This window comes from Dipodomys merriami, unplaced genomic scaffold (genome assembly GCF_024711535.1).
Source record: "Dipodomys merriami isolate MVZ:Mamm:240054 unplaced genomic scaffold, mDipMer1.0.p SCAF_15, whole genome shotgun sequence".
Taxonomy (NCBI): domain Eukaryota; kingdom Metazoa; phylum Chordata; class Mammalia; order Rodentia; family Heteromyidae; genus Dipodomys; species Dipodomys merriami.
Window position 1 is genome coordinate 15,256,600 of NW_027202826.1, and position 144,179 is coordinate 15,400,778.

At 40.4% G+C, this 144,179-nt stretch overlaps 2 protein-coding genes and 1 long non-coding RNA gene across 3 annotated transcripts; 1 reads left to right on the forward strand and 2 right to left on the reverse strand.

The window, feature by feature from the left end:
• Nucleotides 1-30,368: 30,368 nt before the first annotated feature.
• Nucleotides 30,369-90,136, forward strand: Smarcad1 (SNF2 related chromatin remodeling ATPase with DExD box 1). The gene is made up of 24 exons (XM_070022290.1): nt 30,369-30,471; nt 31,157-31,436; nt 45,509-45,680; nt 51,085-51,241; nt 55,141-55,207; nt 57,759-57,859; nt 62,028-62,129; nt 63,791-63,872; nt 66,626-67,017; nt 72,087-72,286; nt 73,102-73,192; nt 74,632-74,731; nt 76,406-76,465; nt 76,572-76,647; nt 77,741-77,876; nt 78,681-78,818; nt 79,332-79,427; nt 79,517-79,634; nt 80,302-80,423; nt 82,023-82,211; nt 82,893-83,011; nt 84,622-84,804; nt 86,725-86,834; nt 89,894-90,136. The coding sequence occupies exons 2-24, from the start codon at nt 31,238-31,240 to the stop codon at nt 89,953-89,955; spliced, it is 3,072 nt and encodes a 1,023-aa protein (XP_069878391.1). The 5' UTR covers nt 30,369-30,471; nt 31,157-31,237; the 3' UTR covers nt 89,956-90,136.
• A 6,820-nt stretch (nt 90,137-96,956) lies between these two features.
• Nucleotides 96,957-111,324, reverse strand: Hpgds (hematopoietic prostaglandin D synthase). Its single transcript, XM_070022026.1, has 6 exons — nt 111,225-111,324; nt 106,927-107,068; nt 105,472-105,564; nt 104,411-104,520; nt 100,441-100,539; nt 96,957-97,311 (listed from the first exon to the last, which is right to left on the reverse strand). The coding sequence occupies exons 2-6, from the start codon at nt 107,057-107,059 to the stop codon at nt 97,147-97,149; spliced, it is 600 nt and encodes a 199-aa protein (XP_069878127.1). The 5' UTR covers nt 107,060-107,068; nt 111,225-111,324; the 3' UTR covers nt 96,957-97,146.
• A 10,784-nt stretch (nt 111,325-122,108) lies between these two features.
• Nucleotides 122,109-131,143, reverse strand: LOC138826779 (uncharacterized). The gene is made up of 3 exons (XR_011371848.1): nt 131,057-131,143; nt 122,448-122,584; nt 122,109-122,195 (listed from the first exon to the last, which is right to left on the reverse strand). It is a non-coding gene; the product is annotated as an uncharacterized lncRNA (long non-coding RNA).
• Nucleotides 131,144-144,179: the final 13,036 nt, after the last annotated feature.

Sequence of the window (144,179 nt, forward strand, 5' to 3'; positions counted from 1 at the left end):
ATTAACTACGTCCAGTAGAGCTAAATTATCCTGGCCTCAATTTAGGATAAGCTTTACTTTAAAATCACAAGCATTGGGCAGGTGGTGGGGGCAGGGGAGGCTGCTCAGGGTAGAGCACTGGACTGGAGAATGAGAGGCCCATCCCATCACTGTGAAAAACAACAGCAACAACAGACAGCCACTGTTCTCATACAGCGTGTCTGCAAATCTGCATGTATGTGTATAAATTTGTTCTTACATCTAAGTTAACTATTGCTATAGATTTTGCTTCACAAAGAAACATAGGGGGCTGGGAAGGTGGCTCAGTGGTAGAGCGCTTGCCTTGCATGCCTGAGGTCCTGGGTTCGATTCCTCAGCACCACATAAGCAAAAAGAAAAAAGCCGGAAGTGGCACTGTGGCTCAAGTGGTAGAGCGCTAGCCTTTAGCTGAAGAGCTGAGGGACAGCGCCCAGGCCCAGAGTTCAGGACCCAAAAAATAAAAAAAAAATAAAAAAAAAAGAAAGAAACATAGGTCCGGGGCTGGGAAGGTGGCTCAGTGGTAGAGCGCTTGCCTTGCATGCCTGAGGCCCTGGGTTCGATTCCTCAGCACCACATAAGCAGAAAAAAAAAAAAAGCTGGAAGTGGTGTTATGGCTCAAGTAGTAGAGCGCTAGCCTTGAGCTGAAGAGCTGAGGGACAGTGCCCAGGCTCAGAGTTCAGGCCCCATGACTGGACCAAAAAAAAAAAAAGAAAAAGAAACATAAGTCCCATGGTTTCCCTTGTTTGCAATGACTAGTACATGTCTAGGACAAGCAGAGAAGGTCAAAGGCTATGTACATATGACCACATGAGATAATGTTAAGCAAAATGTACCCCAAGATAGGGACACAAGTGGTTTTTTTCTTTCTTGTTAGTGTTTTTAATGTACTTATAATACACTATGTGATTCTTTTGTTTCTATTGTATGTTCTTCTCCCATGGTATAAACCCTGTTTTCACTGGATTTGAAGCTGGTGCTCTGCACCTTGTATATACATTTTTGTAATTTGGGGAAGGGAAGGGATATTGGGGAATGCTTAAATGGGTATGCAGGCTGACCCATTGTGATGACAAGATGTACAGGACACTATGTTGAAAACAAACTTTACAATGTTGGGATGGTGGGGCAGGAGTAGTTGGGGAGGTGGGGAGGGAAGTGATGATGGGGGAAAACAAAGGAGGAGGTAACAATGCTCGCTACAAAATGTACTCATTACTCTACTCCTATAACTGTAACCCCTCTTACAACATTTTTACAATAAATATATATTTTAAAAATGGCAAAGCTCAACACCAACTTGCATCAAGAAAATAACGTATTTATATAAGATCTATATTTTCTTTTCCCTTCAGTAATGAAACCTTTACAAGCTTTTAAAGGCATGAGATTAAAGGGAGATTTACCTTTTTCTTTAAAAAACAGCTTACATATGTAAACTTTTGGAGATAAAAGGTATAGGTTTATAGATACTTACCATTCTCCAGGGATAGCTGAATGTACATTAGCTATCTGACGTTAAATAGTAGTAACATCAAGATATTTAATGAAGCTAAAAAAAAAGAGTCAAATCTCTCCTAATCTCTCATAATAGCACCTTTGACTTATTACCAAACTTTGATTATTTGCCAATATCATTTCCACTTTCATGAAATTAGTGCTTCCCTATTTTAGGATAATGTTCTATCTGCTACAGTGATATTAAATTTGGTGATATTATCTGATATTAAGAATAAATGAGGGGCTGGGAAGGTGGCTCAGTGGTAGAGCGCTTGCCTTGCAAGCCTGAGGCCCTGAGTTTGATTCCTCAGCACCACATAAGCCAAAAAAAAAAAAAAAAAAGAATAAATGAGCCGGAAGCTGGTGGCTCACGCCTGTAATCCTAGCTACTCAGGAGGCTGAGATCTGAGGATCGCGGTTCAAAGCCAGCTGGGGCAGGAGAGACCATGAGACTCCTATCTCCAAGAAACCACCAGAAAACCAGAAGTGGCGTTGTAGCTCAAGTGGTAGAGCGCTCGCCTTGAGCTGAAGAGCTGAGGGACAGCGCCCAGGCCCAGAGTTCAAGCCCCACGGCCGACCAAAAAAAAAAAAGATGAAAGGGCCAGGCACCAGAATAAATGAGCCGGAAGCTGGTGGCTCAGGTCTGTAATCCTAGCTACTCAGGAAACTGAGATCTGAGAATTGCGGTTCAAAGCCAGGCCGAGCAAGAAACTGTGAGAAGTGGTATAGTGGCTCAAGTGATAAGAGTGCTAGCCTTGAGCTTAAGAGCTGAGGGACTGCACCCAGGCCCAGAGTTCAAGCCCCACAACTGACAAATAAATAAATAAATGAAGGGGCTGGGAATGGGGCTTAGTGGTAGAGTGCTTGCCTAACATGCATGAAGCCCTCTGTTCAATTCCTCACTACCACATAAACAGAAAAAGCCAGAAGTAGTACTATGGCCAGGACTAGCACGCACACGCGCACGTGCACACACACACACACACACACACACACACACACACACACACACATACACACACACAGCGAGAAAGAAAAAAAGGAAAAAAGATGTGAAAAAACTATGGAGGAATGACATTGATCAAGATGTATTATACTCATAAGATGGCTTATTGAATTGAAACTCCTTTATACAACTACTTAAAATTTTTTAACAGAATAAATAATAAAGTTGTGTTTAGTCAATGATTATCCCTAATTTGCTAACAACTCTAACAACAAAAAGGTCACAGAAACTTTTAGAAGTCAAAACAATACACTCCAAAGTAATTTGCTTTTCTTTTCAGAACAAAAACAACAGATCCTATCAGCAGCCCACTCATTCCAATTTCTCCTTTCTACATCCCCCATAACTTCTTGGAACCAGCACATTCCTGGGCTGGAGTGAGTCACCTTACCCGACACCTGCATAAAACAGGATCAACCCCCAACACTCACTCCACTAAGATTTTTATCTCGCTTATTTTTCTGCACCTCTAATGATCCTAGCTTAAACACTAAATACATCATAAGAAAAAACACACACACAATTTCCTTACCCCCTAAAAAAAAGGAAATTTCCTATGTTTCACAAATTTCTTTGTTTAATATTATTTTAAGTAGTTGTACAAAGAGGTTTTAATTCAACACATCGGTTAATAAGGACAGTGCATCTTGATCAATGTTACCCTGTCACCCTTCTCTCTCATCATTCCCAACTCTATCCATCCCCTCACAAAGCAAATTATTGAATCCAGTACTGTGATACGCCCTCTTGCTGGCCTTTACCAGTTGAAAGAGTCCCAAAGTTCTTCCCAACGCATCCCTCATTACACAGACTTTACCTGGCTAGCTCATTTTCATCCTTCTCAGTGTAAAAGCTACTTCATTTATTCATTTCTAAATGCCATGCAAATACTGGGAGCAAGACATTGTGCTGTGTTGGATTGGGACAAAGAAATAAGTAAACATAAATTTGCAAAAAAAAGAACTGTGACTAACGTCAGACAAAAGTGGCTCTTGCTTATAATCCTTGCTACTCAAGTAGTTGAAATCTGAGTATCAAGGTTCAAAACCAGACAGGAAAATCTCCTGAGACTCTCATCTCCACTTAGCTAACAATTAGCTCCAATTAGCTAACAATTAGCTCCAATTAGCTAGCTTCCCCTCCCAGAAGTGGAGCTGTGACTCAAGTGGTAGAGCACTAGCCTTAAGCAAAAAGACTTAGGGTAGGTGGCTGGGAAGGTGGCTTAGTAGTAGAGTGCTTGCCTTGCATGCATGAGGCCCTCGGTTCGATTCCTCAGCACTACATAAGCAGAAAAAGCTGGAAGTGGTGGGTTCGATTCCTCAGCACCATATAAGCAGAAAAAGCTGGAAGTGGTGCTTTGGCTCAAGTGGTAGGGCGCTAGCCTTGAGCTGAAGAGCTGAGGGACAGTGTTCAGGCCCCATGACTGACAAAAAAAAGAAAGAAAAGAAAAGACTTAGGGTAGTGTTCAAGCCCCAGGACAAGAACTTTTTTTTTTTTTTTTAAGAAAGAGGGAAACTCAGCGCCTGTAGCTCTTGCCTGTAATCCTAGCTACTCAGGAGGCTGAGATCTGAGAATCACGGTTCAAAGCCAGCCTGGGCAGGAAAGTCCATGAGACTCTTACCTCCAATTAACCACAAGAAAACTGAAAGTGGTGCTGTGACTCAAGTGGTTGAGCATTAGCCTTGAGCTGAAGAACTGAGGGACAGCGCCCAGGCCCAGAGTTCAAGCCCTATGAAGGAAAACAAAGAAAGAAGGAAGGAAGGAAGGAAGGAAGGAAGGAAGGAAGGAAGGAAGGAAGGAAGGAAGGAAGGAAGGAAATGAGGGAGGGAGGAAAGGAGGGAGGGAGAAAGGGAGGGAGGGGAAAGATGGCATCTGATTACACAGTTGACTATACCTGACAAAATGTGAAAGTGAGTGGCCATCTGTTAGAGCCAATAAGAAGGCAATGGGAGGAATTTTGGAGATGAGCTGACAGTGGAGGGACAGGACATGCCAGAGCAAATGCAACAAGAGCGATCTGGCAGGTCATACCCATATTCTTCATTTTTCTGCACTTTAGCTTATGGCACTTTGAAGGTACTGCATTTTTGACAAATTGAAGGTTAGTAGAATTCCTGCATCTAGCAAGGCTAAGGACAGCACCATTTTCTCCAACAGCCTGTGCATATTTCCTTTCTCTGTGGCACATTTTGGTAGATAATGGCAAGTATTACCCTACTAATGGAGCTGGGAAGGTGGCTCAGTGGTAGAGTGCTTACCTTGCATGCATGAGGCCCTGGGTTCGATTCCTCAGTAGCACATAAGCAGAAAAAGCTGGAAGTGGTGCTGTGGCTCAAGTGGTAGAGCACTAGCCTTGAGCTGAAGAGCTGAGGGACAGCGCCCAGGCCGAGTTCAGGTCCCATGACCGGCAAAAAAAAAAAAAAAAAAACCCTACTAACACATACCTTAAATGCAACAAAAAGATTAACTGAGTAAATGTCAAGATCACCACTGTTTACTACTGTATTCAGGAGCCAGGATAGATGAGGAGACAAAGAAATTAACCTTAATACTTAATAAAAAGTGCCAGACAGGGCTGGGAATGTGGCTTAGTGGTAGAGTGCTTGCCTGGCATGCATGCATCCCTGTGTTTGATTCCTTAGTATTACATAAACAGAAAAAAAAAAAAAAAAGCCAGGAAGTGGCACAGTGGCTCAAGTAGTAGAGTGCTAGCCTTGAGCAAATGAAGCTCAGACAGTGCCCAAGCCCTGAGTTCAAACCCCAGGGCTACCAAGTAAATAAATAAATAAATAAATGTGTCAAACTAAAACATTGAAACCAGGAAGTAAAAACAGAAAAACCAAAACTACTAGCTCCCATTGCTGCCACATCTACTTTTTTTTTTTTTTTTTTTTTTGATGGGAGGAAGGTGTCCTGAGGCTTGAACTCAAGACCTGAGCTCTGCCCCTGAGTTTGTTTGCTCAAGGCTAGCACTCTACCACTTGAGCCACTGCTCTACTTCTGGCTATTTAGTGCTTAATTGAAGACAAGAGTCTCATAGACTTTCCTGACTGTTAGGTTTTTGAAAAGAGGTGGCCCAGTAAGAACAGCACCACACACGTGGTAGGTAAGGGGTAGGTTTATTCAGTAGACCTGCTGGGACCAGGCAAGGTTGGCACTCCAACGCTGGCAAAAGAGAGCATCTGGGAAAGGTGGGAGAGCTGGGAAAGAGAGAGCTGGGAAAGAGAAGGGATCTGGGAAAGAGAAGAGAAGGAAAGAGCTGAGAAAGAGCTAGAAAAGCAAAGAGAGAGCTTCTGGGCCTGGGCTAGGCCTTATCTAGGGTATGGGCGGAGAAAGGTGTGGCCACATCAAATTCAGATGTGACCTCTTCCAGGTGTCCCAGTTGCCTAGGTAACGAAGGTACTGGGTGGAGACTTTGCTGCGAGGAGGGTGGAGTCTGCACTGACCTGGATAGCTTCAAATCCTGATCCTCAGGTCTCAGCCTCCTGAATAACTTGTATTACAGGAATGAGTCAATTAGCATGGCTCACTTCTAGTTTTATGGGTTAAACTACCAGGAAATATAAAGGGCCTTCTCCTTTGAGAAGTGTTTAAAAGCTGTATACTCCTTACAATAGGCAAAGAGATAAGGAATTAATAAGAAGGTTTAACAAAGGAAAAATTCTAAAATCATAAATTGTCCCAGTGTTTTGGGTAGGTCTAGATCCTATCTCCTTCTTTCTGACCTACCAAAAAGAACATTATCTAAGTACTGGGATGTTATTCTCCTAGATCAGAAAAGTACAAAAGCTAGAGTTAGAAACTGCCATTTTATAAATTTAAGGCCTGAGGGGAAAGCTGGAAATATTTCTTTTTTGCTTGTCTTTATCTTTTTATAATGAAATAAATCTTTGTTAAACTATGAGATGCTCCTTATTGTGAAACTCCTTGAAATGCTTCTCACAAGTGGATCTCAAAGACCTGTGATTTTTCATGGAAACTAGGAAGCTAAGTGCAAACCTCCTTTTTCATTTAGGTGCACACTTCGCTCTGTTCAGTTCATAAATTATTTTTTCTCTCTCCACTAGTGAATTCATCCTTGATGATTGTCACCACACTATTAAGTGTGCTTCCCACAGCATGACCACAATTAAATTAGCCACTGGTTACACTGCTATGTTTGAAAGCCACAGAAACTTTTTCAGTTTCATTGCTCAGTGGTAGAGAACTTGAGTAGCATGCAATCCCTAGCTCCATAAAATACATCTTTATAATCTTATGGGACCATCATTGTATATATAGGTTTACTTTTGAGCCAAACATTTGGTGAGTGTACTGCATACAGTACATGACTATTTTGGGGGCGGTGGGGGGGAGCAGTCACAGAGCTTGAACTCAGGCTAGTGCTCTACCACTTTGAGTCACCACTTCTGGCATTTTCTGTTCATGGGGTACTGAGGAATCGAACCCAGGGCTTCATGCATGCTAAGTAAGCACTCTCCAACTAAGCCACATACCCAGCCCCTATGACTATATTTCTATTTTCCCATACACTTTAAATAATCACTACATTATTTACAATTAAGAATATAACACAAATACTACCTAACTAGTTGTTCTACCGTATTGCTTACAGCGTAAGTTTCAAGAAATAAGCCAACACTTGTTCAGAACAAACAATATTTTCCATCCACCAGTGGTTGAATCTGCAGATGTGCAAACCAATAGAGGGCTCACTATATGCTCAGCTGCCTTTTTCTGGAGCGGTGTATACAGAAGAAAACTCATGGACCTTATCTTTATTTTGTTTTGAACTATGATACTCAGAGTGACCATGTATTTCTGATTGCAAATATCCCTTACCATTCATTCTAACTACAACAATACTTTCTTTCTTTTCTTTTTTTTTTGTAGTCGGTCGTGGGGCTTGAACTCTGGGCTTGGGTGCTGTCCCTGTACTCCTCAGCTCACAGCCAGCCGTCTACCACTTGAGCCACAGCGCCACTTCCAGTTTTCTAGTGGTTTATTGGAGATAAAAGTCTCACGGACTTGCCTGCGTGAGCTGGCTTTGAACTTCGATCCTCAGATCTCAGCCTCCTGAATAGCTAGGATTACAGGCATGAGCCACCGGCGCCTGACTACAACAACACTTTCTGTCTCATGAAGTTTTGACCCAGGACTTTTCAGGCCTGGTTATGGTCCTACAGAGATCTACTTACAGGAAAGAAATAATAAAGACCCACTTACACAACTTTAAAATAAATCACTTCTAATTGTGGTGCCTTGAAACTAGAACAACTTAGTCTGGGCGTGTCATTAAGCTAATTATCTTGAAAATGCTACCAAAACTTTCAATAAGCTACCACCCGTGAGGTCCCTTTCACTGATGTGTAGGTCATTGTTCGGAGCTTCTGTTTTGAAGTACAATGGTCTCTTTGTGGCAGAGCTATAGGTAAAAGACATTTGTGCTTGAAGGTGACAGGATCAGTTCATCATTAATCCCAGGATGACCCCACCCCACCCTGCAGAAGTTCTTAAAAGTATAAAGGTCTCATGTACATGCCTGTTAGAAGCAAGTCCTTTAAGCCTGGTGCTTGTCTCTTTCCTTCAGGCATTTAAAGAGGAGATACTCAGTTACATAAAGAAGGCAAAGAATATTTTCTGGAGGATTCAGCTAAAGGAAACTTCTTGAAGTGTTAAGATAGGATTAGTAATAAAAGAGAGAGAACCTGCCAAAAAAGAAAAAAAAAATGTCACTACTGCTCAAAATTAATTAGATGGGCAGTTTAGCAGCAACATTGTATTACTAATTTTCCCCTATCATCAGCACCTTTTAGAAGACTGATTTCCCAGGCCAAGATTTATGTAAGCCAAGATTCTTGTGGAAAATTTTGCTTTACCAAGACAAAGCACATAAAAGCAATTTGAAGTACATGTAAAATGAAGGAGATTTTTATATTTATTTTTTACTGTTTGATTACCCTGTACTTTTCCATTCCTTTTTAGTAAGAATAACCTGAATCCGAAATATTTTTTTTGTCTAAACTCCACAAGTTATGAGGCAGGCTAATCTAAATTAAATCTAGCTTTCACTATAGACTAGGCTCTTACACTGGAGGGCCCACCCCCCACAAAGCTAAACATCAAATTGCATTTATCCCAAGTCCCCAAGCTGAAATTAAGCTGCTGTATCCAACCTGCCTAAGAAATTAGAATTAAAGAGGTAACAATTTCCCCAAGGAAGTCTCCTCAGCCTTTCAAGGAGAGCTGGAGGCTCATGCCTGTAATCTGAACTACTCAAGGCTGACATCTGAGGATCACAGTTCAAAGCCAGCATAGGCAGGAAAGTCCAGTTAACTACCAAAAAAAAAAAAAAAGCAGGGGCTGGGAAGGTGACTCAGTGGTAGAGTGCTTGCCTTGCATGCATGAGGCACACATAAGCAGAAAAAGCTGAAAGTGGCGCTGTGGCTCAAGTGGTAGAGCACTAGCCTTGAGCTGAAGAGCTGAGGGACAGCGCCCAGGCCCAGAGTTCAGGCCCCATGACCAGAAAAAAAAAAAGCAGGAAGTAGAGCTGTGGTTCTAGTGTAAGCCAAGGAGCAGTACTCAAGCCCTGAGTTCAGTGGTAGAGCCCTTACATAGCATGCTTGAAACCCTGGGTTTGACTCCTAGTATTTTGACCTTTTGTTCTACTTTCTCCATCTTTTCTCTGGCTTCAAAACCAAAGTCATTCTCTTTAAAACCAATTACAAGGGGCTGGGAAGGTGGCTCATTGGTGGAGTGCTTGCCTTGCATGCCTGAGGCCCTGGGTTCGAATCCTCAGCACCACATAAGCAAAAAGAAAAAAGCCAGAAGTAGTGCTGTGGCTCAAGTGGTAGAGCGCCAGCCTTGAGCTGAAGAGCTGAGGGACAGTGCCCAGGCCCAGAGTTCAGGCCCCATGACTGGACCAAAAAAAAAAAAAAAATTAAAACCAATTACAAGGGCTGGGAATGTAGCTTAATAGTAGAGTGCTTGCCTAGCATGTATGAAGCTCTGGGTTTGATTCCTCAGTACCACATTGTAAGGTCTGCACAGGGACACCTCCCGACCTCTTGGCTAATTTCCACCCAGTATCTGTTACCTAGGTAACTGGCAGACCTGGAAGCAGCTACCTTCCCCTCCTGTATCCAGTGTGGCCACACTTTTCCCCCACCTGGCCACACCTCCTCCTGTCCCTGGCCTAGATAAGTCCTGGCCCAGGGCTGGGTCGCCCCTTCCTTTCAGCCATGCTTCTCCACCATGACCGGTGAAGGCGGAGGCAGAAGTTCAGTAAATAAACTTCTCCTGTGTGAATAGCACGTAGTGTTCTCCTCATCGGCTACTTTATGAAACCTACCTACTTAATATACCTTACACACATTAACAGAAAAAGCCAGAAGTGGCCCTATGGCTCAGGTGGTAGAGTGTGCCAGCCTTGAGCAAAAGAAGCTCAGGGACAGTGCCAAGACCCTGAGTTCGAGCCCCAGGACTGGCCAAAAAAAAAAAAAATACGAACTTTAAACTTAATTATTGTAATTTTCTTTTTGACAGGAGTGAGCAGTTTGAGACTGATGTGTTCTAACTTCTATTTGGAGGATCCAATCTGAAACAGTATATATGTTTCATTCATATCTGTATGCAGGTGAAGTTTATGTCTATCATTAAATGTTTCCTTCCCCAAATGCCTTCAGCACATAATTATGTGTACCACGATGTCCAATAATACCAGTTCTTTTATTTACTGAAGTTGGGGCGGGGGGGAATTGACTGATTGAATGAATGATAAGTTCTTGCTTCTTCAATAGCTCAGAATGGACTATAACTTGCTATGTAGCCTAGTCTGGCCTCACCCAGACTGGCCAATTCCTGGCTGCTGTCTCCCAAATGCTAGGACTAGAGGCATGAGATAACGTCTTACCTTCATATTACATAACTGAGGGGAAAAAAATCTGCCCTGGTGACCAGTCTTGTTATGATGACCTCAACAGAGCACTCTAGTCACAAGAGTTGTTACAGGAAATGATCATTTCCTAAAGCTGGCCCAACTCCAACCCGAATCCTCCACTCCCAGTGTTATACATGAATTGGATCGCCAGATACATTTTGAGAGGCTGAATCAGGAGTCTTTGTTAGGAAGCCGGCAACTGTGAGTGGACACATGTCCCCCAAAACTTTGCAGCCTCAAATGCACTTAATACTGTTAGGAAACTGAGCAACGAGGGTAGTAAAGAAAGAACAGAAAAACAATCTCAACAAAGCAGATCAATTCTAATGAAGGGTCGAGGAGGGAGATCGTGGTGACCAGAGGAGAGTCAGGAGACACAAAGCATGGCACAATGGTGGCAGAGTTTGGGGGGGGGGCTAACTAGTGTCATGGTCAGGAGGAAGGGTCACAAGGAGCTTGAGAGTTCAGAGTCACTGTGAGTTCAGGGTTCAGATCCAGCAGGTCCCAGAACCTACTGTCCAAGTTCCACCTCATCTGCTCCTAGGCATTTAGGCAGGTTTATCACCTGGAGGGAGAGGAAGTGAATTTCACCTCTGAGAGTTTTCCAGAAAGTCCCCATCATCCACCAAGATGTCAAGATGGTGCCCATTAGAACCAGTATCCACACTTCACTTGCATTTAGTGATCCTGCTCTTTTGAAATGTCACCAAACTCCTCATCTTTTTATACCAATCAAAAACTGCCAAATGTACCTGGAAGTCCTTGCAAAGGTCTCCCTTGCTTCCAAAATTCCCACCTTAAAGTGTGAAACACCCACATGGCTAAGCTTTAAGAAGGGCTTGGAAAATGGATTATACAACTTGTGGGTAGGGGTGGTAAGGAAAAACTGGGAGAGAGTGAAGGAAAGAGTGACATTGTCCAAAGAGAAGAGTACCCTTTACCTGATATATGTTATTGTAACCCCTGTGGAATAACTATAAAAATTAAATTTAAAAGAGGACTTGGAGACAAGAAATGCAACAGACACAAAACTTTCATGATGGTCTTGCAAAAACCAGTATCTGATGAGCAGGCAAGCCCCAAAAGAGGTGCAACAAGCAATTTCTAATTGGTAAACTTACCCAGCCCAGTGCTTATTAGTTGAGTACTACGGGTATACAGTTTTCCCAGACATTGCCCAAGTTTCATTATTTGGTTCTGAATAATTTTTTTGTGTGTGCTCATCCTGGGACTTGAACTTAGGACTGTCCCTCTCCTGAGCTTTTTTTGTTCAAGGTTAGCACTTCACCACGTGAGCCACAGCTCTACTTCCAGCTTTTTTTTTTTTTTTTTTTTTTGTACTTAATTGGAGATGAGAGTCTCAAGGACTTTGCTGCCCAGGCTGGCTTTGAACTGTGATCTCTCGATCTCAGTCTCCTGAGTGGCTAGAGTTACAGGTATCAGCCACCTGCACCCAGCTCTACTGGATAATTTTAATATATGTACCTTTGGCATTGGTTGATTAAAAAAGAAGGTTTTCTTCCCCCACCTCCTTTTGTTCTCTTGTTTTCTTGTGACTAGATGGCTTTCCTGTGTGTGCTTTCTGGTGAATATACAGTTTTTAGTTACTTTCTCATTTTATTTTGATCCACCCTTTTCCCTGCTAGTTAGACTCTCTTGAGGTATCTTTTTGGGTTTCTCTATTTTTCTAGGAAACTTCCAAGTCCATAGACTTCATGATTGTCACGTCAATAAGCTCGTAAGCCACTGTGTAAGCAACCTTTTTGTATGTGTGTATATGTTAGTTATGGTGCCTGAACTCTGGGCCTGGATACTGTCCCTCAGCTCTTCAGCTCAAGGCTAGCACTCTACCACTTGAGCCACAGCTCCACTTCCAGGTTTTTCTGCTTATGTGGTGCTGAGGAATCAAACCCAGGGCTTCATGCATGCAAGGCAAGCACTCTACCACTGAGCCACCTTCCCAGCCCTGTGTAAGTAACTTTTCACTCAGGGTCAGGGTCTGGAAAATGGTCCACCACTGACTTTATTTTCCACATTAACAAATGCTTGCAGGTCATAGACTGCATTAGTGTTTTATTTTCACACTGTAAACTCATGCCTACTCAACATCATTGACAATATGCTAAATGTATGACTAAATGACTTTTGTTAATTTTGTCCATGCTTAGATTTGCTTTCCATGTTACAAATTAAATGATCTTAAGTGCTTCTGCATCATCATTTTCTGTTCATCTCAATTGCCATTACTATTATCATGTATAACCTGGAGTAATGTTCTCAAATTCATTCTTCTCCATGACAAAATAGTATGAGTAGAAGACAAACATTCACAATTTTCTCAAATGTGCTGGTACTGGAGCCTCCAGCTCTCAGCTGTATACCCAAGGCTGGTGCTATACCACTTGAGCCACACCTTCACTTCTGTCTTTGTGCTGGTTGATTGGAGATATCAGTCTCTTAGATTTGTCTACCAGGCCTGGTTTTAAACTTCAATCCTCAGATCTCAGCCTCTTGAAAGTAAGATTACAGGTGTGAGTCACCAGCTTACACCCACCAGCTAACTTTCTCCAAATTTAATAAGAGCCAAATGTTTTCCATGACAAAGTCTTGTAGGGCTGGGTATGTAGTTCAACAGTACAGCACTTGTGTGCTATGTACATATGTACAGGCCCTGGGTTCTATCTTCAACACCAGAAAAAGAAAAAGAAAAGACAAGAAGAGAGGAAGGGAGAAAGAGAGGATTTATGGTATTAGTACTGAAATTAGAATCAATTAACATGCTTTTTTTTTTTCCTTTACAAACACTTTTTCTGGGAACAGAATCCAGGGCCTTTCACATGCCAGCCACTCTACCATTGAGTTAAAGTGCCAACTTCAACAAATACTCTGAAAGATGGAGAGGGTTCATTGTCCCAGCTGAGAAATCTGGTATTGAAGAAAGCTAGGTGATTTGCTTAGGGTCACTTCTGGTGAATCCAACATCTTTACCAATGTCTGCCGGATTTCAAAGTCTGTGCCTCTATTACGTGCTCCACCAACAGCCATGTTGAGCAATTGCTGGTGTTCCAATGCAATGGGATGGTTTGTGTGTTCTTGGCCCTGCATGTGCTTGAACTGCTCTCTGCTGTGAAGCTTCCCTAACTTCATTCTCCAGACACAAATGGTTTTTTCCTCTTTCTCCCATTGCTCTCTTGAAACTCACATCTCCCATCGTCCCTACCACATGCACATGCAAGTAACCCTTTTCACTGCTATTTCAGTAGACTCTGGGCTCTTTGAGGACAAAAAGAAATTGTATTTCTAGAAGTTTGTCATTCTACTATACCAAAACCAGAAATTTCTGAGATGAAAACAATGTGTAATGTTTGTAGCCCACTGAAGCTCACTGCAAAGAAAAACATGAAAACCATAATAGGTGGTTCTAAACCTCATTGTATAATGGAATCTCCTTAGGAAAGTAAGATAATGTAAACATGCAGATCTATGTCTGATCTTGTGATCTGTCAATGGGTAAAGGTTAAGGTCATGGTTCTTCATGGATGTGGCTAGCCAGGACATCTACACTGGGCCACTGGATTTGGAACACATGGAATTGAATATTATAATCAGCACAATGTCTATCTATTGGAATGCCAAGGTCGCAGGACCCCCCACAAGAAGACCACCGAGAGTCAGACTCTACAGCTGTTTTATTTAAACGGGCTGCAGCTCGGGCCTCGTCCTACACTCTGACACAACGGAAACCAGAAGGAGATCCCCGAGCTCAGAATTTGTAGGTCTTATATAGGCACACAATCAACCAGGTGTTTTGATTATCGGGGCTCTCCTCCTGGGCTCCGCTGTGTACCGTGGGGAAACATGGGAAATCTCTAAGCATCCTGCCCAACCACTCCGCATACACCTCAAGAAAAGAAAAATGGACTGATTATTATTGGTATACCCGTTCAAGATCAAGAACTGTTGGAGTTTAGTTTGGGGCCAGAGCCACAAGATTATGGCTCAGGACCATAAGTCAAGGGGGGGAAGGAAAGGTTAAAGTTTGAGGCAGTGACCACCACGTGTTGCTTGTTTCTGTCTAGCAAAGCAACACGTGGTGATAATCAAAACACCTGGTTGATTGTGTGCCTATATAATACCTACAAATCCTGAGTGTAGAACGAGGCCCGAGCTGCAGCCCGTTTAAATAAAACAGCTGTAGAGTCTGACTCTCGGTGGTCTTCTTGTGGGGGGTCCTGCGACCTTGGCATTACATCTATGATAAATGCTCAACTGATGTTAGGAAATAGATGTCAACGCTTTATAAATGTGATTCCACTTTATAATTTACCAAGCCCATGGAAATCAAGACTAAAATTATTTTTATTCTAGCAAATGCAAATCTTAAACACCTTTTAAAGGAACTAACACAACTACCAGATAAAAACAAATATAAACAGGAAATCCAATTTAACAAAGAAGACTATAATTCTTTTAAACTTATGTAATATAAAGTTTAAAAGGAAATAATTAAGTACAAGTAACAAAACCACTTCACTATAAATTCTTCTGGCTCTCGAGGACATAATTTAGAAGACGATTGGGGAAACTTGTTCATTCCTAAATGCTGCATCCATTTCTACAAACTGCAGAGTATAATTTAGATATGTTTTCATGCAAGAGTTAGAGGCATTCCTACTTCAGAAAATTCAGAATGAACATGAAACATTAATCCCATCCACTGTCTTTGGTGGAAGGAACAGTTAGTATTAGAGGAAAAAATAAGCTAAAATAGCAATCTGTGAGAGTCTCACAGTCCCCTTTAGATTCTTCCCTCAAGTCAATATTCTTCTACCTCAATCCCATAATACTGCACCTTTGCCTACATTTTTAAGCATCAGCCAACATACAGAAGTTGTACAGAGGCATTTGTATCCTCTACCATTACACAGGAGTGTTCCTTCTGTTAGTTCTACTTTTCCTTGCACTCTATTCAAGAAAAAGAAATGAAAGTTTCCCATAAGCTCTGACCCCATGCCTTATTCAAAAAAGGGCACCTTAAATTTTCTTGCTTACCTTTTTAGATGACTCTCAATTTATCTTACTGTTTCCTTCAAATTCAGAGATCTAGTTTGGTTTCTGTAGAGCTGAAATGCCACCTCCTCCACTGGCTCTAGTCTTCTATACCTCCAGGTTGCCTCCCACGTTTCACATCACCCCTTAATCTTGTTCTAGAAGACAATACAGTAGTGGCTATCAGATGAAAACTGTTGGTGTCTTCCAGATTCCAGAATGTCACATCCCATCTCTTGGGCAAATAAGTGAGCAACAGCCAGCTCCCCCTCTTTCTTGATTTCTTATTGCTTGTAGAGCTAGCATTGCTTGTCAACTTTAATGCTTTAGGCTTGGAGGACATCTCAAAGAGCTTGAATAGAGTTGTCCTGACAGAATCAGGCATTAAGCAGAACCACAGATTCGGTGTCTACACTTGCCTCTCATTCTCAGCTGTTGGCTACTGACGTGTTTAGATTTTCAATTGTTTTTAATGAAGGCCACATGGTCAAAATTTAACATCACAGAAGTGTTCTTATTTACAGCCACGTGATCAGAAATCCACATAGATTCAGGCAGAATGTATTATTGTATTAATCTGTGACAATGATGAGATAAGAAGGTCTTTATGGGGCTGGGAAGGTGGCTCAGTAGTAGAGTGCTTGCCTTGCATGCATGAGGCCCTCGGTTCGATTCCTCAGCACTACATAAGCAGAAAAAGCCAGAAGTGGGGCTGATACTCAAGTGGTAGAGCACTAGTTTACAGCTGAAGAGCTGAAGAGCCCCACAACCGACAAAAAAAAAAAAAGGTCTTTATGATCATTCTCAAAGATGATCAAATACCTGTAGAGATATTTATTTAGCTATATTTGCTTATTATCTGTGGTTTTTCATAATGTTCCACTTCTAAGTGTAATGTGTGTGTGTGTGTGTGTGTGTGTGTGTGTGTGTGTGTGTGTGTGTGTGTGTGTGTATGTTGGTACTGGGGCTTGAACTCAGGACCTCGGCATTGTTCCTTAGTTTTTTTACGGAAGACTAGTGTTCTACCACTTGAGCCACAGTTCCATTTACAGCTTTTGGTGAGTCATTGTAGATAAGAGTCTCATGCATTTTCTTGCCTGGTCTGGCTTCCAACCACAACCCTTTGGTTTCAACCTCCTGAGTAGCTAGGATTATAGACATGAACACCTGGCTCCAAGTGTTATCTTATATAAAGAGATCCATATCTTATATAAAGGGGATCGTTAAAGAAGTTCTTCAATTACCTTGATAAGACTTACAGTCTTATCTAGGAAGATGAGACAGCAGGATGTTTTATTTATTTATTGTAATAATAATTTACCATCTTGGAGCCCAAAAGAGGAAAGGCATATTGACTTAGTTTGTCATTGCAGCCAGCTCATACTGAAAAACCTTCCTAGAAATTTTTGTTGCACTAACCCTTTTGAACCAATGCAGACCAGAGGGTAATTTGGAAATCAATTTATTTCATTGTGATTTTATACTACAGATGGGTTTGCTCTTATCTCAAATTCCTTTATAATTAAGGATTAGAGTCACTTCGTCAAACTTTTAAAAAGCTTTTAAAATCCAACAACTGATGAATAGATTAATAAAATGTTGATAACAAAATAATGAAATATTATTTGGGGACAAAAAAAGTGAACATGTTACAGTGTGGATGGGCTTAAATAACATGCTACATGAAAGATACCAGACCAAAGGAAATACCTTGCATGGTTCCATTTATATAAACGGTCTAAAATGAGTCAATCTTTAGAGACATCTATAGAGTCAGAAAAGAGAATTACTAGAACATGATTTCTTTTAAAATTGAAGAGGCTGCTGGGCGCAGATATCTCAAGCCTGTAATCCTAGCTACTCTGGAGGCTGAGATCTGAGAATCATGGTTCAAAGCCAGCCTGGGCAGGAAATTCCCCCTGAGACTCTTATCTCCAATAAACCACCAGAAAACTGGAAGTGGTGCTGTGTCTTTTTTTTTTTTTTTGTCAGTTGTGGGGCTTGAACTCTGGGCCTGGGTGCTGTACCTCAGCTCTTCAGCTCAAGGCTAGCGTTCTACCACTTGAGCTACAGCGCCACTTCCGGTTTTCTGGTGGTTTATTGGAGATAAGAGTCTCTCGGTCTTTCCTGCCTGGGCTGGCTTTGAACCGGGATCCGCAGATCTCAACCTCCTGAATAGCTAGGATTACAGGTGTGAGCCACTGGAGCTCAGCTGAGAGATTCTTTTTTTTTTTTGGTCCAGTCGTGGGGCCTGAACTCTGAGCCTGGGCACTGTCCCTCAGGTCTTCAGCTCAAGGCTAGCACTCTACTACTTGAGCCACAGTGCCACTTCTGGCTTTTTTTTCTGCTTATGTGGTGCTGAGGAATCGAACCCAGGGCCTCATGTATGCAAGGCAAGTGCTCTACCACTGAGCCACCTTCCCAGCTCAGCTGAGAGATTCTTATCTCCAGTTAGCCACCAGAAAGCCAGAAGTGGAGATGTGGCTCAAGTACTAACCTTGAGCAAAGGATGAAACCCTGAATTCAAGCTCTAGTACCAGCACACATACACATACACATATACATACTCATACAAAAATGAAGAGGCTGAGCATCATTGTTCATGCCTGTAATCTCAATACTCAAGAGGTTGAAGCAGGAGATAACAAAAGGAAATCTAAATCATCTTCAGATATATATACTTACATCTTGTCCTCAAAAGAAAAAAAAAGGGCTGAGAAGGTGGCTCAGTGGTAGAGTGCTTGCCTTGCATGTATGAGGTCCTGGGTTCAATTCCTTAGCACCACATAAGCAGTAAAAGCCAGAAATGATGCTGTGGCTCAAGTGGTAGAGCGCTAGCCTTGAGCTGAAGAGCTGAGGGACAGTGCCCAGGCTCAGACTTCAGGTCCCACGACTGACAGAAAGAAAGAAAGGAAGGAAGAAAGGAAGAAAGAAAGAAGGAAGGAAGGAAGGAAGGAAGGAAAGAGAGAAAGAAAGAAAGAAAGAAAGAAAGAAAGAAAGAAAGAAAGAAAGAAAGAAAGAAAGAAAGAAAGAAAAGAGCAGAAGCTATATCTGGTGGCTCAAGGCTGGCACTCTATCACTTGAGCCACAACACCACATCCAGCTTTTAACTGGTTAGTTGCAGATAAGGGTCTCACAGAGTTTTCTGCCCAGGCTGGCTGTGAACCATTATCCTCAGATCTCAACCCCTTGAGCAGCTGGTATTACAGTTGTGACTCAGCAGTGCCTGGCAGATAAACATCTTATAAATAAATGATTCTAAGCATTTTCTTCTCCCTAGACAGAGGTTACTGAGAATATTAATTGAGCTGAAATAAGGATACAGGATGACCCATTGTTACAATGAGATGTATAGACACTATGTTGAAAATGAACTTTACAACTGGGGGAGGGGGAGGGAGGAGTTGGGGAGGTGGGGAGGAAAGGGATGATAGGGGAAAAACAAAGGAGGGGGCAACAATGCTTGATAGGAAATGGACTCATTACTTTGCTCATGTAACTGTAACCCCTCTGTACAGTATCTTTACAATAAAAATATATATTAAAAAAGAATATTAATTGATATTAATTTGAACTATTGCATTATGAAAATACCTCTTTTACTTTAGGAGTCCATCTGAGATACAGGAAAGAACACAACATAAAATGTCTCTTGTGGAAATCAGTTCTTCTTTTATCTTAAGACGTTGTCTTTGGAGTTGACTATGTGATTAGGGACTGGAATTCAGGCATGGTAAACACCTGTTCAGTTTGTGACTCATGCTATCTAGATTTCGGGTGGCTTGGTGCCTGTGGCAGTTCAGACTTGTAACGGCAAATCATTTCTGGAATAATGATTTTCTCTCTCCTTTTTGAAACTCCCTTCAAACTGATAAGTATAAACTTTAATAGCCTACTTTATGCAGGATCCACATTGCATGAAGGCCAAAGGTACTTCTAATATCTTATGTCCAAGACTAGGATCCAAAATCTTGATCGGATGCTTTCCCTCATTGGCTGATGTTCTACCACCTGAGCCATACCTCCAATCCCCAAGGTTATGCTTATTGCAAATAAAAATGAAATAGAAGCTGGACACTGGTGGCTCATGCCTATAATCCTAGCTACTCAGGAAGCTGAGATCTGAGGATTGCAGTTCAAAGCCAGCCCAGGAAGGAAAGTCTGTGAAGGAAAGTCTCTTATCTCCAACTAACCACCAGAAAACCAGAAGCGGCACTGTGGCTTAAAGTGGTAGAATATTAGCTTTGAGCAAAAAAGAGTTTAGGGATAAGCCTCACAACCAACAACAATAACAAAAAAATGTAATAGAGCCAGGTGCCATGAGTCAGGTTCATGTCCTTGACTTGGACACTTTTGATACGGTAGTTATCATCATTCTGAGATGAGTTTATACTTCTGATACTGCAAAAGTCATTTATAAGTCCCCAAGCTAAGCCAGTGGCTTATGCCTGTAATCCTACCTACTCAGGAGGCTGAAATCTAAGGATCTTGGCTTGAAGCTTGCTGGGTGGAGAAGTCCATGAGACCTTTAGTTGTTGTTACTGTTTTTGTCAGTTGTAGGGTTTGAATCCAGGGTCTGATGCTGTCCCAGAGCTTTCCTGCTCCAGGCTAGTGCTCTACCACTTTGAGCCACAACTCGACTTCTGGGTATCTGGTGATTAATTGGGGATAAGATTCTCACTTGACTTTCCTGACAGGGCAGACTTTGAACTGCAAACCTCAGATCTCAGCCTCCCGAGTAGCTAGGATTACAAGTATGAGCCACTAACACCATTTATAAGATTGTCATCTCCAATTAACCACCAAAACACAGAGAAGTAGAAGTGTAAAGTACTAGCCTATGGCAAAAACAAACAATTAAAGTGACCCTTCCTGGTACACTAACTCAAACGTGCTTTCCATTCTCAGAAGTCTCTTACCTTCCTGTAAGAGAAGAAAGCAAGTGAACTACAGAAATGTCAAATGGCACCAAACTCTGAACATGTAATCTTTAGAAAATATTTTGCCTAACCAACATTTGATTGCCTTAATCTCCAATCTTTTCCACATGTCTTTTAAGTTATCCTTAAATACCTTAAAGACGGAAATAAGGCGACAAAAAATTGAATCAATGTTGAGCTAGACTTGTAATGTGTTACTAAAGTGTATAAAACGATTTAGGTTTAAATTATCTCAGGATATAAATTTCAATATTTATTATGGCTAATTTAATGGCCAGTGAAAGTTGGTATACATCTCTACAGATATGCACACAAGTGCCTACCCTATCCAGGCTCAGAAGTAAGAGCCTTAAACAGGAAGATATGAAACCTGTGTGCAGTGCCAATGAAGTAAGGAGGATGAGCCTAAATTATTTCTTGCAGCCAACCTGGTCCCTCTTCTGTGTGTGTGTGTGTGTGTGTGTGTGTGTGTGTGTGTGTGTGTGTGTGTGTGCGCCCGCGCGTGCGCACCCCCGCCCCCCCCCAGGAATCACAACCCAACTCTGAAAAGCCTGGAGGTAAGAGAGGCCATTCACTTAATGCAGATGCTTAGCTGGAGGTGAGTTAGGAGTTCTCTGCTTCAGAGAAATGCAGATGTCATAGCCTTAGGACAGCTTTGCATATAGAGAATGCTTTGATTCTGCATTGAAGAATTCCCTAAGTGGCTTGAATCACCAGCCTCTGAGTAGCTTCTATGCATAAGCTATATGGAAGGTTAAGACCTATCTTCCCTAGATGGAAAAGTTCTGCTGGTACTTGAGTATGTCCATTTAAGATCGGCCATCTTGTCTTCATGGTGGAGGAGGGTCCCCCCCCCCCCCCCCATACCTAGATCCCTGGAGATAGGGATGGGCACTTGGCTGATAGGTTACTGAACCTGTCCTGTCCAGGGCCTGGGACTGGAAGCGTTCTGTGACCCGACCTTCTGCCTGGACCCTATTTAGGCCCAGAGGAGCCCAGGCGCCTTTACCTGGCTCCTGGCTCCTCTCCGGTCATCATGGCGTCCCAGTTCAGCTCTGAGCTGAACTGGTTTGTTGGTATTGTTTTTGTTCTTTCCTTTCTCCCTGGCCTGTTTCCTAGCTGTGTTAAGTGTATTTGCAGGCTGCAGGCCTTTGTTACAATGGGGCTGCCTGCAGACTACTAACGAAGTAATAAAAACTCCAAGATTCAATCTCCTAAAATGTGGTTTCTCTGATAATTTACTTTACAGCACCCTTACCTGGAGCAAAGCCTGGAATTGCATAACATTTACAGTATTTTTTTTTCTTTTGGCTTAAAGTTTTTTACACTATAAATGAAAGTTTTTAACTCGCAGGCACATTAAGTGCCAATAGGTTAACCCATGTCTGAGCTCTAAAGAAGCTGGCAATGGCTATGAAACAGACTATCAGTTTCCACCTTTTTGCTATAGAAAATGCTGGTTTTAAAAACTGAGGGAGAAATATGGTGATGACTGGGCAGGCCTGTATTCCCAGCACTCAAAAGATGGAGGCAGGTGGACTGGGAGTTTGAAGCTAGCCTAGGTTACATAGTAAGATACTATCTCAACAAAACAAAAAGTATGGGATATAACTCAGTGTTAGACATACACCTGGTTCAGTTGTATTTTAGAAAATAAATTTTATAAATTTTAAGAATTTAGAAGGTTGGGAAGGTGGCTTAGTGGTATAATGCTTGCCTGTATTCATGAGGTCCTGGGTTCGATTCCTCAGACCATATAAGCAGAAAAGGCTGGAAGCGGTGCTGTGGCTCAAGTGGTAGAGCGCTAGTCTTGAGCACCCAGGCCTAGAGTTCAGGCCCCATGACCTACAAAAAAAAAAAAATTAGAAAGCCAGGCGCTGGTGGCTCCCACCTATAATCCTAGCTGGCTACTCAGGAGGCTGAGATCTGAAGATCGCGGAGGATCGCTGCTCAAAGCCAGCCCAGGCAGGAAAGTCCATGAGACTCTTTTTTTTTTTGCTAGTCATGGTACCTGAACTCTGGGCCTGGTCACTGTCCCTCAGCTCTTCAGCTCAAGGCTAGCGCTCTACCACTTGAGCCACAACACCACTTCCAGCTTTTTCTACTTATGTGGTGCTGAGGAATCGAACCCAGGGCCTCATGCATGCAAAGCACTCTACCACTGAGCCACCTTCCCAGCCCTCCATGGGACTCTTACCTCCAATAAACCACCAGAAAGCCGGAAGTGGCGGTGTGGCTCAAATGGTAGAGCGCTAGCCTTGAGCTGAAGAGCTGAGGGAGTTCAAGTCCCATGACCAACAAAAAAAAAAAAAAGAAAAGAATCTAAAAAGAGGTTCATCATGTGGGGATTGAAACATATCCAAGCAGAAATGAAATAAAGATTCTGGGTCTACAGAACTATGTCTTGTTCTCACAGCCACCACGGTGTCTTGCTGAGTAGTTGTGGCTATTCACCCAGCTCTGAAAAGTCTAGAGGTGAAATAGGCCTTTTTTTTTTTTTGTGGTCAGTCAGGGGGCTTGAACTCTGGGCCTAGGCACTATCTCTGAGCTCTTCAGCTCAAAGCTAGTTCTCTATCACTTGAGCCACAGTGCCACTTCCAGTTTTCTGGTGGTTAATTGAAGAGTCTGATGGACTTTCTGCCCAGGCTGGCTTTGAACCACAATCCTCAGATCTCAGCCTCCTGAGTAGCTAGGATTACAGGCGTGAGCCACCAGCACCCAGCAGATAGGCCATTCTTTCACACACAGATGTTATGCTGTTTAAACCCAGGAAAGTTTTGCTACAGAGAATGTTCACCCTTGATTATTTGCCTAGGTGGTTTGATTAGCTCACCCTGGACTGTTCCCCTGTATGGCTTGCTTTCTTGATGCTTTTGTTTAGGTTTGCTTCCCACCCTAAGAATGTGGTTTTTGCCTTTAAAAGCTTTGTGCTAACAGCATTCTGGTCTGCAGGACTTTGAGACAGGAGTCTATCTGCAGTCACCAGCTTTCTAATAAAGGCTAGCAATTTGACCTCTCCAAATGTGGTTTCTCTGTTTCTTACGATTGAATTCCTGTATAACAGAAGTATCTAGCTGGTATATGCCTGCCGTTCAAGAGAACATTCAAGTGAGAGAGAAGCTGGGCCTGGTTGACATTAGGCCCAGAAGCCTGAAAATAAGCCAAGGACCCCCTCCCCTGCAAGGAGCATTTCAGAGAAAAGCAAACCAGCCATTGTTGAAAACAGGCCTTTTGCTTCTGTAACCATACTTGTTTTCTATGCTGTTTCCTACACACCCTAAATTTCTGAGAAACTGTCACACATCTGAGGTTGTCCATTTCCTGCCCCGGCCCCTTGCACGAGAAGTTCCTCCCTGAAACTTGCTCCATTCCTGCATTCTCCTCCTTGCCTAAACTTGCTTACAATACCCTATACAAACCTAGAGTTGGCCTTCAGACTTTGGAGGGGACCCCTCTGGGTCCACTGGCATAGACTAAATCTAAGTTACTCCAACCTCTCCAAGTGTTTTCAATGTTTTACTTGGTCTCTTGATAGTCTATTCATCTTTCCGAGATAGGAGAGAGTAAGAGAGAGAGACAGACAGACAGACAGAGAGAGAGAGAGAGAGAGAGAGAGAGAGAGAGAGAGAGAGAGAGAGAGAGAGAGAGAGAGAGAGAGATGCAGATACAGAGAGAGATATAAATGGGTACTGTAATCAATCTTTTGTTGAATAACAAACTATTGCTGGGTGCTGGGTGCTGGTAGCCCATGCGTTGTGTAGCCCGGGCTACTCAAGAATCAGCTGGGCATCAGTGGCTCATGCCTTGTAATCCTAGCTACTCAGAGGCTGAGATCTGAGGATCACTGTTCAAAGCCAGCCCAGGCATGAAACTCTGTGAGACTGATCTCCAACAAATTACCAAAAACCCTGGAAGTGGAGCTGTGGCTCAAGTGGTAGAGGACTAGCCTTGAGCACAATAGCTCAGGGACAGTGTCCATGCCATGAATTCAAGCCCCTGGATGGGCAATAAATAAACAAATTAATATTTGCTATTAACTATATGACTGGCCATTTCCTAAGGATGAGTTATTTCCAACTTAATCCACACAAATCCTTTGGTGTGGGTGAATAGGTTTCCCTGTGTTATACATGTGGGTGGGACAGGGGCTGAGAGACTAGTATACAGCTAGTCAGCAGAAGAAATGACATTTGAATACAGATGTCTCTTAATTTCAGAACAACTTCATAATCTTGCAACTACTTTTTGAGGGATAGCTCATTTTCCTCAGAAGAACTGACTATAATAAACCCATGACTTTGTCAAAGTAATGGTCCTACTTGCAAGAGACTAGGCTTTCATACTATTTGCCTCTTGCTGGGCCCCACGTACCAAAGCACTGAAGGCTAAGAACCAAACCTTTAACATTCCTGACATTTGGGGGAGTATTGGACAGCCAGACTATAGCCCCAGCTAGCACAGATAGCGTAGTTACGGAATGTGGCTTAGTGGTAAGTGCTTGCCTAGCATGCATGAAGCCCTGGGTTTGATTCCTCAGTACCACATAAACAGAAAAAAACTAGAAGTAGCGCTGTGGTTCAAGTGGTAGTGCTCAACTAGCCTCAGCAAAAGCAGCTCAAGTTCCCAGGACTGACAAAAAGAAATAGAAAAAAGAAAAAAAGAAAATAGTTTTGTTTAGTTTTATTTTTCATAGTCCTCTAAATTGGTAAGAATAGGTGGTACATGCTTAAAATCCCAGCAGGAAGATCAGTGTAAGCACTATGCCCACCTTTGGTCCTCAGCTCCACCCATACAGTTCCTGCCATACAGGTGGCCCCTCCTCTCCACCCAGACCCACCTGAACTTCCTACCCCCAGACCCTGATGCTACCTAGATAGTGGAGGTTGCCATGTGCTCTCTCCAGGAGAAATATGGCTCCTCCAATAAACCTTGCAATAATCTTTCTCCTGTGCCTGCCTGCCTGCCTCTGCGTGGTCCACTGGGATGAATGTGTGGCATCTTTCAATCAGGAGTTTGAGATCAGCCTGGATTACAGGGCAAGGCCATTACAAAACAACAAGAACAAAATCAACAGGCCTATACAAGGTTAGAATTTGTAAGGCAAATTCTACAAAAGTTATCAGGATTAAGAACTTAGAAGGCACAGAATCCAAAAGGTTCCCTAAGCCCCAGAAGCCATGTACATCCTATCATACATGCATGAAGGGAGTTTTTTTTTTATTGAGATAAGGTCTCACTTTGTTGGCCTTGAATTTTTAGTGCTGTATCAGCCTCCCAGGTACTGAGATACCAGTGCCTGGCTGAGAAGCCACATTTTGAAAGGTTGAATTGGGAGTCTTTTTTTTTTTGGTCGGTCGTGGGGCTTGAACTCTGGACCTGGGCACTCTCCCAGTGTTCTTCAGCTCAAGGCGAGAGCTCTACCGCTTGAGCCACAGCACCACTTCCGGTTTTCTAGTGGTTTATTGGAGATAAGAGTCTCACGGACTTTCCTGCCCAGGCTGGCTTTGAACCACGATCCTCAGATCTCAGCCTCCCGAGTTGCTAGGATTACAATAGTGAGCAAACCGGCACCCAGCTTAAATTGGGAATCTTTATTAAAAGGCCAGCCCCTGCAAGTGCATTGGTCACAAAGACCTGTAGCCCATGAATATGAGAAACCTAAAAACAGGGTACTTCAAATACACTTAACATTGTTACAAAACTGAGCCATGAAGCTGGGCACTGGTGGCACACACCTGTAATCCTAGCTACTCAAGAGGCTGAGATCTGAGGATCGTGGTTCGAAGCGAGCCTGGGCAGGAAAGACCATGAAACTCTTATCTCCAATCAACCACCAGAAAACCAGAAGTAGGGGCTATGGCTCAAGTGGTAGAGGGCTTGCTTTGAGCTGAAGAGCTAAGGGACAGCGCCTAGGCCCAGAGTTCAATCCCCATGACCAACGAGAGAAAGAAAGAAAGAAAGGAAGGAAGGAAGGAAGGAAGGAAGGAAGGAAGGAAGGAAGGAAGGAAGGAAGGAAGGAAGGACTGAGCCCTGAGAGCAGGAGAGGAAAGATCAGAAAAACAATAAAAACCCAGATCAACCCCAATAGGAGAGCTGAAGTGGGATGCCATGTTGACCTGAGAAGAGTCAGTCAGACACAGCACACATGGTCTGGTCTAATAGCTTATGAGCTGGTCTGATCTAAAATAGGGTAAGGTCAGGGGGCAGGGTCACAGGAAACTCAAAAGTCTCCCAAGTTGAAGACATAGGACTGACAGGTCCAGTAACCTATCATCGAAGTCCCCACCCCTGCCTAGGAATTCAGGCATGCCCATAACCTTGGAGGTAGGACTTCCCCTTCCTCCACCATGAAGACAAGATGGCACCAGTTAAACCCAATTCCCTATCCACCACATGGCCAAGATGACTCCGGTTAGATCCAGCATCCCCACTTCATAAGTAAAATTTATAAGCACACCCTCCAGCTTCCCAAATTAAGACTTAATAACTCTAGTAAGAGAAGTACCAACTGTCTGGCTTAGTTTGTTACCAAGGAACAAAACATTTAGTTTTATGATTTGTTATCTTATCTTTTCCATTTGTATTTGTGTGTGGGAGGCCAGATTAGCTTACACAAGTTTCCATTACCAAGCAGCTGGGAAGCATTTTGTAAAAAATAGGTTAAGGAGGACTGAGGAGGTGGTTTATTGGTAGAGTGCTTGCCTAGCATGCATGAAGCCCTAGATTTGATTCCTCAGTAATATAAGCAGAAAGAGCCAGAAGTGGTGTTGTGGCTCAAGTGGTAGAGCACTCTTTGAGCCCAGAGAGGCTCAGGGACAATGCCAGGCCTTGAGTTTACACTAGCAAAAATTGGTTAAAGGGGCATTCAGAGTTGTACATCTCATTTTTAATCTCTGTTGCTGTAGTTTTTTAAATTGCTATAGTTTAGTTTCCTAATCAATTCAGTTCAAATTTGAAAGGGATACTCCATTTTCAAATTGTTTCATACCATTATTTTGGTTAAATAGAAAGCAAAATAAAATAAAATCCGAACAAAATTTCCTACTATTTAATGAAGAAAGTTAAGGGTTCTATAAGCATTTCACTGAGCTCATTTCAAAACTAATCATTAGGTAAGTATTTGCCAGGCACAGGAGCTCATGCCTGTAATGTTAGCTATTCAGGTGGTTGAAATTTGAGGGTCAAGGTTCAAAGCCAGTCCAAACAAGAAAGTCCATGAGACTCTTATCTACAATTAACCAGCAGAAAACTGGAGTAGCACTGTGTCTCAAAGTGGTAGAATGCTAGCCTTGAAAAAAAAAAAAGAGTTCAAGGACAAGATCTAGGTTTTGAGTTCAAGTCCCAAGACTGACAAAAAATAATAATTTTTATTTTTGGTGCTGATTCTGAGACTTGAATTTAGGGCATTTTGCCTTCACTGGGCCTTTCATTCATAGTTTATGATCTATCACTTAAGCCAAGTCTCTACTTTTAGCTTTTTGGTGGCTAGAGATAAATGTTTCAGACTTCCTTGTCTGGGCTGGTTTCAAACTGAGATCCTCAGGTTTCAGTCTCCTAAATAGCTCAGATTACAGGCATGAGCCTTTTGCGAAATTTGAAGTCTTTTAAAAGTATTTTCAGGAATTGAAGTTTCTAGTTATTCCTTCTGTTATTTTATTTTGGTTTCCCTCTTTAGGGACTCTTATTATAATTATGTTGGATCTTCTTTGCTTATCTCCATATTTGTTTATTTTTTATTTTTGTGCTATTCTGGGACTTGAACTAAGGGCCTGGGTGAAGTCCCTTAGCTTTTTTTTTTTTTTGGTCGGTCGTGGGGCTTGAATTCTGGGCCTGGGCGCTGTCCCTCAGCTCTTCAGCTCAGGCGAGCGCTCTACCACTTGAGCTACAGCGCCACTTCCGGTTTTCTGGTGGTTTATTGGAGATAAGAGTCTCATGGTCTCTCCTGCCCGAGCTGGCTTTGAACCGCGATCCTCAGATCTCAGCCTCCTGAGTAGCTAGGATTACAGGCGTGAGCCACCAGCGCCCGGCTCCCTTAGCTTTTTTGCTTAAGGCTGCTGTTCTACCACTTGAGCCACAGCTCCACACCCAGCTTTCTGGTGTAGTGTTGGGGATTTAGCTCAGTGTAAGAGCCTCACCTGGCAAGTGGATTTGGTCCTCAGCTCGTAAAAAAGAGAAAAATAAAATGAAACCAACTTTCTGGTGTTTAAATGGAAATGAGAATTTCATGGCCTTCCCTGCATGTGCTAGCTTTGAACCATGGAACCATATCTCAGACTCCTGAATAGCTAGGATTACAAGTGTGAGCTACTAGTGCCCCTGTAAGGAAAGATAGTCCCAAGTGGTTTTTTTTTTTTTTTTTTTTTTTTTTGTCAGTCGTGGGGCCTGAACTCTGGGCCTGGGTGCTGTCCCTCAGCTCTTCAGCTCAGGGATAGCACTCTATCACTTGAGCTATAGCACTACTTCTGGCTTTTTCTGCTTATGTGGTGCTGAGGAATTGAACCCAGAGCCTCATGCATGCAAGGCAAGTGCTCTACCACTGAGCCACCTTCCCAGACCCTTGAAATATTTCTTTATGGAAACACCAACCAGAAGTTCAAACTACAACTCTTCAATCCTAGCTACTTCAGGCTGAGGTTAGAGGATCTGGGTTTGGAGTCCTGAACGGAAAAATCATTGAGACTCTTATCTCCAATTTACCAGCAAAAGGTGGAACTTGAGGTATGGCTCAAGTAGTAGAGTGTCAGACTTGGGGCTGGAGAGCTTTGGGAAAAAAGCTTAAGGGCTGAATTGAAGACTTAGTACCACTTGTTCTCACTTGTTTGAACAAGTGAGAAAAAAAATAATTATTAAGATTCTTTATTCTCAGGGCCGGGAATGTAGCTTAGTGGTAGAGTGTTTGCCTAGCATGCAGGTTTGAATCCTCAGTACCACATAAACAAAAAAGGCTGGAAATGGTGCTGTGGCTCAAGTGGTAAAGTACTAGCTTTGAGCAGAAGAAGCTCAGGGACAGTGCCCAGTCCCTGAGATCAAGACCCAGCACTGGAAAAAAAAAAAGGTTCCTTATGCTTTAAAAATTTTAGCAAAGACTCTGTTTTAGTATAATACAGGTAAAGTAGGGCAAAATAGAAAAGGGATATATTTCCTGCTGCCCATGCAGCAGGTAAAGATTCTCTTTAAAATTCTCAAGATTCAGCTGGGTGGGGTTGGGAGGGGGAGCTGGGAGGGCAGGAATGGTAAGGGGAAACTAAGGAGGCGACAATGCTTGATAAGAAATGCACTTATTACCTTGCTCACGTAATTGTAACCGCTCTGTACGGTATTTTCACAATTAAAAAACATATTAATATTAAAAAAAAAGATTCAGCTAAACTTGGGCGGCTCTTACTTGTAATCCTAGGGATTCAGGAGGCTGAGATCTGAGAATCAAGGTTCAATGCCAGCCCAGGAAGAAAGGCCTTGCGACTCTTATCTCCAATTAACCAACCAAAAACTGGAAGTGGAGCTGTGGCTCAAAATGGTAGAATTCTAGCCCTGAGAAAAAAAGCTCAGTGCCCCACAGTCGACCAAAAGGAAAAAAAAAAATTCAACGCAGAACTGCACCACCATTCACTCAATATAGACAATAGTGCAGGAAACACATGGTGCCATTTATTCTCGTTGTATTAATTATCATCGTCCTTTGGAACCGTGCCTGTAGGTAATAAACCTGGAGTATCCGATCCAGAAGCAGAACAATCCCATCCTTCGAACTAGGAGAGAGGCGGGTACCGGTTACCATGACAACAGCGCTCCGGAGAGCCTTCTTTCAGCCTTCCATTGGGAAGAGAAAGGATGGGGGGGGGGGAGAGGAAAAAAGGCCTCGGCTGCGCGTTACGTCATCACTACGCGCTGGGTAACGTTCCCGGTGCTGTTTTGGAAAGTCCCCTCCCGGCTACCGTCGATTCGGACCGAGGGATTTACTGTTATTATTATTGTTATTTATCTTTTCCACCTCTGTTACTGTGTGCGGAGGCTGCGAGACGGTAAGTATTTTAAAGACACGCTCACACACACACACACACACACACACACACACACGGAGCTCCCGGGCCGCGAGACTCTCGGGGAAGTCCCGGCTGCGGCCAGCTTCCTCTCAGCTGGGGCCGCGCCGCGTCGACTTCCGGGCGGGCGCCCGCCAGCTCGGCCTGCGCCGCTCCCCTCGCGGAGCCCTTTGTGTCCCCGCCGAACCGAGGCGCGGGCCCCGGCGGCTCGTCTCGGGGTCCGCGGGCACCGTGCGTGCGTGCGGGCGGCGTCCGTGTGTCCGGGCGGGCGGGCGCGGGGCCCGCCGGGGGCGGGGCGGACTCGCCGCCCGGGGCCGGGGGTAAGCGGAGGCTGCACGCGGCTCGGCGCGCGGCCCGGCCGGGGCGGCGGGCGGCGGGGGCAGCCGTGGGCATTGAAAAACAAATAAAAGATTCCCTCTCCCCCCCCCCCGGTCCACCTTCCGATCGGGAGGGCCTAACAATGAAGGCCACCCCATCCCCGGCCCCGAGGACCGCTGGCTCGTCTTGCAGACGCCCCGTCTTTATTCTCTGGGAATGGGGTGCTGTGGCTTTGTGCATTGCATATTCACATTCTCTCTCTCTCTCTCTCTCTCTCTCTCTCTCTCTCTCTCTCTCTCTCTCCCCTCTCTTTTGATTTTTTTTATTACATTTCCCCCCCTCCATGCAGATAGTTCATTTAAAGACCCCAAGCTCCTTACCCCCCCCCCCCCCCCCCCCCCGTCCACCGGGGTGCTGTTAACCTACCAATATGAATCTTTTCAACCTGGATCGTTTTCGCTTTGAGAAAAGAAATAAGCTTGAGGAACCTCGTGAGACCACCCCCCAGCCATCCCAGACTTCCCAGCCCGGCCCTTCTTCACCAATTTCTCTTAGTGCCGAAGAGGAGAATGTTGAACGGGAAGTTAGCAGGGCAAACACCCCCGATTCAGATATAACTGAGAAAACAGGTGAGTTTATAACGGTTGCACACTGGCGTTCAAGGGCCGCGTTTCAACGTGGAAAGGCGGGAGGGGATCCTGATGGAGGCTGCGGTACGACACAAGGATGCATTGTCTTCCCGTTTTGTCCTTTGAAATAGAGCATAGATAGTGTGGCAGGCACTGTGTACCTCCAACTGAGCACCCTCAAGCCATTCTTTGTGGCCTCACCTTTATGTAAGTTCTTGGGACGTGGCCCAATGATGCCAAGTTGAAAGCAGGGTTTAAGGTCATCCATAGGTCAGAATGACTATTGAAGGCATGGAGATGATTCAGTCTTATGGTAGACTCTGAGGCTGTTATTTGGCTACAGGTTTTCATTCATTCCAATAGACCTTCAAACAGATTGATCATTTACTGTGAGCTAGACCTTGATCAGGTGGCAAAAAAATTCACTTTTAGAGACTGCTTCCACCGGATCTTTACTAATATTTATTTATTTTTGGTGCAATTACTGGGGCTTTGAACTCTGGGCCCAGGTCCTCTACCACTTGAGCCACAGCTCCATTCATGCTTTTTGGTGATTCATTGGAGATGAGTGTCATGGACTTTACTGACCCAGTCTGATTTTGAATCTTGGTCTCCCCCTCCTGAATGAGATTACAGGCGTAAGCCACTGGTGCCCATCCTCCATCTGATTTTATGCAAATGAAAAATTGGTATCCTTCCTGTTGAGTGAAACATTTTTAACCTCATTTAGCAGAATGTTACACACAGAGGTTTTGAGAATAAATCAGAAATGAGGATTTCTGTTCTAATCTTAATTGAACAGTTAATAATCACAGGAATATTTGTGAACTTATCTTTTTTTAGGTGTAATGCTAAACATTCTACAACCTGTCAATTTGCATAATGAAATAAATACTAAAGAGAAATAAATAAAGAGATAAATGTTAGCCAGGTGCCAGTAGCTCAGGGCTGTAATTTTAGCTACTCAGGAGGCTGAGATCTGAGTATTGCATTTGAAGCCAGCCTGGGCAGGAAAGTCCATGAGGCTTTTTTTAAAAAAATTTACTTTATGGTTATTATAGAGGTGATGGGGGCTGGAAAGTTGACTCAGTGGTAGAGCGCTTGCCTTGCATGCCTGAGGCCCTGGGTTCGATTCCTCACCACCACAAAAGAAAAAAAAAAGCCGGAGGTGGCACTGTGGCTCAAGTGGTAGAGCGCTAGCCTTGAGCTGAAGAGCTGAGGGACAGTGCCCAGGCCCAGAGTTCAGGCCCCACGACCGGACCCCCCCCCCAAAAAAATAGAGGTGATGGACAGAGGGCTTACATTTACCTGAGCCAGGTACTAAGTACATTTCCTTTCTTACAGTGTTGTCTGTTCCCTCATTCTCTCCTATTCCCTCTCTCCCATCTTCACCCATGGGTTGTATAGTTCACTTTCATCAGTGTCTAGTGCACTCTAATGCTTGAGGCTCTTATCTCCAATTAACCACCAGAAAAGGGGAAGTGGTGCTCTGGCTCAAACTGGTAGAGTGCTAGCCTTGAGCAAAAGGACCTTAGGCCAAGACTCAGAGTTCAAAGCCCAGGACTGGCACACACACACAAATACAAACACAAAAACTTAACGTTGGGGGCTGGGAAGGTGGCTCAGTGGTAGAGCGCTTGCCTTGCATGCATGAGGCCCTGGGTTCGATTCTTCAGCACCACATAAGCAAAAAGAAAAAAGCCAGAAATGGCGCTGTGGCTCAAGTGGTAGAGCGCTAGCCTTGAGCTAAAGAGCGGAGGGACAGCGCCCAGGCCCAGAGTTCAGGCCCCATGACTGGACCCCCCCCCCAAAAAAAAAAAAAACCCAAAAAACAAAAAACAACGTGGCCTAAAAATTGGTCACGTCTTCATTGGTATCTTTTAGTTTGCTATGTACATCTAATAGTAATGGCAGATGTAGTACCATATTGCCAGAGTGACAAATTAAAATTGTTGCAATTAGAACTTGATAGATTTATCCCTAGATTGAATTAAGAAGTTACTAAGATTTCTAGAGGCTTTGTCTAAGGACTTCTAAACTTGTCTACATGCTATAGTAAATGTAGAAGACACCCATAAGTGAAAGGCACAGAAGTCATGTGGTTATTCTTGTAGTGGATATTTTATTTGGGTAACATAGCTATAATCAATATCAGAACACCAGATACTTTTTTTTTTCTAGTAGATATGCTCATCTGTTTTCTCCCAGTTCAGACCAGGCTGGACTTGCACTCTTGCCTTTGTCCCTCCAGTGAGATTTTTTTTTTTTTTTTTTTTTTTTTTTGTGCTGGTCTCAAGGTCTGGGTGCTATCCCTGAGCTTCTTTTGCTCTCTGCTAGAGCTCTACCACTTGAGTTATAGCTCTACTTCTGGCTTTTTGGTAGTTTAGTAGAGATAAGAATCTCGGGCTGGGAACGTGGCTCAGTGGTAGAGCTCTTGCCTTGCATGCCTGAGGCCCTGGGTTTGATTCCTCAGCATCACATAAGCAAAAAGAAAAAAGCCGGAAGTGGCGCTGTGGCTCAAGTGGTAGAGCACTAGCCTTGAGCTGAAGAGCTGAGGGACAGTGCCCAGGCCCAGAGTTCAGGCCCCACGACCCGAGCCCCCCCCCCAAAAAAAAAAAAAAAAAAAAAAGAATCTCACAGACTTTGCCAGGGCTGGCTTGGAACTGATTCTCAGCTCTCAGCTTTCTCAGTAGCTAGGATTACAGGTATGAATCTGTAATGAGCCTCTCACTGGGAGCTCCCAGTGAGACTTTAGGTAAGGGCTGCCATTCCTGGCTTCATCTGTTTCTTAGTTAACACAGCTGGAACAGTAGGTTGTGGCTATGGAATTTTAAGTCCTTAAAAACCTCTACCTCATTGTAGTTAATGTGGGATAGTGACAAAGTACTTAAAATCTGGGATCAAATTTTTTCCATCCCTGAAAATAAAAACATTTTGTCAGCTGGGTTTCAGTGGAATGTGTAGTTATTTGTCATGTGAATTAAAAAATTATTATTGTAAAGATGAAATACAGAGCGGTTACAGTTTCATAAGTCAGATACAGTACATTTTTTTTTTTTTTTGCCTGTCATGGGACCTGAACTCTGGGCCTAGGCGCTGTCCTTCAGCTCTTTACCTCAAGGCTAGCACTATACCACTTGAGCCACGGCACCACTTCTGGCCTTTTCTGCTTATGTGGTGCTGGGGAATCAAACCCAGGGTCTCATGCATGCAAGGCAAGCACTCTACCACTGAGCCACCTTCCCAGCCCCCAGTACATTTCTTTTTGGACAGTGTCACCCCTTCCCTCACTCTCTCCCAGTCCCCACCTACATGTTATATAGTTAATTTTCAACGTAGTATCACTGCTGCATTTGTTCACCCATTTGTCTCCATTTCTGTGTCCTCCCCTTATGAACAAACAGGACAAAAAATAAAACACAAACAGCAATGAAGAAAAAACCTCTTGTTTCCATTTCCTGGAGTTCATGTCGATAAATACTTTATATGATTGGATGGATGCACATAGGCATTGAGCCTTTTGTTCCTAAGAATATTCATGTAAAAAATTTAACTGATTTTTCCTAAAGAGGATATAATTTGTCTGACTGCTTTTTCTTTTCTGTATTGATATTTCCTTTCAATAGTTTAAATGAAGAAATTGAAGTGGTCATAGGAATGAGTCTTAACATTGGGAAAAATGAAAATTAAGTTTGTTCCTAGAATGGTGAGAATCTTACCTTACTAGGAGTGAGTACTTTAAGAACATCATTATAAAATGACACTGAATTTTTGAGTCTCATACACGAAGGTTAAGTATCCATTACACACTGGATAGATTATTTCTTTCCAGTGCTGGAGATTGAGCCCAGGGCTTTGCATATGCTAGGCAAGTGCTGTACCACTGAGCCACACCTCCAGCTGTCTAGATTTTGTTAAAATTAATTTATTACTGTTATAAAGGTGATACACAGAGGATAAGTATACTTTCCTTTGTACAGTGTCATGTTTCCTCATTCCTATTCCCTCCCATCTCATCTGTGAGTTGTATAGTTCACTTTCATCTGGATAGATTTTTTATTATTTTTTCTGGATAGATTTTATTTTATTTATTTATTATTATTTTTTGGGGGTCCGGTTGTGGGGCCTGAACTCTGGGCCTGGGCGCTATCCCTCAGCTCTTCAGCTCAAGGCTAGCGCTCTACCACTTGAGCCACAGCGCCACTTCCGGCTTTTTTCTTTTTGCTTATGTGGTGATGAGGAATCAAACCCAGGGTCTCAGACATGCAAGGCAAGCGCTCTACCACTGAGCCAACTTCCCAGCCCTATTTTATTTTTTTGTTTTTTGTTTTTGTTGGTCATGGGGCTTGAACTCTGGGCCTGAACACTGTCCCTCAGCTCTTCAGAGCTACAGCGCCACTTCCGTTTTTTCTGGTGGTTTATTGGAGATAAGAGTTTCACAGACTTTCCTGCCCAGGCTGGCTTTGAACCGCTATCCTCAGATCTCAACCTCCTGAGTAGCTAGGATTACAGGCGTGAGCCACCAGTGCCTGGCTTTGGATAGATTTTAAAGTGAAAGAAAGTTGCTTTGTAAAGTCACTAGCATTATTGAATACTGTCTACAATGAACTTGGAGGGAGAGAGGTCTTGGTCTGCTCTAGTAATCTGAGTTTAATGATGGCCGCGGTGAAAATGAATAGGTGGTAGAGGTTTCTGAGTAGTAAATGGAGGGATTGATGTGTGTTTGTGGTTGGAAAGAAGTAATGTAAGGAATGTTTTATTTTAGGAAGTTGAAAAAAATGTGCTATACATCTGAATAGATGTAGGAAGCAGCTTTATACCCCATTGTGCTAACATTTTAGAATTTGAATAAGAATTTCTGGGCTTGTCCCAACTGCTGAGACAGTTTGTGTGGTGGGAGGTAGTTGGAGGGACACAGTGCTGGACCTGTGCAAGGACAAGTTAGATTTTAGATTAGGACTGAAAATAAGAACTCATCCTTGGGAAATGGGCACTGACCTTACCTCGTCCATTATTATTAAATAGTAATTTCTCATATAGGTATAATGTTTTCATTTATAGTAGAGTGTTAAGCTTATTAGATGAAAATGTATGTAGTAACATTACTCTTTTCAACTTTTTTTTTTTTGGTTGGTCATGGGGCTTGAACTCAGCCTGAGTGCTGTCCCTCAGCTCTTCAGCTCAAGACGAGCGCTCTACCACTTTAGCTATAGTGCCACTTCCAGTTTTCTGGTGGTTTATTGGAGATAAGAGTTTCATGGACTTTCCTGCCCTGGCTGGCTTTGAACCTTGATCCTCAGATCTCAGCCTTCTGAGTAGCTAGATTACAGGCGTGAGCCACCTATGGCTAGCTCTGTTATTTTGTCTGATAAGAGTTATGGCTTCATTTTCTACCCCTTTGCAATCGTTGTGCCTTAGCTACATTATTTCTGTTTATTCCAATCATGATCTCCTTTGCTCCTATTTGTTTTGCCTAAAGAACCTTGCTGCTATTTACATATGAATGTCTTTCCCTATTGTATAGGAAACAGCAAATCCTCCCTCCTCCTCACCCCAACTTTATACAGGCTTTTCTATTGTTTGTCACTACTGCTAGATTATGCTTAGCCTTCAACAGTGACTGGAATGTAGTAGGTTTTGGATAAGTAAGTTGGAGTGAGGATTGCATAAGCAAGGTGATTTTATAAATGTAGCATTTATTTTTTGAGTCTCTCTTTTTTATGACTAAGACAGTCTTCTAGCCACCAGCCAAACGTTACTTTTTGTGTGTGTGAATGCTGAGGATCAAATTCAGGGCCTTGAGCATGTTAGGCAGATAGATATTTGCCACTTAAGCCATAGTGTTACTTCTGTCTTTTTCTGAGTCCTGTATTGGAGGTAAGAGTCTCATCACCTTTCTTGCCAAGGCTGGCTTCAAACCACATTTCACAGATCTCAACCGCCAAAGAAGCCAGGATTATAGGCATGAGCCTGAAACTCCTTTTAACATTGGATCAAGATCCTCATGGACATTTAAGTCCAAATCAGCTTGCAAATTTGAGGAAATTTACTTAATCTGTAGCTTTTGGGTATTTGAGTTTACTATTATTTTATTTTGACGGTTGTGGGGCTTGAATTCTGAGCCTGTCCCTCAGCTCTTCAGCTCAAGGCGAAACGCTCTACCACTTGAGCCACAGCGCCACTTCCAGTTTTCTGGTGGTTAATTGGAGATAAGAGTCTCACAAATCCATGCGCTGGTGCCTCAAGCCTGTAATCCTAGCTACTCAGGAGGCTGAGATCTGAGGATCGCGGTTCAAAGCCAGCTGGGGCAGGAAAGTTCCTGAAACTTTTTTTTTTTTTTTTTTTTTGGGTCCGGTCGTGGGGCCTGAACTCTGGGCCTGGGAGCTATCCCTCAGCTCTTCAGCTCAAGGCTAGCACTCTACCACTTGAGCCACAGCGCCACTTCCGGCTTTTTTCTTTTTGCTTATGTGGTGCTGAGGAATCGAACCCAGGGCCTCATGCATGCAAGGCAAGTGCTCTACCACTGAGCCACCTTCCCAGCCCAGTTCCTGAAACTTTTATCTCCAATAAACCACCATAAAACTGGAAGTGGCGCTGTAGTTCAAGTGGTAGAGCGCTGGCCTCGAGCTGAAGAACTGAGGGACAGTGCTCAGGCCCAGAGTTCAAGCCCCATGACCAAAAGAAAAAAAGAAAAACAAAGAAAGAGTCTCACAGCCTTTGAACCTGGATCCTCAGATCTCAGCTTCCTGAGTAGCTAGGATTACAGGCATGAGCCACCTGCGCCTGGCGGGGAGTTTATTATTATTATTAATTTTGTGTGTGGGGGGGGGTTTCGTTGTCCTTTTAGTAGTAAAGAATTAGCCATGGGCCTCCCACATGCTAAATGCTCAGTAATAACCTGCAAACCCAGCTCCTCACAGGGCCTGAAGAAACCAGTTTGCTCTGTACTTTCTCTTTTCTTTTTCTTTTTTTTGTCAGTCATGGGCCTGAACTCTGGGCCTAGGCGCTATCCCTCAGCTCTTCAGGTCAAGGCTAGAGCTCTACCACTTGAGCCACAGCACCACTTCTGGCTTTTTCTGCTGAGGAATTGAACCCAGGGCCTCATGCATGCAAGGCAAGCACTCTACCACTGAGCCACCTTCCCAGCCTCTGTACTTTCTCTTTTCTATCATAGAAGACGTGTGGAATGATTTTTTTTCTCTTTAATTTCCTTCTCCCACATATCTACCTTGTATAAGACTAATAGCTACAATTTTTAAAAATTGCCCTTTGCAAAATGTTAGTAAGAACTTTTATTTTCAGACTGGGTGCAAATTGTAAACATTTTCTCAAAATATTTTTAATGTTTTTTATTGTAAAAATAGTGTACAGAGGGGTTAGTTACATGAGTAAGGCAATGAGTACATTTCCTATTGAGCATTGTTATCTCCTTTGTTTTTCCCCTATCAAAATATTTTTTGTTTCCGAATGAACATGAATCTTTTTTGTGACTATGAACTATTTTACCTTTTTTGTTTGTTTTTACTGCTCCTGGGCTTGAACTCTGGGCACTATCACTGAACTTTTTGCTCAAGGCTAGCACTATACCACTGGAACCATAACTACTTCTGGTATTTTCTGATTAATTGGCAATAGGAGTCTCACGGACTTTCCTGCTCTCACTGGCTTAGAACCACAATCCCCAGATCTTGGCTTCCTGAGTAGCTAGCATTATAGGCCTGAGCCATGGATACTTGGCTCAACTGTTTAACTGTTTTCTTTGATTTTTTTGGGAACCCACTAGGTTTGAAGAGATTTTAAAAATGGCATATGATAAATGAAGAGGGAGCCTACCAGATTTTATTCATAAAGAATAAAAAATGAATGAAACATGGTATTCAAGACCCAGCAGAAGGAAGTGCATATAATTATATACTCAAAGTGCCTAATATGATAAATTGAGCAAGAGAGAAATATACTAAGTAAGATCATAGTCTAAATCACATATGATTAAATTGTCCATTTTTCTCAGAAGAATAACAAAACCAGGTGATGACCTTTGTAGTAAATGGATAACAATGTAAGCATTGTTTATTGGAAGACCAGATGTTGAAGAATTGGAAATATATGTTGCTTTCAGTAGTGTGTGTATATAGAGAGCAAGGAGAGCTAGTTGTCAAAGAAATACCTGGTTTTGGTCATTGTAAATATAAACTGGTGAGCTGGACTTACAATATAAAATATAAAAATATAAAAGGAGGGGTGAGCCTTATTTAAAATAATACCATAGAACAGTTCAGCTGGAAAAGACCATTAATGAAGCGATTCTATTTTTTTATTTTTTTAAATTTTTTTTTGGGTCCGGTTGTGGGGCCTGAACTCTGGGCCTGGACGCTGTCCCTCAGCTCTTCAGGCTAGCGCTCTACCACTTGAGCCACAGCGCCATTTCTGGCTTTTTTCTTTTTGCTTATGTGGTGCTGAGGAATCGAACCCAGGGCCTCATGCATGCAAGGCAAGCGCTCTACCATTGAGCCACCTTCCCAGCCCGCGATTCTATATTTTTAAAGCCTCCATGGATGTATTTATGGGTTATCAGAGTGATTTAAACTAGGTGTGAATTAATCTCACAGTAGTGATTTGGTTTGAAGTATGCCTTTTGCGTGACCACTTCAAAGGACAAAATCAAAGTCAAGTGCTAGCACATGCCTGAAATCCTAACACTTAATAGGTGAAGGAGGATGTCAACTTCCAGGTCAGTCTGAGCTATCTAGTGATATGGCAAGACTGTTTCAATAAAAGGACAGAAATCATGGGTAGGTATAAATGTTTTTAGAATCTTCCTTTTTGTGTGTGGTATACTGAGCTATTGAGAGTGGTTGCAATGGTACTGGAAAGAACTTGGAATCTAAGATTGCCTTCCCTGTGGTGGGAAACTACTGGAGGTTATGATACAGGTGCTCACTGCTTCTTCAAGTGAGCAAATACTTCATTTTAAAACACTTAGCCATTTTAATTGCTGCTCCGCACAAGCACAGCCTGTTTCCTTCGTGTTCATTGAGTGTTTTGTTTCTTTTTTGCCAGTCATGGTGCCTGAACTCTAGGCCTGGGCACTGTCCCTCAGCTCTTCAGCTCAAGGCTAGCGCTCTACCACTTGAGCCACAGTGCCACTTCCAGCTTTTTCTGCTTATGTGGTGCTGAGGAATCGAACCCAGGGCCTCATGCATGCAAGGCAAGCACTCTACCACTGAGCCACCTTACCAGCCCCTCATTGAGTGTTTTGCCTATTCCTATTTGATGGCACCAGTCAGTTCGTATCCTACTTGCCTTTAAACAGACACCTCATTTTTTTTTTCTTTCCTTTTTTTCCCCGAGCAGTCATGGGGCTTGAACTCAGGGCCTAAGTGCTGTCCCTGAGTCTCTTTGTACTCAAAGCTAGAGCTCTACCATTTGAGCCACAGCACCACTTCCAGCTTTTCCTGAGTAGTTTATTAGAGATAAGAGTCTCACAGACTTTCCTTCCTGGGATGGCTTCCAACCATGATCGTCAGATCCTCCTGAGTAGGTAGGATTACAGGTGTGAGCCACCAGGGCTTGGCTTTTTTCTTCTTTCTTTTTTTTTTTTTTGTCGATTGTGGGGTCTGGGCTTGGGCGCTGTCCCTTAGCTCTTAAGCTCAAGGGGAGTGCTCTACCACTTGAGCCACAGCGCCACTTCCGGTTTCCTAGTGGTTTATTGGAGATAAGAGTCTCATAGACTTTCCTGCCGGGGCTGGCTTTGAGCCATGATCCTCAGATCTCAGCCTCCTGAGTAGCTAGGATTACAGGTGTGAGCCACCAGCTCCTGGCTATGAGCATGCTTTGCCTTTATAATACTACTTGAAAATATTTTTTATGGGTACCAGGTGCCAGTAGCTTATGCTTCTGATCCTTGCTACTGAGGAGACTGAGATCTGGAAAATTGAAGTTCTGGAGAATTGAAGTTCAAAGCAACCTGGGTAGGAAATTCTTCCAGACTTCTCCAAAATACCCCCCAAAAATCTATGGGATGGATGTGTGGCGCAAGAGATAGAGCATTAACCAAATAAGAAAGCCCAGGCAAATGAGTGGTGCTGAATTTAAAGCTGATTCTACCAAAAAACGAATTGATTTGCATTAATGTAAAAATTACTATTAAATCTTTTTTTTTGGGGGGGGGGAGGGTCCGGTCATGGGGCCTGAACTCTGGGCCTGGGCGCTGTCCCTCAGCTCTTCAGCTCAAGGCTAGCGCTCTACCACTTGAGCCACAGCGCCACTTCTGGCTTTTTTCTTTTTGCTTATGTGTTGCTGGGAAATCAAACCTGCAGGCAAGGCAAGCGCTCTACCACCGAACCACCTTCCCAGCCCCTACTATTAAATCTTGTAATAAGAAAACGGTATAAGCTAGGTGCCTGTGGTTCATGCCTGTAGTTTTAAGGAAGCTGAGATTTGATGATTGCAGTTCAAAGTCAGTCAGAGCAGGAAGGTCTGTGAGGCTCTTATTTCCAATAAACCACCTGAAAACTGGAAGTAGAGCTTTGGCTTGAGGGGTAGAGTGCTAGGATTGAGCAAAAAGCTTAGAGACAGTGCCCAGGCCCCAAGTTCAAGCCCTATGACCAATAAAAACAAACAAAAAATCCAAATGAACCTACTGCAAAGTTGTTCATTCAATATAGTGGAACTTGTTTGTAATAATAATAGTAATAAGCATTATGTCAAATATCTTTGTAGTTATTAGCTCTTAGCATTTTTACTGTTATTTGCTTCTAAAAAATATTCCAAATAGGTGCTGGTGGCTCACACCTCTAATCTTGGCTATTCAGGAGGCTGAGATCTGAGGTTTGTAGTTTGAATCCAGCTTGGGCAGGAAAGTCCATGAAACTCTTACCTCCAGTTACTTACAGAAAAAGTCAGAAGTGGAGCTGTGACTCAAGTGGTAGTGCTAGCCTTGAGCCTTGAGCAGGTAGGAGCTCAAGAACAGCACCTAAGCTCAGCGTTTGAGCCCAGGGACTGACTAGCAAAAAAACAAATAAAAGTAAATCTCTGAAATAAACAAGAGAAAATAATTTGGTTAAAATCTCAACTTATAAGTAAAATTTTCCTTTGTTGTATTTTGTAAAACCTTTATTTCATACCTCAATACAATAATTATGTCAAGGAAAAGCATTGCATGATTGCTTTCAGTTAGTCATTGTCTCACAAAACATAATTTTTACTTGAAAGAATGATAAAATAGTTGAACAGACTTAGGTATTGGCAGACAGCTTTTCAAAGCTGATTAAAGGGATATCAAACAAGCACAATATTTGTTGTCAGAGAATTCTGGTTTTCAAAGAGAAGTTTGAACATTTGAAAGAAAATAGACATTTCTACATTATTAATAAGAAATGTGTCAGCATTTAGAAAATGTTCACTACTTCGGGAGCCAATGTTTTCCATAGGACCAAAACACAAAATTACAAAATAATGCATAGATTAAAGATTCATTAAAATTCAGATCAGTAGGTTCATTACAATACAAAATGTCTTATCAAATTGTTTCAGACTCCACATTGCAACTAACCTGTAGTGAAGTACTATCTCGAATTTAGTATAAATTAAAAAAACTATTGTTATTATAAAGGTGATGTACAGAAAGGGTTATAGTTACGGAAGTTAGGTAAAGAGTACATTTCTTTTTGACAGTGTTACGCCTTCCCTCTCCCAGTTGATCCCTCCCATCCCTACCCCTAAGTTTTATAGTTCATATCCAACATAATGTCTAGTGAGTACCCCAGCTGCTTTTGTTTGCCCTTTGTCCCTCCCTTTCTGTGCCACCCTTACACTCTGGAAGACGGATAAACAGACGAAACAAAAACAGTAACAACAACAAAAGAACTCTTAGCCTGGTGCTGGTGGCTCACACCTGTAATCCTAGCTACTCAGGAGATTGAGATCTGAGGATTGAGGTTCAAAGCCAGCAGGGGCAACAACAAAGTCCTTGAGATTCTTGTTTCCACTAGAAAACTAAACCACTAGAAAACCGGAAGTGGTGCTGAAGTAGCCCTGTGACTCAAGCGGTAGAGCACTTGCCTTGAGCTGAAGAGTGCTAGGACAGCGCCCAAGCCCAGAGTTGAAGCCCCACGACCCACCCAAAACAAAACAAAAGTCTTGTTTCCATTTAACAAAAATTTTTTTTTGGGTCCAGTCAGGGGTCTGAACTCTGGGCCTGGGTGCTATCCCTCAGCTCTTTAGCTCAAGGCTAGTGCTCTACCACCTGAGCCACAGCGCCACTTCTGGCTTTTTTTTTCTGCTTCTGTGGTGCTGGAAATCGAACACAGGACCTCATGCATGCAAGGCAAGCGCTCTACCACTGAGCCACTTTCCCAGCCCCATTTAACAATTTTTTTAACCCATAGAAATCTACAAAGACTATAAAGTGTTCCTGTTTTTTTTCTTGTTTAAGGATGTCATGCTTTAAAAAAATATAAACTTTAATGAACAGATTCGTTAATGTTACTTCAAATACTGCTTATGAACGTCATAAACATCATTGCTGGGACTGGGACTCTGTGCTGAGTTCTTGTCTAGCATGTCAGGCCCTGGTTTCAGTCCCCAACACAGAAGGCTGCTTATGATAATGGTTACTGTGGTTTGTTCAGTTAATCAAGGAAGCTGACAGTTTTATGTTCAGTAACAACTTATAGACTTTGAAATTTTGGATTTCAAATCTTCTTTCTCCCATGATTTAGGCCATCCCCCCCCCCCCCCCCCCGCTTTATTTAGACTGGTTCTCTTATCTCTGGCTACCCTGAAATCATCAAGGTCTTCCACACACAGCTCTGGGCCTTTACTCTTAATTTCTTATCTATAAAAGGGTGATTGCAGGATTAAATATTTCCTGAGGACTTGATAATGACTTGGGAAATAGTTAATGGCTACTTTTCTTTTGATCTTTGAGCTAAAGACTCACCTGGTCCTTGCCTTTTATAATTAATTCCTCAGTCTAGACCTCGATTTTTATTGTTGTTTTTTTTTTTTTACTTGAACATGAACCTTATCTCATTTCTAGATACTCTAAGGGGAATTACTGGCTTTACTAGAAAAAGGGAGAATAGTTTAATACCTAACTGATCTGCTTTTCACTGGCAGATGATACCAAACACAGTTTGCTATGATTGCCTTAACAAATACCAGCACTGGGTGGCTTAAGCTACAGGATATTTTGTTTGTTTCTCATGGTTTTAAAAACAAGGAGTCTACTCTGTTATCAAGTACTTTTGAGGTTTTAATTGGCTTGTAAGATGGCTGTCTTCTCCCACCTTTCCCCCTTGGACATCCCAGGTATTTCATCTTCTGATAAAGATATTAGTCATTTTGGGCTAGCAGCCCACTCTAAACTGTTTATTTAAAACTCAATCACTTCTTTGAAAGCTTATCTCTGAATTCTTGGGACACCTATCTCCATCTCCAAATAACCTAGACATAGATTAGCGTTTAAGCCTGTGGTGGGACCTACATTAGGACTTAGGTAGGACCTAAAGGCATTGTCCCCCTCAGAAAACTTTGAAGTCCTCAAAGCATAGGGGGACATACTTTAGCTTTAACACCAACATTAGCATATGACACTACTTTTAATGGATGTTGACGAAAATAATTGCCAAAATGAATGATTTACCCAAAATCACTTCATTTGATATGACTGAGCTTTGATCCATAGTTTCTGTATTTTGCAAAAGAGGAACTAAGGTTTAGGGAGGTTCAGTAGATAGGTAAAAAAAGGCCTTGGGGTCCTAGTCTTGGGCTCTGGTGCTTATACTTTCCTACCTATGATCTGACTCCTGGGAAGTAAAAGCACAGTAAGGATTAGAATATGAAACATTGATTTTGCAACTTAACTGAGGTCTTGCTAGTAACTTGTGAAACAGTTAATACCAGCTTTGATGAACTATTGTGAAGTTCTTTAAAAAGAAGCAGCATTTTTAGTGTTAGGATGGAGACAATGCATGGAAGTCCAGATTGTTAGGGTAGGATTGTAATTATCAATAGCAAATGTATTTTGGTTTCACCCCAGAATGCCTTTCTCTTTTTTTCTTTTGCAGAAGATTCTAGTATTCCAGAACTTCCAGATAATGAAAGGAAAGCACCGTATTTCAAGAGTGAAAGAGGAATACAGTATATAGATTTATCCTCTGATAGTGAAGATGTTCTTTCCCCAAATTGTTCCACCAGAGTGCAGGAGAAAAAATTCAACAAAGACACAGTGATTATACTGTAAGCTGATTAACAGATTTGTTATGTTTACGTATGTTAAGATTTTTCAAGGAAATGATACTTAATTTGAAATGTATGTGGTGCTGTTTTTGGGGATGGGGTGGGGGGTCTGGTTGTGGGGTCTGAACTCTGGGCCTGGTCTCAGCTCTTCGCTAGTGCTCTACCACTTGAGCCACAGCGCCACTTCCGGCTTTTTTCTTTTTGCTTATGTGGTGCTGAGGAATCGAACCCAGGGTCTCATGCAAGGCAAGTGCTCTACCGCTGAGCCACCTTCCCAGCCCCATTTGGTGACTTTTTATCAAGAGCATCTTGCTTATTTTTTCCTAACTCATAGATATGGAAAGGTAGATATGGTAATGTATGTGTGTTTCCTAGAAAACAGTTTTTTTAATAAGATGTAAAGTGAGAAATAGATACATCATATTTTTAACTTTCCATAGCTGGTATCTTTGATTATCTGTAGTTATTTTTATGTCTTTTGAGTCATTTTAACCATTTTTGTTGGGTATATTCTATGATCTAGGTATTGTTTTGAGATGGGGACTGACTATCTGACACTTTCACTCATTGACTGGCGCTCTACCTCTTGAACCCTATGTATTGTTAAATGAATAGGAAATCAGCAGTGAACAAACCAGCTCCAAATTTGCCCCTTCACAAAGATAAAACGTAGTGGATGAAAGAGAAAATATTTGGACCCAAAGGAGGAGAGATGTAAAACTGGGGCCAGGGCATGATTCCTGAAGAAAGACTTCATTGAGAAAGTGATGCTAGAGCAATTACCTGAAGGGGTTACAGAAGCGTAGACTCCACCTATAGGAGGGAAGGAGTGCACATGTTCATTATTGGCTCTGAGGTGACATTTAGCCTTGGGATTTTGAAGGAAGTGTAGAGGTGAATCTTGCAGAGTGACAGATTACTGAGCAAGGAATGATTTTAACTCCATAATTATGCTCTTCATTTTTTATTCTGAATGAAGTAGGAAGTGTACAAATGATACTGAGCTGAGATGAAGTGATCTGCTTTAGATATTTGAAAAGTCATTGTGGCCATAAAACAAAATATTACTATAATGTCTCAGCAAAAAATGTTGGAGAAATAAGGTGAGTCTAATACCTGTAGCAAGTCCTATCCTGAGTATGATGAGGACTAGTGGGAGGGTGAATATGACTAGAACTTTCTATATGCATGTGTGAAAATGGAACAGTGAAGCTTGAGTTTGGATTGGAAAAAGGAGAGGGCAGAGGCTGATCAAGATACAGTATGTGCGTATATGGACTTGTCAAAAACAAACATTTTTGTACAACTAATTGGTGCTAATGAAAATGTAAGGAGAAATGGCTAGATTCTTGATAGACTTGGCAGGTAGAACAGAGGATTCGTTGGGTAATTTCATGTGTATTGGGATAGAAAGGAGTTCAGTTATTCTAAGACTGGTCTGAGCAGTGGAATCATATTTTATTGACATGAAGAGGACTTTCTCTTATGAGTGGAAGAACACCTTTGCAAATCAACAATTAAGTGTAGAATATGCTGTGGTTGAGAAGTGTTTGAGATATCTAAGTGTAACTTAGAAGTCAGTTTTGCCATTTAGTTTATTCTAATATTGTTCTTTTTAGCATAACTGTTTAAAGTCTTGGCTTGTAAATAATTTTGCCCTAAAATGTAAATAAAGGTTACTGATTCCTTTACCAAGTAATTCAGCCAACCAAAAAAAAAAAATGATTCAGTGGCAGAAAAAAATCAGCTGAAATAATAAATGGTTATAATATAGTTCATAAAATAGTTGTTTTACCTTCAGGTTTAAGTTAACTATTCTGTGGGACTGGTTAAAAAAAAACAACCCAATGCTCATGAGTCATATCTGTAATCCTAGCTAATCTAGAGGCTGAGAATTACAATTCAAAGCCAGCCAGCTAGGAAAGTTCCTGAGACTCTAATCTCTAATTAGCCACCAGAAAGCTAGAAGTGGAGCTGTGGCTCAAAGTGGTGGACCACTTTGCCTTGAGCAAAAGAGCTCAGGAACAGTGAGTGCCCAGGACACACACACAACACACACACAAACACATACACACACACACACACACACGCCTCGAGTTCATCAAGAACAGTACACACACACACACACATACACACACACACACACACACACACACACACGACAAAAGGAGGGTTGAGAATTATGGACTTCAATAGAGATAAAGAAGGCTAAAAACCCATATACACACACACACACACACACACACACACACACACACACACCCAGGCCTCGAGAACAGTACACACACACACACACACACACAAACACACACACACACACACACACACACACACACACGACAAAAGGAGGGTTGAGAATTATGGATTTCAATAGAGATAAAGAAGGCTAAAAACCCATAGTGCTGAGAAGGGATGTTGCCTTCAGAAAGGCATTAATCTGGATGCCTAGGCAGAAGAATCTTGAGTTTCAAGGCTGGCCCCTGTCAAGGTAGTAAGAGGTTTTAAAAATGAAAAATAAAGGGCTAGTGCTTGGTAACATGCACAAGGCTCTAAATTCAGTCTTCTAGTAATACCCAGAAAAATGGGGAGGGAGGGAGGGAGAAAAAAAGAAAGAGAGGGGGAAGGAAAGAAGGAAGGAAAGAAAGAAAGAAAGAAAGAAAGAAAGAAAGAAAGAAAGAAAGAAAGAAAGAAAGAAGGAAAGAAAAGAAAATTTTGTTAAGACACCGTGTAAAAGAAAGTTTTGCCACTTCTGGGCAAGGCATAGGTGGCAAAAACTGAGCTAGAGCATGAGGCCTTGAGTTCGAGCCCTAGTGTCAAGAGGTGTGTGAGTATGTGGAGGGAGAGGGAGAGAGGGGTGGGGAGAGAGAATGAGAGAGGGAGAGAGAATGAGAGAGAGGCTAGTCAACTATTTATTAAAGAAAATAATTCCAAGGTTTAACAATTTTCCCTTTTTAAATTAGTAATTTACTGAAGTTGTGGACATCCCAGCATCCTCTTCTTGGTTATACATCTGTATTCCTCACCAAAAATAATATTGTTACTAATGAATAATTCTTAATCTATATTCAGATTTGATGTATTTTGTAGTTGTTTTTTCAAACTAGAGTTCAAAGAAAGAAAATTCCTTTGGATAGAAGAACTCCACTATCTTTTCCTCTAGGTAAACCCACTCTCAACCCTCTTTTTTTTTTTTTGAATTCATGGCTTGGGCACTGTCCCTGAGCTTGTTTTGCTCAAGGCTAGCACTCCTCCACTTGAGCCACAGCACTGCTTCCAATTTTTTCTTTTTAGGTGGTACTGAGGATTTGAACCCAAAGCTTCATGCATGCCAGGCAAACACTCTACATCTGAGCCAGCCCTCTCCTCGTTTTCAAGTGCCTTTATATTTTATTAAGTAGTTGTACAAAGAGTTTACAATTCCTTAAGTCAAGTTATTAGTACAGTGTATGTTAATCATTTTACCCCTTCCATCCTTTGTTCTCCCCAAACTTGACTTTATTGAAGAGAAGTCTTAGAGAAAATAGATTGTTTTTGTCTCTCTTTTTTTTTTTTTTTTTTTTTGTCAGTCATGGGGCTTGAACTCTGGGCTTGGGCACTGTCGGTACACTGTTCGACTCAAGGTGAGTGCTCTACAGCTTAAGCCACAGCACCACTTCCCGTTTTCTAGTGGTTTATTGGAAATAAGAGTCTCATGGATTTTTTTGCCCGGGCTGGCTTTGAACCGTGATCCTCAGATCTCAGCTTCCTGGGTAGGTAGGATTATAGGCATGAGTCACCGGCCCCCTGCTATGTTTATTAGACATTTGTTAAATTTATTCTTTCTGTAAACTGGAAGTCAAATCCAAGGCATTATAGGACCCATAGTCAACATTAATACTACATTACAAGGCAGGTGCATTAGTTCTCACTACAGGTACTTGCAAGTTTCATCACCATGTAGTAATTCTGACAGCCAAAGAGTAAAGAGCTTGGGAAATGGACATCCATGGCAGAAACAATTTAAGTTTCAACCTAAAGGATGATAGGGGGCCGGGAGAACAATGGGCATGAGAGCTGAATGGGGGCCACGTCACAAGTGAGTCCAAATATAGCCATAGGAAAGGCCACACATACGAGAGCTGAGAAGTGAGCAGATGGTGAGTTTGAACACATGGTCATGGGAAAATGCACATGTGACTACCACAGGCAGACAGTGATAGACAAGGAGACTTGTTTGCTGGTCTAGAGCTGTTTTCTTAAACCAAAGTTCAAGACATCCTAGAGGATTTTTTTGGGGAGAGGGGTGGCTGTCATGGGACTTGAACTCAAAGCTTAGGCTCTGTCCCTGAGCTCTTTGGCTCAAGGCCAGCACTCTACCACTTTGAAGCACAGCACCACTTCACAGACTTTCCTGCCTGAGTTGGCTTCAAACTGTAATCCTCACATCTCAGCCTCCTGAGTAGCTGGGATTACAGACGTGAACCACTGGCGCCTGGTCTAGAAGATTTTTAAAATTCATATTCCTGGTCCTTGGGAGTTTACTTTTACATTCTCCGATGATTTTAATGTATTACCGGTGCTATAGAAGACACAGAACTAATGTATGAGTATGGAGAAGGGAGAAAAAAATTTTTTTTTGTTTTTTTGCATTCAGCACTGTTTGTAGTTACGACACAGTAAGTAGTTATCTTTGTATTTCTTTCCTATCTCAACCCACATAATTGAGGTTTTCTTCAAAGTACACTAACTTTGAAGCCAACTCTGGTGCTACAAACTGGTAATCCCAGCATTTAGGGGGCTGAAGAAGGAAGATCTTAAGTTCCAAGCAAGCCTGGGCTATATAGGGAGAACCTGCCTTTAATATAGAAATAAAAGGGGCTGGAAAGGTGGCTCAGTGGTAGAGTGCTTGCCTTGCATGCATGAGGCCCTGGGTTCGATTCCTCAGTACCACATAAGCAGAAAAAGCTGGAAGTGGCGGTGTGCCTCAAGTGGTAGAGTGCTAGCCTTGAGCTGAAGAGCTGAAGGACAGCGCCCAGGCCTCAAATTCAGGCCCCATGACCAACAAAAAAAACAAAAAAAGAAAAAGCAGACATTTATAATACAGATTTATATGTGTAGCTACTGACATGAAGAAAGTTCTTTTATTCTGACAGAGGTTACATTTAATATTGAAAATATTTGTGAAGGGATGGGAAGGGGAAACAAAGAGGAGGCTACAATGCTTGATAAGAAATGTATTCATTGTCTTGCCCATGTAATTGTAACCCCTCTGTTCAGTATTTTCACAATAAAAAATAAGTAAAAATTAAAAAAAAAGAAAATATTTGTGGATGTTTTGTATAATGTATAAACATATAGACAACATAAATCTAAAAGCATTTGCAATATAGTAAAAATATTTTTGCCCCTTTCTGCAATTACCTAGTTCTGAGCCATCTGAAGATGAAGATTCCCAAGGCCTTCCTACCATGGCACGGAGAAATATTTCAGAAGACCCCTCAGAATTGGATGACATCAAAGATGCTAAGCTTCAGACCTTGAAGGAACTTTTCCCACAAAGAAATGACAGTGATTTACTTAAGGTTCTTCCCTTTATTGTACTTAGTTGTTGTAGCTGTAATGATGACAAAAATCTCTCCAGAATACAATGCTAAAGTTACTGGTAGACAGTCACTTTTCTGAAGGTATCTTATGTTTGAAGGTAATTATTAACTATTTTATAAAATAAAGGTAAACGCCAGAAATTACTTCTTGAGAATGTAAGCTCATCCATGGGTGGTCATTCACCTATAAGTTAAAAATAATGTTAAGCTTTCCCAGCCCATATAGTTTGTGCATTATTTTTGGCTTGAAGGAACACTCAGATGTAAGGGCTGCTGGGATTTAGTGCTCTACGGCCAGTGAGGCCCCTGAGCTGTACTAAAGACAAAGGGTTGTTCTGCTAATAAAACCCTTACTGAGAAGTATTATTTAATTAAACGAAGTGACTGTAGTTGAAATGTATAAAGCTTAAGCTATAGAAGCTATTTTATGTTGTAAGAACAAAAAGCAGTTGACAGTATAATTAAGTTGTAGATGAGAAATAAGCCCTAAAGATCAATACCAGATTATCCTTAGTTCTGCCACTTGTTAGTTAATGATATTAGAGATAACTTTTCATGAAACCTTCATCTGTTTGTATCTGTCTTCACCACCAAATATGAAGTTTAAAGGTACACAAATAATGGATTTTTATGATCAAGGCAGATGACTCTGAAGGCGTGGACTAACACATTAGTCAGAAGCGGGTGATCTTTTCCTGCCAGAGTCTACTTGGATATTGATATAACAGCACCCAATGCCATATAGTTAATGAAGTTCACTTAACAACAAAAAAAATCTGCCTGAGTTTGTTTGGCAGGGCCAGATCAAATAATTTTGCTGGCTTTATTTGGTTCTCAGGCTGGGCATTTTTCTATTCCCTGCTTTTTTTTTTTTTAAAAAAAATGGTTTTATAATTATTATTAAAGTATTGTACAGAAGGGCTACCATTTCATAAGTTAATGAGTACATTTCTTTTTTTGAACAATGTGTCACCTTTTCTTATACTTTCTCCCAGTTTCCCCTTCCCTTCTCTGTCTACTAGTTTCTACAGTGTATTCTGAATAAATAGCATGATTGCTATTTAGTTATCCTTCCCTTTCTACTTCTCCCATTTTACTCCCCCAAAAGTAAAATAGAAAAAACAACCCAAAACAAAAACAAACACCCCTGCCACCACCATCAACAATAACAACAACACGTATTGTTTCTATTTCCTGGAGTTCATTTCAAAAAATAGTATCTAAAATGTTCAGAGAAGTTAAAACCTTTGTGTTCCTCCCCTAAGGATAATCACCTTTAGTCTGACTATGTGTGGATCCCAGAGTTATGATGTGCAGTTATATTTTAGATCTAGCTTCCATATATGTGAGAATATATGCATTTGTCTCTCTTATCTTGGCTTATCTCACTTAGCATAATAGGTTCATCCATTGCTCTGTAAATGACATAATTTTATTCTTAATGGATGTATTCATTCCATTGTGTATATATACCACATTTTATTAATCCACTCATCTGTTGTAGGGCATCTGGGCTCTTTCTATAACTTGGCTATTGTGAATACTGCAGCAGTGAACATAGATGTGCAACTATCTTGGTTTTTGATGTTCTAAGTAGATGCCCAGGAGTGATACGGCTGAGTTGTAGGGAAGATCTGTGTTTATAGTGGTATGACTGAGTTGTAGGGAAGATCTATGATGACTTTTTTTTTGAGATTACTGTCCAGAGTAGCTGTACCAGTTTACCATGGACAGTGCAATAGAGTTCCTTTTCCTCTGCATCCCCACCAGTATTTGTTTTTTGAATTCACAATGTTGGCTAGTTTAACTTTGTTTTGATTTGCATTTCCTTTAAGGTCTGGGATGTTGAGAATTCCTCATGTCTATTTGCCAGTCTTCTTCTAAGAAGCCTCTCTTAAGCTCCTTTGCCCATTTATTAATTGGTTTATTAGTGTTGGGTGGTTCATTTTTTTAAGCTCTTTGTGTATTTTGGATATTAGGCCTTTGTATTGCTGGTAAAAATTTTCTCCAAATTTGTTTGCTGTCTTTTCTAGTTTAGTAACTATGTCCTTTGCAGTGCTGAAACTTTTTTTTGTTGTTGTTGGTTGTGGGGCTTGAACTCTGGGCCTGGGCGCTGTCCCTCAGCTCTTCAGCTCAAGGCGAGCACTCTACCACTTAAGCCACAGCGCCACTTCCAGTTTTCTGGTGGTTTATTGGAGATAGGAGTCTCACGGTCTCTCCTGCCCAGGCTGGCTTTGAACCGCGATCCTCAGATCTCAGCCTCCTGAGTAGCTAGGATTACAGGCGTGAGCCACCAGCGCCCAGCTAGTGCTGAAACTTTTTATTTGATGTAATCCCATTGATCAGTTCTCTCCTATCTGCTGTGCCTTGGGGGCTCTTTTCAAAAGTTCCTACCTAAGAGTGCTAGCCTTGAGCTGAAGAGCTGAGGGACAGCGTCCAGGCCCAGAGTTCAGGCCCCAGGACCGGACTAAAAAAAAACAAAAGTTCCTACCTATGCCTATAAGTTGTAATGTTTCTTCTACTCCCTCTTGCAGTAGTTTCAACGTTCAAGTCTGATATTGAGATCTTTGATCCATTTTGAGTTGATATTGGTGCCTGGTGATAAACAGGGATCCATCTTAATTTTCTAGTTTTCCTGACACCAATTATTGAAGAGGCTTTCTTTTTCCAACATCAGATAACTTTTGGCTCCTTGTCAAATATCAGATAACTGTAGGCACATGGCTTTATTTCTGGGTGTTCTAGTCTGTTGCACTAACCTCCAGGCCTGTTTTTGTGCCAGTACCACGCTGTTACTGTTATTATTGCTCTGTAGTAGAGCTTGAGGTCTGAGATTGTGATACCACCATTATTCCTTTTTTTTTTTTTTTTTTGCCTAAAATTGCTGTGTATTCAAGTTTTTTTTTTTTTTTTTTTTGGTCATAGGGCCTGAACTCTGGGCCTGGGCGCTGATCCTTAGCTCTTCCTCTCAAGGCTAGTGCTCTACCACTTGAGCCACAGTGCCACTTCTGGCTTTTATTTTCTGCTTATGTGGTGCTGAGGAATCCAACCCAGGTCCTCAGGCATGCAAGACAAGCGCTTTACCACTGAGCTACCTTCTCAGGTCCTATTCAAGGTCTTTTGTTGTACCATATGAATTTTTGGATTATTTTCTCCATGTCAGTGAAGAATGCCATTGGAATTTTGATGGAGATTGTACTAAATTTGTAGGTCACTTTTGGCAGTGTGGCCATTTTCACAGTATTAATTATACCTGTCTACCTAAAGAGGTCTTTCCATTTCCTGTTGTCATCTTTGATTTCTTCATATTTTTTTCTTTTACCAGTTTTGGGGGTTTGAACTCAGGGCCTGGGTACTTTCCCTGAGCCTCTTTGTGCTTAAGGCTAGTGCTCTACCACTTAAGCCACAGTGTCTCTTCTGGCTTTTTCTAAGTAGTTTATTGGCAATTAGAGTCTCACAGACTTTTCTGCCTAGGCTGGCTTAGAACCGTGGTCCTTAGATCTCAACCTTCTGAGTAGCTAGGACTACAGATGTGAGCTAGCACTCTACCACTTTGAGCCACAGTGCCACTTGGGTTTTCTGATAGTTAATTGAAGATAGGAGTCTTAGAGAGTTTCCTACCTGGGCTCACTCCTCCTGAGTAGCTAAGATTATAAGCATGAGCTTATAATTTTTCCACAGGCTGGAAAAATCAAGATAACTCTTAGATAAGCTTGGGCTTGCGGGACCAGATTCTCTGAAAGTTTATCATGGGCTTGATGACTATTACCTCCACCCTGTATGATATTTAAATATGTATGTACTGATATATTTCAAGAGCTTTCTGAAATAATTCTCTAGGTGTTAATTTTTATATATCCATGGTTTTTCATTATTAGTTAATTGAATCAACAAGCACTATGGATGGAGCAATCGCTGCTGCCTTGCTGATGTTTGGTGATGCAGGTATGCTTGACTTTATTTATATTTTTTAATTGTTTGAGACCAAGACTCAAACTCTGATACTTGCTTTTACTCATTGGCTAGACATAGGTCATTTGGACTTCTTTTTAAAGTGAGATGTGTACAGATTCAGGTGTAGTGTATAGTGTATAAATGACAGCCTTTTCTAACTTGAATTCAGATGTTCTTTGGTGTACTGTGTTTCCTTAAGTCAAGTATTTTTGTTATTTTAGGACAGTTTGTAGCAAAAAGCTTTTTATGTATTTGGGAACAATCTTGGGCATTTATGTACTACAAATTGCTATCTTGTATATACATACAGTATCACCCTGCCTACAGAACAATAAAGTTATTTTTGTATGCTACCTTTTGAAGGTTTTCACATATGAATACTAAATTTAAAAGACCGAAAAGAAAAAAAATCTGAAGTTTTTACTTTTATTTGGGAAGGTAAAATATGAATTTGGTGGGCCTATGAAGGTGGCTCTCAGTAGTAGAGTGCTTGCCTTGCATGCATGAGGCCCTGGGTTCAGTTCCTCAGCACCACATAAGCAGAAAAAGCCGGATGTGGCGCTGTGGCTCAAATGGTAGAGTGCTAGCCTTGAGCTGAAGAGCTGAGGGACAGCGCCTAGACCTAGAGTTCAGGCCCACGACCAACCAAAAAAAAAAAGAAAAGAAAAGAAAGAATTAAGCATGTCTGAGTCACATGGAACAAATGATCTATTTTGCAACTTTTCAAATTTAAAATATTACTAACAGTGCTCATTTAATTAGCAAATATACATATGATGATTGTTGATTGTATTCCCCCTTTTTTTCTTTTTTTTTTCTTTTTTTTTTTTTTTGCTGGTCGTGGAGCTTGAACTCTGGGCCTGGGTACTGTTCTGAGCTCTTCAGCTCAAGGCTAGCACTTGAGCTATAGCACCCACTTCCAGCTTTTTCTGTGTATGTGGTGCTGAGGAATCAAACCCATGGCCTCATGCCTGCAAGGCAAGCACTCTACCACTGAGCCACCTTCCCAGCCTCTCCCCCCCTTTTTAAAAGTAAATACTGGAAATAATTGGTGGAAGCACAGTACACATTTCATTATGGGCACATGGACTATTCAAAATCAACCAGGAAGAAACATTTAAGAATTCATACTGGGGCTGGGAAGGTGGCTCAGTGGTAGAGTGCTTGCCTTGCATGAGGCCCTGGGTTCGATTCCTTAGCACCATATAAACAGAAAAAGCCAAAGTGTTACTGTGGCTCAAGTAATAGAACACTAGCATTGAGGTGAAGAGCTGAGGGACAGTGCCCAGGCCCAGAGTTCAAGCCCCCCCCCCAAAAAAAAAATTAAAAAAAAAGAATTCATACTAGCTGAATGCTTGGAGTTCATGCCTGTGATCCTATTTACTCCAGATAAAGATTAGAAGCCAGCCCAGACAAACAAATCTGAGTGACTCTTACCTTGAGTTAACCAGTAAAAAAGCCACAGGTGGAGATGGGGCTCAAGTTGTAGAATAGCAGCCTGGTCAAAGAGGTTAAGCCATGAGTTCAAACCCTAGTATGGGCCTCCACTCCCCCCCCCCAAAAAAAAAAAAAAAAAAAGAAAAGAAAAAGAGAATTTATACTTAACATGGTTACTATACTTTAAAAGCATAATAACATAACAGCTGTTAGGAAAATTTTAAGCTAACACTACACCTAAAAGCTATGATACATGTACTTATTTTGAATATTGCATAACTTCACAGAATTGTTGTCAAATTAATGCTGAAATCATAAATCTTTTCAGGCCTCAGCAATGCTTTCCTATTAGCATAGACATGCTTAAAAATTTGCTCTGAAAGTAGTTAAGATAATCAATCACTGGTTTACAATGTAAATAGCTTCATAAGGTCATGTGGTTGAAATTTGTTGTTTTCAGTCATGGCAGAATATGTAGATTTCCAATTATTGATAAACTTTCATATTTGTTGGAGTTTACATTAAAAGCACTAATCAAGTTCTCTATATCTCAGTTCCTCTTCATTTGTAAAATAAAATTGTTACCTTTCTGGTTACTATAAAAGTAAGTGAAATAGTAAGCCTGAGAGATAGGAGACGTTTTGTTTGGTGTCAGTGGTCATCTTCATGTAATTTACATTTGACAGAGCTCAGCTTTTTTTTTTTTTTTTCTACTGAGCACAGCCTGTACTTTATATAATGACTTACTAATTTATGAAGATAATTTTTCTGATTTTTCCCCCTTGTACAAGAGTTTGAATTCAGGGCCTTGTACTTGTTAGACAAGACCCCTACCATGTGAGCTGTGCCTCCAGCCTTGGCAAGATAGTATTTTTAGCATTAATATGTAGAGGTTTAACCTACACCACAATAATGTTTTCTATTTGGGAAGACTGCAGAGGACATTCGTTTTTTTCTTCTGTCTTGTCATGTGTAGAAGAAAGAATATTAAGCCTTGATAGTAAGAGAACTGTCGTTGACTATAACACATTTTAATCTTTGTTTTTCAGTCAGTTGATTTCTATTATTTCTGGGTAAGTTTGAGTATGCTTCTTTCTTTTGAAAGGTGGTGGGCCCAGGAAAAGAAAATTGTCATCATCTTCAGAGCTGTACGATGATGATGAATATAATGAAGATTCGTCTTCCAAAAAGTCAAGACTGGATCATGTAAGTGGCATTTGAATTGCAGTGTCCAGGTGAGAGTGTGTTGAATTTGTGAAAATCAGATTTGAAAATCTGATTTTCAGTGAGTAAGTCTTTGTTTCAAGTCTCTTCAGTAGAATTATGATTGTCACTTCTATTCACTTTTCTGTCATTCTGACAGTTATACAAATCTTTCAACTAAGTTGGCAGGGGTTTGCTCTTTATTTGACCATAAGAGTTTATTTGTTTTTTGCCATAAGAGTTTAACATGGTGCTGTAGACCAGGTTGAAGAAGGGCAGCAATGAGGTAGAAGCTATGAAGGTGAAATACCTGCACACATGATTTATTTCTTTTTCTTGAACCTGTTATTTGAAAATAACTGCTTCATATTCAAGTCTAATGAGTACTTGCTGTCCCATGATCAATCATCCTGCTTCTGTTAAGATCTATTAAATTCAAGCCAGTAGTTATTTCACATAGATCCATTCAGTATTTTGATTTTTGGTTGTTTGTTTTGTTTTGCTTTCTTTTTTGGGAGCCAGAAATAAATCCAAGGCTTTGTAGATGTACTAGGTCCCAATGTAGTGTTTATACATAACTTTGTTTTGTGTATAGATTTATGAATGAAAAATACAAACCTGTATCGAACTGAACCAAATCACATACAGTATATTAAACATACTTTAAGTGACTATTTGGATGCTTCATTTTAGCATGTGTATTGCCATATGAGATTATGTTTGTTGCTTCACATCTGTGAACTTTTCTCTGATAAAAGAAAAAAAAGGGCTGGGAAGGTGGCTCAGTGGTAGAGCGCTTGCCTTGCATGCCTGAGGCCCTGGGTTAGATTCCTCACCACAAAAGAAAAAAGCCGGAAGTGGCGCTGTGGCTCAAGTGGTAGAGCGCTAGCTTTGAGCTGAAGAGCTGAGGGACAGCGCCCAGGCCCAGAGTTCAGGCCCCACGATCGGACCACCCCCCCCCCCCAACAAAAAAAAAAAAAAGAAAAGAAAAGAAAAAATCCCACTTATTCACACTTATTCATCACTCCTAACTCTGTAAGCATTCTGGTTCAAAAATACCATGTAGCCGGGCGCCGGTGGCTCACGCCTGTAATCCTAGCTACTCAGGAGGCTGAGATCTGAGGATCACGGTTCAAAGCCAGCCCGGGCAGGAGAGACCATGAGACTCCTATCTCCAATAAACCACCAGAAAACCGGAAGTGGCGCTGTAAGCTCAAGTGGTAGAGCGCTCGCCTTGAGCTGAAGAGCTGAGGGACAGCACCCAGGCCCAGAGTTCAAGCCTCACAACCGCCAAAAAAAAAAAAAAACAAACAAAAATACCATGTAATGCTTGTAGAAGGAAGTTTAGTTTAAGTATTAAGAGACTGGAGAGAGGGGATTTCTTTCTTTTTTTTTTTTTTTTTTTTTGGCTCCGGTCGTCCCTACCACTAAAGGTGTCTCTACCACTGAGACACCTTCCCAGCCCGAGAGAGGGGATTTCTGAGGCATGAACTCAGGGTCTTGGTTCTGTCCTTGAGCTCCTTTGCTCAAGGTTAGTGCTCTACCACTTGAATCACAGCTCCACTTCTCCCCTTTTGGTGGCTAATTGGAGAAGAATGAGATGAGGGACTCACAGACTTGCCTGCCTAGGCTGGCTGTGAACCATGATCCTCAGATCTTAGCCTCTTGAGTAGCTAGGATTTATTTATAGGCATGAGTCACTGCCTCAGTTGTTAAGAGACTTTTATAAAAAGAAAATAGAGGGCTGGGAAGGTGGCTCAGTGGTAGAGCGCTTGCTTTGCAAGCCTGAGGCCCTGGGTTCGATTCCTTAGCACCATATAAGCAAAACGAAAAAAAGCCGGAAGTGGCGCTGTGGTTCAAGTGGTAGAGTGCTAGCCCTGAGCTGAAGAGCTGAGGGACAGCGCCCAGGCCCAGAGTTTAAGCCTCATGACTAGACCCAAAAAAAAAAGAAAATAGAAATGAGAATGTGTGATAGATCCCAGTCAGTAGGTACAAAGGAATCTCTTTGTGGACCATCAGAGGTAAGGCCATGAAAATAAAACGACCAGATTCAAGTGCTCTGAGTCATTAAGAACAAAGCATAGAGAAATACAGGAGGGCCATGGATGTAGTGTAGAGATAGAACGCTTATACCAGGCCATGGTTTCAATCTCTAGTACCTCAAAAAGAGGCAAATTAAAAAACAAAAGTCCAGGGCTGGGAAGATGGCTCAGTGGTAGAGCACTTGCCTTGCATGCCTGAGGCCCTGGGTTCGATTCCTCAGCACCACATAAGCAAAAAGAAAAACGCCGGAAGTGGCGCTGTGGCTCAAGTGGCAGAGCGCTAGCCTTGAGCTGAAGAGCTGAGGGACAGCGCCCAGGCCCAGAGTTCAGGACTACGACCGGACCCAAAACAAAAACAAAAAAACAAAACAAAACAAAAAAAAACCAAAAGTCCACTAGGCATGGTAGTGCACAACTGTATTCTAGCACTTAAGAGCTGACGCAGGGAGATGTTGAGATCAAGGGCATCCTGGAATATATACCAAGATCCTGTCTCAATCAAAACAAAACAAAGAAATAGAAGAAAGGGAAAAGATTATCATTAAGCATTTGGATTCTAAACCAAGGAATGAAGAACCTTTTTACTTAGATCTCTGTTCACAAAGGCCAGCAATGGAAATCACTGTATCCTTGCAGGAACTCTTAGTGCCAGTACAGCTGCTGCAGAGATTTCAAGTAGTATTACACTTTCCTATGCCCTCAGCTGTGCATCCTACAGTTAGGGGGATGAAATGCTACTGAAGAACCTCCTGCCAGTGGCACAAAGGCAACCTGGCAGCTGCGGATTGAATTTAAGCTCTTTGTTTTGATGGAACAAGTATCTATTATAAATGTATGTCTCAAAGAACCTAAATCTCAAAGACAGAAAACATCCTCCAGGATTTAAAGTTCCAAAAGATAGCATAATACATTATTTAGCACCAGTGCCAAGTGCAACTTGATTCTGAAGCCAATAGTAACATCACTCACCAAACTGTGAGCCTTGTAAAAGGAATTGTTAATGCCAGCCTTGGGGTTCACTTCAGGTATAGCAAAAATATGTGGATTATTGCCATGTTGCATTGATAGTTTTGCTTTTGTGTTACAGAAGATTACTGTAACAACAATAGCCCAAAGCCTCCAGAACAAAATCTCAACTTTAAATTTTTTTTTTGTCTCCAAAAATTATCTCTGTTCTAGCACTTGGGAGGCCAAGGTAGGCGGATCAGAAGTTTGAGGCTAGCCTAGGCAATATAGTAAGACCTTGTCTTTAAGCAAACAATCAAAAAAACAACAACAAAAAAACCCCTCCTCTGTACAGCTGTACAGCCCCTTGATTGCCTATAGTATTGATAACTTATTGTGTAAAGTAAACATTTGTGATGTTACCTTTCCTTACTGAAGAATCCTAAAATGGTTACTGAATTTTAGAAGAGATTTAGATTAGAGCCATTGTCACTGGAAGCCTAAGAGTGTTTGTGTTATGTGAGTGGGAAATTGAGTTGATTCTTGATATTGGAGAATTTGCTTCTTTGAGGAATTTTTTTTGTTTGTTTTTTTTTTTGTGTGCTAGTTTTGGTATTTGAAGTCAGGGCCTGGGCAGTGTCCCTGAGCTTCTTTTGCTTACGGCTAGCACTCTACCACTTGAGGCACAGCATAAATGTGGCTCACACTTGAGTCTCACAGACTTTTCTTCCTGGTCTGGCTTCTAACTGAGATCCTCAGATCTCAGTGTCGTTAGGAGGTAGGATTACAGGCATGATTCACCAGTGCCTACTCTTTGAGGAAAGTTTAAGTAAAATTCCAATCAGGATGTACTGATTTAGGAGAATCAACTGGATTTAAAGAAGTGTAAAAGGTAGATATCTAAGAGTTTCTAGCTTACCCTAATGACCTTTCCACCAAAATCATTTTTCTCTCATTTTGAGTAATATGTGAATAAAGTTTAAGCAAATAAATGAGTGGTCAACTTCTTTCAGTGATCTTTAATTAGCATTGGTTTAAAAAAATCATTTATCAGTGTTCACATGAATTGAAAGAAAGACATGGATTCTCTTTACCAAATACAATGAATTTTAAATCAAATGTAATTGCCTTAATACCATAATTGGTTCTTTTTTTTTTTTTAATCCCCTCCCTCCCTGTGTTAGGGAGAGGAATCCAGTGAGTCGGCAGAATCCAGTAGTAACTGGGAAAAGCAGGAAAGTATTGTACTGAAACTGCAGAAGGAATTTCCCAATTTTGATAAGCAGGTGAGTGGTGGTGCAGAAAGATACTGGATACCTGTTAACTGTTTGTATGACAAATAGTCTTTACAGTTTCACCATGTTCCAATTAAATATCCTCCTGTTTTATATTATATAAAGTATTTTATAGTGCTTGTTAATTTTTTACATTGTTTACCTTATTTACTAATTACTTATATCAGCATTAGAACCAAAACCATAACAAACGTAACAGTAGGAGAATTTGTGAGCTTAGCTGGAGGTGTGATAAGGCTCTTGCAGTTTCATGAGGCCCTGGGTTCAATTCCCAAATACCACCAAACCAACCAAATGGAACATGGGTGTGAGCAGGTAATCGAAACCATCCTTCAAGGCTGGGAGTGGCAGCACGCCCCTGTAATTCCAGCTATTTGGGAGGAAAAGATTGAAGGATAGCAGGTGTGAGGCTCTGGATTTATACCCCAGTACTGTAAAAGAATAATTAACAATAGGCATCTGCCACCCTTCTCTATCAAATAGCTCATACTTTCATTTTCTCATTTTTGAGATTTCTTAGAAGAATTGTGAAGTGTAATATTGTAATAAAGTCTTAGTATCATAAACGTTGTCCTACTTTGCAGGCAGTATGAAAGAAAACTTTCTAAATCATTAAAGACTGATACTAGTGCTGAAAAGGTCTCTTTTTCATTGTATAAGTGTGTATTTTGGTAATAGAGGGGTTTGAACTCAGGACTTTGTGCTTGCATAGCAAGCAATGAATCACTTGATCCCTTTTTGCTTTAGGTTATTTTTTTAATAGTGTCTCATGCTTTTAACCCATGATGGATCTTGACCTGTGCCCTTGTCTAGATAGGATGACAGTTTTGTACTGTCAAGTTTTTTGCATTTTTGTGGGCAGGGGTGTGGGGGAGGGTCGAACTTAGAGCCTCGGTGCTGTTCCTAAGCTCTTTTCTCAGGGCAGTACTACACCACTTTCAGCCACAGCACCACTTGCAATTTTCTGATGGTTAATTGAAGATGAATCTCATGGACATTTCTGCCCAAACTGGCTTTGAACTGTGATCCTCAGATCTCAGCCTCATGAGTAAGCTAGCTATCTGGCCCACTTTTTTTTTTTTTTTTTTTTTTTTGAGATGGGTTCTTGCTACTTTTTTTGTCTCGGATAATTCCAAACCTTCGTCTTCCTGATCTCTACCTCCCAGGTAGCTGGAATTACAGGCTTGAGCCACCATTTCCAGGCTAATTTAATATTTAGAATCTATTTAGACTTGCATTGATTTATTCCATTATGTATTCAGGAAATTCATCTGCTGAATTCTGATAAGCTGGATATAGTAAGATCTTGTTGCTATACTAGTTCTTCATGTATGTTGAAACGAAACTATGTTTTGCAGTTGGCAGTTTTGTTTCTTAATTGAGCAAACATTTTTTGATTCTCCAGTGTTCCGAATACTTCGTAGGGAGAGCTAGAAATACAAAAAGTCAAGCTTGCTTCCCTATGAAGACTGTTGTATATTTGCAGAAGTGAAATTACACAGAAAGCATTTGTAAAGCAGCATAAAACAAGTGTAAAATAATGATATGAATTCTCTACGTTTTCAGGTGATTAAGTTTTAAACAAGCATAAATCCTTTCTAGAAGTTGCTCATTTAAGATTTTTAACAGAAAGATGAATGATTTATTTTTAGGAGCTAAGAGATGTGCTCAAGGAACATGAGTGGATGTACTCAGAAGCTTTAGAGTCTCTAAAAGTGTTTGCAGAAGACCAAGGTAATTCTGTTACAGAAAACATGTGCTTCCCATTACATTCTGTATTTCAGAGCATGAGAAAATAAAGAACTTACTAGCTATTAAAGAATAGAATTTTAAATTATTTTGGAAGTATTGGTATAACAGATTTTAAATGATCCAATTCTTAAATGTTTTCTTTCTTTTTTTTTTTTTTTTTGGTCAGTCCTGGCCTGAACTATGGGCCTGGGTGCTGTCCCTCAGCTCTTCAGCTCAAGGCTAGCACTCTACCACTTGAGCCACAGCGCCACTTCCAGCTTTTTCTGCTTATATGGTGCTGAGGAATCGAACTCAGGGCCTCTCATGCCTGCAAGGCAAGCACTCTACCACTGAGCCACCTTCCCAGCCTATTTTCAATGTTTTTATGAGAGTATAAAGCAATACAATAAGTAAATCTCCTTTTCACACAAGTTTCTAGGATAGTGAAGACTATAGAAGACTACTTTTGAAGTGTCATATTGAATTCAATCTAAAAGGAACAGTTTTTACATTTTAGCAGTTACCAGTTAGGCTGGATCTTATAACTAGTATCTGATTATAACTAGTATCTTAATCTCATTATAATGTGGATGTTTTGGTCTTACTTGCATGAATTTGGAAAGTACTGGCATCAAAAACTTACAGGTATCCTCAGCATGGTAGAAACTTGCTAAACCCATGCAGGAGTCAAGAACCTTTTTCTGCCAGTGGCCATTTGGAAATTTCTAGCAATGCTTGAGGGCCGTACATGGTTTTTAATGCAGGCAGATTGACCATGTGCAGTAGATGAGAGTATCTGTCCAGTCATGCACCAAGGGATTTTCCAGGCCTAAAAGGCCCACAGGGCATACGTTCTCCACCATAGCAGAACACTGACCTCTACTAAATGGTAGAGGAGAGAGAGCATAAATGAGATACAATCACATTTCTTTAATAACAACTCTCACAATTGGGTAGACTTAGTAGTTCAGAATTGCAAAGCCAACTTCATAATTTCAGCAGGGTTGTTTTACTTTTTTTTTTTTTTAATGAACTCTTATGGAATTCTGTACCACCAATATGGTTGCACAGAGACTTGGGGGAAAGGCAGGAGGAGGTGAGGAAACCAGGATCACCTTTCTGAGTCCATAGTAATTCTGGAAACTCACTTATAAGTGGGAAGATTTTAATGAATACCTTACCCAATTTGTTTTGCATATGTTTTTTACACGGGCACAAGAGTGAGAGTTACAATAAGTATGAAAACACCACTCTAAGTATAGTCATGTTCAGTATTTGAGGGGGATTAGTTCAGGACGTCCACTGAACAAAATCTGCCCCTGCTGAAAAATAGTGTGCTAGGGCTGGGCACCAGTAGCTCATGCCTGTACTAGCTGCTCAAGAGGCTGAGATCTTAGGACTGAAGTTTGTAGCCAGCTTGGTGAGAAAAATCTGAAGCTTACCTCCAGCAAAAAGCCAGAAGTGAAGATGTCGCTCAAGTGGAAGAGTGCTGGCCTCAAATGAACATAAGGGAGATAGTGAGGCCCTCAGTTCAAGCCCCAGTACTGGCACACACACATACAGAAAGAAATAGTATATTAATATGTCACCTGTGCACATCTGCCCAGTCACTTCAATCCTCAATGTACTTACTATACCTAATGTAGTGTAAATGCAATATCGTTGCTTGATTATATTATGTAGGTAGCAATGAAAAGGAAAAACATCAAACTATTTTTGCAGTACTGGGTATTGAAGTCAAGACCTTACACTTCTTAAGTAAGACCTCTACAACATGAACCACACTCCTAACACCTGAAATTTAAGGTTTTATTTTCTTACATTTTTCATAAATGGTTGATTATGTAGATTTGGATCCCACATTTACAAAGGACCAATATTAAGTGGTATGTTTTCTTACTAGTATATAAAATAACTGCACTCATTCATAAGCAACTTAGAGTTCAATGAAAAATGATAGATGAGTCTATATAGTAATGCGCTTTTTGATAGTATATTCCAATAAATTTGTTTCCGTAATGAATTAGAACAGTAAAGATGATAATGGGAAAAATTTAACAAATACTGTGATCACTGTTTTGTTCTACCTGTCAGTGTTGGCATTTGAGGGGTCGGGTTCCTATGTAGCATCTAAGGCAGACACGTATGTGCAACTGCTATTTATACTCCCAGGACTTTCCTTAGAAAAATGGGTGTTTATACTTAATTCATTTAAAAAAAGAAGTTACCACCTAGTTTGAAGCTGTTTTAACTTATATAATTGTGTTTCTTTTTTTGTGTGTGTGCCAGTCCTAAGGTCCTGAAGAATTGAACCCAGGGCTTCATGCATGCTAGGCAAGCACTCTACCACTAAGCCACCTTCCCAGCCTCATATTATGGGTTGTTTTTTTTTGGTCGGTTATTGGGCTTGAACTCTGGGCCTGGGCTCTGCCCCTCAGCTCTTCAGCTTAAAGCTAGCCCTCTACCACTTGAGCCACAGTGCCACTTCCAGTTTTCTGATGGTTAATTGGAGATAAGAGTCTCACAGACTTTCCTGCCCAGGCTGGCTTTGAACCACGATCCTCAGATCTCAGCCTCCTGAGTAGCTAGGGGTACAGGTATGAACCAAAGTGTACTTAACATTAAATTATGGTTCAGGTTTTTTTTTGTATTTAAAAGGAATATGTAAATGCTAACAATATGTCTTCTTGTTTGTATATTGTGTTTTGCTAATTTGCTGGGTTTTTTTTGTTGTTGTTGTTTTCCTTTGTATACAGATAGTCAATATGCTTCACAAAGAGAAATTCCAAATGGAAAAGAAGTTTCTTCAAGGGGTCAAAACTTTCCTAAAAATGCAGCTAAAACAAAACTGAAACAGAAAACTTCCACAAAACCACAGAATGGTTTTAACAAGAAACGCAAAAAAAATGTATTTAATCCTAAGAAGGTGGCTGAGGACTCTGAGTATGATTCAGGCTCAGACGTGGGTAGTTCCCTGGACGGGGACTACAGTAGCGGTGAAGAAGTGGTGGAGGATGGCTATAGAGGGAAAATTCTGCACTTCCTGCAAGATGCTTCTGTGGGAGAACTTACCCTGATTCCTCAGTGCTCTCAGAAAAAGGCTCAGAAGATAACAGAACTCCGGCCCTTTAACAGTTGGGAAGCTCTGGTGAGGCTACATTCTTTTGTCTCTCGTGTGTGTGTGTGTGTGTGTGTGTGTGTGTGTGTGTGTGTGTGTGTGTGTGTGTGTGTGTGTGTGTGTGTGTGTGTGTGTGTGTGTGTGTGTGTGTGTGTGTGTGTGTGTGTGTGTGTGTGTGTGTGTGTGTGTGTGTGTGTGTGTGTGTGTGTGTAATACAGTACCGTTTATAGTCAAGTTGTCTTCAGCCCGTGTGTGTGTGTGTGTGTGTGTGTAATACAGTACCGTTTATAGTCAAGTTGTCTTCAGCCCAGTGTGTGTGTGTGTGTGTGTGTAATACAGTACCGTTTATAGTCAAGTTGTCTTCAGCCCAGAGAAGCATAGATGGGTGGCCTTATCCTGTGTAGAGTCAAACATTACTTTCATTGTAAGCCAATAGTATTTCAAATAGTGTCATATGACCTAATTTTGAATGAATTAAGGGGTGATTTTCCTGAAAAAACCCAAGCTGATTGGCTGGGAATACTGTCAGTCATTCTTTTGCATAGAAACTTGGTTCATCTCACTGCAGAGAGGAAATTAGAGCTTACATTAGGAAGGAGTTTGCTAGCCTGTTCTGATCTGTTAGTGCTGAGACACCATGCAGAGAGCAAGCATGTGGCAGAAGTTTCACTACAACTGCTAGAAGAGCAATAGTAACATCCAGGGAAGCTCCATGCTTCAAAATGCCAGGCTAAGTATTTTGTGCTTCACCACCAGAGAAGCAATTGTTTATTTTCTTTTTCTTCTAAAAGTGTCAGCTCAGACTATATGTTTTTCTTGGTTGAACAATGCAGCCATTTTATGAAGTGAAGCAGGCTGCAGCAATTTTAATTGGAAAGATAGAAAAGTTTGTAAAGGATAGAATTCCTGCGTTAGGTGGAAGGAGGGCACAACACTGGTAAGTACCCTTTGCATGATCATTCTGTGGAATTTGACTTCCTATAAACAGTCTTATCCAAGCTGCATTGTGAGTAGTTTTATAATGTCAACTGTCATCAAATCTTGCTCCTCCAGGGAAACGTAAGAATTACTTTGTTAGATTTTGCTCCAAGTTTTGTGAGAATGTACATTTTGTAGCTTGAATTGCATATAGGCCTTGCATTCATAGATTCATAGCAGTGTAAATGATCGTTTATAGCTTTAGAAGATGAAGTGACTCTTGGTGCTTAATAAATTTTTTTTGCAAGTTTTAGTCTCTTAGGAAGATCCATTTGTGATTAATTTGTAGCTGTAACAAATCTAAATGAACATCACTGCCCTTGTTAAGTATCTTACCGTGATAACAGGATGGTCCCTATATGAGGTTGTTAAAAGCATTTTAAAATTAAAATATTTGAAAAATGCAAAAACGTTACTAGTACTTCGCAACTTAAAAAAAAAACAACATAAAACAGTGAAGCCATTTGTTTTGCCTGAAGCCCTTGCTTTTCCAGAGACCATCTGTCAAGAAAGCAGGCCCTTTCAAAACTTGTTTGGCTTTGCCTGAGTGATTTATTTGTTAAAATATTTGCTGAAGGGCTTTCTGGTTCTTCTTTTCTTACTTTTCTTTTTTCTTTTAATCTTCAGTGAGCTCCTATGTTATTACAGAGCTGGGTTGCTTGGGCATGTTAGGGTTCTCATTTATTTAATAAGGAATGCAATTATCTATAGTCGCTGTAACTACTTGCCCTATCCTACAGTAAAAGTGAATTAAACAAATTTACCAGAGGTTGCATGTGCCAGATGTTTTAAAAAATATTCAGCAACTTAACATGTAGAAAACACGTTTCCTCCACTAATTAATTGGCATCGTTTAAATTAGTCTTGACATGAATTTGGAGATTATGCATTTCTTACTTAAACCTCCTAACTCCTTATCCCTTTCAAAAGTTCATCATAAAGACTGTGTAATTTGTTCTAACTAACTACTAATGTTGAATGTTCCACGCAGTAAAATAAACTTAAAAGTAGACTTTGTACTTGAGTTGATTGAATACTATGCTTTGCTGTCCTGAGCAAAGTAGGCAAATAATATTTTACAGATTAATAGTTTGACAAGTGAATATACATAAGCTTTAAATACCTTCTACTTTTCAATAAGAAGTGTGATTGTGACTAGGTTGTGGAGTAATTTAGTATCTTAAAGTTACCGAGGGAGAAATCAGTATATACATTTTGGTAAAAAGGTAATGTAATTTACTCTTTTCCTGTTAATCCATAAGGTTTGATAGTGGATCTCGAAACAACTTTGAAAGGACACAGTAGAAAAAGGAAAGCCCACCTTTGTTGTTGTTGTTGTTGTGTTTTGTTTTGTTTTTGCTGCAAAATTCCAAGAATGTTTACTTGAAGTTTTAGGTATTAGTCAGGCTTCAATGAAAATTGTGAAGTGTTAGGTATTTAGGACAGCTTGCTTAATATCTAGATAATTCTTTCTAATTATTACTAAAGCCTATTTATTTAATCTTGAAGATTATAGGGTTCTTAACAGAACTTGACATAACTATAAAATTAATAAATACTTATTTTAAAAATGCATGCTCAACTCATAAATCAAATGAATAAATTTTAATTATGATTTTTGCTAAAATGGAGCTTCTTTGACATTGTAATCACAAAGTTGTAAAAAGTCATTGATATTTTATTGTAAAAGTAATTTGATGTGAAAATTATTAGTATCACCTCTTAAAATTTAAAAAGCTATAGATACCATTGTTTTCTTTGAAGTCTTAGACTAGGACTAATATATATATATATATATATATATTTATACATAATATATAAAATTTAAAGGATATACATGTAACATTAGCTGTGTAGTAATCTGGTCATACAGAATCCAGAGATTGTATACTCTTTTGTGTTGCTTTACGTTCTTGCTAGAGAATTTTGCAGTGTGTGTGTGTTTGTATACAGCAGTGTGAGTTCATACTTAAGACCTTGTGAGCTGCCTCCCCAGTTGAATTAAACTTTCACAAGTTAAAATGCTCTCAATTCTAATCACTTTTATTTTACATGATAAGAAATGATAAGAAATTATTTTAAAGTATAAGTTCATTACCTAAGAGAGTGTATTTGGGGCTTACTCGTTTTTTTCTTTTCCACCAAACTTTAAACATTATTTGTTAAATTCTCTTCATAATTTCTTTTTTCCCTATATTTTTCTCTGAAGATTACTAGTTACTTAAGAACTCATTTCAAGAAAACCATATCATTAAATTAGATAGCCTTTGAAATACAAGTCAAAAATAGTTTGAAAGCCAGTTTGGTTATTGTGGTGAAATTGGAGTTCACCATTTTGCTGAGTTTTTGCCTAGCCTTGTACAAAGTACGGTGGAGGATACTATGATGTCCATGATAATTTTTATTACATCACATTTTTGTATGTCAGAAGAGTATGTATTTATGCTGCCTTGTGTTTATGAATAACTGAATCCACAAATAACAACCTAAAACTTAATATCCATATTCATTGACATTTTGATCTAAGTAGATGTCATTTTTGGTGGCCATGCACCAAGCTGTGCAGGTTTGGTTCATGTTGAATACTTTCTGTGCTTTGTGCTCCTTTCATTTATGAGTAACTTGGGCAACAGATTGTTTTGCTTTTCTTACTCAGTAGTATTACTGAATTTTAATTCTTTTTTAAAAATTTTAATTCTTGAGCCTATATGTCTAAATTTGTCATCTAAAGTGTTGTAGTGCATGTTCTTGAGGATGGGGGTGTCTACATTAAGCTTGCTTATGAGATTAATGTTAGGCTTCATTTTAATTTTGCAAGTTTGATAAACTCTGAGTTTTTAAAAATGTAAATAAATTCTGACTATTATGATGGCTGCTGCCAACTATTAACAATAATAAATAAGATTAGAAGTCTGTCCTCGGGCTGGAACTTGTTAGGGATTAAATAATTTGAGAAATCTCCTTTTAATCAATTTTCCCTACCTATAGAAATTCAAAAATATTTGTATTGGAAGAGTGACACACTGTGGCAAGAGAGGGTACTTCTGCTGAAGACTTACTACTCCAAATAGACTTACTTACCTAGAGTCTATATACATATTTTTTTGTCAGTCATGGGGCCTGAACTCTGGGCCTGGGAGCTGTCCTTCAGCTCTTCAGCTCAAGGCTAGTGCTCTACCACTTGAGCCACAGCTTAACTTCCAGCCTTTTCTGCTTATGTGGTGCTGAGGAATCGAACCCAGGGCCTCATGCATGCAAGGCAAGCACTCTACCACTGAGCCACCTTCCCAGCCCCTAAATTCTAAATTTTATGAGTCTTGTTTCTTACAAATGCCTATGAAATTCTATTTTTTCCTCTAAGACCACTTATTGTACTTAAAATTATCTGATAGTTGGCTTTCCGAATAACCTTAAACCATATGAGGGTAGACAGTGTCTGTCTACTTTCACCATTAGAGCAGTATATACGTAATACTAAGAACTTAAAATAAATGGTAGGTAGTTACAGCAAAAACTTCATTTATGGGAGAGGATAAGGGAACAGAAGAGAATGAAATGAAGAAAGGAAATGTACTTCTTCCTTTACTCATGTAACTATAATCCCTCTGTACATAACCTTAAGGTTATGTTACATAACAATATGTTACATAATGAAATAAATTAATTTTTTGGGTTTTTTTCTTGGGGGGGGGGTCCAGTTGTGGGGCCTGAACTCTGGGCCTGGGTGCTGTCCCTCAGCTCTTCAGCTCAAGGCTAGCACTCTACCACTTGCGCCACAGCGCCACTTCCGGCTTTTTTCTTATGTGGTGCTGAGGAATCGAACCCAGGGCCTTGAGCATGCCAGGCAAGTGCTCTACCACTGAGCCACCTTCCCAGCCCCTAATTTTTTAAGTTACTTATTTTGCACTGATTAACAAAAATCCAGCAATCCCCCAAAGAAGGAATTTGGCAGTGGTGCATGGTGGCAGTCAGCTTTTACCTACTAGTCTACATGCTGAGGCCTGAGGATCTCAAGGTTGATGTCGGTCTGGGCCACATAGCAAGGTGCCATCCTAAAAAAAAAATCTTGGCTTTACTTAGTAGACATAAAGTGTTAAGATATGTTTCTTCTCATGCCATAGTTCACAAAGATGTCCAAAACTAATGGCTTATCCGAAGATTTGATATGGAACTGTAAAACACTGATCCAAGAAAGAGATGTGGTTATAAGACTTATGAATAAATGCGAAGACATTTCAAATAAATTGACCAAGCAAGTTACCATGCTTACCGGAAATGGAGGAGGATGGAATGTAGAACAGCCTTCCATTCTAAACCAAAGGTAATAATTATTTGAATTATTTGAAAAAAAATTTTTTTTGGTTGGTCAAGGGCCTGAACTCTGGGCCTGGGTGCTGTCCCTCAGCTCTTCAGCTCAAGGCTAGCACTCTACCACTTGAGCCACAGCACCACTTCTGGCTTTTTCTGCTTATGTGGTGCTGAGGAATTGAACCCAGGGCCTCATGCATGCAAGGCAAGCACTCTACCACTGAGCCACCTTCCCAGCACTGAAATAATTATTTTTATCATTTGTATAAAATATCTGAACTTACTTTCTGAATTGTGCCTAGGGAAATTAAATGTCATACAGCAAGTAGTTGAAGAACACTCCACAGATTCCTGTAATGGAGTATATATAAATGATATATTCATTAATTTCTCTCTCATGCAGAGTATCTTATTTGCTATACCATTATATACTCATGAGAGAGGGGAGAAGTGGTATGGTAGCATCTAGCTTAAAAAAATTTTTTTTTTTTTGGTTATGGGGCTTGATCTCTGGGCCTGGGTGCTGTCTCTCAGCTCTTCAGCTAAAGGCAAGTGCTCTACCACATAAACAGAGAAAGCTGGAAGTGGCACTGTGGCTAGAGTGGTATAGCACTAGCCTTGAACAAAAGCTCAGGATCAGTGCCCAGGCTCTGAGTTCAAGTCCTAGGACTGGCCGAAAAAAAAAAAGTTGTACATGGCTTAAAGAGTAAGTTAGAAGGTACAACTAGATCTAAGCATTTTAGTTTTTGTGCTCTTTATAAACTCAAGCCTGATGTTTGTAACACTGGTAAAGTAAAAATGTATAATTGGTAACTACTTCTTTATCAGTTTGTCCCTCAAGCCCTATCAGAAGGTTGGTTTGAATTGGCTGGCCCTGCTACACAAACATGGACTTAATGGCATTCTGGCAGATGAAATGGTAAGTGCATCTTTACCCTAGTACATTGTTGCTCAATGTATCACCAAAACACATTTATTCAGTTACCTAAAGCATGTCATCTTCCCTTGCTGGTGTCATTTTTTTGGGTTTGGAGTTTGTTTCTGTGGTAGTGAATGTCAAACCCAGGATCTCCTGCCTCCTCAGCAAGTGCTGTACTTCTGAGCTATGTCCCCAGACTCCATTGGACTGCTGTTAGATCAGTATCTTTTTCTGTGTTCTTATTGCCCAAAGTCACTAAGTGATCTCACTTAATCTTAATTTTCTCTTACTGGTCCATTCTCATAAGTCTGATCATACTGGGTTTTAGGACATCAGCATACATAATTTGTGGAAGGATACAATTCCTTTCATAATAGCTCGGTATCCTTTAGCATCGAGGTGCTAAACCTCAGTGGCCCTTTGTTAAACCAGTATTTTATTTATGTCTTAAGTTTGCTTGCTGAAAAATGCATAAATGTGTAGCTTAGTGACTTTGTATATTCTGCACCCTCTTGACCGCTACCTACAATGCTTCCGGCCTTCTGGAAAGATCCTTATGCTTCTTTTCTAGCCTTTACCATCATCTGAATTCTGACACATAACACCATGTAGTAGATCTTTCCAGCTATACCATGTGTGCCATAATGTGTTTGGTTCATTTACTACAACATAATGTTCCCAAGACTCGTTTTTGTTACTACATGTTTAGTAGTTGGCTTTCTTCTTCCATTGCCATATGGCATGGTTATCTGTGTGTAAATATGCTGCCATTTACTTATCAGTTCTCATGAGGGGAATCACAGGGTGACAGCCACAGCATCTGCTTAACTTCAGTTAGTTACGGAACAGAGTTCTCAAGATATCCAGTGTGCATTAAATATTTGCAATATATGAATATTTCAGTATATTCTTTACCTGCAATGTAGAAATTCTTCTATATTGTCTCATGTATGAATTAGCAGTTAATATTCATGTATCCTCTTTATTTTTATTTATTTATTTTTTTTGGGTCCAGTCGTGGGGCCTGAACTCTGGGCCTGGGCGCTGTCCCTCAGCTCTTCAGCTCAAGGCTAGTGCTCTACCACTTGAGCCACAGCGCCACTTCTGGCTTTTTTCTTTTTGCTTATGTGGTGCTGAGGAATCGAACCCAGGGCCTAGAGCATGCAAGGCAAGTGCTCTACCACTGAGCCACCTTCCCAGCCCCTCATGTATCCTCTTTATTAACATAAATGTTAGCATGTTTTGGAGTTTAAAATCAAATTGGTTTGAGAACTAATAACACAGTAAGAATTCTCAGTTGAATTTTGGAAAATGAAAAATGAACACAATTTCTTCTCCATTTGCACTTTCATACATTACTCAAATATGTGTGTGTGTGTGTATATATATATATTTTTTTTTTCATTTAAAAATCATGTTTTTTGACCTTTTACTTTTAGGGCCTAGGAAAAACTATTCAAGCCATTGCATTCCTGGCATACCTGTACCAGGAAGGCAATAAAGGCCCTCATCTCATTGTTGTTCCAGCTTCAACTATAGGTTTGTAACCCTGGGGACACCTTGTTTACTTTGTAGTGTCTTGTGTACGTGCAAGTGTGTATGGTTGCAGAGATGTGTGGTCTACTTGTTTTCTCTTTTATGGCTTTGTGTGCCTGTATATTTCAGTCTTTTTCAAGAAAATAATTCAGTATAAGCCACCTAATTCTGAAATAAAATTATTAAGTCAAGAACCCTATAAGCTCATTTATTTCAGTTTCATAATTTTGTTTGTTTGTTTTTTTTGTTTTTTGGGTCCGGTCGTGGGCCTGAACTCTGGGCCTGGGCACTATCCCTCAGCTCTTCAGCTCAAGGCTAGCGCTCTACCACTTGAGCCACAGCGCCACTTCCGGCTTTTTTCTTTTTGCTTATATGGTGCTGAGGAATCAAACCCAGGGCCTCAGGCATGCAAGGCAAGCGCTCTACCACTGAGCCACCTTCTCAGCCCTCATAATTTTTTTATATTTATTTATTTACTTATTTTTGTTGGTCGTGGGGCCTGAACTCTGAGCCTGGGCACTGTCCTTCAGCTCTTCAACTCAAGGTTAGCACTCTACCACTTGAGCCATGGCACCACTTCTGGCTTTTTCTGCTTACGTGGTGCTGAGGAATTGAACCCAGGGCCTCATTCACACAAGGCAGCACTCTACCACTGAGCCACCTTCCCAGCCCCAGTTTCATAATATTTTAAAAGTTGTTAGAGAACATGACACTGGGGTTTGAGCTGAGAGTTTAACATTTGTTAGACAGATGTCCTACTACCAAATCTGTGCTTCCAAGCTCTTTTTCCTCTGGTTATTTCTTACTTCTTGTCCAGGCTGGCATAGAACCACTTGCTTTCCACCTCATTGAGTATCTGGGATTATAGATGTGGGCTACCATGCCCACCCAGTTTGATTCTTTTTCCCTTTTTTTTTTTTTTTTTTTTTTTGAGTCCAGTCGTGGGCCTGAACTCTGGGCCTGGGCACTATCCCTCAGCTCTTCAGCTCAAGGCTAGCGCTCTACCACTTGAGCCACAGCGCCACTTCCGGCTTTTTTCTTTTTGCTTATATGGTGCTGAGGAATCAAACCCAGGGCCTCATGCATGCAAGGCATGCGCTCTACCACTGAGCCACCTTCCCAGCCCTCTTTTTCCCTTTCTTTTCTTCTTTCTTACCTTTCTCCTTTTTTCCTGTCCCTGTTCAGTTCCTTCTAAATTTGATGTGCAAGTTTATGTCTGTGAATGTAAAATAAAAACCATCTTTTTTTTTTTTTTTTTTTTTTACAATTTTTTTATTGTGATTGATTACATAAATTTTACAAATTTCACAGTAAGGTGGGATATGATACTTAAAGTCACAAACACGTTCTAACCTTCATGGGGCAAATTGTCTTTATCGTTGTCTATAATGTTTATGAGTTCTATGAGCTTTGATAATACAGTTATTTCTTCCACATCAGATGATATGTACATTTCTTTCCTTTTGCTTGAGTGTCAGTTGTTCCCTCTTTCCCGCTCATTCCCTCCCTCCCATCGCTGCCATTCAGTTGCTTACTTCGAAAAAAATTGAACGTTAACAATTACATAATCATTAAGAAGTCAGTTATAGGAGCAAAATCACTGTTTTTAATCTTGTAACAGAATAACTTTTCATACCTCTGCTGTAGCAAATGCAAGTAATCTCTTCTGTTTTGTAGATAACTGGTTAAGGGAAGTTAACTTGTGGTGCCCCACTTTAAACGTGCTCTGTTACTATGGTAAGAACTTGTTTTGTCTTTAAAGTTGGGAATTCCCTTATAATTAAAATACCTAATGAAGCACAATAAATACAATCAAAATATGTGCCTTATTTTCAAATTCTAGGTTCTCAAGAAGAGCGTAAACAAATTAGATTTAACATTCATAGTAAATATGAAGACTACAATGTAATTGTTACCACGTAAGTATTGAGACTTATTTTGGGAGGTGGAAAGGATTTGTGCACACTCTAAATTGTGTGTGCAGGTATAATAAGTCAGAGCACTTTGGATAATAAACTATAGAGAAGAAACAATGGAATAATTTGTAGTGAAGATGAAGCTACTTTTTCATTGGTTTATAGGATGTTTGTTAGCATATCAGGTTATTAGCACTGATGTAAAATGTGTTTTTTTTTTGTTTTTTTTTTTTGGGCCCTGTCGTGGGGCCTGAACTCTGGGCCTGGGCGCTGTCCCTCAGCTCTTCAGCTCAAGGCTAGCACTCTACCACTTGAGCCATAGCGCCATTTCCGGCTTTTTTCTTTTTGCTTATGTGGTGCTGAGGAATCGAACCCAGGGCCTCAGGTATGCAAGGCAAGCACTCTACCACTGAGCCACCTTCCCAGCCCCATGTAAAATGTTTTGTCCACATCATTGAGCATTCTTTTAAATTAAAATTTGAGATGCCTCACCCACCAAGTTGACATATTTTTAACTTGCAAATAAATGTTAATAAATAATGAAGTCTCATTCTCCCAATAAAACATTTTGTTAGACAGAAAACAGATAAAAAAACACACATGAATAGTAAGTTATTTGATAATAACTATTTGCTGTAACTATCTCATGGGGAATTAAATGCTCTTTTGTTATATTATTTATCATACAGTTATTTAGAAATCTCTTTAAAAACTGTATTGTTTCTCATTACTATCTTCTATTAGGGTTTGTTCTTAAAAGAATTAATCCAAAATTTCATATTTTTTAATGAGTCCCTATGCACTTAAGCTATTAAGTCAAATTGGACTTCTCCCAAGTGTTCACAGAAGCTAACTAAAAGAAAACTATAATTTTCTTTTAGTTATTAATGGCAGGTTTCATAATTTGGGTACATGTATGTCCATGATTATTAAATACCAATTCATCATTTATTGTTTTGCATACTAACTGGGCCTAATGTTGACCTTTAGGTAGTATAACAAGAAATGTAATAGTTTCATAAATATTTGCATCTCAATAGGATCCAAGCTCTTAAAATGTTAGAATTATAGTTTGTTTTTTTTCTTTTGGTGACAGGTATAATTGTGCCATCAGCAGTTCTGATGACCGTAGTCTGTTTCGTCGTCTGAAACTTAATTATGCCATTTTTGATGAGGGCCACATGCTGAAGAATATGGGCTCTATCCGCTACCAGCACCTTATGACGATTAACGTAAGGGAGTGTAAATTGTTTTAAGCTGTGATGAAATGCTACATTGTATAGTTTAAATGATATAGTACTTCAGATCAGTAGTCAGCAGACTTTTTCAGTGAAGGATCAGATAAATATTTTCACTTTGTGGGTCCTATGGCTTCTGTCACATGTTTGTTTTCTTTAAAATGGCAGAGCCGCTCCTCATAGCACATGAGCCTCAATTTCTGTATGACAAACTAAATATCAGATGCAGTGTATCTTTCATCACTTCCTAAGAGTTAGATTTGAGGACAGTTAGTACTTACAAGATTAGTAATTTTTACATTCTCCCTAAGAACAGTAGATGACAGTAGCAGATGCCAACTATCTAAAATGCTAGATTTTCACTGTGGAGTATTAAATGACTTTTTGTCTGTGTTAAAGCCTGGGTGCTGTCACTGAGCATTTTTGTTGTTTTGTTTTGTTTTTTTTTGTTTTTTGGGGGGACTGATCACGGGGCTTGAACTCTGGGCCTGGGCACTGTCCCTGAGCTTTTCAGTTCAAGGCTGAGTGCTCTACTACTTGAGCCACTTGGTTAATTGGAGATAAGAGTCACAGGCTTTCCTGCCAGCACCAGCTTGGAACTGTGACCCTTAGATCACATGCTCCTGAATAGCTAGAATTATGGGCATAATCCACCCCTGCCTGGCATATTAAAATGAAAATGATAAATAATGGTTTATAGTGGATAGAATTACTCTCCTTTCACCTTAACTAGACAAAGTAGACAAGAAGATAATAGCTCTTAAAACAGCCTAATCTGAATTTTATCTTTATTCACAGGCAAATAACCGCTTACTGCTCACAGGCACCCCTGTGCAGAACAACCTATTAGAACTCATGTCACTGTTGAATTTTGTTATGCCACACATGTTTAGTAGCAGTACCAGTGAAATACGCAGGATGTTCTCTTCGAAACCAGTAAGCGGACTCCCATGCGTCAGTGTGCTACTCTTTGATCTGCGATGCTTCCTCTCTTTTGTTGTTTTCTAGTGCATATGCTTTCTCTTGAGTCATTTTGCACAGACTCAAAAGTATTCTTTTTCTTCTCCCTTCTCTTACAAATACTCAAATCATTTTTATTTCATGATGATTATTGACTTAGTTAATGACCTAATTGGTCTGTTGGTTCTGAACACAACCTTGTATACAGTTCAGATTTATTAATTCAGTAGAGAACTTGAGATTACATATCACGAGACCTCAAAATGCATATATAGAACTTCAAGAAGTAGACTGATTCCCAGAATTTAAATGTGAATTTCAAGGCTATGATTGTAACTTAGAGCCCATGCTCAAGGGCTTATGATACTGAAAAAAAAGTCAAATGGGAATTTCTATCTAGAATGAATTGAAATTATCGTGTATTGTAATGCTGTGTTATTTTGATCATTTAAATCAAATTCTAAAGGCGTATGTTTTTATTTTGCTTAGAAGTCTGCAGATGAGCAGAGTATATATGAAAAGGAGAGGATAGCACATGCAAAACAAATTATAAAGCCGTTTATTCTCAGAAGAGTGAAAGAAGAGGTAATGCTTTATTTGGATGATTTGGTTATAATTGAAAAATTCTATGTTCTTTGTTGGAAAGGCCATCTTAAACTGTCTTTCTTTCTCAGGTTCTCAAGCAGCTACCTCCCAAGAAGGATCGAATTGAGCTTTGTACTATGTCAGAGAAGCAGGAGCAACTCTACCTGGGTCTTTTCAACAGATTGAAAAAATCTATCAATAACCTGGGTATACTCTGACTTTCATGTTTTGTGTGAAAAATACGTTGTACTAGGGTTACATTTTGTTCATTCCCAGGATAAATTCAACTCTACCTGGGTCTTTTCAACAGATTGAAAAAATCTATCAATAACCTGGGTATACTCTGACTTTGATGGTTTTGTGTGAAAAATACCTTGTACTAGGGTTACATTTTGTTCATTCCCAGAATAAATTCACTGATTTGAAAAATTGATTAGAGCTGGGTGCCAGTGGCTCATGCCTGTAATCCTAGCTACTCAGGAGGCTGAGATTTGAGGATTGTTGTTCAAAGCCAGACCTGGCAGGAAAGGCCAGGAGACTCTTACCTCTAATAAACCACCAGAAAACAGGAAGTGGCACTGTGGCTCAAGTGGTAGAGCACTCGCCTTGAGCTGAAGAGCTGAGAGACAGCGCTCAGGCCCAGAGTTCAAGCCCCATGACCAACAAAATAAATAAATCAATCAATCAAAATAAAAAGTTGATTAGAGTTGGGTGCTGGTGGCTCTCCTCTGTAATCCTAGTACTCTGATTGCTGAGTTATAAGGATCACCGTTTGAATCCAGTCCCAGCAGAGGACTAAGTTTAAAGCTTAGATATAGTAAGCCACCACTTCCTGAATGTTTTTTAAATTTTAATATGTACTCTTGGACCACAGAAAAAAACACAGAAATGTGCAATGTCATGATGCAGTTGCGGAAAATGGCCAATCACCCTTTATTACATCGCCAGTACTACACTGCTGAGAAACTGAGGGAAATGTCTCAGCTGATGCTAAAGGTAAGGGTTCTACATTTTCCCTTCTCCAGGTGAGTGGTCAGGAGATTGGTGAGGCTCAAAGTCAAACTATTAAACCCATGGGAATATTAATCCTTTAACTCCGTATTAGGAAAATATTTTTTTTCTTTCAATGTTGGACATTTATCCAAAGTTCTCAGCCATGCTAAACAGGCAGCTGTACCACTGAGGTTAGATTGCCAACCTCCTCCCCCCCAAAAAAATTTTGTAAGATAGATAATTCAAGGGACAAGAGAGCCAAAGGGACCAAAAATCAAAGTCAGCAATCAATACATTGTGGTCTTAGAGAAATAGCTTTTTATAAAATAAATATTTTTATGTTTTTGACAGAACTAGAATTTGAACTCAGGACTTTAAGCCACCCTCCAATCCTAAAATGAAGTTTTTTGATAACACGCATTTGTTTGTGTGGTCCAAGTCTGGTCTCACCAGAAGGAGTTGAATTACTGCAGCATGCATCATCTTGCCTGTCAAGCCTAAAATATTTGCTATCTGACCCTTTACAAGAGCAGTTTGCCAATACCTAGGATAGACTGCTACAATGTATTATTTTTGAAAACAAAGATCCCTCCGATTTTTGTCCCAGTTAGTGACATTTCCCATTTATTTTCTTTATTTTTGTTTCATTATTGTATTCAACTTTAATTTCACGTCATTCTTTTTTTTTTTTTTTTTGATTATTAACAAGGTTTATTAGAGGAGCCATATTTCCCCAAAGAGGGAGCACATGGCACCTGTTCCTGTCCAGGTAGCAGGAAGGTCTGAGGGTCCTCGCCTCATTCTTATACGTCCTTATATCCTTATATGTCCTTACAGGTCGATGAAATGAAAGTAACCCATTTATTAACAAATTTGTGTTACTTTAAACTTATTATGGAAAATTTCAAATACATGTATAAGTAGAATTTATGAAACCCTGTAATCAATGCATGAAACCCTCTGTTCATGTAAATTTCACTGATACTCTAGTTAACATTCAGGAATTACATGTTATTTATACCTCTATGTTCTTTCACAGAATTATTTTGAACCAAATTATAAAATAAATATTTTATTTGTTAATGAATATTAATGTTGAAATAAGACTAAAACTATATACTCAATAGAGGTTTTTACATAGCAAAAGGAGTCAGCAGGAGCTGTTGTCAATATTGTTAACATTAGAATATTCAGATAAAGTTATGTCTCTGTTTCAATATGAGTGTTAATTTCTTTGCTAAATGTGTTATACAAAAATGTTTGATTTCGGGCTGGGAAGGTGGCTCAGTGGTAGAGCGCTTGCCTTGCATGCATGAGGCCCTGGGTTCAATTCCTCAGCACCACATAAGCAAAAAGAAAAAAGCCGGAAGTGGCCCTGTATCTCAAGTGGTAGAGCGCTAGCCTTGAGCCAAAGAGCTGAGGGACAGTGCCCAGGCCCAGAGTTCAGGCCCCATGACCGGACCCAAAAAATATTAAAAAAAAAAAAAATGTTTGATTTCGGTGTTTTTTTTTCCAAATGTAGAACTTTTATTAAGTTCTTATCATTATCAGTTATTTCCATTTTGAAGTATATTGTGTTTTGTTGCATTTTATTTTAAAAAGGAACCTACACATTGTGAGGCTAATCCTGACCTGATCTTTGAAGATATGGAAGTTATGACAGACTTTGAACTACATGTACTTTGTAAACAGTATCGACACCTTAATAATTTCCAGTTAGACATGGATTTGATTTTAGATTCTGGAAAATTCCGAGCTTTAGGATGCATCTTATCTGAATTGAAACAGAAGGTATTAAAAAAGAATACTATTCCTTTTATATTTTTTTCAGTTAAACTTCTTAAAGTTCTTAAAGACTTGACTTTTTGAAGCTTTAGTCAATGTTTGTTCAGCGTTCTTCTAGGGCCTAGTGTTTTGAACATTTTCTTCACATAGTTCGGTGTGTATTTTCCTGATTATCTTTTTCCTCTTTGTGGAAACCCAAAGAGAAAAATAAAAATTAGGACTACATCAGAATTGATGTTTTTAAAAAAAATTGTCATTATTCATATGCTATATGTAGTGATTACTTAAAAATGAGTATTTTGACAATACCAGTTGTTAAGTGGCTGCTTTTTTTTTCCCCATCAAATCACTTAAATTTTTGATTGCCATGGAGATGGTAACTGTACTTTTGATTTTTTTCATTTATAAAAGGAAATCATTGACTGTCGTTAAAGACAAAACAGTTAAATTTACTTTTGAAGTTTAGAAGTTAAGGGAATTTATTCATGTAAAGCTAAAACAGAAAATTTCTCAGGTTCATGACTGGATTTTTATTAAATAAGCAATTGATTATTACCTACTTTGACCATAGGAATTTTTCTGCATAGTTCTCATTGGGGGTAATATGTAACACTTTTAATTGGCCTATAGGCTTTAAGTATTGTCATGGTTTTATTCTATTTCTAATCCATGTGTGTATTTTCACAGGGTGACAGAGTTGTACTATTTAGCCAGTTTACCATGATGCTTGATATTTTAGAGGTTCTCTTAAAACATCATCAGCATAGGTACCTCAGATTAGATGGAAAGACTCAAATTTCTGAAAGGTGGGTATTCAGCTTTAGAACATCATTTGTTAATTACATATTAGCACTTAAAATGTCCATAGTATTTCATAGAAATTTGTTGCATTGAATCTTAATGTTTGATTATTTCAAATTATTATCTAAAATGAAGGACCATTCTTTTAATCTGTCTACCAGAATTGCATACAAATCCATTTGGAAACAGTTCTGAAAACTATATATAGTTTTGTTTTTGTTTTCGTTTTTATGCTAGTGCCAGGGCTTGAACTCAGGGCCTGAGCACTGTCCTTTAGCTTGTTTACTCAAAGCATTCTACCTACTTGAGTCACAGTGGTTAATTAGAACTAAGCATCTCAAGGATTTTCCTCATTAAAATGCAATCCTCAGATCTTAGCCTTCTGAGTACTTAGGGTTATAGGCATGAGCCATTGTTCTTGGCAGAAATGTATAGTTGTAGAGTTCATTTCTTTTTTTTTTTTTTGGTTGGTTATGGGGCCTGGGTGCTGTCCCTCAGCTCTTCAGCTGTAGACTGGCACTCTACCACCTGAGCCTGGCCTTTTCTGCTTATGTGGTGCTGAGGAATTGAGCCAAGGACCTCATGCATACAAGGCAAGCACTTGACCACTGAGCCACCTTCTCAGCCCCCAGAGTTCATTTCTTTAAAGAAAAATTACTCAAGTTTTAAAGCTTATCTAAAACATGAATTTTTAAAAATTCTTGAAATTCTTTTTTAAATTAAAAAAATTCTTTTAAACCTTTTCTAAAACATGATTTTTAAGGTTACTTAGCTTCTTTCAAGTCTTTTGTTGAGGTGGGAGGCATGGCTCAGTTGGTGGAGCACCACCCAATGAGCAGAAGTGTCAGATACTCAATTCCAGTCTCGGACCAAAACAAGTCTTTTGTCTATTTTTTTTGTTCTTGTTGGCCTGTTGGGTTTTTTGTTTTGTTTTGTTTTTCCTTTTTCCTTGAGTTCTCCCTAGGCTGTCCTTGAACTCAAGATCCTCTTGCCTCAGCCTTTCAGTTGCTGGAGTCATACTTGTAGGGGCTAGAGGATATTAGGTTTCAGGACAGCCGGGGCTTCGTAGGGAGACCCAGTTAAAGATGTTCCTTAAAGTATTATAAAATTACCCTAAAAGTCAAGAGATGTCTTTTCTAAAGTGACTAAGTTGCATTATAATGTTAATTTTAAATATTTAGTGATTTTTTTTTCTCTGCTGTATTAGCATAAGAGCAGAAAATATGCCAGAAGAGAATGCATTGACCAATGTAGGGTAATTTTCTAGTCCTGGGTTTATCAAGTGTATTGTCAACCTTCAAGGGCTGATAAACTAAGACCATTAACGATTGAATGAATCCCATGTAGACAAATCAGAAGTCATCAGAGAACTAAACAATCCTTTACAAATTGTAATCAACTCTGAATGGTTGAATAAAGTAATAATGAATTGAGAGAGCAATAGTAAAGAGGTTGGTAACTTGAGAATGTCCTTCAATGTTGAGGCTCCAGGAAAGTAACTGTGTACCAAGAAATTAAATTGATTGACCTCAGGTTTCTTCCCCTATGATATGTTGTTTTCCATCTTAATTACATTTTGTATCTTTTAGTGAGGTTTAATCTATTTATCTTATAGGATTCATCTAATTGATGAGTTTAATACCGACATGGATATCTTTGTGTTTCTCTTGTCAACAAAAGCTGGTGGATTAGGAATAAATCTGACTTCAGCAAATGTTGTTATACTTCATGATATTGATTGCAATCCTTACAATGACAAGCAAGCCGAAGATAGATGCCATCGAGTGGGCCAGACAAAGTAAGTATTTTTGGTTGAATTTGTTTTAATCAAATGCCAGCTTCATTGGTATAGAGTATTAGAATATTGTGTGTGTTGGATGTTTTACCTTGGTTTTAATTTTTTCAGCAAGGTGAATCTCCTGATATATATAAACACACACACAAACACACAAACATATAAAATTTTCATTATTTAGAAAATAGTTTTGTAATCAAACACATGTAGATAAAACCTTACATATTTAATAGTGTTTACCCCTATGTGAATGGAAACAAATAGGTATTGATGCATAATATACACACATAAAATCAATAATAGCATATTATGCTATATGTGTGTATTTGTGTATGTGTATAAAAATGTATATATGTATAGTTTGAATTCTTGGAAACTAGCTGTACTGTCAACTTGGGAAAAAGTATCTCAGTTTGCCTTGTTGAGTTGGAATTGTTTAGAAATTAATAGCCATATTCATCTAGAAATGTTATACTGATATACTTGCTACTAGCTATGTTGAGCACTGTTTTAACTATCCATTCTTTAGTAAAGATAACAAAATTTACCATTCTCAAACCAAACAGTTTATGGAGATGAAGTATTGTCAATGATCTAGCCCCTTGGAAAATCAGTAATTGAAAAGAGTTACTTTTACACTATTTAAGGGACAGAATTGGTCCATACTAATAAGTAAAACTGCCTGCTAACTGGGTATGTTGGTGATGGTACATGTTCACAATGCCAGTGTTGAGGTGGGACAAGAGTTCCAGGCCTGCCAAGCTAAGGAGCAAGATTATGCTTCCAAATATATACATTTCATTCATAGTAGATGTATGATTTGGTCACTTTGTAACCAGTTAGGAAATGGATTGAGTTGTAGGTAATTTTAGAAGAAAATTAATTTTGATATGAATCATAACACTATGAAGAGGGGACTGGTCCTGGGGCTTGAACTCAGGGTGCTGTCCCTAAGCCTCTTTGTGCTCTACCACATGAGCCATAGCACGCCACTTCAGGCTTTTTCTGAGTAGTTTTATTGGAAATATGAGTCTCATGGACTTTTCTGCCCAGGCTGGCTTCAAGCTGATCCTTAGATCTCAGCCTCCTCAGTAGCTAGGATCACAGATGTGAGCCACCAGCGCCCAGCTCAACTCTGTTTTCATATATAAGCAGCTGACACTGTCTTTCCAAAAGACAGTGGTATATATTCATTGGAAACTGGTTATTCATCAAGTCCTATTGTGGGGCTTTGTACTTCATTTACTGTCTTACTATACAAAGATTTTTTTGACCTTATAGAAGCTTGTTTCTTTTTTTTTTTTTTGGTAGGCTGTGGGGCTTGAACTCTGGGCCTGGGCGCTGTCCCTCAGCTCTTCAGCTCAAGGCGAGCGCTCTACCACTTGAGCTACAGCGCCACTTCCGGCTTTCTGGTGGTTTTATTGGGGATAGGAGTCTCACGGTCTCTCCTGTCCGGGCTGGCTTTGAACCGCGAACCTCAGATCTCAGCCTCCTGAGTAGCTAGGATTACAGGCGTTAGCCACCAGCGCCCGGCACTTGTTTCTTTTTTAATGTGTAATTTCTATCTAAACATAGAACTCTTTGTTGCAGTAGTTTTTTGTTTCTCTCAGTGCTAGGGATTAAACCCAGGGCATCAGGAATGTGGGCAAGCACTATACCATTAAGCTAAATTTCTACTCTTGTAATAAATTTTTGTCAATAGTTTTTAGAATAGAAATAGTGTTTTTGTCTCTTGGATCAATAGTAAAGGACTTCTGAAAGTTGGCATCTCAGAAAATGGCATCTCAAATAGTTGGAATAAAAGATTTTATGTTTAAGTATTTCCCCTTTAATTTTCAAGTTATTCTTATTGAACTGATAGGTATGGTTTACATATATCCACATAACTTCGTAACCATTGGGTATATCTTGAATTTGTTTTAGAGAAGTACTAGTTATTAAATTAATAAGCCAAGGGACTATCGAAGAATCCATGCTAAAAATTAACCAGCAGAAGTTGAAACTAGAACAAGACATGACTACAGTAGATGAAGGTAAGCTGTTTAATGTTAATGTTCATTAGCACATAAATTAGCCTTTCATGAAGGTAAGAAAGAGTTCTTAACTCTTAAGAATGAGTTCTTAACTCACGTATGCAGTTTTGAGTGAAATAGAAGGTAAGCAGACATTTGTCAGAAGTACAACAGTATCAAAGATCAGTTTTGTTTGTTTGTTTGGTTTATAACATAATTTTATTATTGCTTTTTCCTGATGTGGTACTAAGGAATCAAACCCAGGACCTCATGCATGTTAGGCAAGCACTCTACCACTAAGCCACATTCCCAGCCCCAAAGATCAGTTTTGACAGAGGTGATATAAGCAGGTTGGGGGAAATTAGTCTTGCCCATTCCTTATCCTACCCCAATATCAGATTATCTCAAATGAAATTTATCCATTTGGATGTAATTTTGTTCACAATTTTATTTATTTTTTCACAGTTTTATGGTTTACATCTCTGTAAGTAATATGTATGAATTTAAAGTTTGAAAAAAAATCAGTGTTTTTTATGATCATTTATCAAGAACCATGACATTTATATAATTCTGGTTTGTATTGTTGTTTTTGCCAGTCTTGGGGCTTGAACTCAGGGCCTGGGCACTGTCCTTGAGCTTCTTTTGCTCAAGGCTAGCATTCTACCACTTGAGCCACAGTGCCACCTCCAGCTATTTCTGTTTATGTTGTACTGAGGAATCCAACCCAGGGCTTCATGCTAGACAAGCACTTTACCACTAAGCCACATTCCCAGCCCAATAATTCTGTTTTGACTAGCCAGTATTTATTGAAAGAAACTGCTTGAACTTAGGTCCTTTCTTAGCTTCTTTGCTCAAGGCTAGCGCTCTACCACTTCAGTCACACGCATCTTCACTTCAACTTTTTGATTAGTTGCAGATTTTAATTGTTATGAAGGTGATATACACAGGGGTTACAGGTGCATAGTTAGGTAATGAGTACTTTTCCATTTATTTATTTATTTATTTATTTATTATTCAGTCCTAGGGACTGAACTCTGACACTGTCCTTGAGCTTCTTTTGCATAAGGCTAGCACTCTGCCACTTAAGCCACAGCACCACTCTGGCTTTTTCTATTTATATGGCACTGAGGAATCAAACCCAGGGCTTCATGCATGCTAGGCAGGCATTCTACCACTAAGCCACATTCCCAGCCCCTGAGTACATTTCTTTTGGGATAATGTCACCCCTTCTCTCACTCCCAGTTTTTCCCTCCTGTCCCCACTCATGAGTTGTATAGTTCATTTTCCACATAGTGTCTAGTGAGTACCACTGCTGCATTGGAGATAAGGTTTCTTCAACCTATTCCTCTAAGTTACCATAATGCCATTTTTCCATGTAAGAAAATTAGCAGTAATTTTCCAGGTTCTGTCATACATTGTCTGAATCTAATTTCTTCCAGTTCTTTTAATAATTGTATGTATGTGGTGTGTGTGTGTGTGTGTGTGTGTGTGTGTGTGTGTGTGTGTGTGTGTGTGTGTGTGTGTGTGTGTGTGTGTGTGTGTGTGTGTGTGTGTGTGTGTGTGTGTGTGTGTGTGTGTGTGTGTGTGTGTGTGTGTTAGGGGGGAGGGGCATAGTGGTAGTTGCGGGGCTTGAACTCAGGGCCTAGGTGCTATCCCTGAGCTATTTTGCTCAAGTCTAGTGCTCTTCCACTTAGAGCTAGAGCTCCACTTCAGATTTTCTAGTGGAGATAAGAACCTCATGGATTTTCCTGCCCAAGCTGACTTTGAACCATGATCCTCAGACTTCAGCCTTTTGAGTAGCTAAGATTATAGGTATAAGCTACCATCACCAGGCAATTTTCTTTTTAAACCAGGATCTAGTCAGTTTATAACACAAATTTTAAAGTGTTACCTTATTTAAAAGAGTCTCTTTATTCCTTTCCTTTTCCTACATTTCTCCTAGTATAGTGTCTGTACGCTTTGGACAAGTGTCAACTTGGTTTCATTTTGTCTGTGGACAAGCTTGAAGTCTATCAACAAATTCCTTTAGAGTTTATATGGTATTTTGTGTCATTGTACATATACACATGACATTTCTAGGCAAGAGAACCGTTGATTAAAAAGTATTCTGGCTGGGCGCCAGTGGCTCATGCCTGTAATCCTAGCTACTTAGGAGTCTGAGATCACAGTTCAAAGCAAGCCTAGGCAGGAAAGTCTGTGAGACTCTGATCTCCAACAAACGACTCAGAAAACCAGAAGTGGCACTGTGGCTCAAGTGATAGAGTGCTCGCCTTGAGCTGAAGAGCTGAGGGACAGCGCCCAAGCCCAGAGTTCAAGCCCCACGACCAACAAAAAAAAAAGTACTCTATAATTTTATGTTGAATGGGATATACTGTATGTTCATGCAAAAGTGATTAATTGGCTGTGCTGTATTTTAGCCACATCTAATTTATGAAATTATTCATAGCTTACAGATGTATAGCAAGTCTCAAAGTATTTAAGTTAGTACATGTCATTGTACATAACCAGTAAATAAGTCCATCTTCAAGTAACCTGAGTGCTATATGAGTTAATCAAGACTGATTAGATTCTATATACCTATTCTATATACTCAGTGCTTTTACATCATAGAAAATCTTGATTGCAATAAACCTCAACTGGTATTCAAAACCCTGTTTCTGTGTATGAGCAAGTCCTATGTCGGACTCTGTCCATGTCCACCTTCCTGTTTTCCTTACTTATTGTTTGGTAAGGATTCTGAGGCTCTACTATCATTGTTATCCCCATTCTCTTGTATAAATGTTTTGTTTGTAGTAAACATGAGAGGTGCCAATGTGCTATGTGACTATGATACAATCCAAACTTTTTGAGTATCTTTAGACATTTCCATATGACTGTACCAAATCAGAAAAACCTTAGGTTATACTGGCAGTGGGTGAAGAGGAGATAACCTTAATGCATGTACGGGGAAGGGAGAAGTTTTAATGGAATGATACTGAAGCAAAGAGATGATTAGAAGATGAATAGGAGTTCACCAAGACAAAATAAAGTACAAAATGAAACGCTTTCACAAATGTTTTAACGCACTTTCTGACCTGCAGGCGACGAAGGGAGTATGCCAGCCGATATAGCCACGTTACTAAAGGCGTCCATGGGCCTGTGAAAGGACAGTGTTGACGTCCTAACTGAGGAGGGAGTATCAACTGGGTGCACTCAAGGACATTTGCATTATGATGACCATGGGGCTTACGAACATTTGTAACTTTTTATAATTTCCATATTGCATTTCTCATAGTATGGACAATTTTTTGCCACAAACTGAATTCTCCAGATGCTCAATGAAATTTCGTAAAAAAAAAAAAAAAAGCCACAAATACATAGTCCTGAAGACATTGAATAATCATTTTACAAAGCAGTTTTCTGAATGGGGATTAGTTGGTGATTGTTTGTAACAAATATGCTAATGCTTTAGAAATGTCAGTATTTTTGTAATTATTTCTACCTCCAAATATATATATATATTGTCTCTCACTGGATAATGTGTGTAGATTTTTACATGTGCCTTATTTGACAATGCTTTCGTCTTGTTTTTGCTTGTCTCATTTGAAGTTTTTATGATATTGAACTGTGCAGCAGTGTAGGTTATATAGCCTTCATTTTTTTTCCTTTTTTTTTTTTTTTTTTTTTTTTTTTAAAGCAGATGTTCACCAATGTCAGCAAAACTCAGCCTGAATTTAAAGGTGGCATTCCATCCACTAACATCCCCCAGGTCCTCTCTGTACTTCTGTTAGAATGCATTTGTTTGGCTAGGCACAAAGTTGTTTTCCACTGCATACTAACTAAAGAAGCCCTTACCTTGCTCCATGGATTAATTCCTTCTGTTCATTTCCCAACTGCACTACGGTGCGTTTTAACCCTGCCTGTCTTTGTGCATGTTTCCATTGATTTCCTTCTCCTGGCTTTCGGTTCTCTTGAAACTGTTGCCCAGTCACTGCTCCAGTTCTCTTCCTCTCTGAAATACTCCTTATTATCATGAAGTCACAGACCAGCAAAATGTTGGGCAGAACATGCTAAAGTTACTCCACTTCACAGCACACTGGGTGTGACTTCATATTGAGGCAGCATTATGTACTGTGTGGAAATAGGTCACTAAATTTTCTAGCAAAATGTAATTTGCCAGTTTCCAGAATTTCCAGTACAGGAGCACCTAACAAGAGAGCTATTGCTCAATTCCAATTAAATGTGGGTGACAAAGTGAAATTTAGAAGATATAAAGAAAGAGTTGTCTAGTTGATATTTAACTCTTTATTAAAAACTTCCTTTAAATTTTTGCCTGTCAGTCTGTATTGCTGTTTTTATTATACATCGGTTTCTTTGTGTAACTTGTGAGTTTTCATGTGTTTTATTTGTATTATGTAAATATCATTATAAATAAATTTAATTTATAAATCAAGGATGTGTTAATTATTGGAGCTCTTACTTTTGAAAAGACATCCTAACTTGCTAAGGTGTTAGGTGAACTCTTAACTTAGAAGGTGAATGAAGATCTCACAGTGATAGTTTTCAGTGTTACTGACTTGTCAGAAGACTTCTTGAAGGTGTACTGAATACATTGATACATTTCAACATTATAGGGCTAAAAGGAATTGCAAATGTCAATACTACCTCCTGCTGCAGCACAGTATGAGAATCACATAGATCCCCTTTCAAAGTCACATGGTAGATTTCTCCTGACGCTACTGTGTTAATGTATCTTCAAGAATAGACTACTTTGGTTGTTGTTGTTGGATGTCATAACCATATTTTCTCTAATGAAATGTAGTTGGGTTCTCCCTGTAATGCTCTATTGTGTCTTGGGTTTAATAAAGATATTTGTGATCATGTTGTATTTTTATACCCTTTTCAGTAGTTTCTAACCTTCTTTACCATTAAAAATATATTGAGGGAAATGAGATCATCTTGTATTCTTAAAATATTAACTTTGTCAAAACAATTGAGACATCGATTAGGATGTGTTCGTCATTTGGCTGGTGTCAGTAAACATGGTATTGTTACCAGTAAAGAGCAAATGAATTTTTAGAGCATTGTCCTTTTTTTTTTTACATTAATCTTCAGTATTAATATTACTCCTTTAAGGACTTTTTCCCAAACCCCAAATAAAAGCCTATTTACATTAAAATGTACACATAGAAAAGTACTCTCATATTTTCCCTGGAGGAAAAACAATACAAGGCTCTAGAATATCAGCTTTTAAATATTAATTTTTATTAATTATAATTAATAATAATCAATAATTATTAATTATTAATGTTATTGATTTATAATATTAATTATGGTTAAGTTCTTGGTTTTTTAGCTCTAGCATATGTTTTTATTTTTATTTATTTTTGCCTGTCATGGGGCTTTAACTTAGGGCCTGGGCACTGCTTCTGAGCTTCTTTTGTTCAAAGCTAGTCCTCTATCACTTGAGCCACAGCGCCACTTCAGGCTTTTTTCTGTTTATGTGGTACCAAGGAATCTAACCCGGGGCTCCATGTGCTAGGCAAACACTCTACCACTGAGCCACATTACCAGCCCTTATCTTTATTTTATTATTTTATTTTATTTTTTTGTCAATTGTGGGGCCTGAACTCGGCCTGGGCACTGTCCCTCAGCTCTTCAGCTCATCTAGTGCTCTACCACTTGAGCCACAGCGCCACTTCCAGCTTTTTATGCTTATGTGGTGCCGAGCAATTGAACCCAGGGTCTGATGCATGCGAAGCAAGCACTGAGCCACCTTCCCAGCCCATAGCATACATTTTTAAATTACAGAAAATATCTGGTTTATAAATGTAGGGTGCCATTGCTGAGAAAATAGACTTAGCCAGGTGAATGTGTTCTTTCTCTCACCATATAATGAAGCAGCAGTAGCTGGTAGTTGAATTTTATTAAGTACAAATGCTAATTTGTTACCATCGTGTTTATTTGTGTGGGAGTTGGTTAGAACCACAGACAATCCTTAACAAGAATGTGGTGCCGGGCGCCAGTGGCTTACACCTGTAATCGTAACTACTCAAGAGGCTGAGATCTGAGGATCATGGTTCAAAGCCAGCCCGGACAGGAAAGTCCGTGAGACTCTTACCTCCAATAAACCACTAGAAAACCGGAAGTGGCACTGTGGCTCAAGTGGTAGAGTGCTGCTCACCTTGAGCTGAAGAGCTGAGGGACAGCGTGCAGGCCCTGAGTTCAAGCCCCACGACTGACCAAAAAAAAAAAAAAGTGGTTTAGGGTTTCCATGAAGATTGACCATGTCTATATGAATCAGACCTGACCATCCTCAGTAGTCAGAATCCTTCAAACTGTGCCCGAGTGCCAAGAGTGAAAATTCAGCTTCATTATTTCTTCTGGTTTGGGGGAAGTTGATGGATACAAGTTTTCATCAGAGTACCAGGCTTATAAAACTAGTGCAGGAAGTTTCTCAGCCACACAGAGGATGGATGCCCTGGGAGCTGTTTGGCCAACTTCTCAGGTGCAAATGGGGCCCATCCAGCAGAGGGAACATCTCTAATAATCGTTTTACTGTTGGCAGTGGGGCTTGGGCTCAGCCTCAAACTCTTGCTTGGATATTCCTACTCGTGGCTGATGTCCCAATGGGACTATTTGAGACGCTATTGTCATCCAAAGTTCCATTTTGGTCTTCATTCTGAATTTTAACTTGCAAGAATGTTATGTATCTGCCATAATAGGATGGCACAAATAGTTCCATTGCTCAAAAAGTGTGTGTCACCCTTCCTTCTCACTAACCTAGCAATATTCTATCTTGACTGTCTCCATAGTTCACTCTCTCCAGCATATCAAGTGGCTGAAACTATAACGGATTTAAGCCAATGGCTCACATTTTTTGGGGGGAAGGGGGGGTCCGGTCATGGGGCCTGAACTCTGGGCCTAAGCACTGTCCTTCAGCTCTTCAGCTCGAGGCTAGCGCTCTACCACTTGAGTCACAGCGCCACTTCCGGGTTTTTTCTTTTTGCTTATGTGGTGCTGAGGAATCAAACCCAGGGCCTCAGGCATGCAAGGCAAGCGCTCTACCACTGAGCCAACTTCCCAGCCGATGGCTCACATTTTTATTCCTAGCTACTTAGGAATCAGAACTGGGGAATCATTGTTCAAGGCCAGCCCAGGCAGAAAATTTCACTAGATTCTATCTCCCAAATAATTAGCAAAAAGCAGAGTTGCTGTGTGGCTCTAAGGTTACAGCACCAACCAAGCAAAGCAAGCATGAGGCCCTGGTTACAAATCCCTGTGCTGCAGAATCAACTCCAAATGGATCAAAGACCTTAAACTCAAAGCAGACACTCTGAAAACATTACAGGATGGAATAGGAGAAACCCTAGGTCTCCTTGGCTCAGGCCGAAATTTTCTGAATAGAGACCCCGAAACACAACAAATCAAACAAATGGGATTGCATAAAGTTGCAGAGCTTCTGCAGGGCAAATGACATAGCTAGCAAGATCAATAGAAAGCCCACGGAGTGGGAGAAGATCTTTACTAGCCATACAATGGACAAGGGTCTCATATCTAAAATATACTTGGAACTCAAAAAATTAACCCCCCCAACAACAAATCCTCAAAGAAACAACTGCCCAATAAATAAGTGGGTGAAAGACTTAAAGAGAAACTTCTCTGAAGAAGAAAGAAGGATGGCCAATAGACACATGAAGAAATGTTCAACATCCCTAGCCATAAAAGAAATGCAAATCAAAACAACATTGAGATATCACCTCACTCCAGTTAGAACGGCAAAAATCAAGAACTCTAACAACAACAGATGCTGGAGGGGATGTGGACAGAAAGGAACCTTACTTCATTGTTGGTGGGAATGTAAACTTGTTCAACCACTTTGGAAAGCAGTATGGAGGTTCCTCAAAAGACTTCACATAGAACTCCCCTATGACCCAGCAATTCCACTTTTGGGATTTACCCAAATGTTCACAAACAAGACCGCACTAAAGCTACCAGCACAACTATGTTTATTGCAGCATTATTTACCATAGCTAAGATATGGAACCAACCCAGATGCCCCTCAGTAGATGAATGGATCAAGAAAATGTGGTATATATACACAATGGAATTCTATGCCTCCATCAGAAAAAGAATGACATTGCCCCATTTGTTAGGAAATGGAAAAACTTGGAAAAATTATATTAAGTGAAGTAAGCCAGGCCCAAAGAAACATAGGTCCCATGGTTTCCCTTATTTGCAATATCTAGTAGATGTATGAGTCAAGCGGAAAAGGTCAGATAATGTGATGTCAGGAAAATGAACCCTTAGATATGTATTTTAATGTTTTTTTCTTTCATGCATGTATTTCTAACGCATTTATAAGATTATCTCTTTGTTGCTTTGTATGTCCCTCCCCCACAGTATAACCCCTGCTTTCACTATATTTGATGTCAGTATAACTTGTGGAAGAGATGGGGAAAAACCAGTTGTTTAAGGATACAGGTGGACCTGTTGCAACAATGAGAAGTACAAGTTGTCATGTCCAAAACGAGCTTTACAATGTTGGTGCGGGGGGGGGGGGGAAGGAGGGGGAAGGAGAAGGATTGGGATTGGGGGGGAGGGGGGAGGCTGGGAAGGGATGTGAAGGGTAAACAAAGGAGGAGGCTGCAATGCTTGGTAAGAAATGTACGCATTATCCTGCCCATGTAATTGTAACCCCTCTGTACAGTATGTTCACAAATAAAATTAAATTAAATTTAAAAAAAAACATCCCTGTGCTGAAAAAATAAATGGAACCTAACTATTTTTTTTTTTTAATTTCATTGTAAAAGTAATGTGCAGAGTGGTAAGTCAATGGTAATTACAGTGACGTAAGTCAGGTAATGAGCACATTTCCTTTTGAACAGTGCCACCTGACTTGCCCTCCTCCCCCAGTTGTATAGTTCATTTCCAACATAGTGTCCAGGGGGTTTTGCCATTGAATTGGTTCACCCTTTGTCCCTCCATTTCTGTGCTTCCCCTTCCCCTTGATTGCTAGATAACACAGCAAGACTGTTGTTTAATTCTAGAAGAAACGAGTTCCCGTTTCACATCTTCGTCAGCAATAAATCACTTGCTCCCATCCTCACTAGTATTTAGTTAGGGCTTTGTTTGGGATCTTCACTGTTCTAATAGGTGTTTAGCATCTCATCTTAATTTCAGATCCCTGGTTGTGCTGTGTTGGGCACCTCTTTGCATTTTTCCAACTGCATGTCTTGTTTGATGAGGTGTATGTTCATGTGCTTTGCTGATACTTTATCAGTTTTTCAATTTTCATAGCTCTTTGTATATTTTCAGTAACATTCTTGGTCAGATAAATGTGCAAATATTTTCTCACAATCTATTGTCTTCTAATTTTCTTGATGTTTTGTTGTTTGCTTTTTGCTGTTGTTTTGTGTGTGTGTGTGCGCGCACACGTGTGCACGCCCACATGCATGCACACGCATACTCCATAACTTGGACTCTGGGACTCACATTTGTTTAGCTTGCCTGCTCAGCCAGGTCTCTACCATTAGAGCCATACTTCACTTCCAGCTTCTTCCTAGTTAAATCAAAGTAATAGTCTTATTGACTTTTGTGCGTGAGCTAGCTTTGAAAGTTGGTCCTCACATCTCAGCCTCCTGAGTAGGTAATGGTTACAGGAGTAAGCCACTGGCACTCAGCTTATAAGACCACTCACATTTAATTTGTATTTAACCCAGCATTATCAATTTCTGTTCCTTGCTGCACTTTCACAATTGTTGGCGAGTTCCTTCTTTATATTATCTATTTTGGTTAAATGTCAAATGGCTTTATCATTAGTAAAAAGCAGGCAAATACAACTATATACTTCCCTGTCTGTGAACCGTAAGAGGAATAGAGTTGCCAATCCCTGACATGATTGGTCATGATGTGGATCGGTTATGAATGTAATTATTTGTGCTGTGGCCACTGAAGTCCAAACCAGTTTTTTTTTGGGGGGGGGGGTAGGGAGGAGCTGGGAAGAACTAAAGCTTTCATGCCTCTTGGAACCAGTTGGTAAAGTCTCCATTTATCTTAAACTACTTTTCTTCCATTAGAAATGGAGCATGCTATTCTCAAAGCAAAGAAGAATGTGTGTGTGTGTGTGTGTGTGTGTGTGTGTGTGTGTGTACATACAGGTACTAGAAACAAAATACTTCTTTATTAAAGCAAAATGTGGCAAAAACTGAGGTGGAGGTGGGGAGAGGAGCAGGCATCTGTCAGCCAGGCAGTGTGGGTGGGTGGGTGTGTGGGTGTCAGGCAGGTGGGGCTGTCTCATTTGGTGGGGGACCGATGTCTGCGAACGGCGGAGCATGCACGAGGCATGGCAGAGCTACAGTCTGGTTTGGGGTCTTCTCTGTATCCAGTCAGAGATGGCAGGAATGGCCTGGACTTTCTTCCGTAATGCCCCCAGCCTGGGGTACATGTCTAGCAAGTCAGGCTTCAGGGCCAGAAGTGTGGTACTGCAAATATCCCAATAGAAATCTGCCCAAGTTACCTATTAAAGGCAATGGAAAACTATTAGATTTTGAACATACCAGTATCTAAATTAACCTCAATTTTGTAATTTTTTTTTTTTTAGGACTTGAACTCAATTACCTGCTGCTTCCGCTTTACCCACTGAGCCACTCCTCCAGCTTTTTAATTTCTTAATGTAAAAGGTAATTTCTTTTTAATTGAGAAAACCTTTTTTTTAGTATAGAAGCTGAGTGTATATAGGATATAAATCTAAGTGGTAGGTAACGCCATACTTCCACTATGCAGAGACTATGACTAATAGTTGTACAGGACTACAAGTTGTATAGGAGAAAGTAAAACAAAAAAATGTTGTTGTTGTTGATCTCCACTTCCTGAGTAGCTAAGATTACAGGTGTGAGCCACCGGCTCCCAGCGAAAATAATTTTTTTTGAGTAACATGTATAATATCAGGAGAAATGATTTTCCTGACCATTAGTAGAATCCTAAGATCAGCCACCAGATGCAGGTGATGACCAGAGATTAAACTGTATGATGTTACATTGGTTTTGCATTCATATTTGTAAACAAGAGAAATTCAGATGAGATTGGGTGTGTTCAGGTGAAATGACCATAGACCAAACAGAGAAATTCAATTATGAGTTATTCTTAGCCTTGTGTGGGTTTGGAATTCAATGAAGGTGATTGCTGGAGTTCAGTGCACTGGCTGTTTCTAGCCATCTATCAGTCAAATGGCAGTATTGATTATGAGAGTCAGGGCTTAGCCAAGAAATATTTATCAGTGAATTGCTGTATGCCACACACTGGTCTAAGTATTGGAGAATTGACTAGAGAGCAAACTGCAACCCCCTTTTCTGATGTGGCTTATTTGTTTGTGTGTAGTACTTTTCATATGCTAGGCAAGCCCTTTACTTCAGGGCTGCATCTTCAACTCCAGGCTTTTATCTTAGAAGAAAACAAATGAAATATACAGAACATGACAAGTGATAGAAATGTGAAATGAGAAACTCATAAAGTGAAGCCATTTCAGAGGTGACAGGTGAGCTGGGCATGGTGGTGCACACCTGTAATCTCACATACACAGAAAGATCATGAGTTCAAAACCAGCCTGGGCAATGCGTCCCTACATCAAAAAACAAAAATGAAAACAACAAACTAGAGACATAGCTCAAGCGATAGAACATTTACCACCTAAGCACAAAGCCTTGAGTCCAATCCCTAATACAGAAACAAGGTGTGACAGGTAAGTCAGGGGCTCAAATGTGTGTGTGTGTGGGGGGGGGAGGAATGTCATAAACTTTTATAGACATTTATTTTGAGTTATCTCATTCCATTATTGTTGATATTCTTATCAGAGTTTGAATTGTCCAGTCTTTGACTGCAGGAAGCCTTCCATCTGGCTTCTGAGTCACACTGCTACCTCTCTGGTCTTACTTGCTGTTGTTTGCTTCGGGAGTGACAAGGTCTACTCATCTCCTTCTTTATATTCCCCTTCCAAGTTGAGACTAGTAAGAACCAAGAATCCCTGGTTCTTTTTAATACTTAAACTAGAAACTGGGTATGAGAGCGCTCAGGACTACTGGGTTTATCATTGCCTCAAAGACAAATGGTGTGCCAAACACCTGTGGCTCACATCGTTAATCCTAGCTACTCAGGAAGCTGAGATCTGAGGACTGAAGTTTGAAGTCAGCCTGCAGGAGTGAGACTCTTATTTCCAATTAACCACCCCCAAAAAACCTGGAAGTGGGGGCGGGGGAGTGTAGTTCAAGTTGTAGAGCTCTAGCCACAAAAATCTCAGGAATAGCACTCAGGCCCTGAGTTCGCGTCCCAGGATTGGCACAAACACACGCCTTCCCCCCCTCCCTTTAACCTAAGATGACAAGCGTCATGAGTGTGTACTGTCCCCCTCCAGCTCAACCTAGGGCTAGGGTATCAGCTGAACCTCACAGATTCCACTTCTATCTCCTGCCTCCACACCGCAGACCCAGTACAGCAACACAACTCCTTTGTTTTCTGCTCACAATAATGGACATAATATTATAAAAATGATACCACCAGAAATATTGCTGAGAATGGGGTATAGTTTTAATTTTTTGTTTTACATGAATGTCTGTCTTGAGGTGTATAATCAAATTATGGTAATTTTTGGAATAGTTCCTCACTAATAGAATATGGGATGAAATTATGTATTCTCTAGATACTCTCTGTAGCTATTTCACACGCTTTGGCTCATTCATTCACTGTGCTTTTCAATTCTGGGATAGTTTTTGTTTTTCTTTTTTTTGTCAGTCCTGGGGCTTGAACTCAGAGCCTGGGCACTATACCTTAGCTTCTTTTGCTCAAGTATAACACTTTGCCTCCAGAGCCACAGCACCACTTCTGGCTTTTTCTGTTTATGTGGTGCTGAGGAATCAAACCCAGGGCTTCTTGCATGCTAGGCAAGCATTCTACCACTGAGCCACATTCCTAGCCCTTAGGATAGCTTTTTATAAATTGTTGTTATATAATTCATAAAACATTGTATGATTCCAAGATCAAATCTACTAAAGAACAATAAAAAGGGTTAACTTGTTATTTCTACAGTATAACTCATTCCTCCCCATATGAGTAACCCTTTCTTTCAATAAAATTTTGGTTTAGTGTTTTATTAAAATATAGGTGTATTTATCTTTTGCACTTCTTTGGTCCTGAACTCTGGGCCTGGGCACTGTCCCTGAGCTTCTGTGTTCAAAGATAGTGCTCTACCACTTGAACCATGGCTCCATTTTTGGCTTTTTGTGGTTAAATGGAGGTAAGAGTCTTAGAGACTTTCTTGCCTGGGTTGACTTCAAATGGCGATCTTCAGATCTCACCCTCCTGAGTAGCTAGGATTATAGATGTGAGCTACCTGTGCCCAGCTACCATAGGTTTTTGTTTTTTGCCGGTCCTGGGGTTTGAACTCAGGGCCTGGGCACTGATCCTGAGCCTCTTTGTGCCCAAGGGTAGTGCTCTACCGCTTGAGCCACCATTGCCTGGCTAACATATATATATATATATATATATATATATATATATATATATATATATATGTATGTATGTATGTGTGTGTTACATATGTTATATATATTAACATGTATATATACATATATATTAACATGTAAAACATACTCACAGAGTTATCAATAAGCCACTCTTTGTCCCCTAAATATGCATGCAAATCCTGAAGAAGGCAAGGTGCATCATGAGTCAGCAGGTCCTGGAAAATCTGATCCTATGAGAGAGAGAAGACATCATTTAAAAAATTATAAGAAAAGGAAGTGATTAGAAAAGGAAGTCAGTTTTTCATTGTTTTCTCTCTCATGAGAGAAGAAAGGAATAAAAAGTTACAAGTTTTCTTTATTTGTTCATGTTTGGGATATCCTGGAGAAATCTGATATTCTCTAGACCTTAGTCATTTTTGGGGGGGTGGTCAGTCATGGGGCTTGAACTCTGGGCCTGGGCGCTGTCCCTGAGCTGAATCTTCAGCTCAAGGCTAGCACTCTACCACCTGAGCCACAGTACCACTTCCGGTTTTCTGGTGGTTTACTGGGGATGAGTTTCATGGACGTTCCTGTCTGGGCTGGCTTTGAACCATGATCTCAGATCTCAGCCTCCTGAGTAGCTAGGATTACAGGTGTGAGCCACTGGCACCCAGCTGGTCGTAGTTTTAAATGAAGCATTGGAGTGAATCCCGATGCTGTGTGCATAGAATCTATGAGACGAGGCCCAGGGAGCCAGAAATGTTTTGTCCTTCCCCCAGCTTGGTTGAACTTAGCACCTGTGGGAAACAAAAACACACCCACACGGTTCCCCAGCAGAGCTAGAATGGGGAGGTTTGAATGGAATAGGGCGTTGCTATTGCTGGTCATCTCTCCTAACCTCTCAATGTGCCTGCCTGCCTGCTAATTCTGTTCTAGTGTGCATTCTTATAGCTTCAAGGACACCAAAGTGTGTTTTTGTGCAGTGTGCCAGATAAAAGATCTGTGCTAATATGGGCTCCTTTAGTCTGAGTTCCTTACATGTTTGGTGAATTATCTCAATGTAAAATGTAATTGGTAAACAACACAATTATTATTCAAGGTTCATTTGAAAGAACATGCTCCAAAATACCATAAAGAAGAAATTTGATTATTTGTCATTAAATATAGAGCAAATATGATATTTTATTTATTTATTTAGCCAGTCCTGGGGTTTAGGCACTGTCCCTGAGCTTCTTTGAAGGCTAGTGCTCTACAACATGAGCCACAGCGCCACTTCCAGATATTTCTGTTTATGTGGTACGAGGAACTGAACCCAGGGCTTTATGTATGCTAGGCAAGCACGCTATCACTAGGCCACATTCCCAGCTCTTGAGTATATATTGTTAAGAAAATGTTTCTCCAAAAAGAAATGCACTCATTACCTGACATTATATTGTAACCCCCTTTATAACAACAATACAGATTTTAAAAAATTAAGTTTCTGCCAGACACTGGTGGCTCACACCTATAATCCTAGCTACTGAGGAGGCTGAGATCTGAGGATCGAGGTTCAAAGCCAGCCCAGACAGCAGCAAAGTCCATGAGATTCTAATCTCCAACAAACTACTCAGAAAAGGCTGTAAGTAGCCCTGTGGCTCAACTGGTAGAGCACTAGCCTCAAGAAAAAGAATCTCAGGGACAGTGCCCAGGCCCCAAGTTCAAGATCTAGGAATGGCACACACACACACACCTATAAACCTACTCAGATGGCTAAGATCTGAGGATCACAGTTTGAAGCCAGCCCAGGCAGCAAAGTCCATGAGACTCTTTTTTTGTTGTTGCTGTTGTTGGTGGTCATGGGGCCTGAACTCTGGGTCTGGGCGCTGTCCTTCAGCTCTTCAGCTCAAGGCTAGCACTCCACCACTTTGAGCCACAGCGCCACTTCTGGCCTTTTCTGCTTATGTGGTACTGAGGAATCGAACCCAGGCCCTCATCCATGCAAGACAAGCACTGAACGACCTTCCCAGCCCTTCATGAGACTCTTATCCTCAGTTATCCACCAGAAAACCAGAAGTGGAGTTCTGGCTCAAAGTGGTAGAATAGTAGCGTTGAGCAAAAGAGCTCAGGGACAGTGCCCAGGCCTGACAAGCCCCAGGACTGACAAAAATAAAACAATATGTTTCCTGATCAATCTAAGACAGCTGTTGTACACTTTGGATTCAAAGATTTCTTGTTTCTCTTCCAGAAAGTTGTAAAGGAGGTGTTTTTGTGCTGAGATGTCATTGTACACTAACAAATGGATGTTAGGCATTGTGGAAGGTTCGGTTCTTTAAAGCATTGCTTTTATAACCACACTATCGGCCTTCCTGAGTGTTGGAATGGGACCATTAAAATTCCCTCTGTCCCGCTCACCCTCCCTCCCTCCCCACCCTGCTCCTGGGTAAGGGAATAAATACAGATGCACTGCTTTCGCAAAGTGGCACCCACGGCAGATTCACCGATTACCACAGTGATCAATGACCACAGGTATGTTTTGCCATTAATCAAATGTGTAATTGCTGTGTGTATTTGATGTTTTTTTTTTTTTTTTTTTCCTACACACATCTAGTAAGGAATGTTTTACTGTCACCTTACTGAATCAATCCTGTCTGCTTTTCCATCCTTACCTGACCAGAAGGTGGCAGCAATTGAACCCACTTCAGAAAGGCCAAGAGCCGAAATGCAGAACTGTGATTTCCCTTGTGTACAGGGGCCAAGGACTGCTGACTAATTAGTCTGTAGCTACTGGTCCTGTTTCACAACACCTCCTGCCTTCCCATGAGTTACGATAAAGTGCGCTTGCTGGGCTCTGGCAAGTTGTAAGGGGTATGCAAGGGCATTGTTCTTTATGAGTTTGCTCAGGATGATAATAAATATTTAAGGACAATGCCTGTAGAGCACATATGAGGACACCCAAACCAGACGGGAGCCGCATGGCCCCCAATCCCTGCTCTTGGCTTATTGCCTGGGGTCACCCTTCATTTTCACTTTTGGAATTCTAGAGGACAGGTTCACAGTAAGCGGGGGGCATATACAAGAAAAGAGGCCAGCTTCTAGGACAGAGGACTCAGTCACCAGAGAAAGGCAATGCTTGAGACATCAGGGGAAGGAAGTTCAATATGAAGCTGTGCAGAAAACCTGCCTAGAGAGCCAGGCCCTGGAGGGCCAGAGGTCTCTAGCCCAGACAGCTCCAACAAAAGACTGGAAATATTAGGTGACTTGTGGAAAATTGAGAACCTATAAATAGTGTGCAGACTTGGGAATCACAGAGAGAAAAATTAAGAAAAAGGAAAAGAATGCAGGGACTAACTTTGAGGTGGAAAAGTGAGAAAGAAAACATTAGTAGAACATAGTATACTACAATGTAATTTGCATAGACATACTAATATAATGGTGGAATGTTGATAGACCCACAAATGTTTTGATATAATTATTTGGGGAGTTTGGAGAAAGGGAAATAGAAGAAAGGATTATGAAAGATAAATTTTCATCGTTACCCTATGAAGTTCAACAAAACCAACTCAAACTGATGGATCAAAGTCATATTTATGTATGCTAAAGAAATATGGAGGTGCATTCAATTGTAGTGGCTCCTGCCTATAAGGGTAGCTACTCAGAAGGCAGAGATCGGAAGGACTGTGATTTATGGTCAGCCCAGGCATAAAGTTCAAGAGTCTAATAGTTGGGCATGTTGGCACATACCTGTCATCCAAGCTAAGGTGGGAAGTATAAAATAGGAGGATCACAGTTTAGGCCAGCCTGAGACAAAAAATGAGAAGACTACCTCAACCAGGGAAAAAAAAGGGCTGGACAATACTGGCCTAGCAAATCCCGGGTTATGAGAAACTGCAAAGGGGGAAAAAGGGAAGAGAAATAAAATATAGACATATCCTAAAGAAACATCTGAAGAAAAGCTGATAGGAGGAGTCAACGAACAAAATTGTTATGCTTTGCTTCAAATTTTAAAGTAACTTGGATAGTTTTAAAACTAAACCTACATATTATGTAGAGAAACAACTTTCTCAACTTTCTAAAGTACCTAACACAGTGTCTGTCACTCAGCACGTATGCTTCATAGCATCAGTAGTAAATGGATTGCCTTACTTTTACATCTTGCTGCTTCTCTGCCCAAGGAAAACGAGACATGAAATCATCCAAGGTGTCCACAATAGCATCCACTCGACACTGCTCCATGTCTGTTTTCCCAGCCAGATCTGTGGAGTAGAGACCAACTGACCACCTGACCGACACCAACTGACCAACACCAGCAAGGTAAATAGGAAGTGTCTTCATAGGACCAGCGCTCTCCAGAGGTCCAGCTTCCATCCACCTGTTTGTTCCCTTTCTCACTTACCTTATTCACAGACCATGTTTATTAGCATCTTATGCAGTCATCATCTTTTCTTTGTGAAATAAGAATATATATTCCAAGCCGGGCGCTGGTGGCTCACGCCTGTAATCCTAGCTACTCAGGAGGCTGAGATCTGAGGATCGCGGTTCAAAGCCAGCCCGGGCAGGAAAGACTGTGAGACTCCTATCTCCAATAAACCACCAGAAAACCGGAAGTGGCGCTGTAGCTCAAGTGGTAGAGCGCTTGCCTTGAGCTGAAGAGCTGAGGGACAGCGCCCAGGCCCAGAGTTCAAGCCCCACGACCGACAAAAAAAAAAAAAAAAAGAATATATATTCCAGCTGGGTGCTGGTGGCTCACACCTGTAATCCTAGCTACTCAGGAGGCTGAGAATCGAGGTTCAAAGCCACCTGGGCAGGAAAGTCCTTGAAGACTCTTATCTCCAATTAAGTACTGAAAAATCAGAAGTGGCACTATGGCTCAATGTGGTAGAGCACTAGCCTTGAGCAAAAAATAGCTCAGAGACAGTGCCCAGGTCCTGAGTTCAAGTCCCATCACTGACAAGGGAAAAAAAAATCACCAGGTTTGAGCAGCTAGGATTGTTATGTGTGAGCCACAGGCACCTGACACAGTTAAACTAATTTAGATAGGACATTTAGATAGGACATTTAGATAGGACATTTAGATAGGACATCTACTACTTACTTCAATTTTATTTGCTCTGTAGATTTGAATATTACTGTTACTTAAAGAATACTGAATAAACATCATGTAGTTTATCAGTTGCCCAGACTTTTGAACATAATAAACATATTACCTTTGTTTTTTACCAAGAATCTTGCTATTGCGAGGCTCTGGTGAAGAGTATGTCCATTGACTTCCAAAACAGGGATCTTGCCAAATGGAAGAGCTTAAAATAAAACAAGAATCAGCTGGGCGTTGATGGCTCAAGCCTGTAATCCTAGTTACTCAGGAGGCTCAGATCTGAGGGTCGAGGTCCCAAACCAGCCCGGGCAGGAAAGTCCGTGAGACTCCTATCTCCAATAAAACCACCAGAAAACTGGAAGTGGCGCTGTGGCTCAAGTGGTAGAGCGCTAGCCTTGAGCTGAAGAGCTGAGGGACAGCGCCCAGGCCCAGAGTGCAAGCCCCACCAAAAAAAAAAAAAAAAAAAAAAAAACCAACCCCCCCGCCCCCCTGCTAAGAATCAGTTTTTTTTTTTTTTTTTTTTTTTTTTGTCGGTTGTGGGGCTTGAACTCTGGGCCTGGGTGCTGTCCCTCAGCTCTTCAGCTCAAGGCGAGCGCTCTACTACTTGAGCTACAGCGCCACTTCCGGTTTTCTGGTGGTTTATTGGAGATAGGAGTCTCACGGTCTCTCCTGCCCGGGCTGGCTTTGAACCGCGATCCTCAGATCTCAGCCTCCTGAGTAGCTAGGATTACAGGCGTGAGCCACCAGCGCCCGGCAAGAATCAGTTTTATAACAGAACCAAGAGTTACCACACTCTCATTTCTACTGGTAATTGTGGGAAAATACTGTGACTTTAAAGTCTTTTTGTGTGTGTGTTGTGCCAGTCCTGGGGCTTGAACTCAGGGCTTGGGTGCTGTCCCTGAGCTTTGCTTAAGGCTAGTGATTTACCATTCCAACCACAGCACCACTCTAGGTTTTTCTGAATAGTTTATTGAGGATATGATTCTCATAGTCCAGGCTGGCTTTGAGCCACAATCCTCAGATCTCAGCATTCTGAGTAGCTAGGATTATAAGCATAAGCCACCAGCACCCAGCTATTTCTTCTTTTTATTTTATTGTAAAAATCCTGTACATGGGCAAGATAATGAGTACATTTCTTATCAAGCATTGTAGCCTCCTCCTTTGTTTCCCCTTCCCACTCCTTCCCATCCTCCCCCCCCCAATTCTCCCTACTCCCCCCCCCCCCCCCAGCTATTTCTTCTTAAAAGGGACAGCTGGCCACCTCTGATGCATTCTTTACATCTTGTAAGAATAAAGACAATTAGATGACTGGATGTACAGTCAGTTCTAAAACTGGTTATAAAACTCAGGTGTGTCTTTGTGTTTCCTCTAGTATTAGGAAGTTTGCTAGGTCATAGGTATTCATTTAGTTTCTCTTTCTTGCTACTTCTAAACTGAAAGGGAAATTTTCAATCTGCTTGAGATCAAAACCCCTTTATTCCCCTCCCCCTCTTTCCCTAAAGAAGGCAGAAAGGCTGTGCAAGTACATTCTCCCTATGTGAATGTGAGTATTACATGTGCCACTTACTTGATTTGACTTTAGGCCAGTCAGCTAGCTCTATCCTGTGATCTTCATATTTTATGTCCAAATAAGCAAATATGTAACGAATAATTTCTGCTCTCCCCCTCATATTGAAATAAATCAGTTTGTAGTTTGGCATGGTTTAATGCTGGAAAGACAAAAAAGAGCAAAAATGTTCTAACAGACTTCTGGACATAGCTCAGTCATTTCTTTTAGTGGCTTTTTAGAAAACTTTATAGCATCTTGTGAGATAACAAGAGATGCCAGAGGATATTTTGAAACAAAAATAGTAAGTCACGATCTAGTAATAATATATAGCACTCTACTGCTTAAGCCACAGCTCCATTTCCAGCTTTTTCTGAGTAGTTTATTGGAGATAAGAGTCTCACAGACTTTCCTGTCTGCGTTGGCTTTGAACCACCATCTTCAGATCACAGCCACCTGAGTAGCTAGGATTAGAAGTCTGAGTTTTCCTTGCCCAGTTCTTTTGCCATTTTGTTTGTTTTGTGGATTCCAGGTTTTGTGAAGTTGCCTGCATCATATAAACCCACCCCATCTTGGGACCTGTGTTGGGATGGGAAGATGGTGAGCCTTTTCCCCTGTCTCTCAGAGAAAGAAGAGAGAACTGCTCTTCCACCATCATGCTAATAAAGCTCTATTCGTTAAACGTGATACATTATAATTTTATGACTTTTCTGTAATTTAATATACATTTTTACATTAATTTCTACTGTTTATAAACAGGTTTTAAGCATCTACACTGGAATATGCATATTGTACTGGTCAGGCAGTTGAGAATTTGAAATTTAATTCTTCTATGTATTTATTTGGCATCTTTGGACTAGTTTACAGAGGCTCCCTGAATTTCAAAGCACATGTTTAAAACTAAGGGTACGGATGTAGATTTGGAGATTCATTAAGTAATGCAGGCAGGTATGACTTTGAACTCTTTTACTATAGACAAGAATTGACCTTGTGAATCTTATATATTAATATGATCATAATGGAATGACAACTATTCATGTAAAGAAATCAGTTAAAATAGTCATTGTGGGGGGCTGGGGAGGTGGCTCGGTGGTAGAGCGCTTGCCTTGCATGCATGAGGCCCTGGGTTTGATTCCTCAGCACCACATAAGCAGAAAAGGCCGGAAGTGGCGCTGTGGCTCAAGTGGTAGAGCGCTAGCCTTGAGCTGAAGAGCTGAGAGACAGTGCCTAGGCCCAGAGTTCAAGCCCCACCATCAACCAAAAAAACAAAAACAAAAAACCCAAAACATTGTTTTGGTAATTAGATATCCATTAAAGGGTATATGGCTGTAGAGGTGATTTTTTTTTTTTATTAAATCTTGAAGGAAAAATTGATTTTTACCTTTTACAAACAGTTCCAGAAAATTTGACTTTTAAATTAGACATTAAAAAATAAATTCTAGATTAATGTCACTTATGAGTATGAACATAATCATCCTAAATAAATGACTAGTATTCACATTTAGTAGTATCCGAAAAGAAATAAAGGCAAAGTTCCTTTTTTCTTTTCTTTCTTTCTTTTTTTTTTTTTTTTTCTGGTCATGAGGCTTGAACTCAAGGCCTGGGCGCTGTCCCTAAAGCTTTTTTGCTCAAGGCCAGCACTCTACCACCTTGAGTCACAGCTCTACTTCTGGTTTTCTGGTGGTATATTGGAATTAAAAATCTTATGGACTTTCCACCTGGGCTGGACCCTCCGATTTCAGCCTTCTGAGTAGCTAGTATCACAGGCATGAGCCACCGACGCCTGGGTAAGGCAAAGGTTTGAATTCAAGCCTCCATCTGTCTGATAAGCAACACAAGAATAACATACAGGATATTCACCTGTGATTTGCCTAAATTGGATTTGAATAGCCCAAGGTCACGCCCGTGACCTGTTGGTCTCTTATTTCCTGAGCCCTTCATTGAAGAGTCCCATGTTTAGAATCTCTTATTGGGAAAAATGCACGTATTTCCTCAAACAATCCAGACCATAAAATTAAAAAACAAAAAGTAGATTGATCTCCTCTATACTTGAACTACTGGGCTGTTTTCTCCAAATGAAGTTTCTGCCTCACTAGAGAGTTAAAAATTCCCTTTAGAATTCTATTTGAGGGCTGGGAAGGTGGCTCAGTGGTAGAGCGCTTGCCTTGCATGCCTGAGGCCCTGGGTTCGATTCCTCAGCACCACATAAGCAAAAAGAAAAAAGCCAGAAGTGGTGCTGTGGCTCAAGTGCTAGAGCACTAGCCTGAGCTGAAGAGCTGAGGGACAGTGCCCAGGCCCAGAGTACAAGCCCCACGACTGGACCCAAAAAAAAAATTGTGGATAGAATTCTATTTGAAAGGTAAGGTACCCAGTTTATGGAAGAAACATGAATAAATGACTAACTTGAAAACTCTGAGTGGTAAGTACTTGCCATACAGATACACATACTCAGGAATATAGCAACAAATGCAGAAGACTGAAGTTTTCATATATATTAAATTTCTTAGAAAATTTTCTATTTTTCTTGGAAACAATAATGTCTTTAAAAATTCTATCTTAAAAAAATTCTATCTTGAGTACTCCATTCTTTTGGGCTTCTAGCTCTTTTTTCCTTATTTTTTTATTAATAAGTTTTGTTATTGTGAAAATACCATACAATTACATGAGCAAGCTAATAAGTACATTTCTTATAGCTCTTTTAAAATTTGTATAACATTACTATTGTAGGCGATTAACAACAAAAATAAATAGGAACAGTCAATCACGGAAGCAATTTTAAGATTTCCCTGGATAAAATACAAATTAGCATGATATAATCTATTTAATTTTGACTAAACCAATGTTTCATCTTGACTAAAATTGGCATCTATAGATTGCTATAAAAATACAGTAGAGTCTAGAAAAAAATAACAATTCAAGTCTGATTCTCAGGCAAAGGAGGCTTATATCTAATTTCTATTTCAAACATCTTAATAAAGATGTTGTCAGAGAATTGAAAATAAGAGAGAGCTTTTAGAATAGTTCTGATAGGCAGAACATGTGCACATAAAAACTAAATACTAACAGTTGTCTTACAATTCATTTCAAAACACTGGCCAATCTGACTTGTTAATCTTTAAATAAAAGACTTTGGGAACTCAAATGTACTTGGGAATTCCAGACACAAACTTTTTTTTTTCCATTCTGCCTAACAATTGTGCAATCTAAGAGACTGAAGTATAAAAACAAAGATTATTTGTGGGTTTGCTGACAGCTCTTCTTTGCTACATGTTGATGAACCCACACAAAATACAGTGCTATAAAGAATAATCCTTGCACTAAGGTTTGCATACATGCACTCTGGTATTTTGAAGACAAAAGCTGGATTTGGCCACCCTATGTGAGAGACACTGCTGTCCACGTTGACCAAATTGACCTCAACAGCAGTTTGTCACCCCCGCACCCCCCCACACACACACTCCTGAGCTCCCCAACAGCTATGGTAAAATTCTGACTTTTCTCCTTTTCCAAAATCCTTGCACATTTTTACTTCACTCCTGGAAATGCTACACTGTTAGTGTCAAATTTTCAGAGAGAAATAAAAGAACTTTTGTTTACAGATTTCAGTCAAACACTGGATGTTTGATTTGAAACTAGCAAGCAGGAAATCTCTGTTTTCTTAACAAATCCCAACAAAATATCACTTTAAATACTTTCCTCCATTAGAACTGAAACAAGTGGGATCATTAAAAATAATTTCTGACCTGGGGCACATCTCCTAAACTTTAAAAGCGAACAATGATAGAATGTAATTCTTAAACATAGGACATGTCAATAAAATGTATTTTAAAATGAAAGAACACACCACACATAAAATCCTTAGTTTTAAAAAGAACAAAAAAAATAGCATGAAGTAACATTTTATACTGCTTTATATATTGAAAATTCACTTTGGAAAGTTCTGGAAGACACTCTGACTGGGATTGGATTTTTTTTTCCTGTCAGTAATGACTGTTTTGTCTGTTCACATCCACTTGAAGAGATCTACTATGGTCTCCCCAATCCAATTTACATTTTTACCATTTTGATTTCCAAATGGTATTATTAGCTCACTACTCAGTCATAGGATGTGACAGCTGTAAGAATAAAACCTGAGGAAGTGGCGCTGTGGCTCAAGCGGTAGAGTGCTTGCCTTGAGCTGAAGAGCTCAGGACAGCACTCAAGCCCAGGGTTCAAGCCCCACAACCAACCAAAAAAACAAAAACAAACAAAGAATAAAACCTGAAGAGGGAAGATTATCTCACCACCTATCTGTATAGAGGTTCAACGGTACCACTTACTTGTGCTGTATCTCTGTGGAGTCTCTAGAATCTTCTGTCCCAGGCTTTGTGGCAGCACTGTGGTTTCATGAGACGATTCTCACAAGCTAATGAGAGAGGAAGTGACTTTCTTCTTTCACTTCCTAGATGAAATGTGCCTGGCCAACAGTTCAGTCTGCTTCGCATTTTCTAAAATCTCTGTGTATAAATGACCAGGCTTGGGTGGCTTACAAAATCCTTTTGGAGGCTGAGATCTGAGGATCATGGTTTGGAGCCAGCCCAGGCAGAAGACTCCATGAGATGCTTATCTTCAGTTAATCAGCATGAAGTTAGAAGTAGAGCTGTGGTTCAAATGGTAGAGCACTGTCTTTACCTGGAGTGCTAAGAGACATCATGCAGGGCCTGAGTTCAAGCCCCAGTACCAGTGTGCATGCATACACACACACACACACACACACACACTCACTTTAAATAAATAACTAATCCAACCCTTTTGCAGACAGGATGAAGTCCAAGTCACAGGTGCTTGCAAGAAAGAACATGCTAATTATACTCAGTTGTACAGGCTTCTGAATAGGGAGAAACTCACATCTCATCATATCTTCTTTAAGGATAAGCACATGGCTCACTTCTATCTTTCAAAAAGGTCGTTGGAGGTGGCTTTGCTCTCTTCCTCCACACCTGAAGCAGGTGCACCTCCAACAGGTGCATTGTTTACCATGTGTTCCTCACTGCAGTAGCTGACCTGATGGTATTTATTTGTCTTTTCGCATGGAATGTGAGCTCCCAAAAACTGACACCTGTTTTCTGCATAGTTATATCCTTGAGGCTAAGAAGAATGTCATGCATGCCATAGGTGCTGATGAATAGTTGATAATTGAATGGTCCTAATTGGTATCCACTCCCACTTTATGTTTTCACAAGGACTCTAAATTTGCATGCTCTGCTATCATTTGTTTATGCACATTCTAAGAAGAGCTATATTGTTTAACATCAACCCTGAGTGGAAAACTCAAACATACATTGTTCATAATCTTTCTATAAACTAGTAGCACATACCTATCTTACCTATTTTTGAAATTTGTGTTTTAATCCTTAATGCAGGAGACAGGGTTTCACTATATTGCCCAAGTTGGCCATGAATTAGTTGTTTCACGCTCCCAAGTGCTGGGTGTACAGGTATATGGTATCATACCCTGTACCCCAGTCATTTTCAAATTCTCTTTTGTAGACTGCAAGACTAAAACATGGAGAAGTTAGGTAAATTTCCCAGGAGTTTTGTTGGGATAAGAAAAATGAAAGCTGAGACCCTCTGCTGAAATATTTAGTAATTTTTTCTGACATAATACTGCTTGTCTATAAAGACTATTTGGTTAAAAATTAATGCAATAAATAATTCTCCCCACCCTTTGTAAGACAGTCGTGTTACAATAGCCCAGCTGGCCTAGAGCTCTGTTTCCCAGCCTCAGACTCTTGACAGATGGATTTACAAGATTGCATCACAATGACCAGCTACTTTGTCCACTTAAGAAAATGTCTGCCTTAGGGCTAGGAAGGAGGCTTAGTGGTAGAGTGCTTGCCTTGCATGCATGAGGCCCTGGGTTCGATTCCTCAGCAACACATAAGCAAAAAGAAAAAAGCCGGAAGTGGCGCTGTGGCTCAAGTGGTAGAATGCTAGCCTTGAGCTGAAGAGCTGAGGGACAGTGCCCAGGCCCAGAGTTCAGGCCCCACAGCCAGACTCCCCCCCCCCCCCCCGCCAAAAAAAAAAAAAGAAAAAGAAAAATGTCTGCCTTGTACCTATTCTAGAGGAAAAGAAAGTAACAAGTAATAAATCATTGATTGAAAGCTACTTGCCCATAAATAATCCATCAGTGCATTTCCTTGTGAATTCAGCCTTTCTGTTGGTAGCCCTCTGCTGGTCCTGCATATCCTCATTCTGTGGGACTTAACCAGGCTACTTAAGTTTACCAACTGGGTGCTAGTGACTCAGGCCTGTAATCCTGGCCACTCAACAGGCTGAGATCTGATGATTGCTATTTGAAGCCAGCTGGGGCAAGAAATTTGGGAAACTTTTATCTCCAATTAATCACCAAAAAAGCCTGAAGTGGAAGTGTGGCTCAGGTAGTACAATCTTGGCCTCGAATGAAATAGCTAAGGCTAAGTATTGAGTTCAAGTCCCAGTACTGGAACAAAATAATGATGATAATCATCATCATCATCATCATCATCATCAACCTACGCCCATCCAGTTCTCAACCCAGACATTTCCTCCTGTGATCTTGCCAACTCCTCAGCCCACAAAAGGCCCTTCTGCTCTCAGGAAGCACAAATCTCCTTCCTCTTAACTCCCTTATGGTAGCCAAAACTCTACTAATTTACTACCAGTCCGGCTTCGGTCAAGTTACTTAACCTCTTCTGTGCCTCTGTTCCTTAGTCCTTGGATGGGATTTACTCATACCAAAGCATAGACAGAACCTTATCTTTACCAGTCAAGTGTTCTGGACTCTAGTGATAAGACTTCTCCACTTAGGAAGCTGAACTCTTACTCCATTTAATTTAATTAGACAATCCCTAACTGTTGCCAATTTCAAAGAGAAATCAGAGGACAGATTTGTCTTGTTTGCCAACTTATGCAGCACGTGGCTGAACAAGGCAGAGACTGGGAGTTCCAGCTTGGTCATATCTAGAATCCTACTATGCCTGAGACATTGTCCAAAACCAACCAACCAACCAAATAAACAAACCAAGACAGTTGCTAATTAATAACTTAAGTACATAGAGAGTCTTATTTCAAAAGATGAAATTTTGGATTAATTATTATAAGGACAGACCCTTACAGAAGAAAGTAGTAGTGAGAAACAATACACAAAAGAGAATTTTAAAATAACTGTATAATAAATAATGCAACGGGGCTGGGAAGGTGGCTCAGTGGTAGAGTGCTTGCCTTGCATGCATGAGGCCCTGGATTCGATTTCTCAGCACCACATAAGCAGAAAAAAACAGAAGTGGGGTTGAGGCTCAAGTGGTAGAGTGCTAGCCTTGAGCTGAAGAGCTGAGGGACAGTGCCCAGGCCCAGAGTTCAGGCCCCACGACAGACAAAAATAAATCAATGAATAAATAAATAAATAAATAATAAATAGATAGATAAAGCAACAAAAGAGCATTCAATTCCCCATGAGATAGTTACAGCAAATAGTTGTTACCAAATAGTAGATTATTGTTCAAGCCTATCACCCCCCCCAAAAAAAAAAGTGGCTAAAGAAGTATATCTTATGCTATTTTACCTCAGTGAGTTATTGGAAAATAATTTGACCTGAAGTAAATCCAAACTTAAATCTCCAGGATTGAGCTTGAACTTTCATGAAGTATTATTTAGTTTAAGCCTCGAATGACTTGACTCGCACATTAGTGGCTCTTACATCCCTGCCAAATCTTCCTGAAAATACTTGTCTTGGTTTTCCAGGATGACACTGATTTGATACAGAAACTGAGTATATATTTAAAAAGTTAAAATAGAGAGAAAGAAGTAGGTAACCAGGTGATAGTTATAGAAGTACATTGCATATACACATGAAAGAGTATAATACCACCCACCAAAATCATTTAAAAGGAGTAGAAAGGGTAAAGGATTAAAGAGTACTGTAGAGAGGGGTGGTTTGACCAAAGCACGTTAGATGCATGTTGTAAACATCACAATGGAGCCACTTTGTAGAATTAATCAGTGCTAATAAAACTTAGATAAATGAACTGTCCAAGCTGAGCCTGGTTTTGAATTAAAGTCTTATCCCTAGCGCCAAGAAAATGCCTGCTGCCTTCCTAGCATATGTGTTCAATACTTGTATTTGCATTCGCCAATTATTTCCCCTCAGAGATGCTGTGTGACTGCTTTTAATTTGGACATGCTAGAGTGCTTTGTCCAATATCCAAACCTCACAAATAAATGTTTGGATGGAAAACTGATTAATGGTTCCATGTCTATCTCCGTGCCAAAGTATGTGCACAGATTCTAATCCACTGGGATCCATGCCCAACACAGTTGATGATCCTGTGATCCAGGAGATTATTGTCAAATGTCTCAACTAGAATCGTTCAGCCAAGTGGCTCTGTACTTGAATGTAAAAATCAATGTAGGTTTGTATCCACTATAAACTTAGATGTTTCTAGCATTTTTGTAATGGTAAACATTAAACAACTCTGCAGTGAAAGTAGTCATAATTACTAACTTTTTTTTGTTTCATTTTGCCACACTTTTATTTGAACAACCTTTTGTTAAGCATTTTAATAGAATTCAGCTGTTTCTAGGGTTTTTTAAATTAACTTAAATGCATTTTAATTTGGGCCCGAAGACAGTTAACTACTAACTAACTAAATACCAAAGATTTGTTACAAAAGCAATATTTCAATTCTTAGTGATGCTTATCTTTAGGATTTCCCTTTTGCTTTTTTTTTTTTTTTGGTACTGGTCCTGAGGCTTGAATACAAGGCCTAGGCACTGTCTCTCAGCTTCTTTGGCTTAAGGTTAGCTCTCTTCCACTTAAACTACAGCTCTACTTTGCGCTTATTTTTTTTTAGTGTTTGATTGGAGAGAAGGGTCTCAAGGTCTTTCCTGCCCAGGCTTGCTTTGTAATCCTCAGCTCTCAGCCTCTTGAATAGCATGCCATGTAATGAAAACAGCATATTTTAAGGTCCCAGAGCTGTGAGAGCAAAGGGACTGCTAGGACACTGTCTGCTACCCAGATGTCAGGGTAAGCAGGAGAGATGAAGAGGATGCTGGGTAGAGATGGGAGGAAAACAAGTCAATGTCTACTAAGGAGCTGAAATTTTAATCAGGCATTTTAGGATAGCACTGGAGGATTTTATGCAAAGTAGTGTGATTAGATGTGCATTTTAGAAACAATGTTCAGAAGAAAAAGGAGGGGCTAAAGGTTGATGAGACTAGGCTGTGAAGACAAAAGGCAGGGTGCAGAGAGATAAGAGGAGATGGTTTTAGGGCAATGGAAAGAAATGCGCTAGAAAGCAAGGGTGACACTATGTATGAAAACCACTGCCTTGGGTGTCTGTTGCATGACACCAAGCCAAAAATGCACAATGAAGAACTTAGGGGTTTATCAGCCAGCTGCTGGTGGTTCACACCTGTAATTCTAGCTACTTAGGAGGCTGAGATCTAAGGATACCAGTTCAAAGCAAACCCAGGCAGCATTATTCCCACTAAACTACAAAAAAACACAGCACAACTAACAAACAAAAAACAGGTGGAACTGTGGCTCAAGTGGTACAGCACTAGCCTGGAGCAAAAAACGCTTAGGGACAGTGTCTAGGCCCCTAGAAAGCCCCAGAAACTGGCCCCAGAAAAGAAAGAAGCCCATCATAAGGGGATTGCAAAATATCCAACTGGAGGTATCTAACTGGTAGGTAGTTATATGTGTGATGCTTAGGAGAACGTTCCAGTGACAGGGTAAGAGAGAGACAGAGAGAGAGACAGAGAAACAGAGAGGCAGAGAGGCAGAGAGGGAGGCAGCAGGTTATTATCAGTCTTTTATTCAATAAAAACAAAACAAAACTATTGTTGGATGCTGGTGGCACATGTATACTGTACTCTTGGTTCCTCAGCAAGCTGAGGAAGGAAGGAAGGCAACTTTAAAGCCAGTCTAGGCTTCATAGGAAGACTCTGTCTCAAAAATCCAAGAATCAGCCAGGTGTCAGTAGTTCACACCTTAATCTGAGCCACTCAGGAGGCTGAGATCTGAGGATCAAGATTCAAGGCAGGAAATTCTGTGAGACTCTTATCTCCAACCAAAAAGTCAGAAATGGTGCTGTGGCTCAAAGTGGTAGAACACTAGCCTTGAGCACAAAAGCTCAGGGACAGCACCCGGGCTCATTCAAAAACACACACATTCAACAACAACAACAACAACAAACCCAAGAATCAACTTCAAGTTACCAATAATAAATACCCACACAGAGAACACGTACTTGACATAAATCTTACTGAGTGAAACTGAGGAGAGCATCGTATATTTGCATTGCCATCACACCTAATATTATTATTGTACATAATCAATTTGCTTTCCAAAGTAAGTTTTTACTTTTATGGTTGAATTGCTAGATAATTCGGGGGTTACTTTTTAGAGTCACATTTTCTCTTAGCTTTTTATTTTTTTTGACAGTCCTGGGGCTTGAACTTAGGGCCTGGACACTATCCCTGAGCTTCTTTTGCTCAAGGCTAACACTACCACTTGAGCTACAGCGCCACTTCTAGCTTTTCCTGTTTATGTGGTGCTGAGCTCAGGGCTTTATGCATGCTAGCCAAGCACTCTACCACTAAGCCACATTCCCAGCCTTTCTCATAGCTTCAATCTCATCAAAGGAATAGGAACAATAGCTTCTATGAATGAATATGAACATACTATATTGAAAAATACAAAACCTCTTCTCTCACAATCTAGGTTTTTCTGATAGAACTTTTAGCTCTCTTAGCCTGGTCTATAGTATACTAACTGTAGCAAAGATAATCTCAAAATGAAGCTAATTTCAATTGATTAGAATATACTGTTTTTTAATAAAGATTATGTTTAAATACTTGATCAATTGTTTTGAGTCATGATTATGAAGTAGTTAATTTTTTCAGTATCAATAGTTTCAGATCATGATTTATAAAGCATGGATAACTAGGTCAATTAATTGACTTGCCATAACTGATGATAATTCTAATTTAACAGCCAATTAGACCTTTCAGATTCAATGAAAATTTCCATTAAACTGTATTTGAGGACATAGAAAGAGGAACTTGTCCTGAGCATTAATTAGATCATTAGAAATTAGTCTTCCTGTCTCCAGTCTTATGTATCCTGAATTTATAATTAAATTCTTTCTAAATAGCAATGTATTCATGTCACTCTTCAGCTCAAAAACTTCAGTGGCACTGACAAAAGCTGTCCAGTTGATTGTAGGGATGGTTTCCAAATATTCTAAAAAGTCAGCTCTGCCTAAACAATAAAAAATTAAGCATACAAATATATATTTCCTCCATCTAAAATTGTGTACTCTATAATTATTCAATGTTGTAAAGTGTAAATATCTCAGAGTTCATTGCTAATAATAATGGCTTCAATTCATGTCTCAAATGACCTCATCTGTTCGACTAATTAGATAGGAGCTTCTCCTAATTACACTATCATTTGCTTTTTTACTTCCTAACAGAGCTGTCAAGCATGGGTAGAGATTTTAGTATTGCAGTTTCTTTGATGTTTGACCATTTTTTCACTCTAATCTTCTATCTGTGATTCCTTTGCAAGGAACTTTTAGGAACTGGCTTTTTAGGCATTGTGTGTAACGTTTCGAAGTCGGCTCTCTGTGTCACCATCCATCCTCAGTCACTTCCTCTTTCCAGAAAAGAAGCCAATGTTAAGCCCATCACCACTGGAGTTTGAGTTCGAGTGGAAGTGACAGAGCAGGAGAGGAAGAGGGCTCTGGACGAGGGGGAGATGGCCCACTGCTGCTGAGGTAAGATGAGTGCAGAAGTGGAATCGGGAAGGAGAAGAGCCCCAGAGGAGCACTTCCCTTCTGTCTTGCCGCCACCTTCTCTCCTACAGACGCTGTACTAAAGCACTATACTGTAGGGTTTGTGGGGAAGAAGAATCAAGACTCATGTAAGGGTAGAGGATGTGGGTGGAAGGAGAGAAGGAAGATCTGGAGGCCTGCAGCTGGAGGGAAATGAACAAGGCTTGTGTGGTCAGCACGGTGTGGCCTATTATGCAAGGACTCCTTGTAAATTGTTTAAAGATCTTTGGACCGCCCATACATGTCTCAGGGCTAACAGACACTATTAGATAATTATTATTTAAGTTTTATCATTGTTTTTATTATGTCAAGTCAGGGAAAATACACAGAACATTTCCAGGGATCTTCAGTCTCTAGACATCCGAAAAACGGTTCACTATTACTTTTCTCCAAAATTTCTCTGGAAATACGGACCGCTGTTTGCTGACTTATGTATCCAGGGAGATAGTTGGAAGACTAGTTTCAAATGTATGTCAAAGCAAATACATAAAAATATTTGGAACTGAATTTTTCCAATCATAGCATTCTTATTCAGGATTGGGAAAGCATTAAAGAAGCGTTTACAGCTCTCTGGTGGCGATGATTTGACTTCAGATGAGAAAATGCTGGTTATTGTTTTCTCCCCAATACTTTCTAACCCTCTCTTGTTCTTGTAAAGGAAAACATTGTTTTATGAGACCATCGCTGGGACTGAAGAAATGTCTATTGGTATGTAACACACCGTCCAAACCATTTTGTATTATGACTTTTTAGAGTGTTCTCCATGTGAGAAAAATTTGTGTAATTTTCTCCCAAACTCTTGACAAAGCACAGTCTCATACACAGAGCCTTAAACATTTCAATAGAATTGTTTTTGTAAATTCTATACTGTCACTTTCTGAAAAGGAAACTTTAAAGAAGAAATTTTCCACACAGCTGTGGGAATGAGTGGGTCTCTAAGGATCGCGTTTCTCACCTTGAAATGTCAGAACATGGAGAGATAGTTTCCTCCAATCCTCTCAGGAGTCTGGGTTTCAGAAACACAAATATGGATGACATGCTTTTAGAGTGTCCACTCAGGAATGGAACTTCTTCACTCAAGGTAATACGGAAAGGAGGGAAGTAATTAAACTAGAATAGTGACTCAGTCTTTAACCTTGAATATAAGGGTGATTAAAACTGAGGTCTGAATCTATATGCACATTAAACACTATCTTTATTCACAATGAACAAAACGACTTGCAAATATGTATAATGTACTCAGATTCCTGTAGTTGCTCTTCTTTGGTCGGTTGTGGGACCTGAACTCCGCCTGGCCCTGTCCCTCAACGCTTCAGCTCAAGGATAGCACTCTAACATTTGAGCTACAGCGCCACTTCTGGCTTTTTGTGCTTATGTGGTGCTGAGAAATGGAACCCAGGGGCTCATGCATGCAAGGCAAGAACTCTACCACTGAGCCAACTTCCCAGCCCAGTTGCTCTTAAAAGTAGTAAAATGTGCCAGGCACTGGAGGCTCTTGCCTGTAATCCTAGCTACTCAGGAGGCTGAGATCTGAGGACTGCAATTCAATGCCAGCATGGGCAGGAAAGTCCATGAAACTCTTATCTACCAGAAAACAAGAGGTGGCACTGTGGCTCACACTGGTAGAGGATTAGTTCTGAGCAAAAGAGCTCAGGGACAGAACCCAGGTATGGAGTTCAAGCCCTACGCCACCACCACCACAAACAACCAAAACTAGTAAAATGCCAGAGAGGTGCCAGATTCTTGGTAGTTCTTGCCAGCAGCTGTTCCTTAGCTGAACTTTCAAGTAGAATGTTGATCTGATATGAATATATGTGTGTCTTCAAAATTCATGTCAAAATCATATCCACTACATGGTGCTTTTAAGAGGTGAGGCTTTTGGGGAAGTGGTTATGTGAGAAGAGTTTCACATTTATGAAGATTAAAGCCTTTATAAAAGAGTTGCCTTGCCCTTCCACGGCCTCTGCCTTATGAGGAAACCCCAAGAAGACTCATCTAGATGGCTGAAAGTCAGTCCTCTCCAGAAACCAAAAGCTGATGGTACCTTGATCTTAAACTTCCCAGTTTCTGAAACTGTGAGGAATAAATGCCCATTACTTACAAATTATTTGATCAGAGAGTTTTGTTTTGTTTTTTCCATTCCTGGGGCTTGAGCTCAAGGCCTAGATGCTGTCCCTGAGCTCTTTTGCTCAAGGCTAGCTCTCCATCCCTTGAGCCACAGCACCACTTCTGGCCTTTTCTGAGTAGTTAATTGGAGATAAGAGTCTCACAGACATTCCTGCCTGGGCGGGCTTGTAACATTGATCCTCAGATCTCGGCCTCCTCAGTAATGAGGGTTAAAGGGGTGAGCCACCAGCACCCGGCTTCCTTTGGTTTTGTTTTTTTTTTTTTAAAGAAAAGTTTTAAAAAACAGATTGTTTTAGATCGTCTGCTTTCTGTATCAGTAGTCTCCAAATGGGGACATACAAAGACACTTCCATGTGAGTATGGAAAGTCTGAAGGGACTCCATTTCCTTATTCCTAACTTTTATATGTCCTTGGCTTTGAAAGTGATCTGATTGAACATATGACTGTGTTCAAGGAGCTGAGCCAGTTTTCCTCTCCCACCTTGCCCTTTTCCTCCATAAAAAGTAAGGTGACCAGCTCGGCCCTTCTATACTTAATACGCACACTGTGCCAGGGTGTGAAAATGCCCGAGAGAGCCAAGTACAGGGAGAGCTCAGAGCTATTGCTGTCAGGGAAGCCTCATTAAATGGAGCTGTAAATCCACAGTAGGACATTATATAGTTCCTTCCCTTATGCATGTCTTTGTGCAAGGTGTTAGAAATCAGCTATTTGGGCTCATGGGGCGATGTTTTCTGAAATGAGACGTATTGTAGAATGGGAGGAGCAATAGCGATGACTATTTTTGCGTAATGATCATTTTTGTTTTCCCAAATTATAGGCAAAAAATAAAATGTTTCCTCTGAGAGGGAGTACAATAGTGCAGAAAAAAGTGGGGGAGAGGGGGGCGGGATCAGGGAAGTGTATAGACCTTCTTTCATCCAGGGTGCAATTTGGTGTTTGACCTCTGTCCTCTAGTTAGCTCATGCTTTACCCTGACGCATGCATTAACTTCCATCAGCATGCACGGAACCTTGTCATCCGTGAGAATGGGGATACCAGTGGTACCCAGACTCCAATCATAAACCACAGATGCTATTTTTTTTCTTCACTTGTTAGTTTAGATAATTATTAGGTTGTGTTTGGAAGCTAGTTCCCCGACTTGAGCATAGCTCTTGTCTTAGCTACTTTTGTGTCACAGCAACAAAAATACATGGCATAAACAACTTAAGGATGTGGAGATTTATTTTGGCTCCTAAGTTGGAGTGCTGTGTGTGCTTGGGCAGAACATCATGTTGACAGGAGACGATGGCAGGAGAGTTTCTTTACCTTGTGGTTGTAGACAGGAAGGAGAGAAAAGAAAGAGAGAGAGGGAGAAGGGGAGAAAGATCAGAGAAAGAAGAGTGAGAAAAGGAAGGAAGGGGCCAGGGATAAGAAAGCCTCAAAGGCTTCCTCTATCTCCCTCTATAATCTACTTCCTTTAGATCCTTTCTGAGTACTTACATTCTCAGAACCTCCCAAAATAGCATCCCAGCTGAGACCCAAGCCTCCAACCCATGAGCCTTTGAGGGGAATACTTACTATTCACACTGTAACAGATCCCATCTGGTCCACACTCCAGTACTGCGGATAGTCTTTCTGTTCATTTCCATATCACCGATTTTTCACCCTCTATTGTTTATTTTCAATCAGGATCTCTATTAGTAAGCTTTCTGGAACTATGACAAAATAGTTGAGATTAATTAATTTACATGAAAGAAAGCGTATTTTGGCATACAGTTTTGGAATTCTGGTCAGTCATGAATTGGTCCCATAACTTTGGACCTGTGGCACAAAAAGCATTATCAGGAGGAGCATAGGGCAGAGCAAAATTGTTCTCCTTGTCAGCCATGAAGCAAAACGACAGAGTCCCAGTAACCTAAGAACTTACCATTAGGCCCTGACTCCTTATGGTTCTACCACTTCCAATACCACTATCCCGGGAACAAGCCTTTGGCATGCCAACCTTTGGGGAAACTTAGTCAAACAACACTAATATCCAAACATGCTGTTTCTTTCCTATCTTAAATATGTCCCTGTTATAAATATGCCCTCCAAGGACCATTGGAGTCACAGTGATACACATGGAAATAAAGAATTGTCTTAGCAAGGCAAAATTCATGTGTGCACTGAAAGGTGCCACATCAGCCAGAAATCTGGCAAGCAAGCACACAGAGCAGACACTGCTCAGTAGACCCCACCCCTCTGTTCAGATTGGCTGAATTCAGGTTTACAATCTGCTTGCGATTGGCTAGCCTGAATAGGGTAAGATGTATTTACATAAGGTGATTTTGAAATAAGATTAACAGCTCCCAAGTAATTCTCAAGATATACCCACACCCTCTACTATTTCTTTCTTTCTTCTGTCAGGCCTGGGGCTTGAACTCAGGGCCTGAGCACTTTTCATGAGCTTCTTTTTGCTCAAAGCCAACACTCTACCACTTGAGCCACAGTGCCACTTCCAGCTTTTTCTGTTTATGTGGTACTGAGGAATTGAACCCAGAGCTTCATGCATGCTAGGCAAGCACTCCAACACTAAGCCACATTCCCAGCCCATCCTCTACTATTTCTTGAACAGTCAGGGGTGTGTTGTAATTCCATCTTGAAGAGAAACCAGTTTAAGACAAAACTACATTTTCCAAATCCTTTCTTATCAATAGAAAAGTTTCTTTCACAATCCTCTTGTAAGTCACTTCCTATTTTGTTCTCATTTCTAACAAAAATCCCCCAAAGGAAATGCCTATACTTGCTTTCCCTGATTCCTCTTCTCCCCTTGCTTTCAGCCCTTTAAAGGTAACATGATTAAGCTTTCACCCATCATTCTAATAAAAGTTTGTACCTCGGGCTGGGGTAGGGGAGGATAGGGGAGAGAGGAGTATGGGAGGTGAAGGAGGGAAGGGATAGTGGGACAACACCAAGGGAGGGGTAACAATGTTCGACAAGTGATATACTCATTACCTTACTCATGTAACTGTATCTCCTCTGTACAGCATCTTTACAATAAAAAATAAAAAATTCAAGCCGGGCGCTGGTGGCTCACGCCTGTAATCCTAGCTACTCAGGAGGCTGAGATCTGAGGATCGCGGTTCAAAGCCAGCCCGGGCAGGAGAGACCGTGAGACTCCTATCTCCAATAAACCACCAGAAAACCGGAAGTGGCGCTGTAGCTCAAGTGGTAGAGTGCTCGCCTTGAGCTGAAGAGCTGAGGGACAGCGCCCAAGCCCAGAGTTCAAACCCCACGACCGACAAAAAAAAAAAAAAAAAAAAAAAAATTCGTTAATGACTTTCTCAGTTCCTAAATCCAGAGATCAATTCTGCCTTCATCTTACTTGATCTGTCAGCAAGATTTAATTTTTTTGTTTTTTTTTTTGGGGGGGGGGCAGTCGTGGGGCCTGAACTGTGGGCCTGGGCGCTGTCCCTCAGCTCTTCAGCTCAAGGCTAGCGCTCTACCACTTGAGCCACAGCACCACTTCCGGCTTTTTTCTTTTTGCTTATGTGGTGCTGAGGAATCGAACCCAGGGCCTCATGCATGCAAGGCAAGCACTCTACCACTGAGCCACCTTCCCAGCCCCAAGATTTAATATAGTTGAAGTATATCTCCTCTTAATTGAATTTTCCTCCTTGATAAAAAATTTCGACAAGACATTAGTTTTGCTCGCTTTCTTTCTTTCTTTCTTTCTCTCTCTCTCTCTCTCTCTCTCTCTCTCTCTCTCTCTCTCTCTCTCTCTCTCTCTCTCTCTCTCTCTCTCTCTCTCTCTCTCTCTTTCTTTCTTTCTTGTCGGTTTTGGGGCTGGACCTGGGTGCTGTCCCTGAGCTCTTCAGCTCAAGGTGAGTGTTCTACTTGAGCCATAGCGCCACTTCAGGCTTTCTGGTGGTTTATTGGAGATAAGAGTCTCAAGGACTCTCTTGCCTGAGCTGGCTTTGAACCATGATCCTCAGATCTCATCCTCTTTTTTTTTTTTTTTTTTTTTGCTTTTTTTGCTTATGTGGTGCTAAGGAATCGAACCCAGGGCCTCTGGCATGCAAGGCAAGCACTTTACCTCTGAGCCACCTTCCCAGCCCCAGATCTCATCCTCTTGAGTAGCTAGTACTACAGGCATAAGCCACTGGCACCTGGCTATTCTCTTTTTTGAGTTAACTTGTTTATTTTTCTCTTCACTTCATCTTTAACATATTGACCTGTCATAAGGCTTAGTACATGACCTTCTTCTCCCAGTCACTCCTTGTATGATCTCATGCCAGCCAACCTCCAGCCTTAAACAGCAGAGTCTGCATGCCGGTGATTCTCAAATGTGTCTGTCCATTGTAGCCTATCCTCCTGAACATCAGATTCTCTACCTCTCCCTCCTCCGCTTTTTCCTCCTTCTCTCCTCCCTGTTTCATGTTATATATTAAATGCATCTAGAAATCTTGCAACCCACCTCCAAAAATATCCACAGTCACCCCCCTTCTCACTAGCCTGCTCTGAGATACCATCATTCTTTACGTGGATTATTCAAGGCCCTCCTCAGAGGTGTCCCTATTTCCACTCTTTTTTTTTTAATAAGTTTTTTTATTGTGAAAATACTGTACAGAGGGGTTACAGTTACATGAGCAAGGTAATGAGTACATTTCTTATCCAGCATTGTTGCTTCCTCCTTTGTTTTGCCCTACCATCCCTTCCCTCCCACCTCCTCAGCTACACCCCCACTTCCTATCCCCCCTCCTAAATTGTAAAGTTCGTTTTTTGACATAGCGTCTTGTACATCTCATTGTTGCAATGGGTCAACCTGTATCCCTATTTAAACATTTTGTTTTTTCCCTTCCCCTCCCCAAATTATACCAACATCAAATACAGGGAAAACAGGGGTTATACTGTGGGGGAGGGACATATAAAGCAACCAAAAAAATTACATGGTACCTTATAATAAATACATTAGAAACAATAGCAAGGAAGAAAAAGACCTTGTGTCCCTATCTTGGGGTTCATTTCACTTAACAACATCTCATCTGAGCTTTTCTGGTCGTCCCAGACATATACTAGTTATTGCAAATAACAATTTCCACTCTTGTCTCCTTACAGTCCATTCTCAACAAAACCACCATGACCCTTTCAGAAGGTAGATCAACTCATACTATTCCCCTATCTACAACTCTCCAGTTACCGATACACATTTCTGAGCGGCCTAAAGAACCCCCACCCTCTTTTATCCCCTTCCATCTCTGCCCCCCTTCCCCCTCCCTTTCCCCATCCCATACAAACCTGCACTGGCAGACACTCTAAGCATGCAAAGTAAGCATAAGCTTTGTTCCCGTTGCCTGGAACTTCCAGAAATAGTGTTTCTAGCTGATAATTGCTAATAAAAACAAAAACAACCCCGCCCCCTACCCTACATCTGGAAAGCTGTTATTGGTGTTCATGCCCATAATCCTAGCTACTCAAGAGGTTAAGATCTGATAACCACAATACATACCCAGCCTGGGTAGGAAACTCTGTGAGACTCTTCTATCTAATAAACTACTTAGATAAAGCTAGATGCAGCTTAAATGACAGAGCGCTAGCCTTGAGCAACAGAAGTTCAGCAACAGAGCCCAGGCTCTGAGTTTAAGCTCCAGGACCAGCACCAAAAGCAAACTTGTTAAAAAAAGAATATATGGCTTATTTATGTAGATAATGATCACAGAAAACTCAGATATTGATGTATTAGAAATGTATAATGTTGGGGTGGGCATGTGGCTTAGTGGTAGAGTGCTTGCCTAGCATGCATGAAGCTGTGGGTTTGATTCCTCACTACCACAGAAAAAGCCAAAAGTGGTGCTGTGGTTCAAGTGGTAGAGTGTTAGCCTTGAGCAAAAGAAGCTCAGGACAGTGCCCAAGCCCTAAGTTCAAGCCCCAGGACTGGCCAAAATTTAAAAAAAGAAATTTATAATATTGTTAAGATCACTAGGATCCCATCAACTTCCAGACATGGATGAAATGGAAGAAAGAAATTGATGTCAACTCTGGTATGAATATGAAAGTGTTTTATACACAACTATGAGAAACATGAAAAACTTGGAATTCACAGGCACGGATTTAAATGATGAAGAGGTTGAAAAGAAACATTAAATGAATGTGATCATTATCTAGTAGGACAGAAGACTTCAACCTTCCAATTTATAAAGAAATATTATACACATGGTGACCAGCTGTACTCCATCTCCACCGACGACTGAACCAAAGGAAATGGGTCTAAACCTTGGCTGTGGGATTTAGCTTAAATATAAAGAATGGTTTCTTGACAGCCAGGGTCATAAAATCCTGAGCAAATTCCTGTTGAATCGCCTTCCTTGGCTATCTTTTAGGAACATAAAGTACTTTACCATCTGCCAAAAATGAATGTATTGTGGAGTTTCTGGACACTTCTTTATGAGTCAATACAATCAGATGTGATATTTCCACCCATCAAGATTTGCATGGTTGATTTTTGGTTGTTTTTTCATTTCTGAGAAGAGGTGTTTTAGTGTTGGAATTTTGCTTCTACCAAGAAATTTTTCTACAGAAGGTTAAAACATTATCCTCTACTTCATTTAAAGAAAAAAATATGTATGGCTCATTTTTATTGCTCTCTAAAAGTTACTCCGTGTTGTAAGATAGTTAGACATAATTAAATATTGGCTTATTCATCCATTTAGGATGACATGCCAGTTTGTGCTTCAATATTTTATCTTCCTGTAGCTTGATCACTATTTCCAAGAGACCTGGATCAGTGCATTTCCACTTGGAAAAATAGTATTTCACTGCCATAGAAAGCAAGGCATAGGAGTTACTTTCAGCAATAAAAACCATGGTGTTTTATCTGTATTTTGCAAGTATTTAAGTTTATATTTTCCTCTGGAAAATAACACTTGAGTGCCTGAGTGTAAGAATTTAGCTCTGTGTGATGATGCTTCTTTTCTGAGTAAATCAGACAAAGAAGCTAAGTGTAAAGTTCATCATCCATGCATGTGGAGGGGGGGAATGAATAAATAATGCCAGATTTACATCTATCTTCCTTTCTGCCTTCCATCTTTCCTTCCTCCTTTATCTGACTTTCTTTGTTCCTTTATTTCTCTCTTCATCTCTTCCCATTCCTTCCTTCTTTCTTTCTTTTTTCTTTCTTTCTTTCTTTCTTTCTTTCTTTCTTTCTTTCTTTCTTTCTTTCTTTCTTTCTTTCTTTCTCTCTCTTTCTTTCTTTCTTTCCCTCTTTCTTCCCTTCCCTTCCCTCCCTCCCTCCCTCCCTCCCTCTCCTACTCCCCCTCCCTCCCTCCCTCCCTTCCTTTCCTTCTTGTATGGAGGCTAAAACTGAAGTCCTTGCGCTCTTGTATGGATGTATACTGGACCAATATTGAGTACACATTGCCATAGAAATTTATTTAGTCTTTCTTCCCTAGTCAAGAAATCAATGTAGGGCTGGGAAGGTGGCTCAGTGGTAGAGCGCTTACCTTGTATGCATGAGGCCCTGGGTTCAATTCCTCAGCACCACATAAGCAGGGGAAAAAAAGCCAGAAGTGGCACTGTGGCTCAAGTGGTAGAGCGCTAGCCTTGAGCTGAAGAGCTGAGGGACAGCGCTCAGGCCCCGAATTCAGGCCCCACGACCGGAACCCTCCCCCCCCAAAAAAGAAATCAGTTTAAAACAAAAGTTCTTTTAATTACACTTACATTTTCATCTCCTCTTATCTTTTTCTTTTATCATTTTTTGGAGGAGGGGGTCCGGTCGTGGGGCCTGAATTCTGGGCCTGAGTGCTGTCCCTCAGCTCTTCAGCTGAAGACTAGTGCTCTACCACTTGAGCCACAGCGCCACTTCTGGCTTTTTTCTTTTTGCTTATGTGGTGCTGAGGAATCGAACCCAGGGCCTCATGCATGCAAGGCAAGTGCTCTACCACTGAGCCACCTTCCCAGCCCTTCTCTTATCTTTTTAGATATATTATTTTAAAAATCAAAAGCACAAACCCTTCTTATCTCACATCTGCTGTTCCTTGAGAGAACCAATGGTTAATTTTAGTGTTTTGCTTACTTATTACTCCATGGGGATCCATTTTTATGGATAGATTTCCTATAGTAACTACTAAGGTATACGTGCAATAAATAATAGTGACTGGGACTGAGTCTAATTACTTTTACAAACTGCATTTTAAGTTACACTTTTCACTTGCTATAGAGCCTCCTGCTGGTAGAGGGTGTAGTTAACCTTGGCAACATTTATAATAATAAAATATAATTATATATTGTATATAATTACATAATTATAATAAATAAGGATAATCTTATATATAATTGTAATTATTGTTATTATCTTTAAATAGTTGTACAAAGGGGTTCAATTCAACATGGACAATATTTTGTAATGCACTGGGGTTCAGGGACTGTAGGAAAGCAGCTCTGAGGCTGTGCCTCAAAGGTGCTGCACCTTCTTTGTGAGATTTATGCTTTCCGATGAACTTCTCCCAATTGTGAGCAAATGGTTTTCCTATCAAAATAATTCTTAGAGAGTAAGCAATACATCACATCTGTGAAGGAAGATAGGGAAACAACACTCACTGAAAGCTGTGGAGTGATAAAGGGGAGACAAATGGGGAAAGGGAGAAAAAGCAAAGGCATTGAACAATTAGAACACACTAAAACACAATGAACAGCAAGAGTAAAACAAATCCTGGGAGGTGGGAATAGTGTGTAAGATGAACAGACAGTGAAGGAAGGCAGAAATGGCCAAAACACTTTGTGTACATGTGTGAATCTAGAACAGTGAACTCAGGTGAGATTTGTTTGTGAAGTGGAGATACATTGTATGTATGTGTGTGTGTGTGTGTGTGTGTGTGTGTGTGTGTGTGTGTGTATGTGTGTATCACCATTTTGAAGTAAAACCTAATTAATTATAATTAGTCAATACCTATAATTAGTTTTCATTATTAATAGTATTTGTTCTACTAGTATTCCTGTGAATTGATACTAAAACTATGATTAATATCAAATAGTTGATACTAATAAAAGTGGGATAAAAGTAACATATCCAAGTACAATATAAGCCAACTAATAAAAAAATACTTTGGCCACACTACTCACATAAGTTACTTGGTAAATATTTTTTATCTTAAAACTGAAAGCTTTATCTTCTTAGTTAGGAGAGGCTTAAACTCTGTCTGCTGACCTCAGCCTTTGCTTATTAGAGCATGCACTTTGGTCTTGTCTTGTTGAGAATTCTCACCCAGATGCACTTTGATTAGGATTTTGTGAACAGATGTTGGGTAACCCGCGTGTTTCTAAAGACATGTTTTTTTGTGTGTTTTGCACAGTGCATCAAGAGATAAGGCAGAGAGAGGTTTTATCTTATCTGTGGCCATATTTCCTACCAGCAATTGAAAACATTTTTAACATGCTGTTAAAAACAGTCTACGGAGCTAGGATTTTTTTTCTCTCACCTTAAACCAATACAGTTAATTACGTGGATACATGCTTATCTCCCCTGCATGAAAAATTGATCAATTGGAACGGGTGGCATAATGTCTATCTTTTAATTCAATGCTTTTGCTTAAGACTATTTAGAGAAAGGGACACTGTATGTGTGTGTGTGTGTGTGTGTGTGTGTGTGTGTGTGTGTGTGTGTGTGTGTGTGTGTGTACATGTGCCAGTTGTAGGGCTTGAACGAAGGGCCTGTGTGCTATCCCTGAAGTTTATTGCTCAAGGCTAGTGCTCTACACTTGTGCCACAACTACACTTCCAGCTTGTTGTGGTTTAATTTGAGATAAGTCTATGAATTTTCATGCCCTAGTTAGCTTCGAGCTGCAATTCTCAGATTTCAGCTTTCTGAGTAGCCATAATTACAGGTGTGAGCCACCAGCACCAGCTGGATAATATTTTTAACTAAAGCTATCATATATACAATTAATTTACTTTTTATTTTAGCTGTATCTTTTACCTAAAGCAATAGTTTGAAAAAAAGATGGTTAAATCAAGGCCTAAAATATTCAGGGTAGCTATTCACCCTCATACAGAATTTGAACTAAACATCTGGGGTTTAACATTAGATTGCTTTGTTTAATTGAATTCCTTTGTTTAATTGACTATGTGTCTTCATAAAATAGTATCTGAAACAGCCAGTCATTAATGAATAAGGTTCCTATAAAGGAAAAAAAATTCCCTAAAAAAGTAAATACCTCACATTACTGTGGCATTCCAGAGGCTTTCCTCAAAGTGGTGGTTTTCCTTATTTGTACACAAACACAATAGTGAAGACGTCAGAGAATGTCAGCAAAAATTCTAACTGGGGTCACCGGGCTAAATTCCTGAGGAGCGCAGAGCTCAGACTGCAGAGATAAGAACTCTGGGCCTTTGTGAGGTCATTGAACGGTTGAAGTTTGAATTCTGGACCTTCTACCCAAATAAGATTGCTACACAGTCTCTCTCTCCTCTTTACTAATAATTGATGGCAAAGTAAACAGCTGTCTCCTGCAGGGAGATACCCTCTTAAGAGTGCTTATTGTCTTTTGCATCTCTCTCCAAGTACACAAGGGAGAAAACAAGACCCTATCTTTAAAACAGCCAACAAAAAATAGGGCTGGAGGCATGACTCAGCAGTAGAGTTCAAGATCTTGAGTTCAAACCCAATAAACAAAGAAATAACTAAGACATTCATTCTAGACGTAGGGGGGAAATTAAATGTATAAGGATATCTTTAATTCTGTAATTAAATTCTTTAAATCTGACTTGTAGTATAGTATAGCTGACATTGCTTAGTTCCATAATGTGTAGAGACACAGCTGAGTACAATATTCAGTGCAGCTCACTTGGTTTTACTTGCATGGTAAGAATTATTGAACATGGCCACAGAAACCGTTGTTTTTCTTGCTTGTTTTTTGTTTTTGTATATTCTGGCAGTGGGACTTGAACTCAGTGCTTCCCCTCTCATTTGGCTTTTCCTCTTAAGCCATACCTCCACTTTGGGCTTTTTTTTTTTTTGTGGTTAATTGGGCAAAACAGTCTCATGGACTTTTCTGCCCAGGTTAGCTTTGAATTGTGGATCCTCAGATCTCAGTCTCCTGAGTTGGGTATGAACCTATTAGCCTCTGGCCTTGGTTTTGTTTTGAGACAGTCTTATTATGTAGGCTAAGCTAGAGTTGAACTCACAGGTTTATTACTTCAGTCTCCTGGTACTGAGATTATAGGCCTGCACTAGCACCCTTGACTCTGCTGCTGGGTTTTATTTTTTAAATTTATTGACTTTACTGTTAGTATAGAGGCGATATACACTGAATGACAAGTACATGAGTCAGGCAATGAGTACATTACCTTTCACACCGTGTCTTCTGTTTCCTCATTCTATCCCAGCCCCTCCCTCCTGTCTCCATCCACAAGTTGTATAGTTCACGTTCACCCACGTCCAGTGAGCTCCACTATTGCACCTTTTCACCCTTTTTCCCTCGAGTTCTGTGACCTTCCCCAATCCTCCTGAAGATGGACACAGAATACGCCATACAGAAAGAATGCTACTGTTCTTCAAACAAAATATTAGCATCAGTTAGTTGTACAAGAGGATTGGATTTTAACGTGTGCTTTTATGGATACAATGCATCTTGATGAGTCATCTCCCTCCCTTCTCCCTCTTCCTTCCTCCCCTTCTCATGCTAGTCTAATCAAGTTTCACACATGTACATAGCTTAGGAAGATTTTAGCCCCTTTCATTCTCCCTCTCTGTTTGTCCACCCCAGCCTAGAAATGATTCATCTTCCCAGTATTCTTTTTTGTTGTTCTTGTTGGTTGTGGGGCTTGAACTCAGGGCCTGGGCACTGTCCATGAGGTCTTTCAAGCAAGCCACAGCTCCAGTTTTGGGGTGGTTAATTGGAGATAAGAGTCTCACATACTTTCCTGCTCAGGCTGGATTTGAACTGTGATCCTCAGATCTCAGCCTCCTGAGTAGCTAGTATTATGAGTGTGAGCCACCGACACTTGGCTCCTTAGTGTTCTTTTTGTTATAATGCATGTTAATTGTTCAAAAGTTTCAGCACATACCTGCAGTATTTATTACTGTTCTTAACATGTATTTAGAGAATAAAGGATTTGGAATCATGAGCTAGGCATCTATATATTTTTGGACACCTGAGTACATGATAGCGTCTTACTGAGGAAATATGTCAGTACAATGACAATTTGTCCTATGATGGCCATTCCATTCTTCCTCTTCACACATCGATGCAAATTTTACCTAACAATGCACTGGCTTTAGCATTATAATTTTCCTTTTAGCTATTTGCTAAGCACTGAAAGCCATCCCAATGACAAGGACTATTAAATGACCATTATACTAATAAACAAAATATGCTTTCCCTATGGTCTTTCTGGCAAAAACAATGGCATTTACTTCACATTTGCATAGATCATCACTTGTGTTGACAGCTTGCTTGGGAGTAAGAACAAGGTAAAATGTCTATGATAGCAGAAAATAAACAACAACAACAACATAGTCAGACCTTTAATTAAGCCAGTATAGCTACCATTTCTTTTTTTTTCTTTTTCTTTTTTTACTTTCATGATGATATGAAAGAATGATGGATTCAGTGGAACCTCTGCTTTGAATTTTTTTTTTTGCCAGTCCTGGGGCTTGAACTCAGGGCCTGGGCACTGTCCCTGAGCTTCTTTTGCTCAAGGCTAGTGCTGTATCACTTGAGCCACAGCACCACTTCTGGCTTTTTCTCTTTATGTGTACTAAGGCGTTGAACCCAAGGATTCATGCATGGTAGGCAATCACTCTACCACTAAGCCACATTCCCAGCCCCTCTGCTTTGAATTTTGAATTTCCATTTTCTCCTGGACTAGTGAATGATCCTAAGATTCTCTAACAAAATGCTAGGCATCATCACAAACTATGGCTCCCAGTCTGCCAAGCGATCAATAAGATGTGTTTCTAAGATACAATGTTTAAATGTCTATTAGTGTATGAAGTGCATTTTGCCTTCTGACATTTCCAGCTTATGATGGGTTGTAAGCTGAGAGTAAATAGTAAGAGCATGTTTCTTTAAATTTGGGAAATTTAAACCTTTTGTGACATGAATATAGACCTGGCAAATATGTGTGTGTGTGTGTGTGTGTGTGTGTGTGTGTGTGGTGTGTGTGTGTGCCAGTTCTGGGATTTGAACTCATGGCCTGGATACAATCCCTAAGCTTCTTTTTTGCTTAAGGCTAGTGTACTCTATCACTTGAGACAGAGCTCCAATTACAGCTTTTTTGTGGAGTAGTTTATTTGAGATAAGAGTCTCACGGCCTTTCCTGGCCTGGCTGGCTTCAAACCTGGATCCTAAGATCTCAGCCTCCTGAGTAGTTAGGATTACAGTTATGAGCCACCTCCCCCTAGTTTGACAAACTGCTTTTAAAATTGTTCTTATTTTTTTAATCTTATTTTATTTTTTTGCCAGTCCTGGGGCTTGAACTCAGGTCCTGGGTGCTATCCCTGAGCTTCTTTTACTCAAGGCTAGCACTCTACCACTTGAGCCACAGTGCCAATTCCAGCTTTTTCTGTGTATGTGGTACTGAGGAATCGAACCCAGGGTTTCATGCATGCCAGGCAAGCACTCTACCACTGAGCCACCTTTCCCACTCCTGTTTTAGTTTTAGTTTTGTTTTAAAGAGTGATACTCCAGATAATTAAGAGAAGAGACTTACCAGGGAAGCAGCTGAAGTATAGAGGGACGTTGATAGAGAGGGCACCACTAGACGGCGCCAGACCCTTCAATTGCTATGACTAGTGTCACTTAAGTAAAACTTTCCTATGCCAGCTAATACTCAATCATTTTCTCCTCCCATAGAAAAGATCTACTATGTCAGTTCATGATCTTTGAAATCCCAGGAATGTACAGAGGCCTAATTCCTGACAGGATGAGCTTGATAGAACATTTAGAATCAGTGGCATTTTTATTATTTTGTTGAAATAACTTCGATAGAGGGTAACACCTAGGATTTGGGAGGAAAAACATTTTTCTCATGTCTGTGTTTACAGGTTCAATGAAGTCTGTGTCGGGGGTACATGCTGATTGCTTTTACACAAGGCACAATTTGCCCTTTATCCTAGCAAATAGACAGCTGCCAGGAGAACCCCTTGGCCCAAAATAGCTCTCCACCAGCCTGTCACTCACCTAAAATCCATCAGGGTGGTGATCTCTAACCTTTTCAAAGCTAGGGCTCTTTACAAGCACAATTTTCATGGACTTGTATGTGGTAAATCTTGAACTCTTTATATTATAAATGTTTAATTAATATATATATATAAAGAAATATATTTAATAATAAATACATAAGGTATTTACATGACAAAAATATCATGAAAATAATGTAGCTTCAGTAATACCTTTTATTTATTCTTTATTTTATTGTTCTTTTTTTTGGGGGGGGTTGGTTGTGGGGCTTGAACTCTGGGCCTTGACACTGTTTCTTAGCTCGTCAGCTCAAGGAGAGTGCTCTACCACTTGAGCCACAGTGCCACTTCTGGTTTTCTGGAGGTTAATTGGAGATGAGTCTCATGGACGTTCCTGCCCAGGCTGGCTTTGAACCATAGTCTTCAGCTCTCAGCCTCCTGAGTAGCTAGTATTACAAGTGTGAGCCACCGGTGCCCAGCTTTTATTGTTATTTATTTATTTATTTTTTGGTCGGGTCATGGGGTCTGAACTCTGGACCTGGGCTCTGTCCCTCAGCTCTTCAGCTCAAGGCTAGCGCTCTACCACTTGAGCCACAGCGCCACTTCTGGCTTTTTTCTTTTTGCTTATGTGTTGCTGAGGAATCGAACCCAGGGCCTCATGCAGGCAAGGCAAGCGCTCTACCACTGAGCCACCTTCCCAGCCCTTTATTGTTATTCTTAAGGTGATGTACAGAGGTTATAATGAGAAAAGTCAGGTAATGAGTAATTTCTTTTTGGAAAATGTCACCCCTTCCTTCTCTGTCTCCCAGTTTTTCCCCCCATTGGTAGTTTTAGATCTCATCAGTCTATTTGAAAAGGTAGCAGAGAAATATACAAAATAAATTTCTTGAATAGTAGTAAAAGTCATTTCACAAGCACGCTCATGAAGACCTGATGCAATCCTATCGCCGAACCCTCACGGAGGGGTGTATAAGGAACAATAAAACTTCATTTTTTAAAAAATCTTTAAACACAGAACTATCTTATATATTTTATGCTTTTTTTTTGAAATCTCACCAACTCTCAGAAATGGAAAAATGTGCATTTCTCTGCATAATGTAGAAAGACCCGAGTTCCTGGAATGAATGAGTTCTCACACCTGAGGGTAGGTTGTTTACAGCTGCCTACATGATCTTCCTATAAACATTTATCAAGTTTAAAGTTTTTAATTAAAAAAAAAGTATGGTGCCAGTCCTGGGGCTTGAACTCAGGACATTGGCACTGTCCCTGAATTTTTGAGCTGATGGCTGGTGCTCTACCATTTGACCCACAGTTCCACTAATGGCTTTTTTGGTGGCTGGGAGATAAGAGTCTCATATACCTTCCTGTCCAGGCTGGCTTTGAACTGTGATCCTCATATCTCAGCCTCCTGAGTAGCTAGGATTACAGGCCTGAGTCACTGGCTCCTGGCAAAGTTAAAGTTTTTAAAGTGTTCAAGGAAGTGTGATCTCTCAAAGACGTCAATTCCAAATACAGTGTGTCTGTTTGACCTGAACTTCAGTCTTTGGTGTCCTACTAAGTATGTAATGTGCATTCTTAGCTCAAATTTCCTGCTAGTTTTGACATCATAGGTGAACTATCTCCTGGCACTATTAAAAGAGTATCTGGAATCCTGGAACTCTGAAGAGAGCCAAGATTCCATAGCCCATGTTAGCTGACAGAGAAACTCTACCACTCAACCAGGAAGAGGCAAACTCATCTTTCAAAAGAGTAACTTACCATATACTCTGGTCCTTTAGCTTATTGAAATTTATGAACCAACTTCTTTGTCTTGAATTTAGGTATTTATCACACATGTTGTTTGCTATTGTTAGTTATATAACTCTACAGAGAATTAACAAAGAGCAAAACACTAGAGGAAATCTTACATATTTTCAATGTCATTTTATAAATACTTTGCTGAAGGTTGATCTAAGAAGAAAAGTTTAGTACTATTAAAAATGTGTTATTTAAAACATTTAGATCATGCCAATGAAACTATTTGTATAAGAATTATTGCCAAGTATGTTACAGAGAAGATATTAACACTGCAAAAGATTCCAGTTTTGATGCCAATTTGATGAAGGTATTTCTGAAGAACTCAGATATATTTAGATATTGAATCTCATGTGAGTTTCCCCTAATTCCATTTGAGATATGGGGATTCCATTTGATTTCTTTGACAAGTGCTATAGCAGTCAATCTATTTAATCTTATTTTTTTTAAATTTAGCATCTCAAAGAACAATCAGCCAAATTCTAATCTTAGATGTGTGAAATTATGACGCATCCATAAAATACTCAACTTTGTGATATCAAACATGGATTAGAGGTACTCATGGCAAAGCGCAGTACATGCATATCACATGACAATGAACAATTTCACTCCCCAGGACTGGACTAGGGCTTTGCTAGCACAAAGCTTTTCACTTAAGTAAAATAATCATAGCGATGCTATTGTCAAAGTTAAGTTCAAAAGATTGTCTATGTTGCTAGGCTAAAGAAATCAAACTTTCCAAAAGACACCATTCAGTTCCCAAAACCTATTATGAAGCCATTTTATTTATTTATTTGCTTATGATTATTATTGTTTTTGGTTGGTCGTGGGGCTTGATCTCTGGGCTTGGGTGCTGTCCCTGAGCTCTTCAGCTCAAGACATGCACTCTACCGCTTGAGCCACAGCACCACTTTCAGTTTTCTAGTGGTTTTTTGGAGATAAGTCTCATAGACTTTCCTGCCCAAGCTGGCTTTGAACCTTGATCCTCAGATCTCAGCCTCCTGAGTAGCTAGGATTACAGGTGTGAGCCACCAGCACCTGGCTATGAAACCATTTTATAACATGGAGAAATTAACTGATTCTACCTTCCTCTAATGGGAGGTTATTTACTGTAAAACAGAAACGATTGTTTCCATTCTTGTCAAATACTCTTACTCTAGGTAAGTATAGGAGTTAGGCCTGTGGGTCCCAGGCTAACAGAGATAGAAGCTTGTCTATAAAGTATTTGAGTTAGCATCACCCATCCCTTTAAAGCGCCATGATCTTCCTCATATGCTAGTAAGAGTCAGTCGATTCTCAATTGTATTTATATCATGGGTCCTTAGATTTCCCTGGAATTTGAAGCTCATGGGTTGTGAATTGCTAGTCTAGGCTAAGCTTCACTTTCTGAGGTCCACTGTAGGAACCCAGAGCTCCATGAGTAGATGCAGAAAGTATTGCTGGATGGTGTGTGCAATGCCCTTGGCCACACATAGATTTCTCTGGAATTTGAAGCTCATGGGTTGGTAATTGCTAATCTGAGGTCCAGGGAGAACTATTTGTACAAAGTCACACAACTCAGTTAATAAAACATGACTCTAGCCAGGCGCCGTGGCTCACACCTGTAATCCTAGCTACTCAGGAGGCTGAGATCTGAGGATCATAGTTCAAAGCCAGCCCAGGCAGGAAGGTCCATGAGACTCTTATCTCCAATTAACCACCAGAAAACTGGAAGTGGTGCTGTGGCTCAAGTAGTAGAGCACTCACCTTGAGTTGAAGAGCTCAGGGACAGTGCCTAGGCCCAGAGTTCAAGATCCATGACTCTCCCCCCCCCAAAAAAATACCAGACTCTAAAAATCTTAAGGTTCACCTTACACACTCTCCACTACCCCCTAATTACAGATAAAAGTTCCTAGAAACATTGAAAGAAAACAAATTGCTCTGGTCATTCAGCGAAGTTGTTTTCTATCAAATTGGTCAACGAAGTGCTGCTAACACTACTACAAACTTATAAATAGAATGCCTACAAATGGCTGGGTGTCAGCCTTAAGACATAAATAATGTTTAGCAGGTGTTGGACAAAGGCCTGGTTCTGTTAGATATTTTCATCAGTGACCCACCAAGACATTGGCAACCTATAGAGTCAAAATCTCTGCAAAGAATTTGACATTGCTGGATGCCTGCTGGTATGTTCTTCCTACAACTTGTCTTTCTTCGATTTCATTACCATAGCTCAATTGATCTCCTCTAGGAGTTATTAAGGATCATTCGGTTATGATTGACTAATACAACAGATCTTTCAAATGCTTTGGAGACTGTCATTTTTTTAAAATGAGTTTATCCAAAAGATTACTGTTTAGGGCTGAAGATGTGGCTTGAATGCCAGAGCACCCCCATAGCAGGGACAAGGCCCTGAGTATTAGTTAAGTGGGTAGAGATGGTCATCTCTGTGTGGCTTACTGTATAGACTATTGCCCTCTGCCTCTCAGAACCATAACTCCTCTAAATTCATAAACAGTTTTCAAATGATGGAAATTTGACATCGCACCATTCTTTCTTACTGAGCCTGAACTAAACCTCTGAAAGTCTTCTCAGTATCATTCATCAAGCAGCTATTGGCTCCTGGTTAATGAGAAGGATCAGTGGGAGCAATGAGTCTTATTGCCGTTTCCGATTTATATAATTAGAATAGATTCTTGTCTGAAGCTAGACACTAATATTTTATAACTTCTCAAAACATCTCTATAGTGCATATATCTATGTATATATGTATACATACATAGAAGGTTTTAGATACATACATATATACATGCACACATATAAACATTATGTCTATATGTCTATAAGTATATATTCTATGCTGAAAGAGAAGAAAAAGAACATGTCAATAGCTTTAGTTTTTAGGTTTTATTTGTTGGTCATGGGGCTTGAACTCCAGGCTTGGGTTCTGTCCCTGAGCTTCTTTGCTCAAGGCTAATGCTCTACCACTTTGAGCTACAGCTCTACTTCTGGTGGTTAAATGGAGATAAAAGTCTTATGGACTTTCTTGACCAGACTGGCTTTGAACTGTGAGCCTCATACTTCAGCTTCCTGAATAGCTAGGATTGCAGGTGTGAGCCACTGGTGCCCTGCTTAGTTTTAGTTTTATAACAGAGACAGAAAGTACTTCCATTAGACTTGGTAAAAGGTAAAAATCAGTTCTGGAAATGACAAGAATGCCTTCAGTGATGTGCAGTTTTGTAAAGCGAAATTTTATCCATATGTAGTATGTGTTTAATGAATATACCACTACTTTTAAAAAATGGAAAAACTTAATCAAAATGAAGCTTTTTAGAAGCTGTCACAAGTATATGACCCGAGCAAGAGTGTAGATTGTCTCAGGCAAACTTTGCTGTTAAAAATATTCCAGTGATGTATTTTTATAGCCAGGCGAGGAAAAATGTCCGTAAATAGCCCTAGAAGTATGGCCAAGAACTGGTTGCCAGTAAAAATATTAATTGGACCATCATCAGAAATATTTCAAATTTGGTGAGTACTTTAAAAGGCAAAAATAAGAAGGAGTGGAATTACAGCAATATTGAAATGTGTACAAATATTTCCATTACCTATATTGTGTATTTTTTCTAATTTTTTTCATTATTTCTCACTCCATTTTCATATCATTTGTATTCACCCCACATTTAATTTTAATCCATTTTTGAGTTAAATGTGCTATTTTTTCCACTTGGGTTTAAAATTTTTAATTGTTATTAGACAGGTGATGTAGAGGAGTTACAGATACGTAAGTCAGGTAATGAGTACATTTCTTTTTGGACAATGTCACCGCTTCCCTCGCTATCTCCCAGTGTTTCTTTTCTGTCCCCACTGACAAGTTGCATAGTTCATTTTGAACATCGTGTCCAGTGAGTTCCACTGCTGCATTTGGTCACCCCTTGGCCTTCCATTTCTGTGCCTCCCCTGTCACTCCCAAAGATAGATGAAGGAACAAACAAGACAAAAAAATTATATTAAAACCTCGGTTTCCATTTCCTGGAGTTCATTTTGATACCACTTGGATTTTGCAAAACCTCATCAGGCTGATCACTGCTGGCTTATGCCTGTAATTCTAGCTACTCACGGGGCTGAGTTTTGAGGGTCACGGTTCAAATTAGCCTGGGAAGGAAAGTCTAAGAGATTCTTTTTTTTTGAGCAGTAAGCCAATTTGTAAACATTTTATTTTACTTTATGTGAGTGAGGTACAGAGAGCTTACAGTTACATAAGTAAGGTAATGAGCACATTTATTGTTGAATATTGTTACCCCTTCCTCATTTTCTCCTACTCACCCTCCTCTCCAGCTCCCTCCCCTGCTAAATTATAAAGTTCATTTTTAACATAGTGTCTTGAGAGTATTGCTGTTGCATTGGTTCACCTTTCATCTTTTGTCTCACCATTTTGTCATTCCCCTTCCCTTCCACAAATCAGAGAAATATATATACCAGACACAGGGTACCACAATAAAAAAAATTGCCAACAGGGGATAAACCAAAGGGGGTGAGAAATAAGAGAAAAAAGATATAACTTCACACAGTACATTAAAAAGCAAAACAAAAAACAAAAAAACCAACCCCCTCCTCTAGCTAGCAGGATAACAGAAAGCCCATAGACTGGGAGAAGAAGATCTTCACTAGCCATACGACAGACAAGGGCCTCATAAAAAAAAAAAATACCTAGAGCTCAAAAAATTAAATCTCCCAAAAATGAATCCTCAAAGAAACCACCACTCCATTCATAAGAGGGCTAAAGAATAAAAAATAGACCTCTCTAGACAGGAAATAAGAGTAGCCAATAGACACATGAAGAAATGTTCAACATCTCTGACCATAAAAGAAATGCAAATGAAAACAGCACTGAGATTCCACCTCACTCCAGTCAGAATGGCCATGATCAAGAAATCTAATAACAGATGCTGGCGGGGATGTGGCTAAAAGGGAACACTACTACACTGTTGGTGGGAATGTAAACTGGTTCAGCTACTCTGGAAAGCAGTATGGAGGTTCCTCAAAAAGACTAAACATAGAGCTCCCATGTATGACTCTTATCTCTAGTGAAATCACAGGAAAAGCTGAAGGCAGAGCTGTGACTCAAGTGGTAGAGCGCTAGTCTTGAGCAAAAGGAGCTCAGGGACAGCACCAGGCCGTGTTCAAGCCTCAGGACTAGCAAAAAACAAAAAAGATAAAGGAAAAGAAAAAAAACCCCACCTCATCTGCATAACTTTCTTTTTTACTGCAAATCATCCAGTTGTCCATCATTGTTTCTATTTAAGGAAAAATGATCTAAAGGGGTGTGAAGGATAGGAAGGGGAAAATGTGAGCTTTCTCTGTCTCCTCTCTTTCATCCTGAGAGGAGCTTCCTTGGGTGTGAACTGGGGTTCTCAGCCAGGAGCTGTGTCTTGACAGCTGTGGGCTCTAATTCCAACTCAGGTTTGGGACATTTCACAACTTTTCCTTTGACAATAGCCAATGTGGAACTGGCATAACATCAAGGAGCACAGACCCTTTGTCTAGAGCTCTGCTCAATTCTCTAGAAGGAACGAGGCCCTTCCTTGTGGCTGTTACAGCGCATGCCCCCTGCCATCCTGCATTCCATAGTAGCTATCAGAGTGAGATCGAGGCTTTGAAGCCTCTCTCTGGTAGCCTCTCTCATGTTAGTTGGAGAAAAAGAGTTAAGAAGGAACTGGTATTCTAGTTGGCTACATTTCAGAACACTATAATCATTCATATAATCATTCATTGTGGCTAATATATTAATGTCAGACACCACTGGCTCATGCCTTGTAATCCTAGCTACTCAGAAAGAGGCTAAGATCTGATCACAGTTTGAAGGCAACCCAGGCAAACAAATCTTGGAAAGTCTTATCTCCAATTAACTAACAAAAAGCCAGAAGTGGAGGCATGGCTCAGTAGTAGAGGGCCATTTCTCAATGAAACTGATGAATGAGAGCACAAGGCCCTGAGTTCAAGTCCTAGTGCTGGCACACACACACACACACACACACACACACACACACACACACACACACACACACACAGAATTATAGTTATTTGATCATAAACCCAATTAATTTGACAATGACTCTTGCTAGCTCTCAATTTAAAAATTGGAAAGTCCTAAGGCAAAGTCATATGTCTCAATTTAGGAGAGTTGCTTTAGTTCTTCATTGATACCTGACTTAGAGGAGGAGCAAGAACAGGAAGGGAGAATAGGCGTGTGCTTCAATCACCTATCTTAAGTTCTGACTTGGTTTGTTTGTTTGTTTTTTGGGTCCGGTCATGGGGCCTGAACTCTGGGCCTGGGCACTGTCCCTCAGCTCTTCAGCTCAGGCTAGCACTCTACTACTTGAGCCACAGTGCCACTCCCGGCTTTTTTCTTTTTGCTTATGTGGAGCTGAGGAATCGAACCCAGGGCCTCATGCATGCAAGGCAAGTGCTCTACCACTGAGCCACCTTCCCAAGTTCTGACTTGGATGCACAGAATATTGTCCCTTGTCTTAAAGTTGTCATGCTTAGCCTCACTAGTAGCACTTTTAAAAATTGAACTTGTAAAGTCTCTCTTCTAGTCCATTGTTTTTCTGTGTGTCTACTCACAGCTCTGGGGTTCTCCTCCTAAGCAACCATTTAAGAGAATTCAATAAGCACTAGTGTAAACCCATTCTTCACAAAAGACTTCTCAACAAGCCATCCTGGCCAGTCCTTCTGATCATCTACTAAAAGCCCGTGAAGAGGAAAGCTGTCAGCACAGCCCGCTGTCCTTACTGACTCTAGTCCCAAATTCTTCCTGAGAGTTTCACTGTAAACATGATCTTGCAATGATTTTTTCATTTAGCATGATCTCTGAAACCTCCACGTCTCATAAACATGTCTGGGGTTGGGCAGAGGAACATAGAAGGACCACATAGAAGGAGGTGTTTAGGGACAGGAAAAATTAGGCAGGGATTCAGAAGCTGCTTCAGAAGCAGGGATTCAGACAATGCTTAGGCGCACATTTGGCAAGTTAAGAGTGAGCTCTGCGAGTCTTCAAAATGAAGAAAGAAGAGCTAGAGCAATGCTTCCGTGTCTTTTTCCGGTGGCAAGGACGATGGGCTCTTTAGGTTGGCTTAGGAGCTGTGGCCTTTGGCAAATATATCGTAGGGTAATAGTAATAAAGCCTTTTGGAATTTTCATTTGCAAACCCCTGTCACACATATACTTAAATGCACTACCAGATGACCTAAAAGTCGTAGCTATCAGGTGTGAAGAACAATGTGTGTTTCACATGTGAAATGAGAAATCCTGCAAACAATGCTAGGAACAGAGCCAAGACAAGTCATTTTCCTTTCTCAGTCGCTCTAGTGTAAGTGTCCCTC

What these genes read in the sequence shown, in the direction of transcription:
- Smarcad1 (XM_070022290.1), top strand. Translation starts at nt 31,238, where the DNA reads ATGAATCTTTTCAACCTGGATCGTTTTCGCTTTGAGAAAAGAAATAAG. An exon ending in TTCCCAATTTTGATAAGCAG is followed by an intron (nt 62,130 to 63,790) that starts GTGAGTGGTGGT and finishes ATTTATTTTTAG; the next exon opens with GAGCTAAGAGATGTGCTCAA. An exon ending in TATCTGAATTGAAACAGAAG is followed by an intron (nt 82,212 to 82,892) that starts GTATTAAAAAAG and finishes GTATTTTCACAG; the next exon opens with GGTGACAGAGTTGTACTATT.
- Hpgds (XM_070022026.1), bottom strand. Translation starts at nt 107,059, where the DNA reads ATGCCAAACTACAAACTGATTTATTTCAATATGAGGGGGAGAGCAGAA. An exon ending in CTGGCCTAAAGTCAAATCAA is followed by an intron (nt 105,565 to 106,926) that starts GTAAGTGGCACA and finishes TTTTATTTTAAG; the next exon opens with CTCTTCCATTTGGCAAGATC. An exon ending in AGAAGCAGCAAGATGTAAAA is followed by an intron (nt 100,540 to 104,410) that starts GTAAGGCAATCC and finishes TCTCTCTCATAG; the next exon opens with GATCAGATTTTCCAGGACCT.